Genomic DNA, 126228 nt, shown 5'->3' on the forward strand with positions numbered 1-126228 from the left:
TGATGCAGTTTCAGTTCTCCAGTGATTTGGTATCTGCCCAATGGGCAGACTGGTTCAGACATTAAGAGGTACCAGTAAGTAGATTGCAGGGCAGTTCAGACATGCTGGGCTGCTGAATTTTATTCCTACCCTATCTGTAAGATCTAGGCCTGGGTCTGTGTGACTGCCAGCATTAAAGATGGTAAATATGGAGTCATGGGGGCTGACATTCATTTAAGTTGTAGGGGATATAGAAAAAAGATAACACAGATGATATGCTTACATTCTAACTTGACTATCCCCTCGTGGAACACTTGGAGAATAACCCAAGACCTGCTAGAATACATGGGGTTGATAAATATGCTGGGGATGGGGGTGAGAGGACCAATATGGTTAGCAGTGGCTAAGGAAAGTTTCATGGAGGAGGTGAGATTTGACTGAGAGCATGACACCAGGATTTAAAACATGGGAGTTCCAGATCTTCTGCCAAATAACTGTGGCACTTTGCGCAAATTTGATCTCATTAGACCTCAGTTTCCTCACCAATAAGATGAGAGATTTGAATAAGAGGATCTTCAAAGTTCCTTCTACTGGAACATTCTAGGATTCTATGTGTAAAGCCACCAGACCAACCAAATTACAAGAGATTAGGACTCTGGAAGCTTCCAAAGTTTTCTCACTTCATCCCCTCCCTCCTTCAGGAATTATTTAAGATATAGTTAAGACTACTGAGTAAAAAAAAAAAAATAGGAAAGGGTCAATTCTCTATGAGTATAGTGGATGTGTTGGGGAGCTATCTGAAGCATGTGGAAATGAAGAGATTTGCCCAGGGTCACAGAGCAAGAGTCAGAACCCTACCCACTATATCAAGCTGGCCTTTGGGGATAGAATTTGGAGTTAAAATATCTATCTCCTCAGCATGGTATAAGATATATTAGGTCACTGGGCCTGTTCAAAGTTTAACTCTGCTGCTTACTATGTGAACCTGGGTGAGTCATTTCCACCTTGCCTCAGTTTCTGTAAAATGAAGGCACTGGATTTTGATGATCTCTGAACCCCTCCCCCTCCTTTTCAGCTCCCAATTCTACTGTCTTATTTGTTACCACATCTCCAGAGTCTGGTATGGAGCCTTGTACATAGTAGATGGTGCTTTTTGGGAAGTCGTGGGCAGAGAGGAGATAGTTGAATTGAGGGAAGGGATATGAATATGTAGAGGGGAAAGAGGGCCAAAGATGACCCACATTAAAGGGTCAGGAGGAGAACAGAACCATGGAAGGTGAGAGAGAAGGAATGATCAAAATGGTAGGAGGAGAATGAATGAATTACATATATTACATGCTTGCTATGTGCGATAACTGGGAATACAAATACACAGATAGAACCTGACATCAAAGAAGCTTACATTTTAATAGGAAGAGACAACATATAAGAAAATAATGGTCAGAGAAGATTACAGGGATGGTCAGTAGATCTATAATGAAATCAATGATACAGCCTTTCTAGAAACAGTGGTAGTATTGATTTGAATATTGTTTCCAGAGCACGAGGTAAAAAGTATGACAGGGAGTGTGTGTATGTGGAGGCAGAGAGGGAGTCTGTGGCAAGAAGATGGCCTGGTAGGGTGCCTGAGATTAGCTCGATTCAGTGAGTCCTCTCTAGTCAGCGTGGCCTCAAGGGTGTAAATGGGGAGGGGGGCTGGACCTCTGGTTGGGAGGTTCAGGGCTGAAGGCTGGATATTATAGTGTCAGAGAAGCCAAGGGAAAGAAGGATAAACATTCATTAAAGTGTCAACTGTTCTTTTGCAGAGAGGTATGGAGGTGCTTAATAAATGTTTAATAAACTGGATTTAAATGAAAGATGAATGGATTTTAACTCAGAAGATTGGAGCTCAAGTCTTACTACTTTTGTGACCTTGGATAAGTCAATTAATCTTTTGGGGCTTTGGTTCCCTCATCTGAAAAATATGGCTTTGGAATGTAGGATTAGAGATCTCTGCCAGCTCTAAACCCTATGATCCCAGGTGGGAGGGAATATGGACCAAGAATGGGCCTTGCATTCAGACATTCAGATTCACCCTTTAAAGTCTAGTTCAAGTCACCTGAATACAACAAATTCAACAAACATGTATTCATTCCAGCACTCCATGCTGAGGGAAAAACAAAGTTCAGAGATTTACCTGAATAACTGGAACCCACAATGAGCTCCATTTTTTTCTAAATTCATAGAAGCATTGAAAGCCTTATAGAAGCCTTAGAGCTGGCAGGGCCTCCATGGCCAGTAGGTCCAATGGCTTGCCTAAATGAGAATTGTGTCTTCATCACGCTTGCCTAGTGGTTACACAATTGTTATTTGAAGTCCTTCAATGAGGGAAACCTTTCCAAGAAAGCCTGTATCATTGTTGGATAGCTCTAATGGTTAGGAAATTCTTCCTTGAGTAGAGACAAAATTTGCCTCTTTGCAACTTCTACTTAATTCATCTAGTTTTGCTATGTAAAGCCAACCAACTTCTGTTGCCTCTACGATCAAATAGAAACTCTACGGTTTAGCATTTAAAGGTCTTCATCTCTTCCTTGTATATATTTACACTTATTCACTGGTCCCAACCTATCTACTCCCACGCTCTGTGATCCAAGCATTTCTCACATTTGGCCCTCTATCTCCCATCTCTTTGTTCTGACTATCTTACATACCTGGATAGGACTCCCTTTTTTGCTTCTGCCTCATAGTGTCCCTCACTTCCTTAAGTACCAATATCTGCAATGAAACCTTTCCCCATCCCTTTAATTGAGAGTGCTCTTCCTCCTAAATTACTTCATATTTAACTATTTTGTATATATTTATATTGATTCACTTGACAGCTTGGAGCTTGGGAGTGTTCTACTTGGGCATACCCACAAATTTACACCCCCGACCCTACCCTTAGTTTCTGAGGGTTGCCACCCTGAAGAGGGCTCAGATCCTCCAGAGACTATAGGAAGAACACCACTTACTTGGTATTTCTGCTTCAGAGCAGGATGTGCAAATCACCAAGGTGAACGTGGGGCTCATCAATGAGTAGGTATCAGTACCCCAAGGTGGTTAAGTAGGTCATTTCTAGTATTTCCCCCATCAAAAAAGAAGGTGTGTCTGACATGACCTGTTCTTGATGAATCCATGTTAGCACTTTATAATCACTGCTTCCTTTTCTAAATGTTCACTAACCATCCCTTTAGTAATTCCAGACTTTTGCCAGGAATCAAAGTCAAGCTCATTGACTTAAACTTGTAGCCTCCTTTTCCCCCTCCACTCTTTTTTTGTTTTGTTTGCTTTCGAAAAATCAGAGTATTTGTCCTTCAATCCTTCAGGCCTTCTCAAAGATCATTAACAATGGCTCACCAAGCTCACTTCGGTAGCTCATCTGCATCAAAGCCATCTGGGTGCTCTATCTTATTACTTATCTTGGGTATCAACTCCCTGCCATTTTGTCCTCTTTTCCAGTCCAGAGATCACTCTCCTTGGCAGAGGAAATAGAATTGAAGTAACAAGTGAGCGGCAAAGCTTTCTCCCCATCACCCATTATCTCTGTGCCATCCACCCTGAGCTTAGAGACTCCACCTCTTCTTTGGTCCTCCTCTTTTACTCAATGTAGCTTCAAAACCAAATACATCTAAATAGACCAACCAAGGTGGGGTAGGGAGGGGAATCCTTTTTTGTTATTCTGAGCTTCTCTTGCAGTCTCAGCTCATCCTGACACTTCTGTCATAGGACTATGCCCCCATGCAACACTACATTCCCATTTCCCTATCTTTGTACTTACTTGCTCTTCCTCCAGTCTGGAATATGCTCCCGTTTCACCTCTGCCTCTTAGAATCCCTCCAAAACTCTGTTTAAGTAACATCTTTGACAAACAACCTTCTCAGAATCCATCCATAGCCCTTCCTAGTGCTCTTCACACAAAGAAGCTTAGCTTATAGTTAACATATATATGTATATGTATATGTATGTGTGTGTATATTCATGGACATGTTGTCTTCCCCCAAAAGACTTTAAATGCCTCGAGGTCAGTACCACTGCCTCATTAGTGCCTAGCACAATGCCTGGCCAGTCAAGTCCTTAATAAATATTTGGTGATTGATTGATTAGAATATGGTTCCTTTTTATCTTGCCTTTTCAGGATCTTCTCCTTCACACTGGTTGGCTGGTTGTTGTCCTTTGTTCTTGAAGAGGATCACAATGACACCACTGTGCTAGAGTTGAGTTTCAAAATGTCTGACTGTGGCTGATTAGACCAACACAAGCTTGGAATGCTCTACCACGGGTCAGGTACAAATAGTCCATGTGAACATTTGGGGTGGATACTCCAAATTTGTCTATCATGCATTTCCTTTGAGCTGATTCAATTCTGCTTTGCTCATAGAGCACAGCACCTTCTCTGACGTGGGCACGCCATGCTGAGCGGTCCTGTGCCCATGTCTCCCATGTCACACAATGAATTCCAAAGTTCTTAAGAGAGACATTGAGACTGTATTTATATTGCTTCTTCTGACCACCATGTGAGTGCTTACCCTGTGTAAGCTCACCACAAAACAGTCTTTTTGGCAAGTGTACTGATCCATCCATTCTGTGGAGCAATTTGGAACTACGCCCAAAGGGTTATAAAACCGTGCATACCCCCTGATCCAACAATACCACTACTAGGTCTGTATCCCAAAGAGAGTTTAAAAAAAGGAAAAGGACTTTTTGTATAAAAATGTTTATAGCAGCTCTTTTTGTGGTGGTAAAGAATTGGAAATTAAGGGGATGCCCATCAATTGGGGAATCATTAAAGAAGTTGTGTTATGTGATTGTGGTGGAATACTATTGTGCTATAAGAAATGATGAGCAGGATGCTCTCTGAAAAACCTGGAAAAACTTACATGAACTGACACAGAGTAAAGTCAGCAGAACCAGGAGAACACTGCATAATACAGTAGTAGTTCTTGTTTGACCTTCATTCTCTAAGAAGACCATGACATCAGGAAGGTGATGACATGACATACAAGTGAATTGGATTTAAGTGAGGGAGGGCTATGAAAAGTCACCAGCCTCCCTTTCTCCTAAGGAGTTATCTGGGTCTAGTGGCAAAATACAGATCAGGATGACTGGAGATGGCCCTGCATATACAGTAACAGAAATATTGCATGATAAACTGTGAATAATTTAGCTCTGCTCAGCAATACAGTGATCTAAGACAATTCTAAAGGACTCATAATGAAAAAGGCCTTCCATATCCAGAGAAAGAACTGATGGAGTAGGGATGTAGATCAAAGCATGCTATTTTTCATTTCTTTCTGTGTGTCTTTTTCCTTTTCATCTGTCTTCTTTCACAACATGACTAATATGGAAATGTTTTGCATGATTATACATGTATAACCCATATCGAATTGCTTAATGCCTCAGGGAAGGAGGAAGTGAGGGAGGGAAAAGAAAATCTGGAACTCAAAAATTCTAAAAAAATGAATGTTAAAAATTGTCTTTATGTGTAATTGGGAAAAAACAAAATATCATTTAAAACATTTTGTCCCCCCGTTAGGGGTCATCTGAAGTTCCAAATCCTTTGAATTCCTCAGTGGTTGATACTCACTCCATAAAATTTCCTAAGCACTTTACTTTTTCCTCTCCTTTTGCCCCACCACTTACTGACATTTTATGTGTCATTGTGGAAATTGTACCAACTTGTTGCCAGTACTTGGGGATGGGAGATGGCATGTTAAGTTTGGGTAATGACCTCTTGGGAATATTTTAGTTGTTTTTCCCTGAGGGCAGAGACTTCCTTAGTCCCTAGCACACTGCTTTGAACAGAGAGGTTGTTGAAATTTGTTGAACTCATAGAAGCTTGAGGAGTCAAGTAAAAATTTTGATTTGTTTTGTTTTGCTCTTAAGAAAGAAAGTGACTTGAACATTTTTATAGTCAGTAGTGAAATAGCTGGAGTTTTGAGGATGAAAGGGAGAGGGACTAATCTAGGGAAAATTCCCAGAAGGGGATGGGATGAGATAAGGGCTAAAATAGAGCCATCCTCCTTGTTAAGAAGGAAGAAGAAGGATTTCTGGGAGAGTGGAGCGAAAGAGGAGAGAATTAGGGAAGATGTAGAGGAGATTTGATCTGTGTACTGGGGGAAAGAAGGAAGTTCATAAAGGGATGGCCTTGAGTTTCTTGATGAAGTAGGGGGCAAGGTCATCAGCTGTGAGAGAGGGAGCTGAGAATGGCTTGGGGAGTTGGAGAGAACAGAAAGTTTAAAACAGAAACTTGAAGAAACATGATAGAGACAATTAGGAAAGAGAAAAAGAATTGGTTGGCAGTAGCAAAGAATCAGTTGAGATTAGATAATATAAATTGTTCTGTGACTCTGCTTAGCTATTTGGCTGTAGGAGCAGAAAAGGTAGATACTTGATGTGAATCCAGGATGGAGGGTTAGTAGAGATTGAAGGTAAGTGATTGAATGGTGAAAGAAAATACATAACTGAACAGATCAAGACAATGAAGGGAGTAATGGGAGGCCACAACTGGAAGAGAATGGGAAGTTATCACTGGAGATGATGGTAAATGAAGATGAAGAATGAGTTTGGGAAGAATGAGGCAGAAGGAGAGGTAGAAGGATAGGGGGATAAGTTTAGATCTCAGGATCAGGGAGGTGAGTCGTTTTTTGAGGAATGGTGAGGTCTGAGATGTGACCATTCCTGTGGGTGGTTGAGGACCAGTGTAGAGCTGAGTCATGAGTGTTGAGAGGGTGAATGAACTGGGGCAGGACTGTTTCAAGGGGCATCATCAGGGTGCCTAAATATGACAGGTGAAGATGATTGTGATCCAGTTGCTAACATCCCTAAAAAGGGAGGAGGAGAGGGACCTGAAGGTCAGTAGGTGAAAGCTGGAAACATACTATAAGCTGACATAAGTTGATGATGACAGAAGGTCTGGGAGTGGAAGTAGGGAGAAAGGAATATACTGACTATTCTCTTAGCCTGGTCTTTGGGGGTATGTGTTTTTGATTAGCAGGAGGATTCTATTGGCCAGAACTGCTTGTACAATAATAAATGTGTTTCTGATGAACTAATTGTAGAATGTCTTCTTTTGCAGTTGTAATGGAGGTCTTTCCATCTAAATGTGGAGCTGTGTTGGCCATTCTCATCGCATTTGCATTAAAATATTGAAATACATGCACAAACACACTCTTTTTTTTTTTTTTAATTTCATCCCAACAGGTGCTACTGAGAACTTGGACATAAGTAGAAAGAGGGACCTGCCTTGTCCTACTCCGTTTTACCACAATGTCAAGAAGGAAGCGGGTAGATTCTGGTCTTTTGTTATTTTGTTAAACGAAGATGTTAGCAAGTGTCTCTGACTCTGCAAATAGGTTTGAAGCAGGGCTATCCCACAAGTTGGGGCAAGATTGTGCCAGATCATGCCAACCTGTACCTATTCTAGAATAGTTCAAAGTTCTAAATTTCGCTGGGTGACCTAGTGGACAGAGTGCTAGGCTTAGAGTCAGGAAGACCTGAGCTCAGATCCTGCCTACAATATCTCCTTAGGATTATGACCTTGGCCAAGACTCTTAATCTCTCAGCCTTACCTTCCTCATCTATAAAATGAAGACCCAATGGCCTCTAAAGGCACTGCTCACTCTAAATATGTAGATGATCCCAAGAAAACTAAACTGTGCTTCTGAAGGGCAGACTGAAACCTGTAATTGGCAGAATGCATATAGATTAAAGTATGTTGCCAGAAATGACAGTATTGGTGGGAAGCGAAGAACAAACACAATGGTGAACAGGAATAAGAAAGTCTAGCCCAAAGGGCAAGAGGTAGAGTAGTAGAGTGGAAGGAACACTGGATCTGGAAGGGGAGATCTTTGATTTGAATCCCAGCTGTGCTACTTTCTATCTGTTGTGATGCTGGGCCAATTCATTCTCTTTTCTGGTTCTCATAAATTTCTTTCTTCTGTAAAATGAACAGGCAGAAATTAAACGACCTCTAAACCTACTTCCAGCTCTAAATCTGTGGTCTAGGGCATTGAGGGAGAAGGTAAGAAATGTATTACAAGATTAAAGAAATAGGGAAAGAGCTCTGGGCTATTGAGTTGGAAATGGAACCCTCACCAACCTTAGAGTCCTTTCACTCTCTCACATCATATTCATCCCCAACTTTAGATCCTCTTTCCTCTTTTCCACTTATCCAAATTCTACTCATCCTTCAGAGACTAGCTTAAATCCCTTCTAAAAAAAGTCTTCCAAATCACTCCAGCTCACCTCCTCTGAATTTTCATAATGTTTAGAGTTTGTAACACACTTAGCAAGTCAATTCAATTCAACTAAGACTTATTAAGTGGTTACTATATGCAAGGCACTGTGCTAGGTGGTAGAGGAACAAAGATTTTTTAAGTTCCCATTCTTAAGGATCATTTGATTATATAAAATCACAGGAAGTTAAACTAAGAGGATCTATTCAACTCCTTCCTTTTACAGAGGAGGAAACAGATTCAGAGAGATTGTTCATTATGTTGTTTCAGGTATTAATATTATCTATATATTATGGTGGGTAAGAGTATGCAAAATGCTTGTTGAATTAACTTGAATTGATTGACTGAATACCCAAAGATGTTTGGGGTGGGGAAAGCTTTCTTGTTTTAGATCATTGGAAGATACAAATCCTCCACTAAAGTCTTTCTCCTATGCTTCATTGTGTGGTGTAGATGACCCTATGCTCTTGAAGCCTATGTCAGTAGTGCACAAGCTCTGACAGATTCTCCCAAGCTGGAGGTTGTGACCTTCATGGTCAGAGAGAGACTCCATAAAGATGTCATCACTGGAACATCCTTGAAGCATTGAAGGCTTTACTTTCAGGTCACCTGAAGGCGAGTGCCAACTCGCTACCTGTTGAATATGTTGTATGGGTCAGTCCCCTCCTCACCTCTCTCTGGTAGAACTCCTAGCTTATTTCAAAGCCTCCCTTGGAGGTTTTTCCTGATCTGTTCAGTCATTAGCACTCTCTTCCTTTTGAACTCACTTTGCACTGCCTCATGCATACGTAGTAGTTGCTAACTCATGCATACGCAGTAGTTGCTAACTCATGCACACAACATTGACCCTCAGCAAAACATCTTAAGCTCCTTGAGGACTGAGATTCATTCATTATCTTTGTGTACCCAATCCCTGGGACAGTACCTTGCACACAGCAGACACTTAATAAATGTTTCTTGAATTGAATTGGTTGAATCATTGCAAACCTTAGTTTTCTAGAAATAATTTAATAAATACTTCATTTTACAATGGTAGATCCATAGTAAGCAAGAGCCACCCACAGTGGTAGGATCAGTATACTTTAATAAGGTGTCAGTGGCAAAATACAATTCCTTATAAAGTTAAAGTTCTCATACACTTATAATGTCATCAGTAAGAAGTCAACAATATAATAGTTTATGAAGTCTCTATGCCAACAGGTCAGGTTAATATGAAGCTTAGAATAGTTCTCAAGAGTGTTTTTAGTAAAATTGCAAGGGTAAAAAAAAATGCCCTTTAATGAGGAAGCAACAGAGACAGAAATAAAACATGAGTTCATGTGTCAATAACCCTTCAAGTACTCACATAGTATGCAGGTTTGTCAAGGCTGCTTTGTCCAAAGTAATACTCATCCAACATGAATACTAGTGAAATTCATTCACGTTGCACTCAAGTTTCCTCTTTACAGTTAACTTCCTTTGTATTTTTGTTTTGGACAAGTCTTCCCAGGTTCACCAAATCATGGTCTGGTGTGATTTTTTCATACTTGTGTTTGCTTTTAATAGTTTTTTCAATGCACCCATCATGATAGAAAAGGTTCTAAATGTTCAGTGTATTCAAACCAAAAAAAGTAAGCTTACCTATATACAGTGAATTCGAGTATTTCTAGAACACTCACTCAGTTACAGTGCTTCCCTTTCTGAGCAAGTCAGTGCAAGTTAGAGTAGAGAACACAGAGGAGGTTGGAAGCTGCCAGGTAGGCTGGTTACCAGTGAGTGGGCAGTTCCAGGGAGGAAACCAGCAGGAATTTCAGCCTTTTTGCCTCTCCCTAGCTGGGTCCAGGGTGGCCCTTTGCCCTCCCTTCCAGTTTAGCCTGACCGCAGACTGCCTAGGCTCTCTGGGGACACAGCGGGCCCCAGCTCCTCCGAGGGTCCTCACCTAGATCCTCAACTGAGCTGTGCCCATGCAGAGGTGTCACCCCAAGAAGCTGGCCTGCTCTATGTAACAAACCTCGTTTCTGAATCTTGCTTCCTTTCCTTAATCCACATGAAAGCCATTTTTAATAGCAGTCCTGAAAGCACCCTAATACCTCAGATGGAATGCCCTTAGAGTCACCTCACTTCAGCAACTTGAAGGGCTATAAACAACGACAAAACCCAAGAAATTAAGAAAAGTTGTATCTCCCCCCCCCCTCAGCTTTCTCCAGCCTCCTCCCCACCCCCCACCCCATGACGTCAGGCCCAGCATAATAACAGTTATAATTATAATAATGTATACATAATACATACTTAAAATATAAAGGAGATATGTCTTTTAATGCATCAAGTGTAATGATTCTGCTGACTTTTGACTGACTTGTAGTCAGGCCTAGAGCAGATAGGAGACACAAAGAGCTAACAGTGGAGGAGAGACACTTAGCAAGCAATGTTAGTGCCAGCCTACAGGAAAGATATGTACAATCCTGTAATATCAGCAACACCAGGAGAGATAACATTAACGGGTTTTTTTTTTTTTTTTAAAAAAAAGCTCTTAAAGTGATCTCTGAGCAGGACTCCATTTCAGTTTTGAAGTTTTTCGATATAACAAAGTACCAATATATATGATAAACACTTAACCCAGATATCAATTTTCTTAAAAAAAAAATACAAACCTCAGGTATGCTTTTGTATTATAATAATAATAATAACAAATAATAAAATAAAAACACCAAGCCACCAAATGGAAAAGAGCCCCCCGAAACAAAACGCCACACAATTTGAGGAAAACCTACACTGGGCCACTTTCACAGATAACCACAAACACTGCAGCTCACTCTTCACATTTCTGTTTCCAACAGACGGTATCATAATGAGAATAGTCAGCTTAAAAAAAAAGACATTACATTTACAATATGTCATTAATGCTAGGAAGGAGAGAACAGATAATGGGACTGAGGGAACCATGAACCACAGTTTGGGAGCAGACTTGTTTTTGATTCACTTATCTTTGGCGACAACAACACAAGATAAATCTTTGCAAGAAAATGGAGCCAAAGTGTTTTCTCTCTAGAGGCACAAATATACACCGCAGCTCGTTAGTATAGAAATTGCAGAAAAATCCATGGTGACTATAAATTAGAAGTAATAGGGAACAGGGAAATAAGATCATATAAACTTTTTAAACATTTTCACTGAAGGAGAGAAAAATACAGTAGCTGAAACAAACATATTTCTCTTTTAAACATGGATTATAAAGTGAATAAATTCAGAAAGGCCACTGTTTGGTGACGTAGACAAATTCGACATGTTAAGGACATCTTGTAGAAAGTGTTTTGGTGTTAGAAATATCATCTAGTTGCAAAAATAGACTTAGAAACTGACGTTGTTGAAAGAGTGTTGGCAGAGGCAGGGGTTGCTACCGCTTGGCCCTGGTTCAAGTGGCCTGGTCCAGGGCTCTGAGCAAATCACTCCCTTGCAGGAGCGTGGAGCTGCCGGGGACAGGGACGTTAACCTCACAGTCATATCTGGTCAATTCAGGCAGCAAATAAGGTTCAAACGAGGGACCAAGAAGCCGACTTGTCATGCCTGGGGAAGAAAAAGTATGAAATCAAACACCTTTGGAAAAAAGAACTCTAGTGACCATTTTTTTGAGTGGATAAAAAAACTGATTCAACAAGCATTGGGTACCAACTCTCAAGAGCTGTAATTAGGGTGGAGCAACCTGGGTTTGCCCTAGGGAGGGGGATGGTGTGTTTCCTCCCTAGGATACCCAGCCATCATGGTGCCCAGCTCTTAAAGGAATTGGCGGATACTGCAGGACTTAACTCTGTCCTCTTATTCCTCCCTGGGTCCTTTTTTTTGTCCTGGGCCTCACATCCCTCCCAAAGTCCCATGGAGGCGCAGACTAGACTCTCTAGGGTGGAATCTTCCTCCTTTCTTGATGTCAGTGTCTTTTTGCAACCCAGTTGAAAGAGCTCAAACTCTCTGCGTAGCTTTGTCCTAGGGGTTGTGTGAGATGGGAGAGGAGAAAACCCAGTCTCTTCTATCACAAGGAGCACAGAGTCTAAGTAAAGATAAAACTAGCACAGAAAAGAGAAAGCAGTATAAAGTACAATATATGTTAAGGCTAAAATAATTGTGCAGTTCAGACCAGAGATGTCAAATGGATTGGAAACATTCCCTATGACTGCTGTAAACTGATTAAAATATAAATTAAAGTATAGTAATATAGTTAAAATATAATTGGGAAATATTTAACATAATAAAAGTACCACAGAACACAGATAACGTTAATATGAGTTTTTCTAAGTCAGTATATGGGCCACAGGGATCTTTTTGTGTGGCTTAGGGACCTCTGTTTCCATTTGAGGTTGATACTAAATGTGAGGAGTTCTGAAAACAGAAAGCTCCGGTCTGTTGGCCTGTGTACTCTAGGGAGGCTTCTCAGAGAAGAGGGGACTCCACCCATACATCCTGAAGGATGGCAGGTTGGGAAGGGGGAGAGAGAACTGAACCCCAGAACCCCTAGCTTTGCACCTTCTCCTTGTTCACTGTCAGGGAAGGGAGCTGACCAGCTGCTGATCCTTCCTTGTGCCCCCTACACTGTAAGCCTTGCTCTAGAGCTGCCTCTTCTATTTTTCAGGAGCCTGATAACCCAGTCCTCTGCCTTGGAACCATCTTCACTGTTGAGAGAATCTGGTTGGCTGTTCCACTTTGGAGTGGGTAAAAAATGCAGTCCAACAAGTTTTGAGTGCCTGCTCTCAGGGCAAAGAAAGACAAATGTGGCTTGGGGACAGGTAGGTGGGATATTTGAACTAATTAGGCCTCTCTCACATGTTCCAGGTTGTTGTTATGTCTATGACACAAGCTCATTATGCATCTTTCTTTCTCTCATCTTGCCTGAAGATAGAGAGCCTGGAGTCAGGAAGACCTGAGTTCAAATCTAGCCTTATTAACTATGGGACTAGACATTTATTACTTATGGGATCCTGGGCAAATCAGTTGACCACTGTTTGCCTCAGTTTCTGCAACTGTAAAATGAAGATAATAACAGCACCTACCTCACAGGGTAGCTGTGAAGATCATACAAGATAATATTTGTAAATCAGCACAGTGCCTGGTACACAGTAGGCACTATTTAAATGCTCATTCTCTTTCTCCTTTCCCCTGCCCTTCCCCTGTTTACAAAATCAATTTGGGACAGAAATGGGCCTTGGTGGCCAATTCATAGCACACACTCTGCCCCCCCCCCCCAACAAATCTCTTAAAATATATTTAAAACATGATCAACCAGCCTCTGCTTACAGACCACCAATGATGGGGAAGCCACTATCTCTCCAGGCAGCCCTATTCCACCAACACCAGCCTCCTTGCACACGGCATCCTATCTTCCAACTCTTCCTCTTCCCTGGATGTCTCCCATGCCTGCAATGCTCTCTGCCTTCATATCCATCTCCTAGCTTGCTTCAAATCTGAGCAAGGAGCCTCTCCCAATATCCTTTCATCATAGTGCCTTCCTTGAGATTAGTTCCACAGTTTCTTGTATGTTGTCTCCTCCATTAGACCATGGACTCCTTGAGGGAAAGGACTGTTTTTGCTTTTCTGTGTGTCTCCACTACTTTGCATAATGCCCGGCATACAGTAAGTGTTTAATAAATGCTTGTTGATATGACTTAACTTTTGGATACCTATAATTGTTACTAACAAGTTTAAATTTGTCTCCCTCCAACTTCCACCCCTGGTTTACAATCCTGCCCTCTAGGGTCAAGCAGAACCAATCTAATAATCCTTCTCCCATGTGCTAGCCTTCCAAATACTTGAAGACAGCTAGTATGTCCCCGATGAAGTCTTCATCTCTGGTTCTTTCAATTTGTCTTTACATGGAATGAACTCAAGGTCACCTTTCTCTGAATGCTCTCCCACCTATCAATACCCTACTGAAAATGTGATTCCCAGAACTTCTCTTGGGTAGAAGAAAATTTTCTCCAGAGTACTATGTAGATTTTGCTCCCAGAGACCTCTAAGGGGGCAAAGATTTTGTATCATTCCTTGATGTACTCTCAAGGAGGAAGAGGTTTTGGCAGATGGGCCAGGGAATGTTGAGCAGGTGGCAACAATACAGGAACAGTCCCAGTATCAACTTAGAGCCCAGGACAGGTTCCATGCAGGAGACTTATGTCTGTTAGCCACTTTACTACAGATGATCCTGATGCAGGATAAAGAATTGTTGACCGTGCTGGAAGTGTCTATAGAGAGGCCCTAATATTCCTGGAGATGCTCATCACCATCTACCTACCTCAGGAAAAGAAATCTGCAATTGCATTGGAGGTAGCATTATCTCTGATGGGATTCTGCTGTTCTCAGTGCTCCTGTGATTCACCCTCAGCAGTTTACATGAGGAGACACTGAACTTTCAAACATCACTCATCACATGGACCAGACTGAGACTGAGATCTGGTCCTTCTGAAGGGGAGACGTAGGGGAGGAAGGGCCTGGTTTTCATGCCTTTTATCCTTCTTCACATTTTTCCCCTTTTTCCCTTAGTACTGCCCATACTAGGAATACTGGCCAGTAAAAGATGTAAGACTTGAACCTTCTGAAAGGGGAAAGAAAGGCCGAGAGTTTCTGGGTTTTGCTCTTCAAGTTTTTTTTTGTTGTTGTTCTGTTTTTGCTCATTTCCCTTGTCTCTCCCTTAGTATGACCAATAGTGATAATAGTCCTATAAGCCTTTAAATGGTGGGAAGTTCTCCAGCAGATCCCTAGGACCTTGCCACCAAGGGGTGGTAATGGGATAGGACCGATGTTTTCCTCCCTCTGATGACTGGAGCTTCCCTGACTCAGTTTCCTCCCATACATAATACCCACAGGACATCCTTCAGCCACAGTTTCCCTAGTAGCTTCTCTGATATAGTTTTCTGGTCAAAAGGCAAAAAATGCATCAGTCCCATATCATCTGGGCTTCTCAGACTTGGTGGCTGCCTGAGATCATGTGAGTTACAATACTATGATGATTTCCAGACCAGATACATTTTAAGATGGAGATTATGGGGGATCAAAAAGGACCAAGTCTAGAGAATCTACATCCATGCTATATTAGGGTAAAGAAAACCTCCCCCTTTGTTCAGTCACTTGTGAATACCTTGTTTTATCCCAATATCAGACCTGGAATAAGAGGGTGCTGACATTAGAACCACACTGATTTTCAAGGAAGCTTCTTCATTTGCTGGATGGCTTCTGTTAGAAAATTCCTCCCAATACCAAGCACGAGTCATCCTCCCTGTAACTTCTCACTCACTGACCTCAGCCCTCCAGAACAACACAGGATTCTACTCTTACTCTGACATGACAACCTTCAAGTTCTTAAAAATAGCTGTCTCATCTCCCCTTGGTTTTCTCTTCTTCAGACTCAACAAAGGAATCACAGGGTTTCAGAACTTGAAGGAATATCAACAAACATTTATTAAGTACTCTGTATATGCCAGACATGGCAATTAACACTAGTGATACAAAGAAAAGCAAAGACAGCACCCTTGTTCTCAAGGAGCTCATGTTTTAATGGGGAGACAAAGTGCAAACAGCGACGTCTATAGTGCATATGGATGTCTGCATAAAATAGACAAGGACAATCTCAGAGAGAAGACAGCAGAAGTGGGGAAGGCCACCAGAAGGTGGGATTTGAGCTGAGTCCCGAGTATGGCCATGAGGAGGGAGGATACTCTAGGCAGAAGTTATGTTATAAAAGAATTTTAGTATAGTATAGTATAGAGTCAAGAGCTGGAAGGACAAGTTTGAGGAAAAGCAAGATGGTCCTGAGCTTAGAAATCATCTTATTCAACTCCCTCATTTTATTGATTCACTCAAGGCTCCTAATCCAGGGATCCTTCTATGTTTTTAATTGATCCTATGACATGGCTTCCAAACCTTGACCATCCTAGCTTGTCCTTGTGTGTATGTTTTCTCTCTAGTTTGTCAATGTCCTTAAAATATAGTGCTTAGTTGAAAAGAACATTCCAGAGATGTGCTTTAACAAGAAGGGCTCTTACTTTCTGTGGTCTGAATACTGAACTTCTCTTCATGTAACCTCAGATTCCATTAACTTTTCAAGCAGTTACATCATACAGACCCCCATCCACCGGAAGTTGCAGAAGGCTACTATTATAAGGTATGAAACCATCTCCATGGCAGGGACTCAGAATATTTGTTAATTTTTCCATTCATTCCAGGAATGTTTCATAAATACTGCCTGTATGCCCAATACTGTGCTAGACACTGAAAGGAAGATTTATTTATTTATTTTTGCAGTACATGCCATTAAAGAAAATAGCAACAAAGTGAATGGTGTTTTTCTAAGTCATCATTTTCATACGGTTTTTGTTTTGTGTTTGGCCATAAATCAAATAATAATAGCTGACGTTTAGAAAGAGCTGCAAAGATTGCATTGTACTTTGTAAAGTCTATTAGCTCATTTGACTCTCCAAACAGCATGGTGAGCTAGACAACACATATTTTTCATCTCCAGATTACAAAAGAGGAAACTCTAAAGAGAATTGAGTGACTTGCTTATGATCATACCACAAATAGGTCTCAAAGGTGGGATTTGAATCTACATCTCTTGTGATGCAAAGCCTAGTGCCCTTTCCAAATATTTCTCAACAAATATTTATTGAACAATGATGATTTTATGAGGCACTGTGTTCTTTTCCTAGCCCTCTGGCCTCTTTGCATTGATTGAACCCTATAGATGGGCCTGGGATGATTGGATGACACTTACCTGATAACTTGTGAACCAATGGTGCGTTGTAATCCTGATAGTGGGGAGCATAAAACTGGGGAGGGTAGATCACTTTTGGATTTTCCCCAGGGCCCACAGAAGTCGGTGGTTGGGGGGGTGGCAGATGGCTTAGGGGCTGGCTCAGACCCAGAGCTGGATTATGGACAAACTCATCTGAAATAAAAAATGCTTGAGAATGAGTATGCTGTGGCTGGAATGGGTATAGACATCATTCAAGTCAAGGGTGGAGTGGGGTGGAGGGGAGCAGGACTGTTATCCAATTATAATGACCTTTCCCTCTCAGACCAAAGCATATTAGACTATGGTCTAATGAGAGGAGGTGATGTACAGAAGAGCGTCCTTTTAAAAGTCTGACCTCCCTGGGTAGTCTCTGCACCTTAGAGACTTCTAAAAGAATCCATTAAACCTGAAAGTACAAAGGGCACCACCATCTCTTCTAACTGCTTTTTAGCAAGTGGCTCATCTGTCAGGCTGATCTTTCTAAATGTGATTGGGAAGGAGGAGCTTCGAATCCCTGTGCAGGGATGGAACCATAGGATTTATCGCTCGAAGGGGACACAGAGATAAAATAACAACTATGATAATAGTTGGCATTTACACAGTACTTAAAGGTTTGCAAAGGACTTTACAGATAATATCTCACTCTATCCTCACTACAGCCCCAGGAGTTGTGCATTATTATCTCCATTTTAGAGATGACAGAACTCAGTTTAAGAGAGGTCAAATGATTTGCCCAGGTTCATACATCCAGTAGTAGGTATACCAGTGGTAGGATTTGAACTCAGGTCTTCCTGACTCCAGGTCCAGAACTATGTCAGTGTATTATAGATTAAATGAAAGATAGCACCATTTGCCCAAGATCATTTGGAAAAGGCAGGATTTGAACCTGACATTGTATCCACGGCTTTTAAAGTATACCAGATAAAAGCCAGGAATGGTCATTTATGACCTTTGAGAAGAGACTTTTGAGGTTGAGTTAGGATCCCAAACTTCCTAAGTAGACAACAGTGGTGGGGGATGGAGGTGGCAGGATAGCAGAAGTAAGTCGTGTAGCCCTTGACTGGGTTGGGTTAAGAAGGCTGTTTAGCAGTCAGTATGGAGGACACCAGAATGTTTCACTGGGTCTGCCTTGCTTTTCTAAAGACATAAATACATAACTAGAAAAAATGCTTTACATTTTGTTAGTCTTCTTAATATTCCATAAGCCTTTTACATTGTGATCTCTTTTGAACCCCAGAGTGCCCTGGTGAGTGAGGCAGAGCGGGTAAAAAATCCTCACATTTGACTGACGAGGTGCCCACGTATATACAGCCACAGAGCTCAATCTCCTGGTTCCATCTAGTTCTCTTTCTACCAGAACACTTTAGGTAACTTAAGATGGGGCCACTTACCATTGAGGACACTAAGACTCAAGGATTTCTCCGGCATTAAGGAACAGGTTCCACCTTTGAGACTCTTCATCCTTTTCCACATGAGGGGAGGAGCACTGTTGCCAGGCAAATCTCCCTTAGGATTAGAGAGCAGAAAACCCATGATTTAGCCAAAGGAAGAGAAGTCTGCCAAGGACAAGGGGGTGGTGCAGCTCCATCATCTCGTTCTAGCTATCATTGGGATCCATGCTAAGGGCACATCAACCCTGAGGCAAACAAAGTCATGGGATTGGCTGGGCACCATGCCCTCTGCTTCCCATGCAGAAAAAGCACTGTACCAGCATGGAAGACTCTTAGCTTAAGGGCAGTGGGGTCTATCTGCACACACCATCTTTCCTTTCTTCCCCTTTATGCCCAGTGAGTAATTGTGAGACAGCCCTAGTTCAATCTGGGAGAAGTCAAGCATTACCTCCTTCTTTCCTTCTCTCCTCCACCCCATAGTGCTAATGTGATCACTGATGGGGATCTCAGCAGAGACTGACACCAGCTAAAAAGCATCATAACTTCTCCTAGCAGAGTAGTTATTAATCAAGCATTCACCAAACACCGCATCCCATGCTGGGCAAGGGAGGAGAAAACACAAAGCCAGGAAGGAGATGCTTCTGTTACTTTTATAAGTTTTATTGATTCCTTTTTTTTGGTTTTACTTCACAGTCATTTGTGGATATATACCATAGAGTTCCATCTACCCCCTGGTCCCATTGCAATGCCTTCCCTTATGAGAGAGAAAAAAATAGTCAAGCTAAACCAGTGGACATAACGATCACGTTTAACATCACATGCAACATTCCATAACCAAAGTCTCCCACTTCTCCAACAAAATGAAGGAGGTATGTTTCCTCATGTCTTCTTGGAGTCACTTTAACACAAGCAAGGCCCAGATGTAGACAAAGTCACAGATACAGATACAGAGATACAGTTATAGCCACAGATACAGACACAGACACACACAGTTACAGATGCAGATACAGATATAGACACAGATACAGACACAGATATCTACAGATATGCACACAAACATAGAGATACATACATATGCATACATATATATATATATAGACACATATACAGCACACATATTCATAGACACCTTCTCCCATGACAACCTTATGGCAAACTCACCCCGCTCATGTCCTGAAAGTTTTGTTCTTCATACTCCAGCTGCCTCTTCATCTTCAGCTTGTTGGAGAGAGCAATCACAGCTGGGTTCATTTTATCTGGGCCTCGTGGCCCCAATCCCTTCACCAAACTGTCAGGGACAAAAAGGGACAGAGCAGCCCTTTAGCTAAGCAAGTGAGCAAAACCATTAGCCTGGAAGTCAGAAGCACTGACTCTGGTGGGGAATTCACTGAACTTCTCTTGGCTTCGGTCAACATATCCGTCAAATAGGGGAGATTGAACCAGGGGATCCCCAAGGTCCCTCTAGTTCTAAAATTTATGATTCCCTAACACTAAAAGAGCAGGGATACTAAGTTCTGAAGTGAAATAAGTGGAACTTTTACTACTTAAATATATATAAATATGCACATAAATGAATATAAATCATAAATTCATACAAATAAATAAATATTTCTCTCTCTTATCTGGGCCTCTTTCTGGTAAGATGTTAAAAATAAAAAAACAATAAAAAAAACCACCATGAGTGATTCTGCTTCATCCTCCATTTGTTCCCTCTACATATCTAAGGCTCCTCTAACTGCATGATACAGTCAGCCTAAACAAAGGTGGTGAGATCTGAGAGTCGGTGGGAAGTCCGTCCCCTCAAGCTGCCTGGCAATGATGTTCTCCTCCTTACTTTCCTTCTGCCTGAAATTCCACCATTAAGAATTAGGTTCAAATGCCCTTCTAAAATGAAAATACTTTTGAAAATAACGATGAAGATGAAGTATATATATATATGTGTGTGTGTACATATATACATATATGTATGTGCACGTATATACATGCATACATATATACATACACATACATATATACATCTTTAAGGTTTGCAAGTGCCACATAACTGTACTGATACAAATGTTATCTCATTTGAAAAGGTGACATCCAAGTCTTGGTAGTCATCAGTGACTCACCCTGTGGTAACAATTCGTTTGATCAACTAGAGATTTCAGCAGTGCAGTAAGAATGATCCCATTGAGGCAATGAGTTATAATGGATAGGTAGATGACTTTTGGAACCTGGACTCTGTGGAGGTGTCACTGTGAGGAGCCTTGAGCTACTTGAGGATGGCATGGAAATTCTAAGTACTAGAGTGAGATTCCAAAAGGTGGGAGAAGGACACAGAAAGTAGAGATCTAGGTCACCAAAGACAAGCTTTGCCAGCTTTGCTATACATGTGGCAACAAAGAGACCTTTGAAAATTGTGAATTACTCCACCAATGTAAATTGTTATTGGTGTTTAAGCTGGCCTCAAGCAAACTGTTTATCTTTGGGGGACCCAGTTACTCCTTTCCATGAGTCTTACCCCTCTTCTTCCTGGCATTCCTTCTATATTTCTCATTTTAGGTATGTAGGGTTCTCATGTTCTCACCTTTCCCCCTCCTCCCCTACTCTCAGAAAAGATGATTTACTGATGCTTTGGTGTGAATAAAAGTTACTGTGCTTCCTCTCTCCCTGTGAGATGTGCATTTTAAGTGTGATTTCAGGTTGTAGACTAAAGGTTTAAGGGCACTTCAGGCATAGAAGTGCAGAGAAACAGTCACAAAACAGATGAGAGAGAGACTTTTGAGGGACCAAGTTTCTTTCACAATGATCCTGAAATCTTTCCTAAAGGGTGGCCACTTATTGTGTCTATACATCAAGCCGCCCCTGATTAGAACTTTTAATTTTCTTTGCAATAACAATTTTCTTTGAATAGCAGTAACAAGCTGAATATGTTACCTTTTCTTATACATTGAGATATTGGGTGGTGGCAGAGGGGGCCCCGAGGGAGATCTCCTTAAAGATTTGGCATATTGATCCGCTAGTGTCCACTTTATGGGTCCATACTCTAACGGCGGGTCAGGGGGCCACTGAGTATTAGACCTCCCTCCCATGGAGGAGAGTGGGGTATTGGCAGGCCCATAGCACGGGGGTAGGGTCATCTTGCTCCCGCCATCAAAGAATATGAATGACATTGGCTGGGGGTCCAGGTCTGACTTCTTGCTTTCCATCTGATGTTGGTACTTGTCCAGCATGAAGGAGCTATGGGAGGATGTTGGGGCCAGGGGCTGGAAGATGCTGGTCATGGTACTGAAATTGGCCTGAGGGCTGGGCTGAACATTCTCCAGTGGGGGACGTTCCTCTTGGCAGATGGGACTCAGTTGGAAATCTTCCCCATCCATGGGGATGTAGGGAGCCAGGGTCTCTAAGTCCAGCTCATTGAAGTCCGTCTGTATAGAAATAAGGAGAAGGTATAGCAAGAATCTGAAGAAACTGTGGTTGACTCTTACAACTACTATCCTAGACTAGGCTCTTTTCCTCATCTGTAATCTGCCTTTCTGGCTCTGCCCCTCTGCAATCCATCTTGCATCCCACCCCTGAGGTAATCGTCCTGAAATGCAATTCGATGACAAATATTTTAGGTATCACCCCACCCCCCAACCCCAAGCTTTTCAACTTTTTCTTATGTGTTGTCTTCTCTCGTTAGAATGTAAGGTCCTTGAGGGCAGGGACTATTTTTCTTTATAGAAAGTGCTTAATAAATACTTGTTAACTGACTGACAGGCACCTACTCAATGCACATCAGTGTGTGAGGGATAAAATAAAGATAAAAAAAGAACCTAACACCAGTCCTCAAGAAACTTACAATATAATATAACAGCAATGGAAGCCTATTTAGAAAATGATTCATTTCTTAAGAGGGGTAGAACAGAATGGTTAGAGAAGTTCAAGGAAAGAGGAATCTAGGTGGCTCAATGAAGTCAGGAATGCCTCAGCTTAAATCCTACCTCACAGACTTAACTAGTTGTGTGACCCTGAGTTAGTCACTTAACCTCTACTGGTCTCAGTTTCTTCACCTACAGCACCTACCTCACATAGCTGTTCTGAGAATCAAATAAGATAATATTTATAAAAATACTAATTGATGTGGCTGGCACATAGGAAGTGCTATATAAATAAATGCTTAGTCCCTTCTCTTTCCTTCCCTAAAGGAAATCCTAAATCTATGATCCTATAAATTTGATAAGTTCTTGCTGGAGGAAGGAATTGGGGAAGGCTTCATGAAGGAAGTGTTACCTAAACGGGACCTTGCAGGAAGATAAGGATTTCAAAAGGGGGAGATGCCAAGGGTAGGGATGAGGATGGGAATCTTTTCTAAGCATGGAGGACAGCTTGGGCAACTGCATGGAGACAGGATTGAGCAGAACTAGATCAGGCAGCAAAGAATGGAATGTACAATACAGGAAGGACAGGAAGATGAAATAAGGTGAAAAGGAAGGCTAAAGCCAAGTTATCAATGTTTTGGATATCAGGATAAGGAGTTTGTATTTTATTCCATAGGGAGCCCACAGAATTTTAAGCAGGAAACTCAGGCATTGACATGTCAGACCATGCACTAAGATTACTCTAGCTGTGGATTAGAGAAAAGAGAGACTGGAGACCAGAAGACTATTACAATAGTTCCCAGGCAAGAGGTGATCAGGGATCTGACAAGGGTGGGCAGTCACAAGAGGGCAAAAAGATGGTGCAGATCACTTTCATCAAGTCATTCCCAGATTCACAAAGACCCTGATGAAGGTGAAAGTGGGAATTTCTCTCTCTGGTCACTCACCTGGGTGTTACATTGATTCTTGGATTCAGTATCCATAGCAAAAAGCTTCTCTATCATTTCCATCTTCAGATTTTCATCCAGAGAGCTATAATAATCTCCTGGGCTGCTTGGCTATGGCAGAAGGATAGATGAAAAGAAAAGAGAAAGGGGGACTGGTTACTAGACAGTTGGTCAGCTCTTTCCTTGTCAGCTAACGGGTCTTAGATCACGATTCTTGGGAAACCTCAATGCCAGGCTCATTAGTTGTTTATACACATCATCTCCTGTGGCATGTCTAGTCTGGCCTATATCATTGAGGGCTTCATAAATTTATGTGGTTTTCTCATTGTTTCATGTGCATGGGTTCTCTCTCTCCCATGAAATTGTAATGGGGCAGGTGGAGAGGGGAAGGGTCCTGTCAGTTACCTTCTCTTATCTCTAACATAGAGTAGGTACACAATGGTTTTTCAATCCATACTTACAGACTTGAGGCAGGGATTTGAGTAAGGGTTGCCAATTCGTTCAGATGTCTACATTTTTCCTATCTGTGTCATCATAAAGCAAAGAGAGCACAAGCACTCCTAGAAGCTGCAACTCCCCACCATGTTTAGTAAGTAGGGCTTGTGGCTCTTACTAAAAATGTTTTATGATGAAGTGTGAGCAATCTGGGGGCATCTTGAAAGTTCTTACTAAACATGAGGTTAAGGATTATGATTTTGATAAAATCATTAGCCCTCTTAAAAATACTCCCTCTTTCTAAGAGGACCTCCCTGGGTCCCAACTAACTAGAAATAATCTTTCCTCCTTCAGACCTCTTAAGTAGTTTATTTGTACTCATCATTCACTTAACATGTTCTAATTTGTATTAAAGTTATTTTTTAAAATTAAACACTAAGCCCCCTGAAGGCAGGGGTGGTCTTAACCTTATCTCTGTCCTGAAGCCTAGCACTCTCCCCTGTAAAAAGTAGTGAAGCAGCTCATGTGTATAGAACTAAATCATTCAACAAGTGACTTGAGGCTGTCACATGAAAGAAGAAGATAACGGAATAAAGAGGGGCCTAAATCTCTCTTTCTACTTTGTGCTTGGTTGACCTGATGTCTACTTAATAATTTCTGGCTTGATTTGCCTCCTACCGTGGAACAGCTACTGTTGCTGCTGGCACTGGGAGTGGTGCTGCCAGGAGGGGCCATCTGGGGTACAGTGAATGAGCCCTCACTCTGGGAACTGCGGCTTTTCATGTCTCCAGGCCACGGTTGGCTTGGGGTCAGAAGGGCTTTGTTATAAGTAGATGATTCTTCAAAGCTCTGGTTTCCTGTAGAGATAAGAGAGTCAGGGTAGGTTTGCTCTAACTTATCTCATCTTGGTCATGAATATACACAGGAAAGGGGTGGAGGGAATCTCAAACTACAGAGGAAAGGAGGCAAAAAACTTTGTGGATAGATCTTGGGTTGGTCATGGGGTTCATTTTGACAATTTAAATTTGCAAATTTAAATTGTATGTGTGTGAGAGAGAGACAGACAGACACAGAAGGACAGAGACAAAGAGAAGGGATTAGTTTTCAGAAAGATTCTTCATTACTACAGGATTCCTTTAAATGGAAATCTCTCTTCTACACATAATGATATAGGTCAGGATACCATAGAGTTAGTATCTCTCAAACAACAATTAGAAATGAAGGTGAAGAGATGTAAGGGTATTGGGCAAACCATTTAGCTTCCTCCTCTCTTTAACATGGTGGCTAGGGCACTGAATTCAAATCCCACCTCAGACTTGCTAACAGTGTGATCCTGGGCAAGTCACTTAAATTCTCTGTGCCTCAGTTTCCACATCTGTAAAAAGAGGGAGTTGGACTCAATGCCCTTTAAGGTTTCTTCTAGCTCTAAATTTGTGGTGCCATTATAAAATGAGAGGATCAGACTAGATCATCTCTAAAGTCTCTTTTAATCCTAAAATTCAAAGAGTATAAGCTTAGTGTAGGATGAACTTTTTACACAGAGATCCCAGGGCTAAGTGTACACCCCTCAGAGATAAAGATAGAAAGAAAACTCCCGTGCACCCAACCCATATGTGCCAAAATATTGAGAGAAGCACTCTTTGTAATAGCAAAGAACAGGAAACAAGGGAGATGCCCATTCATTAGGGAATAGGTGGTGAGTGTAGTAGAATATGATGGTACCATAAGAAATGATGAACATGGGAAGATTTACATGAACTGATACCAAATCAATAAAGCACAACCAGGAAAACAACATACACAAAAAGCATGACAATGTAAACTGAAAAAAATAATATGAGAAACCGAAACTGAGCACTGTAATTATAATGACTAAGGCTGGCCCCCCAAAAGAGCTATGATAATGTCCTTCCTTCTCTTTTTTCAGAGCTGTACAACTGTGGAAGCAGAAGACAAGGCACTATCAAGCTTGACTGATGCACTGGTTAATTTTATGAAGCTGCTTCCTTATTTCCTCTCTTAAAAAAAAATAAGGGATATTACTTTGGTTGGGGGAGAGTGGAAGACTATATTAGGAAATTAAGGTGATGTGAAAACAAAAGATGTCAATAAAAATTCCAATTAAAAAAAAAAGAAAGAAGCATGTTCAAGGTGGCCAAGGCAGAATGAAAGCTACCCTTGCTCAGGCTCTTCTAGGTTTCTTGTGCAGGTGGGAGGTACTGACCAAAGTCCAGAGAAATGATGGCGTCTCCTGGTGTAGGCGCCAGTTGCGCCAGCTCTTCGGGCTCTTCCTTGAGCTTGGTAAATAGGAAGTTACTCTTCTCCGACACAGGGACTTTGGTGTCAAAGAGACTGTTCATGGCCATCAGGTGGGGCTTGAACAGGGACTCAGTCTGGTCCATGGAGAACACCACATCATTCTTCTCGATTTCACTAATAAAATGAAAAAGAGACTTCAAGTCCCTTTTTACAGAGGCAGCATGGCGTAAGGGATAGCAGAAGGACTTGGGTTCAGATCTTGCTTGGGCCATTTACTGTGTGGCCATCTGCAAGTCTCTCTGAGACTTAGGTGATGCCCTGACTTATTGACTAAGTTATAATGGGTTGGGATCTGAGGTGGTTGCAGGAATTCCCTTAGCCACAACCTCTTACAAGAATTGCTCATGTGTATGGCTACCCCAGAGCTCCCAACTCCTCTGCCTCAGGATATTCTCTTATTTTTTTTGCCTCAGGATATTCTCAACAGGCAGAAACAGAAAGAACATAACCTGTTTATCTGGGTTCTTCAAAGAATGGGATAATTCAACTCTACTACTAGCCATGGAGGTGATTACAATGGTGACATCCTCCAAACACAAACTCACTGTGAAAGCTGGGGTTTTTTTCACTGTCCATACACAGGTTTGAGCCTCTAGTTCTCTGACATCAGGTTTTCAGAAGTAGCTTTTGGAGACAGAATGTCTTCCTGGTACTGTCTCCTCATTACTAAAGATACTAGCTAAAGAATTTCCACCTTCCCTTTTCCAGAAAGTTGTTCTCATTCCTCTCTCTCAGCTTCATCTCCACCCTGTGTCACAGACAATGCACATTGTAACAAAAATAAGGTGGGGATGGGAAAAGAGGGTGTAGAAATTAAGTCTGGAATTGTTAATTTGTCATGAATGCCTTCAGATCCTGACTATGAGAGAGGTCTGCCCCTGGTGTGGGACTTCATGTGTTTTAAGTATTCTAAACTTCTCAAGACTTAAGAATGCTATGGGTCCATCTTCAGGTTCCCAGGCTCCCTCAGAAGAGTTTTAGAACTCACCTCAAGACATAGTTAACACAGATGATGCACTGGGGTTGCAGGTTTCTAGTGTTGTAAATGACAGTCCCTTGGGTTTCCAGCCACACATACCCACCATGCTTGGCGAGCATCCGGTATTGGCCACTGATCACCTGACCTTTGGTACACACTGAAGACAAAATGAGAATCAGAGGTCAGTGGACTAGGCAAAGTTTGCAACAGAGGCAGAAGAACTCATGGTTTGATAGGAAGAGCACAGAATATTAGAGTTGGAAGGGACCTTGGTCCAATGCCATCATTTTACAGATTGTTGAATCAACAATGAATATTTATTAAGTGCTTTCAATCAGCCAGACACTGTGCTAAGTGCTGGTGATATAAAAAAAAAAGACACAAAGGATTCCTGTTCTCAATGAACTTAATGAAGCAGACAACAGTCCAATAGTTAGGTACATACAAGATGCACACAGAGTAGTCAGGAGGTAACTCAGAGGGGAAAGATCTAGCACCCAAAGGCATGCTCCAGAAGATGGTATCTGAGTTGAGTATTACGGGGAGCGAGAGATTCTAAGAGGAAGATGAGAAGCAGGAGGTGGTAGCTTTTCAATCACAGAAGGGAGGATGTATGAAATGACAGAAATGACCATCAGGTAATGCATAGATGCATGGTGGAGGGAGAATGACATGTCAGAGGAGATACTTAGTTTTCAGACTTGGGTCACTGGGAGGAGAATGACGTGTCCTTGACAGCATTGGGGAAATTCAGAAGATGGGAGGGTTTGAGGGGGAGGGGAAGATGATGTTATGTTGAATCTGAGATGCCTATAGAACAGCCACATCACAAAGTCCAGGAGGTATTTGGTGACATAGGACTGGGGCTCAGGAGAGAGACTAGGGGCACATACAGGGATCTCATTTCTCTGTCACCAACAATGGGTCCTCAAGTGAACCATTAACCTCTTTAAATTTCAGATTCCTCATCTACAAAATAGAGTGGAGGGACTAGACTTTCTCTTAATTCCCTTCCACTTACAAATCAATCATCCTGTGTTTCTAGGACATTTTGTTTTGAATTTGAGTACCTAACACTGACTTACTATATAGCCCAATAGTATTCACTTGGCTTCTCTGAGAAATTGACTTGCTCATAGGTGAGAAAAAAAAATGGTGGCATCACCTCTACCTTCCTCCCAACAATAAATGAGATCAGAATCCCTAGAAAAGCAGTCTTTATTTAAAATGGTTTTCTTAGAAACAGTGTACCAGGCTATAAACTCTTCACAATTTATGGCTCTTCTTAACAAAACCTTAATAATAAAAAAATATCAATTTCTGATTCACAGAACATGGGCTGAAAGGGAACTGGGTAGGAATGGGGTGGGGTGGGGAGAGTATCTGAACTGTAAGAGAATACTGGATCCAAAGACAGTTTCCTTTGGCCTTGGGGCACATCCTACGAACTTGTTTCCCCCCAGAAGCAGTAACAAATTAATCTCCCAGAGATAATTTCCCTTAATAAAGCCTGTTCCTTTCCAAGTACAAACAGTCTTGTCACGAGTTTCTTTTAAAATGTACATTACTGTTCTCCCAATTCTCTCACCAGTGCTTTTGCATTGGACTTCATTATAGAAATACCTAGATCTGTTGACCTCTCTGCCTTTGCAGGTGCTGTATCATATTGGGGATTATACAAGGGTCCTAGGGACAAGGTGCAGAAATACTGAGCAATATTTTAGTTCCACAGCCCTCCCTAGGTGCCAGATCAGGTGGATGAACTTATGCTTTTAACCTAGGTCTGAGTGCTTTGTGGGCAGTGTGGTTGAGTGGAAAGAGCTCTATGGCTTGCCATGAGGAGACCTGGGTTAGAATCCTGGCTTTGCCCCTTATTAGCTGTGTGACTGAGCAAGTCTCCAGGGTTTACCTCTCCAAGATTTCAAATCTGTAAAAAAAGAGGATAAGGATACTTGCCACAGAAGATAATTATAAAGAAAAAGCTTGGTCAACCTTAAAGTGTTTATGTATGTATGTATATGCACACATATGTGTACATATACAGACATGTACAAATAATAATTGTATAACTATGCTGCTGGGGCAGTGACTTGGGAAGACAGTAGGCACATAAATTAGGAGGTGGCCCAGGTAAGATGGTCCTACAAAAGGATTGATGTTCACCTCCTGTACATACATGTAAACAGCTCACACATCCTAATACACTGCCAAAGCAGAGGAGGAAGACCACCCCATCCCCCTACAATATCCCTCTCCTCAGGTTACTCTTTGGTGAATTTTTTTCCACTTCTTTGCTATTTCTGATACTCAATCTAACCTGAATTTCATCAATATTAATATGCCCAGTGAGCTGTCAGTAGAGCCTGAATACATACATCACCAAAAGATAAATTTGTCATTGCTTTTCCAAAAAAAAAAAAAAAAAATCCTAGCCCCCTGGCCAAATCTGAGGATCCATCTGCTTGCTCATAGTTCAGGCACAACCACTAGCCCCTTTCTACTCTCACTCTGGGAACCAGGATTTGACCGAATTTAGGCTGCAGACAGTGATTCCAGCAAACTTCCACCAGGCCATTGTTAACTCAGGCAGACCTTCCTTTGTGTGGAAGAGGTACAGGATTAGTACTGTTAATGTTGACTAAACAGCACATTTTGGGAAGGTTTTAATTGTATTTCTAGTGATCAGACAGTCCTGCTCTGTCACTGCAATATAATTACATCAGTTTTCTAATCACTCGCTCATGATTGCAAGCATGACGAGGGGGCCTGCTACATGACAGAGACAGGCTTTTTACTGCCTTTAATCTCGATTCTGGTTTGTTTCCAAGAGCACGTAATGTCCTCACACAACAAAGAGCAACCGAGCTTTCTCTTGAGAATTAACATGGGATAAATTACAAATCCATTTGGAAATGACAACTTTCATTTATCTGGCTGTTTTAAATACTGAGCTTCTCCAGTCGTTAGAAAGGCATTCTCCTCCTTCCTCTGTCTCTCACACACAGTAATATGCAAACTAGAACAAATCTCCAGATTGGATTTTTTATTGTGTCACTGCACAAAGGGAAAATGGGACAAAATCTGCCACTATTTACTAACAAAGGGTCAAAAGATACATATGTGAGAGCAAGGAGAGAAAACAGAAGCTTCAATTTAAGTTGATAAATTGACCCAACTTCCAACTCATACCCCAAGTCCCCATCTTTTGGGTTAGTAATTTGGAACATTTCTTCATATGCCTTTTGATAACTAGGATTTTTTTCCTTTGAGCACTGCCCTTTAATAGCCTTATTAACTAGACAATGGCTGGCAGTCTTAAATATTTGAAAGTTCCTTATATATATTTTCTATCAGATCTTTATAAGAAAAAACTTGCTGCAAAGATTTTTTTCCCAATTAAATCTTTCCTTTCTAATTTGAGCCACATTGACTTTGCTTATATATTAACGTTTCCATTTTCTACAATAAAAATCATATATTTAAGCTTTTCCTGAAGAGTCCATACCATACAACGAACATGTGATTATAGAAAAATCATGTTTTTGTTCTATTATTAACTCAGGATAATTCAATAGATCTGTGATTTCATTGCTATAAGTACTTTCTCCATTGCTACAGATCCTTAACCCTCATACTTTCTCATCCTATGTGATTATTGTCCACATATCTCTATAAATCCTTCAAAAAAGCCTTAAGCCATGCCCTGATGGACTTCTTCCAGTTAAAAAAAAATTTTTTCCCCTTGATACCAGAGTAGCACTTAGCTGTCCATCAGTTATCTCTCATACTCAATATACAACCAGGACACTTCTTCTCCAGCTGTCATTGTTTTTGTCCACATGGATCCACTTCATTATTACACTTAATAGCTAACATTAATATAATGCTTTTATTTTCAAAGGATGCCCTAGAGGAATTATCTTCCTTGTTTCTTCCAACAGACCTGTGAGGTAGATAACATAAGCATCTTGGCGCCATCTTGCAAATAAGGAAACTGAGGGTCAGAGGGGAAGTGACTAACTTATGATCACACAGCTAGTAAGTAGCAGAACCAGGATTTAAACCTAGACCTTTTGACTTCAAATCCACTCTTCTTTTTCCACTATGTCCTGGCTTGCACCTTCATTTTTTTTTCAAATATGTTAGTTCTACCTTTCTAAGAAGACTATGAGCTATTTGAGGTGGAGACTGTGCTGCTGCTGCTTCTCTCCACAGAAGCCAGACCAGGGATGGTCATATACTAGGCCCCTAAGAAAGTATCTCTCTTCAACCAACGCTCTCTGTGGGTCCAAATTATAAATAACCAATAATTGCAGCTTCTCCTATCCAAGGGCTTCTCTCTGTAAGCTAAAGGAACAGTATCCTTGCTACCTGCTGTCCCATTCCTATGTCACAAGGTCCAACACTCAGGCCTTTGCAAACCTGTCACCCAGAGGAGGGCCAACAGGGGAGGGTCCCCCACTTGGGAAATTGACAAATGCACATCTTATTATTCAGCGTCCAACCCAACCCATATCCAGGAAGACTGGAGAAGAAACTGAATCACTTACAATTCTGGTGACTCTTGGTCATGCTCTCTGAATCCAGGGCATGGTAGAACTCATAGGCAGAGCGTCCAAGCAGCTCTTCAGGATGGTAGCCAATCAATTCGGTAATTCTTCATTGAAAATTAAATGCATATGGAAAAACACAAACAAAAAGACCAACAGATTTAGCAAAGATGAATGGACATTCAGGCAGTCATTGTTCACTTTGGGTGGCCCACATCACTGTAAATCAAACACATATACTCTCTTTCCCATCCAGGCCCTACCTCAACCCCACACAAGTGGGTCATCATACTAACATTCTATTAAAAATAAGATCCAAATCAGCGAACCTACTCTGCTCCAACACCACCCCATGGAGGGAGGAAACATATCTATTCGGGGAACTTGCATGCAAACACTCGCAGGTACAAACACTCAGGGTGGGATGCTAACTAGTAAGAGAGAAAAGACTGGCTTTATATGTAGGTGGAATGAGGGTCGACAGTCCTCACTGACTAACACTTGAAATTCTACTTTAGTGATTCATCTCTTTAGCTTGAGGCTTTAATCCCTGTTACCAAACAGAGCCCCCAGGAAGGAGTCCTTCCCTCAAACTATTATCAGTCACCTGAACCTCATCAAAATGGCATTGGAAAGGGAGAAAGAAGAAAAAAATAAGAAAACACTGAATATCTGAAGGGTGAAGAGGCAGGAAAAGGGCAGATCATGGCAGTCTAAAAGTCTCAATTTAGCCTTAAAGTGGTTCTTTAATTACAGAGTATCCTAGATCCTTTTTTGGGGGGGAGGGGGGAAGTGGGAGGTGTACTGAAACAGTGTTTCATCAATGCTGAGAAGCAGTGAGAAGACTCCCTTTTCTAATGCAGATGAGCACAAGCTATTGCCTCAGCACAGAGAGGGTTAGTCACTTGGCCAGGATTCCACAGCCAGGAGGGGTCAGAGGTTGAATACGACTTAGATAAAATTTAGATAAAATGCACCTTCTCTACATTATACATCCCCAATGAAAAGAGCAAAGAGGAAAGAATGACTTTTGACTTTCTTCCTTCCAAAGTCTTTTGCTTTTCTCTAATTCATTTATTAGATCCAGGAGGGGTATACTATCCAGGCAAGTGGGGAAAAATAAATTTGGGAAGGGTCCTTTCTGTTATCCACTGGTACCTCCCTGTAATGAACACAATTCCAACCCCCTTGTAAAATTCATACCATCATTTGCTGACAGAGGCGGCTAATGGGCACGTGCAGGAAGATGCTAATTTGAATTCTGCCTCAGATACTTATTAGCTATGTGACCCTGGTGAAGTCACTTAATCTCTTTGTTTTCTCATCTGTAAAATGCGGATAATATTAGGGTTGTTGTAAAGAGCCAATGAGCTAACATATTCGGTAAAGTGTTTTGCAAACCTTAAAGAGTTACATAAATGTACTACTACTACTACTACTACTACTACCACCACCACCACCATGACACATCTACTACTACTACTACTACTACTACTACTACTACTACTACTACTACTACTACTACCACCACCACCACTAATGATCATCACAATGAGACTCTGATTTTCTACTGGAAAAACAGATCTGGGCAAAAAAAGAGTAAAGTTTCTGCTTGTGTGGTACTCGGGACCCTAGCCAAGTTATACCACAGCAAAGCTAAATCAGAAAAGACTTTAGCATCAGCTGATTTGGCTGAGGCAAAGAGGTTTCTCAAGTGAAATTCCGGTCCAGCCAACTTTAGTACAGGGGACTCGCTTTCCCTGAGCTGCCAGCTACAGACTGAGAAGGATTTGTTTCCTTCCCCTAGCCTTGAACAGAGAGGGGCCTGCATACATGCTCTCTGGCCTCCCACACCAGTGTCATCAACTTAGTGTACCTCATAGCTAGGGGGAGTGGAAGGAGCATCTGGGGACAGGACCGTGCTGGTCATTCTGTTGCCAGGAGCCGAATTTCTTTACAATATGTCCAACTTCTTTACAAGTTGTTTTTTTTTTTATTTTTTTAAAATTCCTTCCTGGGATGTTGGGGAGGGGGTGATGATTGGGAGGAGGGTTCTTTTTTGAAGAGGGGGAAGAAAGTATACAAGCAAGGTAATTTGCCAAACTCATTTATTTGTTAGGGAGAATAAAAATTCATCTCACTAACATACAGCATTCTCTAGAGAGCTTAAAAATGGGCATTTGGAGAACTGAGGAGTTAATTACCCCTCCCTCCCACCCACCCCCAGAAGAGCTGAAACATTCTCTTTCAAGGTTAGTATAGTCCAGAGAAAACTCTCAAAGTAAATATTTGTAATAACCAAGCTGATAATATAATTTCCATTATCTAATTAATGAAAGACGTACAATGACATGTTTTGAAAATAGAAAAACAAGCTTATTCTTTAGAATTGCCAGATAGTTAACTAGTAGCTATCATAATTTATCTTGTCAACTAAAATAAACATTTAATGTTTCTTCTTACATTTTTTGAAACAGACTACCATTAAAAAAAAAAAAACACAACTGGAAAATACACCAAGCGTATACACAATCAGCCACCATTTGAGTTGTCAAGTTCACAAAGTCAGGAAACCCCAACTTCAAGCTCATGGTTCTTGGCCTCTGTCTGTTAGCACGTAGCTACCCTTCATGTCCATGACTCGGCGCCAGTTTACAGGGACAGGGGATCATAGGAGTCCAGAAAATGCATTCCAAGCATTTCAGGATGCTTCTAAGAAGTGGGCTATGCCAGACCCTGGGAAAGGAGTCTGACTCTATAAAGGATCAAAAAGCAGTTGAGATCCCCCAAATCAGTTAAAAAACAACCAACCATCTAATTTCATTTCTATCCCTCTTTCTTTTTAAAGAATACAAATGTAAAAGTTTCAGTCAACTCACCTAGATTGAAAATTAAGTGGGGAACATTAAGATTTATTCAACAGGTATATAATAAAATTTTAAAATCTATTTCATTAAATGGTATGAACAGAAGGGAAGGGTTGGAAAGGAAGACTAAACAGAGAAATGAAAGAAATTGGAAGTAAACAGAAAGGGGGGGAAGAAGAAAGAGACTGACACAGTGGAATTCAAGAGAGAAACAACGGGAGAAAGAGAATGAAATGACACTTAGAAATAGGGAAGACAGAAAGAAGTTATGACTTTCTATTTCTAGGTAAAGATGACTTTAAAACATCGTCATTGCTTTTGAAGTCATTGTTCACAACTTCTGGAATTACGCTTTACCCTTAAAAAAATAAAACAAAGTATACTTTAAAGAGGTTTTTCTGAATGAGAGGGCTATGGCAGAACACTACGGAGGAAGTGATTCTCAGGGTTACGTTGACAATTATTAGAATACTCCCAAAGCCAAATGAAATAGAACCTAAGGCCTCAGTTCTAAGGGTCTGTCCTAATACAGAAGCCCAGGTATCTTTGGGCGCATGGGATGGGATAATGGCACAGAATTTGGATTCTATTGCTTTGGAATTCAAATACTTTCCATGATGAATTTTTTGGGGTTATTGTTGTTCAGTCATTTCTGACTTTTGGGGACCCCATGGACCATAGCACCCCAGGTCTTTCTATCCTCAACTATCTCTCGAAGTTTGTCCAAGCTTCATTGCTTCCATGACACTATCCATCCCATCCTCTGCTGTCCCCCTTTCCTTTTGCTTTCCATCTTTCCCAACATCAAGGTCATTTCCAATAAGTCCCATCTTGTCATTATGTGGCCAAAGTATTTAAGCTTCACCTTCAGTATTTGACCTTCTAGTGAATAATCTGAATTAATTTCTTTAAGCATTGACTAATTTGATCTCCTTGCAGTCCAAGGCACTCTCAAAAGTCTTCTCCAGCACAATTCAAAAGCATTGATTCTGTGGTACTCAGCTTTCCTTGTAGTCGAACTCTCACAGCTATAGCTTTTAACTTTGTTCTATTAATAAAGAGTGTGCTAAGTACATAAGCTATTTGCATTTAAGTTAGGGACTAGTTCTCAAACACTCATTGAAGCAGCCTCCAATCCTGGGGCTTTGACAGTACTAGGCAGAACTTTATTGAACTAGTTCCAGTCATTGTGAAGGGTCATAGTAAAAATATATTTCCTCAACAATCTTGGTACTTTTCACAATTTTTTAATGATTATTTCAGTTACTCCAAATCAACTAAGTTTTATTTTTATAGAGTCACAAAGACCTGGTTTCAAATTCTTCTGACACTTAATTTGTCATATGCATTGTATGTTGTATGACCAAGGGTCAATAACTTAATGGCTCTGAGACTCTGGAATATAAGGGCTTTAGATTAGTTGCAGACTGTAAGGTATTGAGCTGAGATTGCCACTCACTGGTCTCAAGAACCATACAAATATGTAAAAGCCACATAGACATAGACTCTGAGCCTACAGACACAGACTCATCATCTAAGCTGGTACACGGTGGAAAGAATGCTGACTTTGGAGTCCAAATGTCCTGGGTTCAAATGTGACCTCTGCCACTTATTAGCTATATGATGTTAGGCAAGCCTTTTAATCTTCTTAGGCCTCTGTTTTCCCATCTGTAAAATGAGGGGGTTGGATTTTCATGGCTTCTAAGGTCCCTCCTAGTTCTAGACTTATGGATCTAGTATACCTGCAGCTAGTGCTAGCATGAATTGAATCCCTAAATTCTTTTATCTTTTGGTAGACTCTTTTTATGCTTCTATTTTCACTTGGTGGATCATTTCCCATATAATTTATGATTTGGGGGCGACATTAAACTACCCAAAATGAGAGGAGGATTTTCTGAACGACAGCAGTCTCCAAGCCTTAAATCTTCAGCGTGAAGAAAACCAGTCATCAGAGTTTGCTCCTCAAGCCCCTTCCCTCTTGACTACAAAAGCATATTTCTCTGCATAGAACCTCTTTCTCCACTAGATGACTCTTGTTCATGAATTTAAGCTGAAAACTGAAGTTATACTACTTGGATGGAAAATCCACACATACCATCTTCCCCTTGGGTAGTATGTTCTATTTTACACTATTCACAGTGGTTTTGTTTTACTTACTTATTTCCCCAACTTGACTGTAAGTTCTTTGAAGGCAAGGAGTATGACTTATATTTCTTACTTCATAGGATTATATATCCATAGCTGGAAGGGACCATCAAGTCTAACGCCCTCATTTTTTACAGATGAGGAGAAAGAGGTCCAGAGGGATTCAATGACTTTCCTAGGGTCACATGACTAGTAAGTATCTGAGACAGGATATGAACCTAGGTCTTTCTGACTCCACATTCAATGCCCTTGCTACTATATCACAGTACTTGCAATGTTAGGCATATTTTAGATTGTTAATAAATAGTTGTTGAGTGATGAACTGAATAGCAACTTGGGAAAACATCTAAGAGCAGAGTATAGTCATCCAGGTAGAAGGGGTCGGCCAATGTCATCTTCCATTTTCTTCTCATTGCAACATTGATTGATGATGAGTACTTTTCACCCCCAGCTACCTCTTTGGCTTCTTTCCTGCCCACTATATGTCAGACATACATACATATAATAGATACATGAAAGATACAGGATTGATTTCTGTAACATATCAATAAAAGAAGGTTTACTGTGAGAAAGAATCATCTGCATCCCTTGCCCTTGGATTTCCTGTATTTAAAATGTTTTTCCTTCAGAGCTAAAATTTATACAGTACTTGAAATCTTACAAAGCACTTTACAAATATTTGTCTTATTTTATCCTTTATATGGAGGTAGTTGCTGTCTTTCTTGCTCTGTCTTTTCCCTCTTTCTCCAACCTGCTGTATTTACAACCTCTTTGGACCTAAGAAAATGACCCCAGGCTGCCACCGTGATCATTTTATAGGCTCTAAACTGCCTCACATTTTCCTCCTAATTTCCCTTATGGGAAAATGTTCCCTTTTGTAGGAGCTCATATTCTCTTGTGTGTGTCGCGTTTCATTCTATCTGGTATAATTCCAGATTAATACTGAAAATAGAAGGGGAGAGACAAGCCCCTTCCTTATTAGCTAATACAGGTGAGTGACAGTTTTTGGAGTGTCCAGCTCTGGATGGCTATCAAGGAAGTGGGTGTTCAGTGCATGGGCAGGAAAAGCAAAACAAGAAATAGAGATGATGTAGAAAAAAAAGAAAAATTCTAAACCTAGTTCAAGAAACTAAAAACAATGCCTAGGGATTAGGAATTTAAAATAGCTCTGGGCTGTGGTTAAATTGGCTAAACTGCCCATGTGCCCTTATTAACTAATCTGTTAATCACTTCAACACAACTTCTCCCCTACTGCACAATTAATGTCATTAAATGCCTCTCTCCACTCACCACTTCAGCATTACTGAATTTAGAGTTTAGCTCCTATAATTGGGTCTCTTGAAAGACTAAAGCTTGCTGGAAAAAACACAAAACCCACAGTAGACTTTTAAAAGTAGTTCCACTCATTGTGAATTATAAAACCTTAAGCCTTTGTATGATGACAATAATAGTTATTAAATGCTGATGATTAATTATTATTAATGTTGTACAGATCCCTTTACAAGGCACTGGAGGAAAGTTTAAATAAGTCAAGATGAGTTAAGATAAGGTTAGGTCTTTGCTCTCATGAAATTTGCCCTCTACTACCGTGGCTAAGCCCCAAGTAGCCATGATTCGTGATATGTGCACTGGAGAGTTACAAAGGTGCTATGTGAGGTCTAGATATCTGCTCTCTGCTCTTTACTACACCAGCCACTCAGTGAACATGGCTTGCCTCCAACACCATTGAGATATTGATCGAATTTGTTTCTGGTGTTCAAATTCTGCCCTCTTTTTGCACCCATTTCCTCTCTCCTGAGTCTCTACAGCCCTACAAAACCTACCATTCTCTCCTGACCAATATCATCTCTATGTGCTAGCTCCCAAGAGTAATTATTCTTTAATAGGGATCAAAGTCTCAGACTAAAGGAATAAAAATATCATGGTAGAATTCATGGGCAGAGAGGGGGAGGGCAAGGAGGAAGGAAAGTTAAGTTCATAGCAGTAACATTAGCTTGGGTCCCAGGGCCATCCCAATATCCCTCAAGTTACACTATGTAGGTTGTCACCAATTCTGTATACATGGAAGTATACTATAGCACTTGGTACTATATATTATAAATGTATATGTATGCACATATGCTTGTATATATATACATACATATATACATGTATATATGTATAGGTGTATATACACACATATATAGACACATACACGTGTGTGTGTATGTGTATCTCACTATAGCACTTGGATGGGCCAACCTTGATCCTTGGGTCAAATCTGGCCTGCTGTCCTTTTTTGAGTGGCCCTTGAGCTAAGAATGGTGCTTTAGCCCTACTGCAACTCAGAACTCCTGAGCTCAAGTGATCCACCAATCTCAGCCTTCCCAGGAGCAGGGACTTTCAGTGTGTAACACCATGCCTCTCTTGAGGATGGAACTACCTTTTGAAGAGCCAACACTACAAACATATATACACTCACAGATCTAGGAGTTATCTGTCAGAAAGTAGAAATCAGGGGTAATAATATTCAGCTTCCCCTGCCAGATTCAGAGGGCTTCATTCATTCTATAGATGGCTTGTCTTTGTAGGTTAGGTCTAAGGTGGTTGGAGCTGAGGGAAGCATTCTTGGTAGGTTTCCACCAAGAGATTCAAAGGTATTGATGCTTTTGCAGAAAAGGGGTGGGAAAATGACTAACTGGAAGAGAGGGTCATCTGACCAGTACCTGAGCCAGGCTGGAAATCGGAAAGAGAGAAATTAATCTGGACCAAGAAAATGAAGTTTTCCTCATTAGGAAATGAGAAGTCTAAACTTCTCATAAACTAGTTCTCACAGCCTGTGTCTCCTGGCTGAGTAGGGAGGGGCGGAGAAAGCTTTTCTGGAGAAAAGCTATTTCCTAAGTGGTTTCCTTTCTGGTTGGGGAAGAGATTATTTTGGTTTGCACTCCCTTCATTCAGCCCTCAGCTAGTGAGTGCAAGCTTTGGGTTTCTTGAGGAATCATAGATTTTGCCCTAGATGGAGCCTGAGAAGCCATCTGGTCCAACCCCCTCCTTTTAAAGAAGATGAAAATAGAGGCCCAGAGAGGGCCATTCACTCTACTTGAAATGAAAGAGAAAAAAACATTTGATAAGGACAACCACTGCCTCCTTCCATTGATGTCCCATGCTCTGATGCCTTGTGGTGGTGAAATGATCCTGGCTTCTCAAAGGCTATCCTCTAATGTAGATTATCCAAGCTAGATAGGTTTTAGAGTAAGGACCCAAGTAACAGACTGAGTATCTGCCATTCAAGGATCAGACTAAGTCCTAAGAGAGATTTATTAAGAGAAGGTTGGCCACCATTTTTTTTTTCATTCTTAGCAACTCCTGAAGCCTACCTCCTATGGTTCAGGGGGCAGAAGGGTCATTCTACTGACTAATGGAACAACTCTTATGATTTCCTGAGGAGAAGTCCTAAGGTGGAGAGACAGGAAACTAACAGGTATATTCCCTTGTAGGAACTATATGACTAAAGATTCCTGTAATAGCCAGAGGCTCTTGAGGAACTGATGCCTCTAGACACTGTGAGAAGCTGGGAAGTTCTAGAATGCTAGCTCTGGAGGAAATCTTACAGATGATCATGTGAGTGATCTTATAATTCTCCTACTCAATAAACTCTAGTAGTCCCCATTTGCCTCTAGGATAAAATAGAAATTCTTTTGTTTGGCTTTCAGAGCTCTTAACAATCTAGTCCTCACCCATCTTTCCAGCTTCCCATACTTTGCAGTTCAGCCAAACTAGCCTTGCTCTTCCTCACACATGACCCTCCATCTACTACCTCAATGCCTCTGTACTGGCATTCCTCATGCCTGGAATACCCTCCCTCATCCCTTTTACCTCATTGAATCCTTTGCTTCCTTCAAGTCAAGCACCATCTTCTACAGAAAGCCTTTCCTGAAGTCCCTAGTTTCTATGCCCTCTCTCCCAAAATTCTTTCCTGTTTATTTTGTATTGATCCTGTATATACATATTTATGTTCATATCCTCTCATAAAATTTAAGCTCTAGAAAAGGGACCATTTCATTTTTCTCTCTGTATTCCCAACACCTATACAATATTTGGCACATAATGGATGCATAATAGACTATATGCCAATTGATGTGTTGGTGAACTATTTGGCTGATGATTGTCATGTCTTGTCCTTTCATTTTACGTGTAAGGAAACTGAGACTCCAAAGGTCTCAGTGATCTATCTCACAGATACTTAGTGGTAGAGTCTGGACCAGAATCCAGCTTTCCTCTGCTCTTTCCATCATCCCATGCTGAGCAGAAACAGAGGATGTTTTTTGAGATGGGGTAGGGGTGGGTCATTTTCCACAGGAAAATCCAACAAGCTACATCTATAACTGAATGTAATTTAGATGGGCCAGAAGTGGCTTGGCATGTAAGTTGGACTTGTCTTCATGGTCCTCCTATCCCTCTAGATATGCTCATTTAATCCTTCAACTTTCCACACTGCCCTCCCCTTAATTCCCCAAGTTGGTCAACTGAGCACAAAGAATGATGAAGGGAGGGAGGGAAGTGACCCACAGGGGGCTTCTCTCAGGAGTCTTTGCTGAGACATTAAATGCTTTTCTCCCCAAATCTAAACTCTTTCAAATGTTCATTGGCTTGGGCACGAGAGATGAGGGGATCCTCGCTTTCAGTCTTAGTCCTAACAAAGGTTAAATTCAAGAGAAGACACAGGGTCAGAAAAAAGTCCCAAATGGAGCCCTTCTTAGGAGGGATTAGTGCAGGTTGAAGTCCCTGGACTAAAAAGCTTTTGGGCAAAAGGCCCAGAGGGTTTGAGGAGGAGAACAAAGCCCAAGAGGAAAACCACCTGGGAAGGAAGAGAACATGAGAAAGATAGGGAGTTCTAGCTCACAGTTTCCAGGCTGGAACCCAAAACCACCAGCTGGTGTTTCACTTGGAGTGGAGGGTGGGGTCTGGTTGGGGAGAGTGAGTTGAGTGTACTGAACAGTATCCAAGGGTTCCTGGGTTCATTTAAGAATATAAACATGAAAACAGGTTGGATTTGGTTCTAAATGGGAGAAAAGCTGAGGCAGGTACTAGTAATGCATAGATGGAGATCTTTTCCCAAAAAACAAACAAACAAGGAATCTTTACGGGGAGTATTACACAGAAATGCAGGCATATGTGCCCAGACACATCAAGATATAGGCACCTTGTGGTGGGGAGCATTTATATGATGCTCTAAGACTTGCAAGACACTTCCTATATGTGACCTCATTTGATCCTCACAGCAATCCTGAGAGGTAGGTGCTGTTATTATCCTCATTTTACATTTGGGGAAACTGAGGCTGAGAGGAGTTAAGTGACTTATTCAGGATCACACAGCTAGTAATTGTCTGAGAGAGGATTTGAACTCAGATCTCCTGCCTTAGGCATATATAATAAGCATAATCTACCTGTGATGGGCAACCTAACATACACATATATGCAAATTCCAATTTGTGCACACATATGTTCTCAAAAATAAACTTATGTCTCTGTACACACATGCTTAAAATATATATGGATGTATGTGTATATATTTATATATACATATGTGTACAGACTCAGACCCATGTATACACCGCTCAGAGACACACAAGCCCAGGGGCCCTCACCTGTCATCACAATAGGTAAACTTCATGTCCATGCTGTGACGGCTCAGGAAGGTCTTGCTGTCGAGGGGGATATCCATGGTGGATGGATGCTGGATGGGCTCACACATGATGATGAGGCAGGTGAGTAAAGGCTCCTTATACCCACAGAGGCTGTGGGGGGCACAGCTATTGTAGACCTTCACCTGACCTGTGCAGTGTAAGACCTGGACATGGAGAAGAGATCCACAATGTTACCATTGCTGTAGAGGAGAAGTGGGCAAAGGAGTTCCCTAAAGCTGCCATGTTTTGAGCCCCATTCATACATGGTCCTCTCTTACCTTCCATGTGGCAGATTTTAGGTTGACAGTCCTGCCTCGGTTGGTGACAGTGCATTTCATTCTCATGAAGAAATCCCGCTCTGTGGACATATCTTTGCTTTTCTTTCCAAAACCAGACCCTTTGAGGAAGGGAGAAAACAGACTAAATTGTAGTGAGGATATTAAAAATCATGCCATAGGAAGGTTGGCTAAAGGAACTGGACAAGTTTTAGCCTGAACAAGAGGAGACAAGGGGAGGATAAAACCAGCATCTTAAAGTATCTGAAGGGTTTTCAAAGCATAGGATTAGATTCATTTTTTCATGACCACAGAGCCTAGAAACAATGAGTGAAAATTAGGCCTCAGTTTCCTCACCTGTAAAATGGGGATGATCACACCTACACTGAGTCTCCCAGAGATGTTGTGAGGAAAGTACTCTGTGATTCTTAAGGCATCCTACAAAGGTTAGTTATTACTACGACTGTCCTAAGAAGGCTCAGGAAATGTGGCAGCAGCTTCTGTAGCTCTAGACCTAAGACCCAGACCTCCTTTCTCAATAGCATACTGAAATGAACTTTACCTCTAACCAGGCCTTAGGATGAGAAAAATGTATATACTAGAACTGGTCTGGAGGAAGGGAGTATCTGGGGAGAGGCCAGGGGAGTGGGAGAAGGGAGGGAAGAAGGAGAGGAAGGAAGGAGAAAAAGTTTTCTAATCTTGCTGGAGCAGGAATGTGTCCTGCCCATTTCATTCTTAATGAGGCTGTCTAGAGAAGTTTCTCCTTTCAGAGTGGGTGAGGCTATAGACTGACCTTGAAGGGCAGCTGTGCAGGGGTTCAATCCCAGCTTCCCATTGGCTACCTCATCCAGCAAGAATATAGACCCCTAATAGGGAAGTCTGGAAGCCAGCAGAAGCTGTACAGACAGACAGAGGCCAGGAAGCCCTTTGCCCTATAGGCCATCTTTCCCTCCTTCCCTCTCCCCCTCCCTACCTTGTTCCCACAAAGCACCAGAGCAATAAAACCTTCCAAGGGTTTCAGGTACATGTTGTCCACTGGCTAATCTGCCACAGGTTAACATATTATATTGGTCCCAGAAGAGGCCATGCTGCTGGGTGGATCAAACCCAAGTACAGACAATAATCAGTATTCTTTGTAAAGTGGATAGATGGCTTAGTTTGGGGGGTGGGGTGGGTATTTTTTTTAAAAGAGATCTCATCTTAGGCATATAGCCCAGGTAATAATAATCACACCTTACGTTTCTGTGGGGCTACATGCTCTTAATTCTATTTTACAAATGTGGAAAATGAGGCACAAAGAGTCTGATGACTTGCCCATGGTCTTCCAGCTGAGAAGTATGAGAGATGGGGCTCCAACCCAGCTCTGTGCAGACTCCAGGTCCAGAAGGTTTTTCACTATAGTGCAAGGTCTTGCTATAGCCTATATGTGAAACTAAACAACCTCAGCCTTTTAACAAGGAGTCCTGTAGGCAATATCTTAACACCCAGCATGGAACCATATACTTGGTAAGGGTTCAATAAATGCCTTTTAGATGGGGGATGAAAAAGGGGAGGGGGAAATTATCAGAATGAATGCCAGGCCCCATAGCAGGCTATGACAGAGCAAATACTTTTGGGAAGGGACACCTCTTAGTGACCATCAATTTACACATAAGGGAATCTCTCATATTTTTACATTTAGGGTTTGGTCTCCCCTATAATAGGAATGCCATAACAGGAAAGGAAATCTTTTTTTCTTTATCCCGCTCATGGTACAGCGTGATCTCATGCTTCTCTTGACTGCATTCAAGCCTGTCCCTCCCTGGCCAGAACTCTGCATTCTGGTCTTTTTCTTGCCTCCTCTCTTATTCAAAACTCACTCTTTCAATATTCCATCCCCTAAATGGTCTAACTCTTTCTTTGATCACAAAGAGCTGATCTATGCCAAGGAATTAATAGGTACTAAATGAGTTAATATGTCACTCTGTCCTGGGTAACATGTGGATAAGTAAAGGAGTCTTGCAGGGAAAGTACTTTAATCCAAGGGAAACTCCACTGTAGAGACAGAATTTCTTGAGTTAAAGCAGGTTCACAGTGAGATATATTGGAGTGGGAGACCTTGCAGCACCTTACGAATGTTACAGGGTCTCTGATCCATTCAGGCTATGCATACTGCCCAGTTCTACTGTAGGAAAATTACTAGATTTTAATAGCTAAGAGTCTCCTTCTTTGTGTTCACAGACAGTGGACACCTGGCACCTGGAACCACAAACTTCCCCAGGATTTATTAAAGGCAAAGCAACATGAATTGGAAAGTCACTTTACCATTCTTTAGAGTCAGGTTGTCTCGGATCTCTTCATGGTCACAAGGGTGAGTAAAGTCAAAGATACTGTGTCCGGTTAGTTCCACCTGTTCCAAAAAATAAGATGAGTTGGGACATTTGAGTATCATTGTTCCTGCTACAGGGATGTAGGAACTCAAGGAAAAGGTCAATTTGCTGAAGTGGGGTTGAGGAAGGAACTGATTCTAGATAGGGGTGTACTGGTAAACATTTAACAAACAGATCTCCCAAAATGCATGACATACTTTTAAGTTTAGTTGGCATAATTTTAGACAAACTGACAAATCAAAAAAACCAAATTCTGATTTGCAGTTTGCAGATTTCTGAGGTGTTAAGTGTTAACACTGAAAATTTAACAATCAGTGGGAGGGGCTCCAGCACAACCCTGACTCTAGGTGCCCCAATACCCCTACCCCCTCCAATCTAGAACGTCTTACACCACTGGATACTATGGGCTGACATCAAGACAGGGAAAATACTGCAATTTTTAGAGAAGAAACCAGAGCGAGGACAGGCTCTAGTATATACATTTCCTCAAACAAGATCTTTCCTTCAGGGTTGGAGGTGATCATTGTCATCCAGCTGCTGGGCAGTCCCAGGCTAGCCTTAGTCTGGGTGGTTTCCAGAAATATGAGATTACAGCCTGTGGGGGTGTTTCTGGGAAATAAATAATCTTTGCTACAAGACTGAAAAGCATAGAGAATAGAGAAGGAAGAGGAGCCAACCTGTGTGAGTCCCATGAACTTGTTGATATTTTCTGACAGAAAGATCATGTCTCCATCTTGAGTCACCACAGCGATGAACCCTTCCAAGGCTTTCAGGTACAAATTGTCCATTTGCTGGTCTGCCTCAACTTCATTTTCATTCTCAGTACACACTGGAGGGAGAGAGCAGGGTAATAATGACTTACATGAAAATGGATTCAATTGATAAAATCTTGTGTTTGTACAAACGCATAGAGGTTGTCTCTGGACAGATATACCAATGTGCACATGCCCCTGAACACGGGAGAAGCAGAGTAATGGGATGGATAAAAGACTGGTTTTGGAGCTAGGAAGACTTGGGTTCTAGGTCCTCCTCCTTAACGTACTTTCTATAAGACCATAAATAAGTGGGCTGTATCTCAGGACAGGGCTAGGACTTTCCTACTAAGTTAAAGATAGGTTCTGCTGATATAGAGCAGGGAGTCCTGCACCAAGAGCTCTCCACACTACTAAAATCTCAGATCCTTCATGAATTGGGTGCATGTGGCTGACTCTGCAGGCACACAGATTTTACATACATCATGTCTCAAAAGTCCTGGTGAAGTATTAAGCTGCTTAAAACTGTACTAAGACTCCTGGGACATGACTAAATGTTTGACTCTTTGTGGCCTCATGGTCCATACTGTGCATGGGGTTTTTTTGGATTTAAGTAGAGGTTAGATGACTTGCCCAGGATCACAGAGCTAGTAAATGTCCAGGACTGGATTTGAGCTCAGGTCTTCCTGACTCCAGGCTCCATACTCTATCCACTGAGCCATCTAGCTGCCTCTGTTCCCCAAAGGTTCATCAATCACTGAATGGGGACCCCAAGTCCTATGTCAGTCCTTGAGAAACTCACAGTCTGGTTGGAGAAACAATGAAAAACCATTTCAAGCCAGGATAGATTCCAGAGTTAGATTGTATGGCCCAGACTAAATGCTTTATGGGGATAGGGAACCTGTGATCTTGAGGCCACGTGTGCCCTTCTAGGTCCTTGGGTGCAGCCTTTTGACCAAGTCCAAGTCTTACAGAACAAATCCTTTTATTGAGGGCATTCGTTCTGTGAAATTTGGATTCAAAGGTTTGCACTTGAGGACCTAGAGGGCAGGTTCTCCACTCCTCTATCTAGGAATTCACAGTATCATACATTTAGAGCTTGAAGAGACCTTAGACTGGATCTAGTACAGCCTCTTCACTTTACAGATGAGGAAACTGAGGTCCAGAATTGTCTGAGGTTACATAAGTGTTAATCAGCAGAAGGGAGAGAGCAGGAGTAGTTAGGAAAAGCTTCACTAGAGGATACAGGACCAGAGACAGGTCCTGGCAGAGGGGAAAGGTCTAGACTGATGCTTAAAGGCAATTGGACAATCTTGAAGGTAAATTTCGGTGGTGGTGTGCCTGATGGATTGGAGTGGGAAAGGGCAGTCTAGAAGTTAGAAAGGGAAACCTGTGAAAACGGTGACATACCAATTACTTTGGGCAGCCACTGGCCCATCAAGTGCCCTGTTGATATTTGCAAAATTTAAAGACTGTGCACTTGTCTCAGACAAAAAAATGCTTGGTCATCTAGACTGTTGGCCATAACCCAAACCAAGCAGGGAAGGCAGAGTCCTGGCTAATCCAGTCTAATCTGTGTTTCAAACCACAAACTCTAATTTGCTTTCCCTCACCCCTCTCCACATGCATCCAGTGTTGGCCACAAAAAGGCCTAGAGAAATTCAGGTATGCCTCATCTTAAGCAAACTCAATCTGGATTTACAAGGCAGTTAAATGAGGGGGTAATTGGTTACCCTATGAAAGTCTTTTTCTCTTCTAAGTAGAGACAACCCCTCCCCTCTGGAGTATGTTGTAGAATTTGATTTATAGGCAGCTTTTTCAGGAATACATTTCTTGCATAAGTTCATCCCACCACAGGTTAGCCCAAGATCAAGTTTATTCATTTTATCATTTTGGCTTCCTCCTCACGCACCAAATTTGGACTCAGGAACCTATTTCTACCCCTTTGAAAGAAAATGGACTCCAATACAGAGGTTCCCTATAAAGGAATATCTAAAGTGATGATGGTACAGCAGATAGAGCATTAGACCTAGAATCAGGAAATCTCATCTCCATGAGTTCAAATCCAGCCTCAAATAATAACTGTGAGACCCTAAGCAAGTCACTTAATCCTGTTTACCTCAATTCCTCATCTATAAAATAGGTCAGAGAAAGAAATGGCAAATGACTCCAATCTCTTTGCCAAGAAAACCCCAAAATGGTGCCACGCAGAATTGGACACAACCGAGACAATAATAACAAGGTGCTGCTGGGTCTGTTTCTTGCACATTGAGGTGGGACTGCTGGGTCAGGGAATCCCCACGATTCCAAGTGCTGTCTTTGACAGACAAAACCCAGACTAAGCAGGTCCTCCGTCTTCTCAGATGTTTAATTATATACAATAGTGCCCGGTTGCTTTTCCTCTGCCTCACCCTGACTAACAGGAGGGAGTGAATGGAGGGAATTTCTTTTCTGCTCTCCACCCTTTCCTGGCTGCTGGGAAGAGAGGAGGTAGTGGGTCTCTGGGGAAAGAAGGCTCATTCCTGTGTCTGAACGGGATCCTGGTGAGAATGGGAGGTGTCTCCTTCGTCCTAGAGCCTTATCCCAGAGCAGGACCCTGCCCTCTGCTAGATAATTGGCCTACTGAACTGATAAATTAGTCTGCTGATACACTAATGGGTACAGCTAATAGGTTAATGCAAACTATGGGGTGCAAAGAGCACTGGAAGGAGAGTTAGAAGGCCTGAGTTCAAGTACTGGCTGGGGTACTTAGTAGCTCCATTGCAGTGGACAAGTCATTCACTCTTAATAAGGCTCAGTTTCCTCGTTTGCAAAACAAAGTGAAAAATACTTCTACCTTCCTTGCAGGCTTCTTGTGGAAAAAGAATTTCATAAATGGTAATGTGCAGCATAATGTTAGATGTTATTACTACCCTTCTCAGGAAACATAGCTGTAGTTTTATAGGAGTTTTTCTAAAGACATAGCACCTTGAATCAAAGCCATGACCCTCAAACAGAGGCCATTCCAGGCCATGGAGCTCCCTATGAGGGAGATATTTCAAGGGAGAAGTCTTTTAGCAACCATCCTTTCCCTGACATCCGCACCACCATACGCGCGCACACACACACCACACCACATGGGTATGAGTTTGTGTGATGGGGGGGATGTCACTGAAAATCACTATGGCCTTTGCCCTGGGACCTAGAAGCAATGAGCCTGTATCAAGTCTTCTTATGTTTATGTCTTGGGGTCCAGGAACATCCACTTCCCTCTCTTGCAGGTGATGCCCATAGGAGCTCTGAGGAGTTCTGGCCTTTTTCCAGAACATTCTCAGGTCACTTTCCATGAGCTAAGAGAACAGACTAGCAGCTGTAGAGTCAAAAGATCTCAGTTCAAATTCCCCTTCTACTATTTGCATGACTCTGGGCAAGGAATTTTAATTCCCTGGGCCTGTTTCCTCATCTATAAAGAGAGAGATAAGCTAGATCAAGGGTTGGGAAGGAAGGGTCTATGAACTTTTTTTTCTAATATGTGGTAACTTTATTTTGACATAATTGGTTTCCTTTGTAATACTATATATTCTATTTTATGTATTTAAAAACATTACTCTGAGGAATCCATAGACTTCACTAGATTGTTGCCAAAAGGTGCCATCACACACACACACACACACACACACACACACACACACACAGCTTAGGAACCAAGGGCTACATAATCTGTCAGATCTTCTAGCTTTAAATCTTATCACCTTATGAATTGAAGGTCCATCCCCCAGCTCCCTCATCATTGTACAAGGCCCACCAACTAAATGGCTAGGGGCTACAAGGAAAAGTGAGGCTCCCCTTTCAGTCGGTAGCACATGATTGAATGCCTCATCATACACAGTCACATACTGTTCATTGTTTTCTGTGTCCGTGTTTTGTTTTTCCCCAAAAAATTATCAATTCTTAGAGGGCACAGATGTCTTCTGTACTGCCATGATACCTAATAATATAGAGTTGGCTGAGCACACAGTAGGTATTTACTTTTTTGTTCAATCAATAAATAATCTCCATGTTCCTATTAGTAGATTGCTGGGGGAGTTAATAAATCCATAAATCAGCAAACATTAATTAAGCACCTATGGCAGTCCCAGTATTATGCCAGCCTTTGTGAAGAGTATAGAAAAAGATACAAAACAGACTCTTTTCAAGGGGTTCACACACAGTCTAACAAAAGAGACAGGAAACACAGCGACAAAAGGTGAAATTTCCAACGAGAGGTTTGAGGAATGAGACTTAGATGGAATCAGGACCCCTGGATCCCATCTCCAGAGCCAAGACTATAAACACCTATCTGACCTTGCATAGCTGACTTACTCTCTCTGATTTTAAGCTCTTCCTCTGGAAAATGGGGGCAATAATCCCACCATCCAGGGTTGTTATATGGATCAAAGGATGTGTTCAGTAATTTATAATCATGAAGAACTATGTTGTCAGCTCTAATTACTGCTTGGCACAGTGGTTGAGCACATAACAGAAGCTCAGTAAATATTTGGTGACCAGTTAGTTGATCTTTGGTTCCAACTCATTTTCCCCCCTGCCATCACTTTGGGTTTAAGCCCAAAGGAAGCTGGCTAATCACTGGCACAGGAGCTGAACTGTCTGGGGGAAGGCTCCCCACAAAGTCTAAAACAATATTCTTTAATGCTAAAAATAACCCAAGGAAGCAGGCTTTGATGACTCCCCACTGCCAGGATGTACACTGGCCCTGAGTCTGGGGGCATCTTTTCCAGAGTGCTGGCTTCTTTCTTCAGGCAGTGCAGCCCCATGAAGAGGGGGCTCTGGTGTAGACGTAGGAACCAGAGGGTGCCAGGGCTTGGTCAGCCACAGCCAGGGGAAGCAAAAGCAATGGACCCCTGGTTTAGATTTTCTAAGGCTGTGGCATCAGAGCAAGCTTCTCAGGAGGTTAGATCTTTACAGTAACTGAAAAATTTCCCTCATAGGAATTATCAAAACCAATTTTTGTCCAGTCTTGGAAAATTCTACTTCTGCTCTCCAAAATCTTATAGCTAAAACAAAAATAGCTTTTGTGATTTGAAGACACCTTAAAGACACAGTCAACTCTTCTTTATCTACTTGGGGATGGGGTTAAGGTGGGGGTGGGGGGATGATGGAGGGGAGAGTATCCACCAGGTAGCTTATCTTTCAAATGTTTTACAATTGCCTTGAACCTAACATTTATACTACCTTCTGTCTTGGCCACTAACCAGTGTTTATTCACATGAAGTAAACTGTGTAATACTAAGCTTGAACCAAAGAAAATTTAAGAACCTCAACTCTGGATGGGTAAAATATTCTACTATGCATTTCACAGCCAAATACAATTTAAAAAAAAATTATTTGCTACTTTGTATTATTCATGTCTCTATACCCAGCACTTAATAGCTGTGAGACCCAGGGCAAATTACATTTACATCAATGAGTTGCCTCAGTTTCCAACTTTGCAAAAACAAGAATACTAATATTTGCAATATTTCTTCTTTTAAGGTTCTTGAAGAGTTCTACATAAATGTGAAGTATTATTACTGCTAATAATAGAGGCATACATAGTTGATAGAGGGTTGGCTTCCAAGGCTGCAGGACCTGGGCTGAAATCTCATCTCTGACACATAATGGCTGGGAGATTCTAGGCAAGGTCCTTAACCTCTTAGTGCTTGAGGCAACTCTGAGATATAAGCTGTAGAGAAGGTGGGGGTTTGCATCCTATAAGGGGTTTCCTCATGTAAGACTTTCTTCTATCACTAAAATCACAGGTCCAATACCAATCCTTATCCATATGTTAGGAATAGCTATCTTGATTAGCATGGAAATTTTATATAGCTATAATTTTATATAGATGATTTTATGCAAATTTTATACTTTATTAATTAATGCTATAAGAGGCAGCATAATAAAACAGAAACAGAAATTGATTTATAATCAGAAGACATGACTTGGTACCTATGTGACCCCACTAGGGCAGGTGGACAATTCTCTAGGCCTCATTTTCCTCAAGGGTAAAATGATAGTTTTAGTCTAGGTCAGTGGCCCTTAACCTAAGTTCCATGAACCTGAGCAAATCTCAGCCTTCTTTTCCTCCTCTATTAAATGAAAGGGAGTAACCAAATGGTATCCAATATCCTTTCCAGCTCTTAATTTTGTCAAACTATGCTACTTCAGGTCACTTTTAATTTTAAAATTCTAATTCTGTGACTTCATATAAAGTATGAATACTTTTGGGAGAACAACCACACAGAATGACTTAGCAGCCACTCATATGTGAGTATGACTTCAGTCCTTCTTGGGACAGGTAGCGACAGAGCTTAGTGGTTTTGACTAGAGGTTAGTAGTGTGGAAAGGGAGGAGGAGTATTTTACACAACACTTCTCTTGTATCCCTCCTAGCAGTTAGAAAGGGGAAGGAGAATGGTGGTACCAGAGACCTAAGGCAAAGGGAGGAACACCAAAAGAGGATAAACTTTGCCTCCACAATTTTGCCATGAGCTGAAGCCTTTAGTTAAACCTACTGGGGGCAGGAGTGGAGGAAGGGAGGAACATGGGGCATAACAAAATTCTGATAGCATTTGTCCCCCAATTTTTACCATCTTTACTCTAGTGAACTAGAAAACCTAAAATAAGGATTTTTCATTAAGTCTGATGGCACCCCTATGTAACTTTCCGGAGATCAACAGTCCATCCGAGCATCCTTTTCAGGGAATAAAATACACACCACCTTCAAATACCTCTCTGGTTTTAAATGGGGGGGGGGGAGGCAGTTTAAGCCCTTGTTTAAGGGGTTGAGAAGCCACTAACTTATTTTCTAATAAAACCAAAGCTTGCATATTTGATTCAATTCCAGTGCAAACAACGACACCCAGCAGGCAGTGCTGTTCCACTGAGATGACTGTTTCCCAGGCTGCTGTTTGCTGAACACCTCCCACAAAAGAACTTGAGAGCCATCCAGCGACCCACCACTCCACTGGCCTTCCCTCCAGTTAACAGGGCTCTGTTCCCTGCTCCACATGGAAGAGAATATTATAAAGCTATTGTTTGAATCAACTTCCTGTGATACTAATCTCAGTCAGAGGGAAGGTCCCGACCCACAGCCTGGATTTCTAAATGTTACAGGTTTCCTCTCCAACATTCCCACCCAGAACGGCCTACTGAGAAAATCAAAGGGAAATGTGTCTGTGAGTGAGGACGAAGTCTTTCTCAAGCAAGCCTTGGTATTTTGTACACTTTTCACCTCTGAGCTGTACAACCAGGTATTTCCTATTATGAAATGGGCCTGAATGGGGGAACTGCTCTGGGTGCAAGGAAAGAACTCTCAAACAATGGATCCCCAGTTTGTTTCCCTTTGCAAAAGCCCAGGAGTGCTTGCTTCAGTTTGAGAGACTTTGCTGAAACAAGAGCCCTGAAAAAAAAAAAAACCCATGAGGCTGTGGGTTCTATTTTTTTATTTGTTTGTTTTTTAATTCAATTTCCTTTTCACAATGTTCTTCCAACAGAATCTGTGCCTAAAATAGGATTACAAGCTGTTTTTAAAAGAACATGAGTAAATCAATTTTTTTTTTAAAAAAAGAACATATATACTCCAAAAGCAAATGACTCTAAAGAAGAAAAGAAAATTACCTTTTCGCTAACACATTCTTCCTGAAACAATTTCTATGAGATGCCTTATGCAGGGAAGCAAAGGCATGAGTCCTAAGAGGTGCAGCAAGAAAAAAATCACTCAGGCTGTCAGAAAAAAGAACACTGGACTTGGGGTCATAAGACCTCAATTCAAGCCTTGGCCCCTGTCACTTTTTGGCATCATCTCTGTGACCCTCAATTTTATCATCTGTAAAATAGGAATGATGAATGCTTCCTTATAAAGTGAAAATGAACCACGCAGAATGACTTAGCAGCTACTAATATCTGAGCATGAGTGTCTTCAGTCACTTCTTGGAACAGGTAGCTGACAGAGCTTAGCAACTTATCTATTTATTATCTGGGTCCAAAGAAATCACAGATCCTTGAAGCAAAAGCTTTGGACCCAGATAATAGATAAGTGAATGAACAAATCAAACAAATGAGCAGGCCTCGCTCTTCTCTTTCCTTTTATTTTTTTTTTAATATTTATTTTTTTAATGTTCCACAATCACTACCAAAAAGCTTAGACTTTTACTCCCCAACCCACCCCCTACCCCCTCCCTTCCCAAGACCCCATACAATTCTATACAGGATCTACATATTCCCTTTCCTTTTCTTGGTAGCTGCTCTGCCTTAATAAGGGCATCTCCTCAAGGCTACCAAGAGTAGAAACTTTTTATACTTTTTCTTTGTTTCAGCCTCCTAGCAAATCTGCAGAACAGCAGGGCAGAGTGATTACTGTGGATGTTCCAAGGACAGTCCTCTAGTCCCGTGGTCCAAGCTCAGTCCTTTGGTATTCAACATTTGCTACATCTTATGAACAGGCATAAAAGCTCTAGAGTGATGTCATCCTGGGGAGTCCCCTCTAGTATAATGTCCTCCCTGGGATACAAGGTCTATCTACATGGTATCACATTAGAAGATAAGTTGTAGCATCATAATGTACTACAACATAGGACAAGAGAGACATTAAGGCACAGTCAAAAGAGACTAGGTCTCAGGGCCAGGGAGAACTGGGTTCCAGTTCTGACTGACACCTGCAGGCTATGACAATACTAATATGATCCTGGGCAAGTCACTTTGCCACTTAGCTTAGCACATAGTAGGTGTTTAATAAATGCCAATTATTTACTATTGGCATGGAAAGCAGTGTATGATTTTAAGTTGCAGAGAAGGTGTAGACTTGTATTGTAGAGGGATTTCCTACACCAATGAAAATACAGGTCAGTCTCTATACATATGCTATCGTACTTTGGATCACCATAATTTCTTTGTTCATTCATGGCAGCCTGGGAGGTAAGCAGGGGTGGAGAAAAGGATTGGGAATCCTCTCTCCACAAATCCAAAACAATATCTTCAAAAATCAGGCATGATGATGCACAAAAAGCTTCCAAATTTCTGGAATCTATTTCTTTCAATGGCATTTTGCCAGTTAATAGTGAGACCAAGAGAGTTGTCTATGTGAATTGATAGAAATTAAATTAGTGCATGGAGAGAAAAATTGTTTGGAAACCAAATATTTTAAGGCCCTTGTGGTAGAGCAGAAGGTGCAGCAGACTGGTGTCTGAGTTTCTCCTGATGGCATTTGGTTTCTATTGATTCACATAAATGTCCTTAGCATTAGATGCCAAAGAGACATTAGGAGAAACAGCAAAAAAAAAAAAAAAAAGCCTGCTTCTTAAGCAGTCATTAACATTAAGCCAAATCTTAAAATTATAGCTTATAGGCAAAATTCATAAAGCATTTGAAATCAACATTTTAATCAATTTAAATTTTTAATTTTAATTTAATTTTAATATAACTTTAATTTTACTTAACTGAATCAAACTTAATAAATTTGAAAATTATCTACAATATGATCATGCTTAATTCTGAAGCATTTTGGTTCATATTTTAGAGTTGGAAGGGTCCTTAATTCTCATCAAGCCACAACCTTCTCATCTTACAGATGAGGAAACCAAGGCCCAGAGAGGTTAAAGAATGAGCCTAGAATATGTGAGTGGCAGAGTTGGAATTTGAATTCAGGACTTTTGACTTCAAATCTAGAGCTCCTTGCAATGCCCCACTTTGCAGAGGTCAGAGGCTACCTGGCAGATAGCCCTGACTGTACTAAGGATTTATCTGCCCTCCTTTGGAACAGTGGCAGGAGAGATATGATAAGGATTTATGCTTATGAGCTGTAACATTTCCCTGATGTTCCCAGCATTAGTTTCTCAGCATGAACAGCCCTCTCATAACATTTGTCCATATCCAGCTTGAACTTTTGCATCAAACCATTGTTTCTAGCTTTCCTATATCCCAGGGTGGTGAATAATCATTTCTTTTGCATTGTTACTTTGAAGGTATTTATAGAATGTGGTCTTGCCCTTGGCCCCTCCTGCAGGGTTTTCTCTTGCTCTATTGTATACACTTTTAGCTTGCTCAGGACTCCTGCACAGTTCCTACTCCCCAGTCCCCAGATCAATCAGGTTGCCCCCTTCTCAGAATTTTTCTTTCAGGTTTTTTTTTTTCACTCTCTACATCCTTCCTGTACTTGAGAGACAGGAATAGTACATGCCATTTCAGCTTCTCTCTTTTTAAAATTAGAGTCTCCTCTATTCAGGAATTCTCTCCTAGAATACCACAGTTCACAATGGGATTGGATGGACAACTGGATTCGGAAGGAGTCTGCTTCCTCTCGAATGGTGGGAAAATGAAAGAACTGACAAAATTACTCCTCTCCACGCCAGGCCCCTGTCCCCCAAAGCTCTTTACTGTTCAACCTTCAAACCAAAATTTCAGGGAAGACAGGGTATTTTCAGATGTAATTCTGATCAGAGGAGAGTAGAGAAAAAGAGACAAGAGGAGAGGGGAGGAGAGGAGAAGGAAGGGGAGGGGAGAGAAGGGGAGGGAAGGGGAAGGGAAGGCAGGAAGGGAGAGGAGAGAGAATACAACCCAGCTTGTGTGAGAGGAGGCACCAGAAAATAATCTCTGGTGATTTCTAAATTTAGCCTCTTCCAATTGGGGACCATAGGTCACTTTGTTTTCATATTCCTTCTTCTGTCTTTTATATTTGTGTCTTATCTCTCTGCCAGACTACAAGCTTCCTGAGGACAAGCTTCCTTCCTCGTGGTCCAGAGGATCTCAGTATCTCAGATTAGAGAAACCTCTAGGTCTTCTATGTACTGTCTTCTGCGGCCGGAATCAGAATGGCTCTTGGGCCTTGTGGGAAAGGCATAAGAAAGGGTACACCCTTTCCTACTTTATAGTACTAGAAAGTTGCTTCTTGGGGAGATAAAACTCTTAAATGTCTCTCTCTCTTTCTCTCTATACTCCCACCCCTACCATCAAACCCTAATTAGATTTTCCCTTACCATTATTAATTAAATCTTAAATTCTAATTCATGATGGGTCATATGACAGAGCTTAACTCATTAACTCCAACATTAAGGTCATTTCTTAATTGACTCCTGCATTAAGGTCATTCTTTAAATTCCATAAACTGACTGGCATATGACATGTGTAATTTTTTTATAGATAAGAAGAATTTATATTTACTTAATTATAAGCATTTGTCTATATTATATATATTATCTCATTTGATCCTCACAACAACTCTGGAAGGTAGAAGTTATTATTATCATCATCTCCATTTTACAGATGAGGACACTGGAGGCAAGCAGAGGCTAAGAGACTTGCCCAGGGTCACGTAACTAGCAAGTGTCTGCGGCTAGATTTGAACTCAGGTCTTTCAGGCTTCAGGCCCAGTGCCCTATCCATTGAGCCATCAAGCTGCTCACTTAGTCAAGTTGTTTGAAATTCATGCTGTATAAAAAGCCCGTGTTCACCACTGCTTCTCTTAGCCTATACAGGTTCGCCCCTAGCTGTTTCTGGTTGGCATGATCTGCATTATTTACTCCATATCCCAGAATGTGGGATCTTGGGAGCCCTGCTCTTGATACCACATACCTTGTGTTAGCCTAATAACCAGCTTTCTAATATGAGTGTGGTGGTAGCTCCTGTCTTTAGCTCAAACACTGCAAGTAGACTGCAGACTGAATACAACCTTATTTTCTAAAATTTGTATCTAGCACAGTGCTCTGCACATAGTAGGTGCTTAATCAATGTTTATTGGATGAGTCTTCTACTCTATAGTTATATTGCTGCACTTTAAGGGAAAATGGCAAAGGAAAATAACCTAGTCTGAGACCAGTTATCAAAGTGATGAAATTTTCAGAAAATAAACTCAAATTACCCTCTCTAGGCTTTGAAAAATTATGTAGATGGTAGAAGGGAAGAAATAAAAAGGTAAATTTAAATAAAGGAGGAGAGGTCAGAGGGGGAGGGAAGAAGAAGGAGAAAGGGAGGGAGGGATACAGAGAGAGAGAGAGAAAATAATAAAACATTTTTATAATGATTTACACAAAGTGCTTTTCCCAAGACAAACGTCTGAAGAGATAGGATAGCTGTAATTACCCAGTTTTACATATGAAGAAACTGAAGCACAGATTAATTGAGGAAACCACCCTCAGTCATAAGGCTAGAAATCAGCATCAGATTCCAAGTCTAATCACCCAACATTAAACCCAGTTCTTTCCGCTACATGGTGCTGGCTCTCTAGCAATTCCTAACACGAAAGAATGAGTCACTAATGATGGAATTTCAGGCCAGAAAGATAGGTATTCTCTGTCTGGCAGACTTTTCAGGAATTCTTTAAAATCAGCCACAGAGGGGACCTCTTGTGGGTGAGGCTGGTCTTTCTGAGGAAGGAGGTGAATCTTTTAGTGCTCCTGGTTGGAGGTGGGTGCTCTGTTGCTCCTTGGCCAGCCCTTTCTCTTACCTGAGGACAGGAGTTTGTGTGTCCGGAGGAAGCTGATGGCCAGGCGCATGATGGAGGCCTTATCCAGCTGTGAGCTGACGTTGTGAGGCAGGGGGAGCTCATGGGCAAGCTCATAAAAAACTTCGGTTTCCTTGCTCCTTCTGCACCGGGCAGCATCTCTCGACTTTTCCTTTCTCCTCTCTGAACTACTCCTGCACAAAAGAAGGAGAAAGAAGACTTGAAGTATTTCTGAAATACTTCTCCTTGTGTCAAGCCCCTGCTAGCAAACAGCCTAGAAGCTGACTTGGAAGGGCCCACAGAGGTCACCTAGTCCAACCGATCAATAATCAATCAATAAACATTTAGGAAGCACCTACTATGTGCCAGGCACTGTGCTAAGTACTGAGAATACAAAAAAGAAGCAAAACACAATCCCTGTCCTCAAGGAGCTCACAATCTGATGGGGGAAAACAGATATATACAAAGTGAGCTATATACAGGAGAAATAGGAAATAATTAAGAGAGAAAAAGGTGCTGGAATTAAGAGGGGGTTGGGAAGGCTTCCTGTAGAAGGTGGGACTTTAGTTGAGATTTAGGAAGACAGGGAGGTCAGGAATCAGAGTGAAGGAGAGAGAGTATTCCAGGCACGGGGGACAGCCAGATAGAATGCCCAGAGTAGAGATGGAGTGTTTTGTTCACGGGACAGCCAGGAGGCCACTAGAACGCAGAACTGGGGAGTAAGGTGTAAGAAGACTGGTAAGGTAGGAGGGGGTGAGGTTAGGAAGGGTTTTGAACAAGAAATTTCTTGGATTATATCCCTGTAACCTGGTGATGATGATAACAACAGTAGCCCTAGTATTTTACATGTTATCTCATTTGATTCTCCAAATTAGTATTTATAATAATAACACCATTGATAACATGATAATGTGAAAAAAGCACTATTATCACCCCCATTTTATAGATGAGGACACTAAGGCTGAGAAAGATTAAGTAACTTATTCAGGGTCATACAGATAAAAAGTATACAGTGAAGGGAAACCCATTAAAGCTCCCCAGGAAGTCCATTCTATTTTTGGAAAACAATGGGAAGGTTTTTTGTATTTTTTTGCCTGTTTGCAACTTAAACCCAATGCTCCTAGTACTGCCTTCTGGGTCCACGCAGAACAAATCCAATCCTTATTCCCTGTGAGAGTAGTTCAAATACTTGATAAGTAATGATGTCCTTTGTACATCTTCTTTTCTACAGGATAAAGGTCCTCAGTCCTTTAACTGATCCTCTCATGGCATAGTCCCCAGAACGCCCTGCTTCAGAACACCATGCTTCTATTAAAGGCAGCTTAGGACATTTGCCCATCATCTGTAAGATTAGGTCCAGATTCCTCAGCCTGACATTCTAGCTCCTCCACAATCTGTCCTCAACTTCTCTTTCCAATTCTATCTCCCATTCTGACCCTACATGAACTTTCACTTCAGGTAGGAAGGTCCATTCACTGTCTACTGGACAAACCTCATGTCTTCCCACCTCTGGACTTCTGTTCATTCCATTCCTCTGGCCTTCAATAATTCCCTTGCCTCCTTCCAGTTATACTTCCTCCTGTCCTTCAAGGCTCAGTTCAAATCCCACCTCCTCTGGGAAGCCTTCCCTGACCACCCCCAATCCATAGTGATATCCCTCTCCTTTGAAATCCAACTACACTCTATTGCTTAACCACTCATTCATCTTGCACTGATTTTCTCTATTGGTCTGATTTTAACAATCACTGATCTTGCCTCTTTCAGCCAAAGGTAAGTTAAAGATCAATGACCTATCCTCTCTTTCTTCTTGTATGCTTCATGATGGCTAATTCTATACAGGGCATAAAGTAGATAGGAAATAAGTTGATTAATTAAGAACTGGTAGCAGAGCAGATGAAAAACTGATGTGGGGGCAAAGTTGGGTGGGTGGGAACATCCTTTGGACACCAGCAAGACAGAGGTAAGATAGAAAAAAATTTTCTTTTCTAGAAGAAAATAACAGCTCAGAGAAAACAGACTTCCAGGGCTAGAATTCAGAACATATTTCAAATCATCATTATGAAATACTGATAAAAACTGAAAGACCTATCACAGCCAAAAGACAAACAGCTAGCCAAGCATCTTAGGAAATGCTATATACTTGGTTTTAAATAAGGCTCTAACCCAGCACTGGTGCTTGAGTCCAAATGCCATCATGCCAAGCTTATCAAGATGTCTCTCCCTCCCTCCCACAATCAGCTAATCAGTGGTCATTAAGTGCCTGCTTTGTGCCAGGCACTTAGGTGCTAGGAACACAGAAACAAATATACAAATCAGTTCCTGTTCTCAAGGAGCTGACTTACATTCTATCAGGGGAGCTAAAATTTCAAATAAGAAAATATGTTGGAAAAGATAGCATATATTCATAAGCATATAAGAAATCAATATGAGGCATATTTTTGAGAACTCCTTGGTCTTTGGAGGAAGCAGGAAATTCCAGGGACCACATCTTTCAATTCTAGGAACCATGTCTTTCAGGAAGTTCTTCTGGGGATCCCAGACTTTATCCATCATTAGCGCTAGAGTGTTCAGAGGGGATACGTTTAGAAATATTGTCAGAGAAGCTCTTAGATTCCAAAATCTAACCTCTTGTAGTCTGACATAGTCACACTGGCCTTCCTAGGCTCACTGGGGTCAGCACCTTATGAGTCTTTATGTTGTGGAAGTCATGACAACTACATGATCCAATCCAAGTCATCATCTAATGCTTTCACTTGTAGTCATGTGGTGGTAACCTTGGGTTTTTGAAGTCTATGCGAGTGGACCCTAAGGGTTGAGTGCTGATAAACTTGAACAGCCAGGGAGTATCTTTCTCATCTGAGGACCAGAACAGCTAAGTTCAGAGGGGCTCACCTCCAAGAAGGTTCACAGATTCATAGAACTGTAGATTTAGAGCAGGAAGGAACTTAGAAGTCACCTAAGGCAACCTCTTCATTTACAGATGAGGAAGTTAAGCTTAGATAATACAATAACAACAATAAATAATAATAATAGCAGTATTTACTTTAAGGTTTGCAAAGCACTTTGCAAATACCACCCTCATTTGATGTTTACAGCAATTCTTTGAGGTTTTACATCTGAGAAAACTGAGAAAACATGAAAACCTTAAGTGACTTGTCCAGGGTCACACCACAAATAAGTGTCTGAAGTTGGATATGAATTCAAGTCTTCCTGAGTCCAGGTCCAGAACTCTATTCACTTTGACACCTAGCTGCCCAGAGAAATTAAGTGACTTGCTCCAGGTTACATAGATAATAAGTGGCAGAATGGGGATTTGAACTCAGAATGGGACCACTAGGCAATTAATATTTTTGGCCAAAGCACAAACCTAGAATGGCATGGAGAGTGGCAATTTTGATATTTCAAAAGATCTATGACTTCATCTAAACAAACAAATTGAAGATTTTTTTTTTCAGTCCCCTTGATGTCAAAAATCTCTTTGGAATGCTCTCCAGTCTCCTAAGCAGGAGAAGGAAGAGGCTTGTTTTGTTCCTTAATAGCATGACAGACATCCTCAGTCCTGATGTCTTTGCCAGTTCTGCTGTTTGGGAAGGCTGGCTCTCCTAATTTTCCCTAAGGGGTGGTTAGTCACCCAAACTAAGCATACAGCCATCCCAGAGAAACAATTTTCTAGCATCTAGCCAGTCCAAACCTTGGCGGATAAGGCCAGGTCTCAGCATAATTATGAAATGGAGGTGGTTTGTTGGTGTACTCTCAGCCTCCCCTTTCTGCTCCTTCCTGCCTTCTGTCTCCCATACTACACCTCCTCCCCCTTCCATTTTACATACTCTACTTTTGCCCTTTCTCCCTCTCAAAACCCACTCTCAGGAAAACTCTGAGATCATCACCATGATTTCTTGGCATTTCTATTATCTTCTGTTAAAGGAATTTCAAGTTTTGGAGGCTGTGTACACAGTGGGGAAAAGCGCAGAAGTTTCAACGAATTCGTGTTCAAATCTTTAATCTTTGACTTCCAAGCTCTGTGTGGCATTAGGGAAGTCCCTTAAACTCGTTGGCCCTCAGTTATCTCATCTATAAAATGAGAGGGTTGGACTAGATAAACACAATGTGAATCAGCCACATCTAGCCATGCCTAACTCCTCCTCCAACACAGATGCTCAGCCCCACCTTTCATCTTCCCCAGAACCAGGCCACTATGCCATCTCGAAATCACAGATCTGCATACTACCTTTCCCCTCCTCCACCCCACTTTCCAATGCTTGGCACATAATAATAAATTTCCTTCCTTCCTTCCTTCTTTCCTTCTTTCTTTCCTTCCTTCCTTCCTTCCTCCCTTCTTTTTTCTTTTTCTTCCTTCCTTTCTCTTTTTTTTTCTTCCATCTATGAGTGAGATATTTGATAGGAGGGAAGGGTCTCCCTAAGTTCCCCCTCCCCAAAAAGTCATACCAGCTAAGTGGCTATCTATTCCGCCTATAGGTAAAGCTAGAGCTGTTGATTTTTAAAAATTGATCTGTGATTTCACTGTTACAGGGCATTACAAATGAGGAAACTCCTCCCCCAAATACATCAGCACATGCCCTGTACCTGCCAGATAGAGTTGTCTGGAGCTTCTAGAATTGAGGGGATTCCCTCAGAGTCATGCAGCCAGACTGTGTCAGAGACAGGGCTGGAACTCAAGTGTTCCTTAATTAACTGCCTTGTAGTCCTTTCTAAGAAATCAACTGAGACTCCTTTTGGGTCAAGGGAGGAAGAAAGGAAGTGAGCACACCTACTATGTGCTAAGCACTATGCTTAGTGATTTACACATATTACTTCACTTGATCCTCACAACCACCCTGGGAAGTAGGCGCTGTTATGACTCCATATTACTGGTGAGGAAACTGAGGCAAAGTGACTTGCCCAGGGTCATGGAGCTAGAGTCTGAGGATTAGAACTCTGGTCTTCCTGACTCCAGGCCCATCGTTCTATCCACTGCACCACCTAGCTGCCTTTAGGGCCTTATGTGAACTTTTTTTTAAATCACTGAGCTCCATTCTCAGTACCAAAAGTAGGATCCCAACCTTAAATATTATGGTGACAAAAACTATCTAAATAGGGTCATGAGTTTATAAAGCACTTACTCTATGTCAGGTGCTGGAGATACAAAGAAAGACAAAGACAGGGTCCCTTCCCTCAAGGAGCTCACAGTCTAATGATGGAGGCAACATGTAAGCCATTATACACATACAAGATTTATACAGTAGAAACTGGATGTAATCTCAGGGGAAGGAGATTGGGAAAGGCCTATTGCAGAAGACAGAGATACCTATGAAATCACAGGCCCTCTCCAAAAACAGTAATAATAATAAAGAAGGGTCTTAAGTCTCACAATGCCCACAGTGTCTAATGGCTTCTTCTTGCTGCCCATGGTCATAGTAAGAAGATATTTATGAAGTCTCCTTCCCTTGAAAAAAGAAGTCCCCCCAAAGTCCAAAGAGCAGTCCAGGATGAATGTGCTTAATGAGACAAGCATCCACAAAAAAACAACGTTAGAGGGAGTGACCAAATCAATGATTTACATTTGTCACAGTTCTTTACCACCCATTATCTGATTTTATCTCCTCACTGCTCCAAAACGTTGGCAAAATAGGTAATTCCATCACCTTTTATAACTGAGGAAACTGAGAACCAGATACATTAATGGATGTGCACAGAGTCACATATCAAAATGGCAGACCCTGGCTTCATTATAGACTGGAGATGATAAGAGAAAAAAGTAGAAAGTCAAAATTTAACTAGGTCCCTTACTTTAAAACCATGAACTCTTTCTTATTCCATTGTATAATGCTGGGCTTTTGGAGTTGAAAATCAGGAGAAACCTGGATTTGAATTCCATCTCTACCATTTACTTGCTGTGGGACCTTGGGCAAGTCATTTGAACTCCTCAGACTTCCATTTCCTCATCTGCAAAATGGGACTAAAATATCTATTAAGTAAGATCTTACACATATAATGTCCTGCAAAGCTTAGCATACTTTAAGAATATTATTCTTTTCATCATGAATAAATTATTTGGAAAGTCTCTTGCTAATGTGAAGTTTTGGGGATAATTATGGTAATTAATTAGCACCGTTAAAGATTAAGAACTATTAGCACTAAGTGTGAAGGTAACACCTTTTTTTAAACCCAGTTAATGGACAGCCTCAGTCTATTCTTCACAAGTTTCTTCACAGGATTTAAAATTACAAAGATTGCTCAAAAGAGTGCTGTGGTTCAGCTGTTTTCCAGTTGTGTCTGTTTCTCCATGACCCCATTTGGGTCTTTCCTGTCAGACGGATAGAGTAGTTTGCCATTTCCTTCTCCAGGAAGGCAAACAGGGTTAAGTGACTTGCCCAGGGTCACACAGTTAGTAAGTGTCTGAGGCCAGACTTGACCTTGGAAAGATGGGTCTTCTTAACTCCAGGCCTTGGACTCTATCCACTGTGCCATCTACAAATAAAGAGATAGGAGTTCTAATACTAGCTAACCAATAACCAGATATGTGATCTCTGTCATCACTAAACCTCTTGGTGCCTCAGTTTACTCATTTGTAAAGATATAAAAAAGAATACATGTTTTCCATCTAAGGATTTACAGTCAGAAGAGACTTAAAAACCTTTTCTCATCTAACCACCTTATTTTTACAGATCAGAACTGTTGGCAGAAAACTGTTAAATAACTTGCCCAAAGTTATGCAACTCAGCAAATATCTTAGAGTAACATTGACTTACAAGAGTTGTGTGGTCTTAGATAAGGTTTTTAATACCACTGAGCTTCTGTTTCTTCAGTGAGCTTGGAGTCAGGAAGACCTGAGTTCAAATTCTGACTCAGATACTGACTCAGACTGTAGGCAACTCAATTAACCTCTGTCTGCCTCAGTTTCCTCAACTGCATAATGGGGATGATAATAGTATCAACCTCATAGATTCTTGCATCAAATGAGATTATATTTGTAAAGCACTTAAATGTTTCTTTCCTTTTTTCCCTCTTTCTTTCCTTTCTTTCATCCCTCCTCCTTTCCCTCTTTCCCAACTCTTTTCCTTGCCTCCCTCCTCCTTTCTTTCCTTCCCCTCCTATTTTTTCTTTCCTCCCTTTTTGTCCCTTCCTTCCTCCTTCCCTCTTTCCTTTCCTTCGTTCCTTCCTTTCCTCCTCCCTTCCTCCCTCCTTTTCTCCGTAAAATGAGAATGCTATGACTTAAAAGAGCTATCACCCACTGTGTTGTTTTGAGGAAAACACTTAAAACTTTTCCCCCTATAAATATGTTTAATAGTTGGCTGATCACAAATATCTCTGGAATTGTTAAGCATGCAAATGTTCTTTTGATCAAAATCCTTCACCAGACTTTTAAATTTCACTTTTTCCCCCTTCTGATATTTACTAGCATTCCTTGTACCCATTTTTCACACTGCTCACTTCTCCCCTCTTCAATTTCTTAATGCCCACAAGAATCCCAGAAGTTTATTTCTTATCCACTCTGTTCTCCCCACAAATGGCAGACAGTCTCAGTTCAATTCCTCTGTGACTTGCTCTTAATTCCTTTTGTTTATTAAAAGCAGATAGGAAAGAACAGCAGAATTTATATAGTGTGATGACCCGGAGTCATGGCCACACAATTTAACATTCTGCTAGTCCCCATTCTGTACTGTTTTCTAATTGTTTTGTTTAGATTGAAATTAGATGGAAAGAGCTTTGAAGGCAGGGATACATCTTCTTCTCTTGCCTTTCCTATGGCACCTAGCACAGACCTTGCCCTTCCTATGGCACCCAACATGTATACATTCAGAAACAGATTGTTCCACAGATTTCATGGCATTGCTGCTTAACTGTCTTATTAATGAAATAAATAACAGCTGGCATTCATATAATGATTTATGGTTTTCAAAGAATTCTATTACCACATTTGTTTTACAAGAGGAAACTGAGGTCCAGAGAATTGAAATGATTCCCCCAAGGTCACACAGATATAGTAGGCGAACCAGAATTCAAACCAAAGATCTGTAGTCTTCTAAGAATTTCTCTTTCCTAGACAACATTCTGTAATATTTGTAGCTGTTCAGTTGTTTTCAGTCCCACCTCATTCTTCATGACCCCATTTGGGGTGTACTTGGCAAAGATACTAGTTTGCCCATTTCTTTCTCCAGCTCATTTTACAGAAAAGGAAACTAAGGCAAACAGGGTTAAGTGACTTGTCCACGGTCACAAAACTAGGAAGGCTACATTTGAACTCAGGAAGATGAGTCTTCTGGACTGCAGGCCCTGCACTCTACTTAGCTGCCCCCTTTTATATACACATATACTCATGGCTCTCCTCAAGATAGAAATTCCAATTCTGGAATTTTCTACTAAACAAGGGAAGACAGCATCAAGTCATATTGAAAGGAAATGCTAAGAGGAAAGGATAAGTGATGAAAAATAACCTAAATTTTTCTAATGTTTTTGGAAAGGGGGAAGGGGCACTTTGCAGAAACAACAACTCAACTGGGAAAAAATATTTGCTTCTAATGCTTATCTTGAAAGCCTCTCTTTAATTTCAGGTCATTTCCCAAGGCCTGGCTGTCTCTGGGGAGATCTCTGTTTGGTTAGCAACCAAATCACTTCCTCCTCTTGGCCAAGAATATTCTGGCTTCTGGCTTCTGGCTTCTAGGTAAATGCTGAAGCAAAGATCTAAAAAGCATCTCTCTGGATTGGAAAAGGAGAAGATTTCAGCTCTGCCTAATAACTGGAGGGCCTGGCCAGGGAACCAATGCATATGGATTTCAGGAGGTTGTAGGGGCATGTGGCTACTTAGATCAGTCAGTTTGGAGGTGGTAGAATCTCATGAGAGCAAGACTACCACATTGCCTATGACTTCTCCAATTCATCTCTAAAGGCTGGGGGAATGGCTATTGAACTGGACCTTGAGTCAGGAAGATCTATGCCTAAATTTTGCCTCTGACCCTTAGTAGCTATGATTGGAATCTTCAATAACTATCTAAGACTATAAGTAATATAGGTCTTAAACTCAATGAATTTTCTTCTTTGAGAAGTAAGTGGTGCAAGTATCATTAAGCTCATTTAGCAAGGAAAGGAACTGATCTCAGAAAGGTTAAGTAATTTCACAGGCCTCAGAGCTAGTCAAGATGAGTAAGTGCTGAATTTGAACCCAAGTCTCCTATTTCCAAGTCTACCATATCATGATTAAGGCACAGGAAAGTCTCTGTCAACTCAGACGGAACCAGCCTCTAACCTGTGGGTGGCCGGAGCAGAAAAGAACAGACCAGAGACAGGAGAATCAGGAATCAAAGAGAAGTTTAATTTCAAATCGAGGGAAATGGTTTGTAAGCAAGGAGGCAGATTTGTCACATGTACCAGAGCCCCACCCCTAGTGCTGGTGACCAGAGGCAGAGCAGGGAGATCTCAATACTTATACCAAGGGCTACACAGTGAGCTGTAGCCTAATAATGAGAGTGACAACAGTGAAAGGGGGACTTCATGACCAGAATATGGACACTTGTCCGGTGCTTGTTTGAACTCAGAGTTGGTCAAAGCAATATAATAATTATATGAAACAATTCTTAGATTTTACTGTAGCTGAGATCATCCAGAGGGTGAACCGAAAGGATTGTTGCTATGCCAAGCTCAGGGCACAGCTTTCTTAGTGGGACTTAACTCTGGAAAACAGGGTATCTCCTAATATCTTGACATTCTGCAATCTTAAAATGATTAAACCACCATCACGATGCCTCTCAAAAAAATGAAATGTGTATCTATAAGGGAATGGGGTGGAATGAATGGGCCCAGGTATGAGGAGGTCAAGAAAATATGCCAATGGTGCTATATGTTTAATGCACTTATCATGGGGTAAAAAAATCACTAACATCCAGTGTAGTCTTTGGAATCCACATGGGACATAACTTATAAAACAGGGAAGAGACTGGGTCTCATTGTTCAGAACAAATATGCTTAACTTTCAAATCTGTATTATAATTATTTGTGTGCATGTGTCAATTTCCCCATAATCCCCACTAGTTTGCAAGTTTCGTGAAGGTAGAGATTGTGTCATTTTTCATCTCAGTAGTCATCTTCTCCCTCCCCCTTCCCCCACGCAGAACCTTGCACACAAGAGGTATTTCATAAATGTTGTCTGAATCAAAGGAAAAATGCCTGGGTATCCTCTAGCTTTAGGGTGGAACTCACCATTGGCTGAGCCTAGGGCACTGGAGAAGAACTAAGTGTACTTCTAGATTAGAAAATAGCAGAAAGTTCTGGTCAAAAGAAACCAAGTCAGTAAAGGAAAACCAAGCAGCTAGAGGCAGCTAGGTGGTCCAGTAGATAGAGTACTGGTCCTGGAATCGGGAAGACTCATCCTCATGAGTTCAAATCCAGCCTCAGATTCTTAATAGCTCTGGACAAGTCATTTAACTTCTGCCTGTCTCAGTTTCCTCAAATGTAAAATGGGGATAAGTATGCTACCTCTCATGGCTGTCTGAAGGATTAAATGAGATAATGTTGTTAAAGGACTTAGCATATAATCTGGTACATAGGTAGGTACTTTAAAAATGCCTATTATTTACTATTATTATCACTATCAGGCTATTCCGAATCCCTTTCTATGCTACCCCCTTGCTAGCATCCCCTACCCAGGACATTTTCACTGCATGAATCCTGGAAAGTGGATTGTATCTCAAACAACCTTCCAACCTTCCCTCTTCCAAGACTGGACTACAGGACAGCTACTCCTTCCCTGAAATTACCCCTGACAGACTTCGTGATACCAGAGAGCCCAGAATAATGTCTGGACACCATCCAACTTGGCTCTCTAGTGGTGATTTCTGCTTCAGGGAGATTAAGAGATCCTTATCTGGCGGTATTCTGTGCTCATGACAGTCCAGAGTGAGAAGGGCTGGGGATTCAACTACAGAACAAGTCATGTAGGTAAGGCCCTAGATAACTCAGCCCCTTATGTAATCTCCTAGCGCACACGGCCCAACCGCCCAACCGCCCAATCGCCACCCTCTTGGACGGAGCTGGAGACACAAAACAGACACCTATGACCTTCTAGCTCACTTTGACATGAATCCACATAGTGTGAACTAGCTGGGGTCTCGTGGGCCTTGGGAAAGTTTCCAACCAAGTGCTTAAGTCTAAATCCCTGACCAAGGGAACATGCCCTTTTTCATTCTAAACAACTGCTACAGGTCTAATTTCTCTGGACTACTGGGAGAAAGGAATGCGTAGCCTTCTGCTCAGTCCCCAGATGAAAATGAGTGAGGGCATCCCTGCCCCGAGGCCCCTCTCCACCCACACTTTGAGCTCTCTATAGATGTGCATCTAAAGGATTTCCATAGTAATGGCTTCAGCAGCAAGACCACGCCATGGTGTACAGATGTGGGGAAATGTTCCATCGAGTTTAAGGTCAGTTCTCCACTATGCCCAGCCTTCTCAACTGCCCTGCAGCTCTGGCTTATCTCATATCAGTGGCATCAAGTTATATTAACTTCTTGCCCCGGATGTCTTTGTTGAAAGAGAATCAATGAAAGCCAGGCTCACAGATGGGTGTGGACCTCCAGAACCTGGGAAACTAAAGCCCTTTTGAAGGCCCTAAAGTTTCTTTTAAATCCTTTTTTAATAAAGGAAAATGCTTTTCTTAGTTATTCCCAACTTTTCACTACTTTTCCTCCCTTATAACAACACTCTTCCCTCCAAGCAACATAGAGCAAGTCGGCCAGCCAGACATGACTACGTAAAAATCTCTGATTCCAAACTTGACCCTCAAGTCGTTGTCATTCAGGGATGCTTCCCAGGGAAAGGAGGAAACATACATGAAATAGATGGCCTTGTCCTTGGCCTCAAGGGAATTAAAATCTGCTTGGATTACCATATTCTGTACACAGTCATGGATATTTCTCCATCAACACTTAATATAGTCCTACCAACACATTTTTGTTCACTCTGTCCTCCCAGTCTTGAATTCTTCCCTCTCATAGCATTTTTTCCCCATTCACATCAATTCTACCCATCCTTTAAGGTTCAGCCCAAGTCCCATTTTCTCCATGAAATCTCCTCTGGTTATTCTAAGCCACAATGATCTCTTCCTACTCTTAATCATATGAGACCTTGTGAAATCTTGTCTTATATTATCAGTTAACTTTTCATTACATTAGGATCCTTTATGATATACAGGCTCATAAGTCTAGAGATAAAAGAAATTTTAGGGGTTCAGAAGTGTCAAACTTCCAGTCCCCAGAGCCCCAAACTCCCACAATAACCCTAACCAAATTAAAACATCATTGATTTCCATTTGAATTTGTCACCACTAACCTAGTCCAAACACAGCATTTTACAGATGAGGAATCTAAGCTTCAAGGATATTTGGTGGCTTGCCCAGTAAGTATTAGTGGCAGGATTTGAACCAAGCTCCTCTAAGTTCAGTCTTTGATTTTTTCCACTGCTCCTCTGTTTATGTTTGTTACTAGACTACAAGGTCCTTTAAGGGCAGAGATCACGGTGTCTCTTCTCATATCTCCCACGGTAGACAGTATAATGCTGAGCATACCCTCAGGGACTTTATAAATTCATGTTCAAATGTTCAAATGAAATAAAAATAGGAAGTCAATTTCAATCCTCTGCAATTTGAGCCTCATGGAGGTAATATTCATTTCCAGTATCAACAGTACCCCTAAGAAAAATTCTCCCCTCTCCTTCAGAGCTAATGCTGAAAGTAATAGTTTTCTAAGGGTTTTCCTCATTTCTTCCTACCACACTCAGTTTGATAAAACAGCGGGTAAGTTCAGAAAAAATGCAGAGGGAGTTTTCTTTAAACTCTTTCCTAACCCCGGGAACCAGCTCAAATGCCCCAGCTGACTACTTCCCATCAGCTCCTGGTGACCAACCACTATCAAAGCCAAGAGTCATTTTCTTCCTCCTCTCTCCCCCATGACTTGATAAGCCAGTAATCATGACTCCCCTTCTCTGCTCTGCCCTTAGTGGCCCCCACCCCAAGTCAAAAAAAAAATGGCAGAGACAGGGCAGTTATACCCTTTGCCAACTGCAAAATAAAAACATCTTCAGACATATTTCTGTAGGGTCTTGATTTCCCTTCTCTGGGCCTCATTCTTCCATTATTCATGTGATGTTATTTTGCCTTCCCAACCATACAAGAAACTCTTTGAAAGCAGGGAACCTGTCACAGTGCCTCAAGGAGAAGAAGACTGGATACACTGCAGATACTCAAAGATTTGGTGACACATTCATTTATTCACATTCTATAAGTCTCACAAATCTCTCCTTCACTGTCAGTCAGGCAAGAAACATTTATTAAGCACTTGCAAAGAAGCAGACACTGGGGATTAGAGAGAGGCAAGATCATAGTCTATGCCCTCATGGATCCCACATTCCAGTGGAGGAGACAATAGGCAAACAGCCAAGTACATACAAGACACATGCATGGTAAATGGAAGAAAATCTTAAAGGGAAGGCCTCCTTCAGAAGCTGGGATTTCAACTGAGTCTTGGAGAATGTCAGGGAAGGCGGGAGCAGGGATGAGGAGAGAAAGCATCATCTGATGCTACATGGTTGCCCAAAAGGTATTAAAATGACTTTAGGCAAAGAGAATTTTAGGCCTCTTTTCAGTTTCTTCATTCAATGAGTTCTGTTTGTTTTTTAAAACAAAGTTCTTATTCTTGAGTTTCCATCCAAGACTTTGTTGCTATCAGGTCACTTGGGATTAAACCAGACACTGAGTCATTGAACCTTCTAAGTGTGCACTCCATGAATAGGAGAGGTCTCCAGGACCTGAGGTAAGACTATCTAGCACAATTCAGCAAACTTTCCTCGTTCTAACTTCAGGCACAGTAGCAGCAGCAGGTCAATATATGACATGAAATGGCACAAGGCCTAGTCCTGGCTCTGACACGGTGACCTCGAACAACAAGGGCTCAGTTTGCTCACCTGTAAAATAAGGGGTTTGGGCTAAGTGATCTCTAAGGCTCTAGAGAGACTATGAGCGAGACCTTTCCAGACTTCATATTCTTTCTTAAGGCTTCTTTTGTAAAAGATGCTTACAATTTCCTCCATCTTTACTCCTCTCATCCCCTGATTATCATCAATAACTTAGTTCTATTGTCTTAAAAACACACTTACGTGTACCATCTTTATAACTCACTTATAAACTCCCGCAGGACAAGGCCAGTGTAATATAATCCACTTCTTTGTATCTCTCACGGGCTCCATCAGAGACAATTCTAGCATACAGGAAATACTTAGCAAACCTTTGCTGACTGACTGGTTTCAGATAAATCTAGTTGGCCCTTTTCCTCTCTCTTATTAACCCCATCTATTTCCCTATCAGAAACACAAGTCCTCCCTCAACACCACTCTCCAAACTGGATGTATGCCTCAGCCCTCCAGGAGTCCTGTTTCTCTCTTCTAAGCCAGACCAACCTAGTTTTTCAATTAAATTCTCTATATTTCTTTTCTCCATTCTACAAACTTGGAGTTAAAATTGGAAGGAAGCAGAGGCTATTTGCCTTTTGAAAGTCTGTCTCTAAATGTGCAGAACAAGGGAATATCTATGGGACAGAGGCTGGGGAAGTATGCCAACTCCACATGATGCTAACTCATTCTGAATGGGGCTGTTTTAAAAAATTCATTAGGATGCCATCCTGGGAGTGCAAACCCCTAATGTCATGTTGAAGATACCCTCTCAAACCCTGCCACAGGAAAGAGTGAATGAAGAACAGAGAGCATGGAGGCAGCTTGTGGGGGAGGGGAAGGATGCACTCTTTCATGAATGAAGAAAATGGCAGTCATTTCAATTTGTACCAAAGTAAAGGACAATGGAAGAAATAAGAAGTGCTGTCTGGAGAAAAAGTCATACCCTGCTTTATTGAACATTTGATCTAAATTTAACCATTGGAGATGAAGGATGAGGCTGCTTAGAATGAGTCTTTCTCAAGAGGCAGCCAACCCAGGTCAGGCCTCCCATACCCCACCTCAAATTGTAATAATATTAGAAAAAATATGGAGGGTGCCCAAAATAATCACTGTGTCTTGAGAAAACAGAGCTCTGCTTCCCCAGGGGCCAGAGCTGGGCATATTCAAGAAGGGGAGGGCAGAATCTCCCACTGGCAGAGCAGAACTGTCAAAAGGGTACTTTTTTCAAAAATATCACCTCAGTGCCTGGGCACTCTCTTTCTCCCCTACCCACATACTTTCTTTTAAGGAAAAACACGTTTGTTTAGCTTATTAATTACAACTAAAGTTTTCTGGTTTGTGGACAGAGCAAACCATGAGATATGCCTAAGGAATGAATCTGTTTTTTGTTGGGTATTTTTTTCCCGTGAACTTCCAGTAGCAGCACTTGAGGCTCACTCGTTAAAGGATTTTGAAAACCCAAGAGAAAACCAACACAGGACGCCTTTGACCCTTTTAATTCTCTCTCATTCGCTAAAAAAAGGGGAAATGACTTCAGTGAAGTCTGAGAATCTCTGAGAGTCTCCCTTCCCTCCTCACCCACTCCCACATCCTCCACTGCCTTAATGGGAACTCTTTGTATTGATTCTACATCATTACAACCCAGAAAGAAGTTTTTTTTTTCTGACAGAAGTTCTGTGTCTAGCTTTGTGGCCTACATTACTTACAAATTTACACACGTAGGTAGTAAGCTATGCTGAAATCAGCCTTACTGTAGCAGTCAAAAAAAAATAGGAGAAGTGACCAAGAGTTCTCTGCCAATTGCTTAGTATATCCCCAAAAAAGAAAACATTCACTAGTTTCCCAAATTGCTCAATTTCCATCCTTTCACCCCAATCCCACAGGAGGACCTTCATTCCACAAAAATGTACTAGGCTGAGGCCTACAATAGGGGAAGCATTTGGCTTGGCTCTATGGGAGATTCATAGAAATGGGACAAGGGTCAAAGCCTGTGAATCATTGTGTGTGTGTGTGTGTGTGTGTGTGTGTGTGTGTGTGTGTGAGAGAGAGAGAGAGAGAGAGACACCCTTTGGCGACAGTCTGGTGAGGCCTATGGGTCCCCTCTAGGACTCATACTTTTATCCATCCATCCATCTATCTATCTATCTATCTATCTATCTATCTATCTATCTATCTATCTATCTATCTATGATTTTCTCTTAATCCATCAATAACCATTTATTATTTACTATATGGTAGGCATTGTGCTCCATGGTGGAGATGCAAAGAACATAATGAAACTGTCTCTGCTGTAATGGGTCATATATTCTGTCATAGAAAGAACAAGCAGGTATATGGCAAGTGGAAGGATTATGGGATAGAAGGAGCCAGAGAAGTAACAAGAAGGTGATGAGACTTGAAAAGAGGCATTAGAAGCAGGAATGAGCATGGAGCACACAGAATGGAAATTGGACTAGCAGAGAGTTTGTGTAGGGAGAGAGTCAGAATCCTATCTAGAAATGTTTGCAACTTGGATCAGACGTTCCAATTACAAATGATACCTGGAACCACGGGCACAGAAGGTACCCTCAATTTTGTCTTCCACCCAGTGGGTGAGCACCTTGGGCACCAAAGGGCAGAGATCTTGAAATACCATCCTGTGGCTCAACCCTCTGTCGCTGCTCACACGAACCAGGAAGCAACCATGCTTCTTGTTAACTAGAATTAGTTCTAACTCCTTGGTTCTAATTCATACCTGGTGTAGCTGATAGAGAGTTGGCCTCCAAATCAAGATCTAGTTTCAAGTCCCACCTTTGACACATACTGAGTGACTCAGAGAAAGTCAATTTAACTCTGTGCCAACTTCCTAGTCTAAGACCTATTATTTTCAGGGAACACCATTGGTGAGGTTGGAGGGGGGTTCCTACCCTGATAAAACCATACATCTATTTAAAAAGAAAATAATCTAGACAACATGTGCTGTAGTCTGTTGCTTCTTCCTCACTGGCATCTAGAAACCCAATGAGTGGGGTCTGGAGGTGGAGCTGTAGCCCTTCTATCCAGGAGAGACACTTTGAGGAAAGAGCTGACTTAAAGCCAACTTTGACTCTTGCCTCCCTCAAAAACAGGAACAAACAAACAAATCTCAAAGACCTAAAAAGTTTGAGCTGGATTGCACGGAGGGGGTGACCCCAGAGAGACGGCTTGCCCAAGATCAGGTGGACAAGGCTCATTCAACTCTTAAGGAAATTGAGGCTGAGCTAAAGAATAGTTAAGTGGAGACTTATGCTCTTAGACTCCCACACTGGTTGTAGCTGGAATTATAGGATCCTGAGTTTAGAGATATAAGGGATTTCAGAGGCTACTGTATTTCACCATATAATTATTGCAGATTTTATGTCAAATTATTTTTTTGCAAAAAAATGGGGGGTGGCTATTATGTGAAGCTTTAAAAAACTGTTCTAGTATTATTTAAAAGTCATTTATTGCTTAATTGTCTTTGATGCGAGAGTAGGATACACAGAATATGTTAAAATTGAATACTGACTGCACATGAGCTGAGAATTCTAGGCTCCTCCAGCTTGCAAAGCCCGAAACAGGTGAATACATTGTTGCTCTAAGCACTTTAAGCAGAGTGACAACAGAATCATATCATGTGACAAAAGGTAATACACCAAATTTTAGACAAAACACCCCTCCCCACTCCCTGCCCCCCAGCATGCTATGATTATGCAGTGGCTACGACTATGCAGTGAAATACGGTAACTAGTACAACTCTCCCATTATACATATGGGGAAACCAAAGCCTAGAGAGGTTAAGGACTTACTTAAGAGCACAAGTATTCAGTGACAGAGCTAGAATTTGAACTCAGGTCCTTTGATTCCACATTCAGTGCTCTTTGCACTGTGGTACCTCTCAAAGAGACCCTAAGACCCTCCTTGTCCAATCCCCTCATTTTTCAGAAGGGAAAATAGAGGCCCTAAGTTTGGATCAGAGCAGAGAATAAACCCCAGTTCTCTCCTGACTCCCGGGTCAGTGGGTTTGGTTTGGTTTTGGAAGATGCTGTAATGTGTTCTTCTGACTCTCACTGGGAGGCCTTCAGGCCTTCCAAAACATCAGCTCCTGGTCTCATGACTCTGGACAGGTAGGGGAGCAAGGGAGAGGCACCACTGGTCTTTCCAGGCACATTGTAGCCTCAAGCTCACCCTGTGCCACCTTGTTCCATTCAGGAGTAAGGTTTAAGAAGCAGAGAAGGCAAAATCGAAGGGGAAAATCAAGGTTCCTATGCTTGTGTGACTGGCTCCCTCCCTGACCTGGCTCCATCCAAAGTGCCCTGTCCTTTTTCCCAAGGGCAGACTATGCAGAGGGATAGATGAAAACTCCAAAGCTTGGAGAAGCATTTTCTGCTCTTGGCTCACAGGATGTCCAATACTTTCAACCTGGTCCTCTTGCCCAATCACCTTAAAATTTTCCCACCATGGGCCAACCCTCCCCATTGCCTTTCCCTGGCTATAGCTTTGGAAGCAGTGAAACAAAAACTGAAACACTTAAAGAAGAACCAAAGAAAAGAAAAACTGAAGAAAGATCTCTAGGAATTGCAGGAAAAAGAGGTAAAAGATCAGGTAATTAAATTTTTTATTGATTAACCATTCAGATTCTAGCATGTCCCTCAGCATCTGTGAACGTGGGCCTGTTGGAACATTCCTAGCACAGATATTCCCAAGTCGGAACCCTATCCCTCTCTCCTACATCACTTACTGGCCAATGCGGAGAAGGAATATAAAAGCACCAAACAAAGGTAGGGGAAGTGAAAGAGTCTCTTTTGTTACAAGCACTAAATACGGGAATAATCTTTGGGGCGCACACCATAAGTCTGAGATATCACTCCTGGTTCCATATTCTCACTGGTATTCTCAAATGGTACCCAAAGGATGGAAAACAAATTTGACCAACTATGCTCTGACTCAGAAGGAGCGATATTTTCTTCAAACTCCTTGCCTACTACCCACCAGCCCTCAGACTCTTTTTACCATCATAAAAACTTAAAAATAACTCCACTAATTGATAGCTCATTACATCTTGAGAAGAAGTGTAAATCACCAAACTTCTCCTAAAATACTGCTTCCCATCCTGTCATTTATTCCTCTGCGAAAAAAAAAAAAAACCAAATAAAATAACAAGAACAAATCCTACAGGGATTGTCAAGATTTAGGACAAAGATCATATTGGCATTCCAGGTTGTCCATATCCTGGGCCATCTCCGATCATCCTGATAAATATCTGGTTACTGGATTCAGATGGCTCTGGAGGAGAAGTGAGGCTGGTGACCTGCACAGCCCTCCCTCACTCAAAACAAAGTCAAGTGCAAGTCAAGTCATCATTTCTCTGATGGCATGGTCTTCTTCGGCAACAAAGGTCGAACACAACAACAACAATGTAGTTCCAACCTTTGCCTTTACACCCTCTTACTCTCCAATACAACCCGTGTTAGAGTCTTATTTGTCTACTACTCGCTGTTTCCTGAAGAAAAAGTTACCCATTTCCATACGTGTGCCTCAGCTCAGGCCATATGGCCTCACAGACCCTCTTCCTTTCCATCCAAATATAATCCATTCTTCAAGGTCCTACACTAGTCCTGATTCTTTTAAAAAGTTTCCCTGGGTCCTTCCCTCTCATGTTCCAACTCCCATTCACTTCTTCAATATGAGCCCACAAGCCTATACATCTCCCTCTCCTCCCTTCCTTTCCTTCTCCACACTCTAGTTCTCTCTTTCTTTCTTCTGAATGGGCATAGTCCTTAATGAAGTCAGTGTGTTATAATGGATTATATATACTGGGTCTGAAGTCAAGAGACTTGGGTTCAAATTCTGCCTCTAACTCTAATCATAAGGCCATGGCCAAGTAACCTAATTTTTTAAAATTCCAGTTTCCTCATCTACAAAATGGGGATAACATTATCTGCAATACTTTCCTCAAAGAGTTGTGAGGATCAAATACATTTATACACACACATATATATTTGCAATATCTATCTGTCTCTCTATAGGTATATAGATTTACAGAAATATAGATTTGCAAAGTGTATACATATAGATATAAATATAGATATGTGTGTATGTGTGTATATAAACTTTGCAAATCTTTAGGCACTAGATAAAAACGTCAGTTACTCTTTGTGACTATACTACCCATACACTGTCTTGCTTAGTACACTGGTTATATCTTCACATATACAAAGATCTTTGTCCACACCTGGAAGATTATAAACTCTTCCAGGGCGAGGCTTGGACCTTGGTCCCAGTTGGTATCTTCATCTATAGCTCCTAGCACAGTGACATGCAACAAATATTTTCTGATAAACTCCTCTAAGTCTTGTTAATAGAAGAGGAGGGAAATTAATGGATGAGTGGTTATGCTTCATTATTTCCAGATCATTGCGAATGAACTTGGGAGTCAGAAGACCTGGGTTTGAGTCATTCTGGCTACTAACTAATTTTGAGACCTTAAGTAAGTACCTTCCTTTCTCTGGAAGGAAGGAAACAAGCATTTACTAAGTGCCTATTATGTACCAGTGCTAAGTGCTTTATAAATATGACATCATTGGTTCCTGGGAGGAAGGTGTTATTATGATGCCCATTTTATAGTAAAAGAAACTGAGGCAGACAGAAGTTAAGTGACTTGCGCAGAGCCACATAGCTAGTAAGTGTCTAAGGTTGGATTTGAACTCAGATCCTCCTGACTCCAGGCCCAGAGCTCTCTCCATTGTCTCTGGTCTTCATAACTTCCAAATCAGTACTCTATCCACTGAGTCACCTTGTTGTTAGATTGTGGAGGGTCTTAGCTGCCTCTGGGCCTCAATTTCCTTACATCTGTGAAATGGGAGCATTGTGTTAAATTGTATCTAAGGCCATAAGGTGACAATAGGATCAAAGATTAAGACCAGGAAGAGATGTTACCTATCAATTAGTTCAGCCCTTTCATTTTAAAGACCAAGAGAGAAGCCCCTTACCCAGGAAGGACCCCTTCCAACTCTGACATTTCATGACTTTCTTAATGCTTTATGTTACAGTTCTCTGATATTTTCCATTGAGGAAAAAAACCCACAAGATGAAAATCATCACCAGACTAATCTTCCCCAAACACCATTTCCTCTCATATTTTAAGTATCTAGTGGCTTGCCATTACCTACAGGATAAAGAACAAATTCCCTGCTCTAACACTGAGCATCCTCCACCATTCAGGAGCTGGATGGTATAGTGGATAGAGTGCCGATTTGGAGTCAGGAAGACCTGAGTTACAGTCCTTCCTTGGACACTTCCTATCTGTGAAATCCTGATCAAGTCACTGAACCTCTCTCTGCCTCAGTTCCCACATTTGTAAAATGGGGGTACCTATACCTCTCTGGATTATTGTGAGGATCAAATGAAAATATAGGTAAAGTATTTTGCAAACCTAAAAGTACTACTTAAATGCTAATTATTATTGTGATGGTTAGTATAGCAGATATGCTTTGAAGATACTAACATGGAGGGGGATATTGGGATAAGTATGTCACAGTCCATTCCCTCAAATAGCTAAAAATTTAGTAGGGGAGATGATCCCAACATAATGCCAGAGGTAGAAAGAAATCTTGGAACTAGGGAGAGTCCTAAACCAGGAGAGTTGGCTTGAGAGTATAACATTCCCCATGCATGTCCCTTCACCATTACAGTTCTTGGTTTCCTCCGAAGAAAATCATTGAAGATCCTTCTAGCTCCCCAGTTCTATGGTTCTAAGCACCATATTCTGCCAAGACAGACCCAAACAGCTCTAGAATAAGAGTCCTTTGACATATCTGGCATTCTGAAATTGCCTTTCACTCAGGAAACTGAATTTACAGCTGTTCCTGCTGTGGATGTCACAGACTCAGTCCAGTGGAACCAACACTCAGGAGGAAATCAGACCTTTCACTGGATTTATCTAACAAGTCTTAACAAGAATACCCTTGTCCTTGGGAAACCATCAATGAGCTTCTGCTGAGGATATCTTCTTTGTGACACAGCAGAACCACCCATTGTTCAGCCAAGAGTTATCACACATCTGAGGGACACCCCTTAAGGTTTGATTTCTGGTAGGAAGTGCTGTGGAGGATACTGGGATCCTGAGAGTTCTGGCCAAGAGTTCCCTTCCCCCTGCCTCTCAGGGATGTAACACTGGGACTTAGTAAGAGTCCAACCCCCCAAAAAAGGAGTCTGACACCGGACTATCTCCTCAAATTAGGAAATAGGTCTTGAGACCTCAAAATAGACCATCTTCTCTTGGGCCAAGCTTTGGTTTCAAAAAATCTCTCTCCCCTGCCTCTCAGACAGGAAGGGGTTAACATGTTCCAGAAACTCCCCTTATCTGGCCAGGCTGATGGGGACAAACCTCTGCGCCAATGGTTCTATCAATTTTTCTGCAAATTACTTTTATCAGAGATAATTTTGCTTTTTATTTCATTACCCAGACAGCAGACAAAGGAGAAAATAGGCTGATTGTTTTTTCTCTTCCAAACAACACTTGTACTGTCCATTAACACTGACAGATGACAGGGGGCTGAGGCTCTTCAGCCACATTTTTGAGAGGTTTTTGTCACAAGTACTCCAGGCTTAACCCCTGTGCCTCCTCAGGTGTGGGCCGGACAGGAGGCTGCTTTCTAGCATGTCTCTCAAGCTAATGCAAGGCTCATGTTTGTCACCATCAATTTCATTAATGTGGGAGAAGAGACACTTGGCTGTCTGGTTGTCATCCCACATGTTCCATCCCACTCCCAAAAAGAAAACAGTTGTATAACATTTAAGTGAGAAAGGGCAAGGTGGGGGAGGGAGAAAAAGAGAGAAAGAAGGAAAGAGAAAATGCTAGTATTATTAACTCTTCTTTGTGGAAAGCAATAATTAACAAGTGAGTCATCTGCAGAATAAGGCTCTTGGCGGGGTAGGGGGAGAGAAAAAAATCCCTTAAAGTAAAGCCTCAGTGAAGGTTTGCAGTTGATTAAACTGTACTAGAAGATCTCGTCCTAATTATTTTCATAACTTTGTTGAGAAGCTCCAGCTTTCCCTGACCCTGTAGTTCTGAGTGGTAAACTATGGTTAATCTCTCCATTCCAAAAAAGACATGGTGTTCTATATTTCCCAGTTCATTATTTTTCCTTGAGAAGGGCAGTCCTATAAAAATGCTAGACTTGGCCTCGTCACTGTAATTATCTCAGATTATTCTAAAGGTTTGGCCACATGAATTTAGCTTTTCCCTATCAACTCCACAGTCCTGGGTATATACTGTGAGGGTGCCCCATCAGAGACTGAATCCTGGACTGGGTGAACATTGGCTGACCCACCAGGGCATTTCTTCTATTTTTATATTCCTTCTGCTTTGACAATGGGATGATTGTGTGGATACTACAGGAGGTGATTATCCCCATGGGCAGGAAGCCCACTTTACCACAAAGACCTGGTCTCAGCTCGGCAAAGTCTTCTGAGGTCACCCTTGCCTTTTTCTATTCCAGAGAGAATCTCATGGAAACCTTAATGTCAGAGGGATACCTGCTCTATATGAGAGCTCATTTCAAGTATTCCCAACCTCCCACCACCATTTTAAGATGAGCTACCCCAGGAATGGGGAACCTGTGGCCTCAATTCTGAAGTCTGGATTCCATCAAAGGACTGCACTTGAGGACCTAGAGGGTCACATGTGGCCTCCAGGTCACATGTTCCTCACCTACACCTAAATGCAAATATCACCTGCCATGCTACATTCTGCATATAGTCTTTTTCAGTTTTAATGAGCACCAGTTCTATGTCCAGTCTTATGCTGTGGAGGGAGACAGAGACTTTGCCCTTGGGGAATTTACAGCCTAGTAATAGGTACCCATACTGTTGGCTTCCATCAAGGGAAGAAATACTCCTTTCTCCTGATGGTCCTCAGATCTTCCATGGAGTTAGGAATGAGTGGTGAGAATGGAACAGACGTGTATCCAAAGGAAGGTTAATCAGAAGAAGGAAGATGATTTTAAAAGCTGGGACTGATTAATAGAGGGGCATCCTTCTGAAGATGGAAAACCGGAGGAACTTCGAGAAACAAAAAGGAGCAATTAAAATGCAACCAATCTACTTCTTACGACAAACACATGTGCTGCCCTAATTATTCTGTGACAACAGAAAGCAGCCCCTGGTTAAAAATAAGGTGGTTTTTCAGTCATTCAGTGAATGATTCATTACAATAATTGTAGGTGGACACTAGGGGGATTGGGTGGTAGTGAATGAATAAACTGAGGTTTGCAATATTTTGTATAAGGTGGGCAGGACCAACACATAGAAATCACAGACGATTTTAAAGGAAGAATTATTATTCTTAGAAGGATCTTCAGTGTGGACTAAAAAAGACCACTGGAAAGAAGAATATACTGTGTATAGCCTGTATCAGATTGCATGCTGTCTTGGGGGAGAGGGGAAATTTTGGAACTCAAGAGCTTATAAAAAGTGAATGTTGAGAACTAAAAATTAACTAATTTTAAAATGTGTACTGGGAAGTATGATCCATAAATTCTTGCTCTGATGTAGGCGCCAACCAATCGCACCCCTCTGACTTTCTTCTGTCAAAATGGGATAAGGCTTACAGCCCTCTTTATGATTCACAGATGATCTTGGGGTGGAAGCTATGACCTGTAGATCGAAAGGAATTCCACCATCCTTCCTTTGTTCCTCTTAGCACCTTAAACTACTCCCTGATCATCTAAAACCAATTTCTAGCTACTGCTTGTTTAAAGGAAAATATCTCAAAACAGCATGTCTTTGAAGGGAATCCTTTTGGGGATAGCCTTTGTTAAAATAAAAGAAACGTACCTTGATCTACAACGCCTATCAACTTATCTATTTTCCCCTGATAAAATATAAGCTCCTTGGGAAAAGAGGCTACTTCATTTTAGTCTTTGAATCCAGGCACATCATAGGTACTTAATCAGTGCTTATCTACTATTAAATTCCTAAGACTTCTTCCCTCGATAGTCATCGGCTGAGTTAAAAAATGAGATATTTTTCAGAGTCTAATTAGGAATAATATTTATTCCATAGGTTCAAGGGTAACAAAAATTGGTTCAATTCCACTCTACCTTCACCCATCAGTTGACCCACCAGCGCACTGATGAGAGGATGCCTTCTCTTGTTATGAGACTCACATCCATGTCCTCTTGTAGGTCCTCCATGCTAACACACCCATTGTGCAGAAGCCTTCCCCTCAGTGGCTGTTGTTGTTATTTATTTTGACCTTTTACCAGAGCAACACAAAGGCTATATATCAGCTTCCTCTTCCTCTTGTTACCTGACCAGCCCCATCTTTTTGCTATTACATTTATTATTGCATTACAGTAATTACAATATTATTATTTTATATATATATATATAGTATGTATATTGCATATATATGATAGTAATTACAATATCATTATATTACATGACAGCTATTACATTTCCTGAATGATATCCTTTATACAACTTTTGCTCATCACTGGAAATATTAGGTAGCATGTTTATACCCAGCATTGGGTGTCTTTATCCTTATTCATTTGAAAGAAAATAATTTTTTCTTTGAAAGTAAGGGGAGGGAACCTATTTGCTAGAGTTGTGGGATGTAAATGGAAAACACCTGAGAATTTCAGAGATTGGGTCAATGATTAAAGTCAACAAGACCTCTAGGCCCAGACAGTCAGTTAAAGTGAGGGGGGAAGTGGGGGCACTCTTTTTGCTTTCATTAAAACTAATGAATTTAATCTGGCTCTTCATCTACATGACTCAAGGCTCTTCTTATCTCCTTGTAGGTCACTTCTCCCATCCCCACCCCACAAAAACAAACAAACAAAAAAAAAACCAAATCTAAAATTTTGTCTTTTTCATCCTCAGTTCCATTCTGGTCGATGACCAATTTGAAGTATACGGTAGAGATGGCAGAAACTTAGGGATGCCTTTCCAAAATTCTCCTGATCTGATTCTTTTCTGTCTGTAGAGGCCCAGCACGTTTCATACTTTATGCACAGTCCCTGACTACTCAGTTCAGGGTGGCCTTCCCTTCCTCAGGATGGATGATATTTTTGGTCTGTTTTGGTGTGGGAGTAGGCAGGTTACATGAGGATGGTGAATGAATGGAGTTACTGGAGTGGTGACCCTAGGTTGGCCTGTTTCTCCCAAGATCCACCTACTTGTCCCCAAACCCCTCAAAGGCATAGGCTGAATGATCTGCTGGGTGGCTCTCTCTACTCTTCTCCAACTGTCTCCTCCATCCAAGTGAATTGGCTTCAAGTGTCATGATTCCTAGTTTCTCGAAGATTCTCAGTTGATGTCCTTAGCCTTTGCTTTTCTGGACTGAAGAATCCTAATTTTAAGATTCTATCCTCATGTGTATACTGACTACATCTTAACGTGGACTAGAGGGCTTGATTCAGAGGATCAAGCGCTAGATAGTTGTGTGAATTTGGACAGGTCATTTAATCCCTTTAAGTCTCAGTTTCTTCATGTATAAAAAAAGAAAGATAATACTTCTACCACCAAATCTCACAAGATTATTGGGGAGAAAGCACTTTATACTAAAGTACCAATTAAACACATAAATGGAAGCTGCTAACTGGACTACATGGCTAAGCAAAATGACATGGTAGTAGACCCACTGAAATAGAATTGTCTTCCTAAGCTTAGCTTTGTCTCTAGGGCTAGAGGGTAGTTTTTTGCAAACAGAAGGAATACCTTTCATAGGAGCATGGATCTGTCTCATGGATTTAAAACTATCTTTAAAACCATGTAGGCCAACCCTCTCATCTAAACAACCAAGAATTTAAAGCCCAGAGAAGCTCGATGACTTACCCAACCAAGGTCATGCATTAATAATTTGTAATGCATTTATCACAGTGCCTGGTACCTAGTAGGCTATTTATAACTATTCATTATTATTAAGTGACAAAAGTAGGATTTGAACTTAGCTCCTTTGGCTCTAAATCTAGTGCTCATAAGGGGTATATCATATACTTAAAGTGCTAACTCATATTTATAAATATGAGCTATAATATATATTTAGTGCAGTGGTATCAAACTCAAATAGAAATGGGCTATTTGAAATGGTGTATAGGCACCAAACCATACACAAGGATCCCTGAAAAAGCCACATGTTGACTTAGAAAACCACATATTAACATTATCTATGTTCTATGTGTTTTTATTTATTTTGTAAACTATTTCCTAATTATGATTTAATCTGGTTCAGGCAGTACTTGACTGTTCTGGCCCACAGGCAGCAGGTTTGACACTTCTGAGGTCTTATCTTCCCCTGTCTTGGAGGGGTGAGATCTGGATTGGAGGAGGGGTTAATTTTCAATAGGTAAAGGAAGGAAAAACAACTTGGATCTAATAAAAATGCCAAAGAAAGTAGCTAAACTCTTAGGATGCTCCCTTCAGAGTCCCAGGTCTTTCTTTCCATAAAGCTAGGCAGGATATTTTTAAGTTTATTCAGTCTAATATCTTAGACTCTATACAGTATTTATATGCCCCTTAGAGCCTTGCACTCTGTTATTGCTGTTCAGTCATTTTTTCCAGTGGTGTCCAACTCTCTGTGACCCCATTTAAAGTTTTCGTGGCATAGATACAGGACTGGTTTGCCATTTCCTTCTCCAGCTTATTTTACAGATGAGGAAACTGAAGCAAACAGGGTTAAGTGACTTGCCTACATTCACACAACCTGTAAATGATTGAGGTCAAATTTGAACTCAGATCTTCCTAACTCCAGGCCTGGCTTTCTATCTACTTTGGCTTCTAACTGCCCATCCAACTCTCTCACAAGGCACAGTCACTTCCCAAAGTAGGTCACCTTGCCCCTCATCTCTTGTCCTATTCAGCAACCTGTAATTTTTCAAAGTGGGAGTAAACCCCAGCTCAGCCTCTGTCTCTTTGTGACAGTGAACAAAGTCAGTTTCTAATCATCGTGGACTTCCTAAGTAAAATAATGACCTTGACGAACCCTAGGTTTTCATAATTGAAGTACTAATACGGACAAACAGCCTCAGTATACACCCATCAGGAGACAGTAACTGAGGTGAGAAGCCTCAGGCGGTATTATGCAAATAGAAGAGGAGGCCGACGAACATAGCAGGTAACAAAGGAAAAAAAAAAAACAAAAACAATGAGCCACATTCTCCCCGGAGATTCGGCTGCTTAGAATTAAAAAGCTTGATTCCTTCAGCGGAAGAAATGGTGAAGGCAGTTTCTCAATTTGCCTACCAGAGCCTGATCTAATCTCTAGAATAATTTTGGCACTACACTAGACATTTCCAAGATGACCTCTAGGACCTGATCAAATTTCTTCTGTGTTACCGTAGTTCCAAGAACTTTTTTTCTTTTTTGCAGTAGTCTGAAATCTGTGATTAAGTGACTGAACCAAAAATCTATGACTGATATTGATTGAGACTGCCTCTCATTTCCTTTAAAGTTTCAGGGCATCTTATCACTTTCTCTAAATTACATGGGATTGATTTACTGTACCCCATCCTTATACTTGGTAGTATACTAACCTAGAAGAGGGAAGGCTGCTCCCTCTGGGTGGCTAAACTTCCTCTTCAGGGATAGCTGAGTCACTGGGAGGAGCTACAGCATTCTGAATGCTGAGACTTATCTTTGTCTCTTGCTGTTTCAAATTGAAATTCATCCTTTTCCTGAGCAACAAAGAGCCCCCTCCCAATTATTTCATTTCACTCTGGAGACAGCTCTCTTAAAGACAGATCATGCATGATAAGGACAATTTCTTTGGCAGAAAGCCATCACTACAATGTAATCATTCACTCCATTCACTCCTTAACTAGACTGCACAGTAGTTTCCCTTTCAAGAGGGATGAAGAATTTGTCTCAATAACCGATGGATCACTCAGTTGATATTGATTGATCAATATCAGTCTTAGATGGGGCTCTTTTTACTTTCTCTTCCCTACTGAGTATTTACAAACAAAACCAACCCCTAATAAAAAAATAACAATTCTGAAAATTAGTGTAGGAAGATTTCTGTTTTCATTACCAAACTATTTTATCCCCCCAAATGAAAAATGGCAGCCATAGATCCATGGTAAATATCCAGGTTGTTAAGCATAAAACCTCTATTCTTGATGACTTGGCAAGCAAGAGCCAAGACGGCAAGCACTGAAGTTATTTCAAACACTCCCTTATCAGCATTGTCACGTGCACTCCAGGAATCACTTGAACAGATTAATAAAAAAGGAGCTGGATTGCCACCAGGCAACTGAAGGGAGTGGTCCACAGCAGAAAGAAGGTTCATCCTCAAATCAGAGAACCTGGGTTTGAACCTCACTTTTCCACTGACTATCTGTATGATCTTGGGCAATTTCACCATTCACTTTGGAGGCTTGTCTCCTCATTTTTAAAATGAGAGGGATGGAATAAATGATGTCTAAGGTACTTGTCATTTTAAATATATTATCTTAGGGATTTTTTTGATCTGGTCCACCTGCCGTCTCAGCTCAAAAAAGTCAGGCACTTTCTGCTCCAAATAATCATTACCTGACTAGAGTAGCATTTGTGTGTTATCTCTTTGGAGATGTCTCAGTGGGGGTACACTTTTGGGTCCTTTTCCCAAGGAAGCAATCAGATTATAAAGCCATAGAATGTTAGAATGGAAAAGGAACTTAGAGATCATCTCGTTCAAGCCTTTCATTTTACAAATGAGGGAGCTGAGGCTTAAAAACAAGTGAACTAACCAATCAGTGGCAGGGTTGAGATCTGAATCCATGTCTTTTGGTTCCCAAATCAGAGTTCCTTCTACTATGCCATACTGCCATGGTTGATGGTCTTAACCCTAACTTCTTGTCCCTTGTTCCCCTAAAAAACAACCCCAAAAATACATCTGTAAAAAAAAAGGAACATTATGAAAATATTCCCAAAAAACCCTCAATCAAATGTTATTCAACATACACTCATTTAGTCATTCGACAAACATTTATTAGGCATCTATTGTATGCAGAGCACTGTGTCATGGAAGATAAAAAGAATTTACACAAAACCATCCCTGCTTTTATGGGGTTTACTTTGTAGAAAAGGGTAAGACACAAACATAAATAATTATAATTAAATACAACATCATATGATAAGTGCATAAGTATATTGGAAAACAAAATGACTCCATGAGATCCAAGTCTTGAGGTCATTTTAAACTGAAGGGAAATCAAGGAAGAATTCCTAGAGGATGTTGCACTTGAGTTGGGCTTTAAAGCATCAGTAGGAATTCAATAGGAAAAAGGGGGCAGGGTCGGACTCAGAGGATATACCAGGCAATAAATAGGTATACCTACCTCAGTAGGGAACTGCGTAGGTAAGGACATAGAGGCAGGAAACCACAAGATATGTATAGGGACTGGAGAGCAGTACGGTAAATAACTCCTCTTAGGATTAAACAGAGTCAGACCCATCAAATAGGAAATAGTGAATAGTCCAAATTCTAAATTGTTATTCCTGGGAAACCTATTCTAGATTCTTTTGTAGACAGCATGGGAGAGAAAGACTAGCAGCAGCTAACTGTGTTCAGTGAGTGGCCTGGCCTGGCTTGACCTCCTAGGGATTTCCTGTTTCCACGTGGAAAGCTAGTCTGTCCTGGGGTTAAATGCCAGACTTTTTTTAATTACTTAAAACTGCCATGGTAACATACCTGAAATAAACTGTATACTTGTCAACTGAAATTCTCCTTTTTGCTGTAAAGCAAAAGCCTGATATTGAACTGGAATGAGAAGCGAGTCATGCTGGGTCCAGCCTACCACTGGCTCCACCGGCTCCACACTAATCCCCTTTACAGTCCTGAACACCAGCGTTTACTGGTTTTGGAATGCTACCACCCCCCCCCCCCCCCCCCCAACCCCTCTTGACATTTAACAAGCCAAAAGGCTCCAAACAGAGGCCTCTACCTCTCCTGTAAGGACTTTTATATGAAGAGATTAGTTTTCCACTTACGTAACCCCTTTAATAAATGGCTTAAAAACTTATATTGTAGAAAATCTTGGCGCCTTGGAGTTGCCAAGAAGTGGCCATTTTTCATGCAAACCATCCCCTGCCCTTACCCATTGCTTGGAATTGTAGCCAGGATAAGCCAAAGTGGACCTTGCTATGTTTTTCTCCTTTGGCCTCCCAGATGGATAACAGGATGGACTGTCCCTCCACCCCATTTCCTTCTCCCTCCACCTCTCTCTTACTATGGCTAGAGGGAATTTTAAAATGCAAATCAATAGTGGTCCTGGGTCCCAAGAATCCAGATGCTGAATCTCAGCTGGTATTCACTAGCTGAGAAGGGCCAGAGTTCTGTTAGCAAGGTCACCCGAGGTAGTGAAGGGTCAATCACAACAAGGTCTTTTTCCCCACCTATAAGGGGAAGAATGCCCTGGGAAGGACTCATTAGAGGTTTTCAAGGTTATATCCTTGAATGCCTATTCCAACTGGAGCTTGGGCTTATCTAGAGATAACCCCTGGGCAGCCTTATCTCAGGGGATCTTCTTTCCCTCCCTCCACCTACACCTTCCTGGTTAAGTACTCCTACTTTCTCATCCTTCATTATCGCTTCTCACCAAGAAGCAATTAAGCAAAGATTTAAGTCACTACTTCATACAAGTACCTAAATCTTTACCTATATGTATGTTTTTATGCGCGTGCACACACACACACACACACACATCCACCCACACAGATGTATCAAGGTTTTAAAACAAATTCTGCATGTTCAGTTTTGTTTCCTTAACATCTATTCTATGCATAGTCCTGGGCTAAGTATTGTGGGAAATTGCCCCACTTCATATCCCTAGCACTTAACAGCATCTAACATACAGTAAGTGCTTAATAAATGCTTGCTGACTGACATAAAAGAAGGAAAATACCTGCTTTCTGCTCTAAGGAGCTAATGGTCTCATTGGGCAGACAATTCAATTCAATTCCCCATTTATTGAATGTATGAGGATGGGCATCATGGGACACTGACAAAGATGTTGGATTGGTCATCAGAGAACCTGATTTCAAATTCCAGTGTTGCTACTTACTTACAAAGAGTGAGTATTCTTTGGCAAGTCATAATCTCTGGGTCTCAGTTTCCTCTTCTGAACAGTGAGCTAGACTAAAGACCTCCCTTCTAGTTCTAAACTTATAATTCCATCTCAGTCAGTCAACAAGCATTCATTAAGAACTAACCATGTGCTAGGCATTGTGCTAAGTATGGGGGATACAAAGAAAGGAAAAAATATGGCCCCTTCCCTTAGGGAGCTCACGTCTCATCTGTAAAATGAAGGTCTTGGATCAGATAGTCTCTGAGGCCCCTTCATTATGAGTGCCACAATCTGCCATAATGCCATGGTGATAAATGTGTGTTGACTGACATTATAATAATTATTCAATTTCAACACTTGCAAAGATCAATGTAGGTACTTCCTGCCCTGAAGTAGACTGCAACCCTTCCTTTGATTCTTCAAGATTCTCAGTGGACTGGGTATCATTGTAGGTAGCAAGGTATTTAAGCAAGGGCTCAAGAAAACAAACTCCTGTCAGACAGAGAAAGTCAGATGCCATCTTGCCTTATCTCAGCTTCAAATTTAAGGGCTCTTGCTAAGGATGATGGTTAATTTGATTGCGAAGACAGGACAAAAGACTCATACCTTAATACATTACTATTTGTACATTGTTATAAGGTTTATAACCAAGTGTTTTTCTTTTATTGTGGTTATTTAGTCATTTCAGTCATGTCCAGCTCTCTGTGACCCCATTTGGGGTTTTCCTGGCAAAGACACTGGAGTGGTTTACCATTTCCTTCTCCAGCTCATTTTACAGATGAAGAAACTGAGTCTTCCTGACTTCAGGAGAGGCCCTCTATCCACCGTACCACCTAGCTGCCCTCAAATTGTGGCAAACTGGGTTAAGCTATGTGCCCAGGATCACATAGCTAATAAATATATGAAGCCAGATTTGAACTCTGGTCTTCTTGATTCCAGGCCCAGCGCTTTCTCTATCCACTGTGCCACCTCACAACTTTGTAAAAATACATCGTATAAGGATTATTAACCCCCTTTTATAGATGAGGAAGTTGTTTAAGAAGGTTAAGTTCTTCTACAATTATTCAGAGACACCTGACCCCCAAACCAGTGCTCTTTCTAATAAGACCATTACTTTTACCACTCCATGATGTGCCAAAGTTCATGCAATTTTTCTCCACTGGCTTAAACAAGGATAGATTACCAGGTGGACAATGCGTAGCAGGTTTATTTTGGACCCCAACCAAGGAGAAGTAGTGACCACACTATCAAAGGCCTTCCTTAGAAAGCTGCCCCACAGAAGATCACAGAGAACAGAGCTAAAATAGCATTCCAGCATAATAATATGTAGTAACAGAAATAACCACATAGCATTTCTCCCACTTCCCAAAAGTCAATATTCTCAAACAGGATAAGGGAAAGGGCCAGGGATTGTCCATCATTCCCAGATTCCAGATGGAGGCAGAGTGGCATAGTTAATGAAGAGCTGGTCTTGAAATCATCAAGACCTGAGTTTCCTTCTTCCCAATTTTCAAATATTGGCAACATAAAAAAAAATATTGGCAACATAACCCTGAACAAATTACAATCTCTCAGTGCCCCAGGGTAACTCTTTATCTAAGACCTAAACAGCAGAACAGATCCTGATATGCATTGGTAGATAGAGTTTCCCCCTTGGGAAGAAGCTCCATTGATGGAATCCTTGGTCCAAAGTTCTAGACTTCTTTAGGAAACATACCTGGCCCCTAAATTCCAGATGTATAAACTAAGGCTTTCTCTGGTAGTCTCTGACACCTCCCACGCATATAATGAAATGTCAAAGGCATCTGATTTAGTGACATATGGAGGACCAATATTTGAAGATGTATTTCTGTTGAAAACAAATGGGGAAAGAGTTAAATGCCCCACAGCATATCTTCTTTAAGGATTCTGCGATATCCTATATATATCAAAGGTACATTTTTTTTTTTCAGTGTTGTCTTTCCTTTTAGCTCCCTGAGGGTAGAGACTGCTTTTTTGTGATTTTTGCCTTTCTTTGTATCCCTGCATTTTAGATCAATACCTGACAAGAAACGAGCCCTCTTATGGCAATTCAAAGATAAATCATTTAGAGCAAGAGTTCTTAACTTTTCTGGAAGGGTCACAGAACTCTTTGTCAGACTGATGAAGTCTATGGACCTCTTCTCAGAATCATGTTTTACAAATGTAAAATCAAATACATTGGATTACAGAAGAAACCAATTGTATTGAAATATAGTTATTACAGTTTTTAGAAATGTAATGGATACAGGATTAAGAACCTTTCCCCTGTTTTGAGAATTAATATCCCTAAATGATGCTCCAAGTAAATTTCTGGAACATGTAGCAAACACTGCTTCCCCAGCCCCCTAGTCCCCAGCTTTCTCTGAAGGATCAAGCCAGGTGGCTACAAAACTTATACACTACTATACTGCTGTTTGATGTCATTCAAGTTTATCATATTATCATGGCTCTCCAAACAAAAAGAGATATTTAGCTATTGTTTTCCAATGAGCCAGAGGCTTCAAAAATTCCCATCCTCCTTTTGGTTAGTGAAGGTTGACTTCATCCTCCCCATTAGCCAACAAACTACTATTAAAAAAGACATTTATCAGATTAACACTGAGCACTGCAAAAATCATCTGCAGGCAGCATGAATTTTTCCACGTAGGGGTTGTCATAGCAACAACAGCTCTCCGTTCATTGTACCAAAGTATCAATTTCAACAAAGTCTTGTTTCATAAAACTGAGGTCCAGTTTGGTATTCCTCCCCTTCCTTCCCCATTAGGGTGGCCCCACCCCAGCCTCGGACCATGACTGCTTACGCTCAGGAAGAGTTACAGTTTGAGGTAAAGACCATGAACAAATTGAGGGCTACTTAGGAAACCATCTGCATTTCTACCCCCAGTGTAGACACAGAAAAAGAAAATCAACAGTGATAATTTCATCCATTTTGAACATAGCTCCTTCCTAACACACACACACACACACACACACACACACACACACACACACACACACACACACACACACGCGCGCGCGCATCAAAAGGTGATTAAGCCCAGAAATTTGAATAGCAGTTTGGCCAGAAATTCTAGAAAAAGGATTACTGGGTGAATCCATACGAACAGGGAGTATAATTAGAAAAACTGTTATATAAGATAATTTATATAGATAGCAGACAACCTGGAAGATATTCCTTCACAGACACTAAATTTTGTTACAAAATATTGTTTTCAGAACCTGGAAAAGAGCTTTTAAACCAATGTGCTAAAGCTGATTAGCTTTATCAAGGGTTTAAATTCAGAAGATATCTGATAATCTCAAAGCAGGGAGCATAGAGAGCCCTAGGAAAACAATTTTCTTCTGAAGCTTAGACAATTATGCCCATTTTCAAATTAAGCCTCCAGATGAAATCAAAGAAACCTAGTAATCCAATTTTAAAACAAATCCTTAAGAGCCTAGAAAGAGAATATAGAACAGGAACAGTGGAAGAGAGAGTTTTATTTGAGACCATAATCTAATCCTCCCTACCACCATCAACCAAACTCTCCAAAATGGCCAGGAAGTTGCTAATAATTAGCCTTAGGAAAGTATGACTATAAAATGCAGCAGCATGTTTTACTGACAGCATGCTCCTCAGCCGCAGAGCCAATTTTTATCATATTCCATTTTTAAGCAATTTGTACGCTACTCTTTTTCCCTTTTATTTCACTAACACATAAACATAACCTGTAAAAATCAGAGGAGGAAAAAAAGGTGACAATTTGGGTGTGGGGGCATTATAACTGGCTATAAAATTTTTAAAAGGCATTGACAAAATAAAATAATAAAGCCAGCTTAGTAGAAAACCATGGCATAGGAACACTGAGGGAAAACTAGTTCTGCCAGCAATTATTTCATCATTTATTCAGAGCCGTGTTCCCACAGCAAGCACATATGCATGGTGGATGTAGACCAGCTCACAAAATACTGGGTCATGAAGGTAAAGTGGAAAAGGCACTAAATTTGGAGCTGGAGGACTAGGGTTTGAAAACCTCTCTCTGCTACTGATTACCAATCTGACCTTGGCCAAGTAATTTTCTCTCTTTCATCCAGGATATGTCTTATCTGTGCATAGTTGTTGACATGTTGTCTCCCACGTTAGATATTGAGCTCCTTGAGGAAAGCAAAGGCTGGTTTTTGTCTTCCTTTTTATGCCCATCACTTAGCACAGTGCCTGGCATGTATGTAATAGGCACTTAATAAATGCATATTAACTTACTGACCTCAAAAAAAGGGCAGAGATCTCACTGTGACCTCTTTCCCAGCTTTGTTCACATGTTCACAATGTTAGAACTTGAGGGCACACCACACATCCCAAACATGGAGAACCCAATTAAATGCAATTGGGAAATTATTTTAAAAATAAATACATAAAAATACAATATAATATAGATAATGTTAATATGCTGTTTTCTGAGTCAATATATATCCCTTATATAAGGTTGAGTGACCTCCATTTCTCTTTGAATTTGTCACCACTGATATAGTTCATTTTACAGAGGAAGAAAGTGAAGACCAGAACAGTTAGGCCCTACAACTAGTTAGTGGAAGCGCTAGAACTAGAATCCAAGTATTCTAAGGTTTCTCCTGACTCTTCGTCTGTGGCCCAGTCTAATTCTTCTGATAAAATGTTTTCCCTGTGACCTTCATCCTTCTACATAATCTCAGAAAGGATAACCAGCAAAAAGTAACTATAAACCCTTTTCTATGTTGCTATTTTCCTTTCAGGTTTATAAACTCAGCTTTACCAAATTTGAGACACCCAAAGAGGGTTCTGATGAGAGGTTCTCTTTCAGGCTTTAGGTCCATGTTTTAGCCTGTTTCTTAGGGCTTAGGGGAAACCCAACATATGAGTCCTTTTATAAGGAGAGGCTGATCGTACAGAAATTGTCTGTTTTGTCTCCCTATTGCCTTCCCCAGCCAGGAACCTTATAAAGCAAATAGTCCAACCCCTTTATTTCTGGTTGAGGAGACAGGGTCTAGAAGAGGATCTTTTAGAAACGTTTGAGAAACTTTTCCGGGATCAGGTCTGTCTATACTCCAGGAGTACTTTGGCTTATTCACATACATACATACATACATGCACACACACACACACACACACACACACACAATCCCACACCCAGATCCACATCCTGCTTTCCCTTGCACAGTGTAACTGAACAGCCCCAACATCCAGGGCAGTCATTCAAAAAGCAAGGAAATATTATGCAAGACCACAGGAAGTTACAGGAGACAGGATTCTGGGCAGGCCTGGCAAAGAGTCTGTGTGAACTCTAGTTAACAAGCGGACTTTGCTCAGTAGGGCCAAAGCCAGCAGAAACCTTCCCAGCCCAGCAAAGGATAACCGTCCACATCATGTCTCTGGTCAATGGGCTACAATCCAGAACTTTATGTACCTGATGAAAAATAGATAACCCCAAGTCCAAGCATATGTGTGTATATGTGTGTGTTAACTCAAGTTCAAAATTCTTCCCAGCCCCTGACCTATCCCCCGACTCCACCCCTTCTATGACATTATTTCAGTTACTAATTTTCAGGAACAGACCCTAATCTTCACACTAAGAGGCATGTGTGGCAAAGAGAATCGAGTTAGAGACTTGATTTTGACATCTCCAATGGAGTTAGAGATTTGACTTTGACTCACACACTTACCACAGGAAGTCACTTCACCTTGCCTCAGCTTACCCACCAGTATAATGAGGATGCTAATGTGTACAGCGACCTCACCCCCAATTCTAGGCCCCTTTCTCAACCTCTCTGGTTAATGAAGTGGGAAAAGAAAGCTGAAACAGGATTTTCAGGTTCATCATCTCATAAATTTTCAAGATGGGGGAAAAACAGGCAAGTTGGTGGTTTGAGTTTTTATTATTACTTTTACCAACAATAATATCTTAACATTTATTTGAATTTTGTAAACATTTTTGAATTTCTGAAATTTGTTTGAATTTTTTTTGCTAACAACAATAATGATATCTTAACAACCTGGCAAAATGGTATATATATATATATATATGGTATATAACATCATCTCAGTTTGACAGATGGAAAAAAATTATTTACAAAGAAAAAACTAACTTGTCCAAAGTTAAAGAGTGACCAAACTACCACTAGAATGAAGGTTTTAGGATTCCTAGTACAAGGTACTTTACATGATAGGACAACCTTTCTCTTTACCAGCAAAGGCAGTCTAGGACAGATCTCTTTTGGCTGATAGAATTATACTATTTTGGCCTGAGCACAGCTGTATCTTAGTGCCCTTCTCAAGGACAACCCTGAGGCTACATATGGAGGTAAGGTCAAAGCCAAGCTTTCTCATGATGGATGATGAAGATGGTGGTGGCAATGTCCACCAAAGAAACATGCTGACCTTAAAGCCTTTCACCTTCCTTCAAACCCTGGTCCCTTTTGGGAGGTAGAAGGTTCCAAAAAAAAAAAAATCACTGACTCTTGGCATTTTTTGAGGACATAGTTTCAGACCATCATTTTTACCTTCCTTTCTTCCTTTCTCCCTCTGGACCTGGTCACAGAACCAGGCTATGGTAGCCACTTAAAACATCAAATTGACAGTGGTACTACAATTTAGAATTATAGAATTTCTAGGTACTTGAAGAAAGAAAGGACCTAGAAAGATCATTTAATCCAATCTTTATTTTTCAGATGGAAAAACTGAGGTAAAGGAGATAGGTGATGTGATTTGCCTAAGGCTACCCAAGCTGCACAAAGCAGCATAGTTTAGTAGAACTGGAAGTCAGGAGAAAACTGGATTCAGATCCTACCTGCAACACTTCCTAGTAATGTGACCATGGCAATCTCACTCACTTTCAGTTTCCTCACCTGTAAAATGGGCATAACAAGGACACATCTCTTTGGGCTGTTGTGAGGATCAAATGCATATATTTGAAATATATGTATATTTGTATGATATACATGTACATCTGATATGTGTGTATATATGTGTATGTGAGTATGTATATATGTATAGATATATAGACAGATGTGTATGTGTGTTTGTATATAGATGGATATAGATAGATAGATCTTTATAAATCTTTAAGTGTTCTATAAAGGTTAGCTATTATTATTGCTGTTCCCCAATGTCCTGAAATTAGAGATATCTGGTAGCCAAAAAGAAAATCCATATCTCCAGTAGAAACAGACACATGGTATAGCGACTGAGGACTAGAGAGATACATAACCCTAGGGGTACCCTGCCTTTCTGCTCTTGTCTAGGACATTGGCAGCAAAATGTTGGAAGCAGACAGATCCATGTTGATGCGCAGGCAGAGCATTTTCTCTTTGTTCAGAGCTGTGTTCCCATAGTGAGCACACATGTACCACGTTAAACAGAGAGGTTGAGAAGGAGGCCAAGAATTGGGCCTCTCAGCAGCTCTGTGCAACAGGTGCACATGTTAGCATCCTCATTTTACTGGTGGGGAAGCTGAGGGCAGGTTTAAGAATAGCAGTGAGCACCATTTGCTCCATCACCGCCAAGCAAAACAATTGTTCATTGTGATACGTACCCACAGAATTCTCCTGGGCCTCTACTTTGTATTTCCAGACTCCACCAACACACAATAGCCCTACCCTTATGATGTAAACACATAACTAAATAAGACAAACAATAACACGAACATGAGGGAGAAAGTAAGCATTGTAGAGCCAGTGTGGGGCAGTGGGAGGCAGGCAACGTGGATTCTTATTATACCTGTGTCACTGGATGACCTGGGCAAGTCTCTCATCTTCTCTGAGGCTGTTTCTTCATCTTTCAAAAGGGAATAACCTACCTCATGACATTGTCATGAAGACCATATGAAATAACAAATGCTAAATGCTTTTAGGAATGGAAAAACCCCATGGCTTCATAGAACCACAATCCCACTGATCAAGCAGGTAAGTATTTATTAAGCACCTGTTGTGTACAAGCTCCAGGATGGGTGTTTCCAATGTGCAGATCAAAACTTATCCACATTTTCTAATCCTGTGTGATTCCTGTTTGTGTTTGCCCACAAATTCTCCAAAGGGAGTGCACCCAAAGTGCCAGGGACCTCCTTTAAGGTCTTCCAACATTATGCAAGTGCTAGGGCACTACTGATACACCTGTAAGGAATTATATCATAAGGAATTCTAATGTCTCATCATGGTGTGGGAGTGACTCAAAACTCTGGCAGGTCTAACCCAACTGGAAAGGGTTGGAGCATGAGCCCAGAGATGAATTCCATTCCTATTATCTGAGGCCAACCTAACCTAGAATGGAGAGGCTTATTACCAAAAGGTTGGACTACTAGGTGATAACTACCTTGGCTGCAGAACTCTAGTGAACCAGCTACTTACTAAAGAGCAGAGAGGTTGTCAGTCAGCCAGTCAGTAAACACTGCCAAAGGCAATGGGGAAATGCAAGGGATGTGTAAGGAAGGTGAAACACATTTCAAATGAGGACCTATTTTCAAGGAGTGAGGAAAAGGATATCACTGAGGAAATGTATGATCAGAAAAGGAGGTGGGCTAGGTATGGTAGGAGAGACAGAGGACCTTCAACTTGCATGAAAGATATAGTGGAAGATTTCTTCCTAGCATTCTGGGTAAATCCTCTAGAGCCATGGTGTCAAACTCAAATACTTTAGAACCTATGGGCCACATATCGATTTGGAAAACCACACGTTCACTTTATCTGTATTTTACTGTGTTTTTATTCATTTTGTTAATACTTCCCAATTATATTTTAATACTGATTTGAGCAGTGACTACTTGGAGCCATGGGTCACGTTTGACATGTCTGCTTTGGAAGATGGCTGGGAGAACAGGGCCACAAGTAGCAGAAGATGGGTCATAATCTTCCCTGAGGGAAGAACTACCACATCAATGAGATCATGGATCCACGGAAGTTTTAAAAACAAATTTATTTACTTATTTTATACCCATGTATAATCTGTCTCTCCTGCTGCCTCCCTCCAAATGAGCAAAAAGAAAAAAGTTAAAAAAAAAAAAGAAAAACCCTCATCATAAACATGAATAGTCAGCAAAACAAATATTTCCACATCTGCCATGATATCTCTCTCCTCTCTCTCTTCTTTCTCTCTCTCCTTTCTCTCTCTCTCTCCTTTCTTTCAGTCTCTCTCCCTCTCTCTCTCTCTTCTCTCTCTCTCTCTCTCCCTCTCCTTTCTTTCACTCTCTCTCTCTCTCTCTCTTCTTTCTCTCTCTCTCCTTTCTTTCTCTCTCCCTCTCCCTCTCCCTCTCCTTCCCTCCCCCTTCTCTTCATTTTAAGCTCACTATCTCCCTAGCATATTCTATCTTTAGTCGTCTAGGCTCCTGCTTTACCTTGCATTGTCAGAGTTTTTAAAAGTCTTCTAACACAGTTTTCCTCTATAATGTGGTTGTCCCTGTATAGATTGTTCTCCTGGTTCTACTGGCTCCACTCTGCCTCACTTCATAGAAATCTTCCCAGTTTCCTTGGAAAGTGTCCATTTCATTCTTTCTTATGATAAGATTACTATATCTGCACTTACCAGAATTGATCTATGTGCCAACAGGAGCACATTCTCTTAGTTTCCAATGTTTTGGTCACTATCAGTACTTTTTTACACCCAGCTCCGGATAGCTAGCATTGGACCCTTTATTCTTTGAGAGGCAACGAGATAAGAGTCCTGGTCTTGGGTGCAGAAGGCCTTGGTCTCTGTCTCTGCTGCCTAAGCAGTTCTACAATCCTGGACAAGTCCCTTAACCTCATCTGTAAAATGGGAATAATATACTATTTACTCCACAGTGTGTGTTTTTCTGGGGGAGCAGGTCTTTGTAAACATTAAGATAATACATAAATATGAATTATCATTCTTCCTTCAAAATCTATTTTCCTCTATTGCCCTGACTTCTAAGTTGTTCTTTCCTGTGTAAAGAAGGCCTCTAATTCAGAAATCATAATATACCCTCGGCCCAGTGAAAGACCAAGCTCATGTTACCAACTCCACCCATGTCCTTAGACTCTCTTTGATGACTCAGGTGCCCCCAGGAGAGTGAATAGCTTATTTTTTTTTAAATCATGGCAGGATTACAATATGTACACACAATAAAAACAGCAGACACAACATTCTATCAAGGGAAGAAGCTGGCCATTCCCTGGAGGACAAGAGTCCATAGAACAACAAATGGCTGCACCAGTTCCTGAATTATAAGAGAGACAATCTCTCGGAAGACTATACGGTGACTTGGGATTTAGCAGTCAGGAGCTAACTGGATTTGAATCCAACTCAAAGACATTCTGAAAAGATGAGAAGCTTTGCAAGAAGATTTTTTATGTTTTCCAGTTTTTGAAGGTTGAATTCACTGATAATTCTCTGCAGAGGAGACAGTAATGGAAGAGAGGAGGTTCAGGGGGGATGTTGTTAGCAAAATCATAGGGGACAGAGATGAATATGGGACAAGTCCAGAGCTGAATGTGGACAAGTAAGCACATGCTAAGCCCTCAATAAACAAGTTGATCAATGCTTGTCAGAGCTCTGCTAATACCAAGATGCATGAGCTAAGTCATTTCACATCCCAGAGTCTCAGTTTTCCCATCTATAAAATGTGGACAAGAATACTTACACCACATATCTCATAGAGTGACAGTAAAGACAGAATATTGCAAACGTAAAGCTTATAAATGCCAGCTTCTGTTCTAATGTGTTTGATAAATGCTGGTTGAATTGTCTAGAAGCAATGGTGCAGACTCAAGAGAGCTAGGGTCTTGATTGATTGCTTGGACATCATTCAAAGAAACATTTTCTAGGCACCTTGTATATATAAAGCATTATGCTAGGCCCTGGGGATATACAAAGATGAGAAATGACTTAGTCCCTCTTTTCAAGGAGTTGATAATCTTATAATCTCACTAGGGGCACTTGACAAATAATAAAGAAGTATACCAAAGGACAGAACTGAATGAGGCAAAGGAGAATAATCCAATTCTACTCCAGGAAATTTTGAGTAGGGAGAGAACACTTTCACATGGAATACTTCAAGGGAAGATGGTGGGCATCAAGAAAGGCTTCATTAAAGAGTTGGCAGCGGGAGAGAAGGAAAAGGAATGGAATATGTTGAATAAAAGTCAGTTCTAAGGTCTAGAAATTGATTAGATGAATTTAATTCAAGTAGAAGTGATAACTTAGAAGTAAAGCTTCTAAGAACCTTTCCAGGATTATTCTCTCCAGAAGTGCCATTGTATAGTCACAGATTTATTATATAAGAGATGAGGTATATGAAATGAGCCTGGCTCTGCTCCTTTTCAACACTCATCGAGACTTTTCTTCAGTGACTATCGGGTTTTAAAGCCAATACCATGCCTACACATGCATCTCAAGTCATGATTTCAGTGACTTGCAGAAGTCTCTTGGGTATAAAATATAACCTGCTAAAGCAGGAAAGTCATAGACTTCTCCTGCCTGAGCTTTTCCATCAGAGTCTGAAAATTCTAGTCTTTCATTTTCTGGCAACTCTAGCCAAGTACTTCAGGGCACGGTCCAGAGCTGAGGTTACTGTACTGGCTCTGCAGCTCCTCTGAAAGGATAAGCCCATTGGGACAGCCAAGCAATCTCCACACGCCTAGTACAGGTGCTAGGTAAACAAAGTCAGAGGTTTGTTCCTGGCACTCCACAAAGTGCTGATGGATGGATGGATTCTTTTGTTGTCTTTGAGGCATACAACAACATGCCTAAGAACTTTCTGGCAAACCATGTGTTATCTTGACCAGATTTGGGCTTTATCTCCACCGTAAAAATGGTTTGGCATTTCTGTTAGGTCAGAGATTCCTGGTAGTTTTGTCAGAGTTCTCTTCCATTTCTGTTTGCCTCTGGATGATAAGTTCTAGTGAGCATGTGTTTCTGAAGCCCCTACAGAGCAGGCAGAAGGATCTAGGGAGCCTTGACATGTAGCACAGGTGGAACAAATCAAGTCACAGATGACCCTGGTTCAAAGTCCAGCTCAGCCAATGTGTGACCGTTACCAGGCCAGCTCTCCTCTCTGGGTCCCAGGTACCTCATCTGTCTTTTTTCTTTTTTTTTTTTAAAGCTAAAGTCTTCACCCAGGTCTCAGTCTCCCACTGCATCCCGGGGCCATCTCCCAGGTGCTCCTGATCTGTATCTTGCCATTGGATCCAGATGGCTCCAGAAGAGAAAGTGAGGCCGGTGACTTTACACAACCCTGCCTCACTTAAATCCACTCACTTGCAAATCAGGATATCACCTTCCTGATGTTATGGTCCTTTTCCAGAACAAAGAACAAACAACAAACAACAGCAACCCCTTCTGTATAATGAGTGGGTTCAACTACATGATCTCTGAATCCTATAATTGAAGGGGATGGAGGGGTTATCCTAGAAGAAGAGACATGAAGAAACTAAGTTGTTGAAGGCAAGACACTGAGAGGGGAGAAGATGGAATTCAACAAACATGATTACTGATAGGTCACTCAAATCTACATACTCCAGTAGCCTGCCATTATCATGATCATGGGCAGCTAAGTGGCACAATAGATACAGCACCAGGACCAGAGTCAGGAAAATCTGAATTCACATTTGACCTCAGACATTTACAAGCTGTGTGACCCTAGGCATATCACTTAACCCTGTTTGCCTCAGTTTCCTCATCTGTCAAATGGGCTAGAGAAAGGAAATGGCAAATCACTCCAATATGTTTGCCAAGAAAACCCTAAACAGGGTCATGAAGAGTCAGATACAAGTGAAAAAGACTGAACAATAAATCATGATCATATTTCATTTAGCCTTGGGCTAGATAGTATCTTCTCTAATAAGACTGAGTAGAGGGCAGAGGATTTGGAGTTGGACAACCTGGGTTTGACCCCCAGCTCTGCCACTCTCTATAAACAAAGGGAAGAGTGTCATTCCTTGTACAGAGTAGGTGTTGAACAAACGTTTGTTGTTGGGAATGAGTGAGTTATCTTCCACAGTATCTAGCACAAGGCCAAGCAGAGATAGCCAGATAGGTAGATATTAGGCTCTCAATAATAACTCGTTGAACTGGTCCAAGCAAAGATATAGTTAAGAAGAGCTATTTGGGGCAAAGAATCCAGCCGATGGGCTCCAGTCCTCCTGCACTAGGCCGCTGGCTCTTAGGACTATCACACAACCTATCACTATTACAGCTCCTGTTATTACAAACTCTCCTGCATGTGCTAAGCTCCATTCGAGATGATCAGGGGTAGTGAGAAAAGAAACAGAAAACATGATCCCTGCCTTCAAGGAGTTTAAAGAGACATAAAGAGAATACCTCTCCTGCTGCTTAAAAGTTTACATTGTTTTGTGGAAGTCGCCTCATCTGATCCCCAGTCTGATGGTGGTAGAAAAATTATAGTCCCTATTACATTAAGGATATATTGGTGCATATAAATATACACTTATATACTCTGGAGAGCAAAGTGAAAATGATTTTAGTGTATGCTAAAAGGGATATGGAACTCAAGAGCTATGAGGTAGGCTGGGCAGGCCATTCTTTCTCTCTGGGTCTTGGCTTCCTTATGTAATTGGACTAGATGGCCATTGAGGGTTCTTCCACTCTTGAGGTGCTATGATTCTGTGAAAGGTTTCTTGGAGAAAGTACTTTGTTTGTTTGTTTATTTTTGTGGCTTTTTTTTGAGGTATGGGGGAGGGGGCATTGAGATCTGATCTTAACCAGAAGCATGGAAGAGGGTTCTCCTAATCTGAAGGCCAAACTGCCCCGAAGCTCCACGTTTGCTTCTGGGTTAGTTTGTTGACCAGTTGTTACTTGTCTATGGGTAAGTAACTAGGGTATTTTCTGTAAGTGAATCATTGTCAGGATACTGCCTAGCCTTGCTGTAGAGACTTGTGGGGACGCCAGTCATGGGGGGGGGGGGGGGGCGGTGTAGGGTTCGAGGAGGAAGGAGAAAGTAATTTTTTGGCTTCCCTCTTTTTTACTGAGAAGGTAAAGGGATTTCTTCCCACACCAGCACAAACGTTGGGCTTTATAAAGCCAGAAGACACTATCACTGAATTCAACAGGTCTTTTTTGAGTTACATTCATGTGCCCAGAACTGTGCTAAGTGTTGTAAATGATGAAAAAAAAAGGAAAACTTTCTGGGCTCAAAGAGTTTACAAGACCAAGGCCTAGAGAGAACCACAGAGGAGAATGGATTATGAGGCACTGAGGGAAAGATAATTAAAGGTGTAGAATGTATGGCAGACAGTAAATACTGTGGGATAGTCAGGATGGGGTGGGGGATGGGGGTGGCTGGCCTTTGTGAGTTGGTAGGGAGTCTTGAAGGAATAATTTTGAAGGGAACAAAGATATTTAAAAGAATCTAGGCCAAACTCCTCATTTTACAGATGAGGAAACTGAGACCCAGAGAAATTAAGTGACTTTTCTAAGATCATGCACAGCTGGGACAGGATTTGCACCCAGGTCTTCTGATGACAAATCTATTTGACTTCTATATTATTTCATGTTTCCTCTCAGCTAACCTATAAATACTTTCTTGTGACAAGGAAGATTTCCAATAAAACACAGGAAAGAACAGTCTTACCCCTAGTAATATGGCCATTCATGATTCCATGTATCAGAGAAACACAGAGAAAGAGAGAGACAAAGGGACAGGGAAACAAAGAGAAAAAGAGACAGAGACAGACATGGAAAGAGAGAGAGACAGATAGATGGGGAGAGTGGGAGAGACAGGGGGAAAGGGGGAGAGTGAAAAAGAAAGAGAGAGGGAAAGAGACTCTAGCCTAACAGTCTTATGGAGACATTTATAGAAACTCCATTGTGACCAGTGAAATGTGACCTTCATACTTTCCTTATCTTAATATCTAAGTAAACATTTGTTGTGCAAGCACAAAAATAAATGTTCTAAAGGTGAAATGTGGAATGTCTAGTAACAGTAAAACTGCCCCCAGATTCTGGCTTAGAAAACCCTCTTGACTATCTGGTCAGTTTCTTCTTGGACATTAGGCATGTGACTGCAGCTCTATGAAGTACAGCCAGAATGGAGTTATGTATTCATTACCATTCTAAGAAGGGCAGAAAGTTCTCAGAAGCAGAAGACCAAAGCAAGATGAGGCATTCTGGTATTTGGTTGAGCACTAATCAACTATGTAAATTGGGTAAGTCATGAGGAGAGGAGGGTTCTTTTTCGGTTTTAACATTCTGTGATTCTATGGCAAGTTACAGAAAATTATTGCCACCCCATCTTCAATAAAGGACTGTGGATAAAAAACAAAGACCACAGGCAAGTGATCATAAGAATTTTCACCAATCATCTATAAACATCATCAATGCTATCCCAAAGAAAAGGGGGATGACTTTGACTGACTCTCCCCAACACCTCTCCTCCCCTCCACCAAAATGATTTGGTGTAAAATGATGGTGTCTCAGTCTCATATTCATGTGAGCATATATTTTTTCAACTGGTCTTTGCTACTTTCCAGTGGTAATTTTTATTCATTAACTAGATCTTAAAGCATCTATTTCTTTTTTTCTTTTTTGAGGGGGGGAAGGTAAGGCAATTAGGTTAAGTAACTTGCCCACGGTCACACAGCTAGTAAGTGGCAAGTGTCAGAGGTCACATTTGAACTCAGGTCCTCCAGGGCTGGTGCTCTATGCACTGTGCCACCTACCTGCCCCTAAAGCACCTATTTCTAATCACAGAATCACAGAATATTAGACCTGAAAGAACTCCAAGAGGTTATTTAGATTAACGCCCCCCCCACCCCCACTCATTTGACAAGAAACGAAGGTTAATACATATAAAGCAATTTGCCCAAGGAAATTAATGGCAAGATTGCTACCTGAACCCAGGTGTTCTGACTCCCAAGCCAGCATTCTTTCCATGACCTCATGATATTTTTGGTCAGTCCCTCCCTTCCCCCCAGCTTTAAAAGAAGGCTTACAGCCATGACTCCTCCTTAAAATAGTTGTAGAATAAGACATTGAATTCTCTAAGTATTGTTTTCCATCCTAAATTCAATGCAATGGAAAAAAAACGTGATCTCCATCGCAGAAGATAGAAGCCAATTCTGACTCTGATGCCTACACTACTGGTGTGACCCTGGGAAAGTCATTTAACATGTCTAAACACCTCCAATTTCCTGATCAGTAAAATCCAGATAATTGTACTTGCACTCTCTATATCACAGGATTGTTGTGAGGACTTTATGGGATAATGTATGGAAAATGCTTCATATACCTTAGAACCACAGGACTTGTGAGGCTCCATTAAGAAAGAATGCTAGAAAATTAATGTCAGTGCTTCAGGAAGATTGATTTTTTAAGGCTCAGAGATCCCGTGGTCACTGCTGTCATACAGAATAACATGACTAGCTGACATCTGTACGGTACTTGAAGGTTCAAACCAGTCTTTCTGAAGCATTGACATTCATTTTCTAGCACTGTCTTAATGTTCCAAAGTGCTTTGGCAGCAGGAAGTTGTAAAAGTAGGAAGGAACCCTGTAAATATTTGCTGTAATTACTCATTAGTAAGCAGGATTGTTAGCAAAGAAGTTTTGAGTCACCACCTTTGTGTCCTTAGTTCACTAACTTGTAGTAGCCTGTGGCATAAATTGGTGAACAGGGGTCTGGCAGGGCCACAGAGACATTAGGTTCAAGTCTCCAGTTCATTTTTTCTTGTGAGATTTTCCCCTCTTCCAGACTCAGTGTTTCCCTCCTTATGACCGGGATGATAAGAGAGGTTCCCCTCCTACCTCTCCCGCGGAGACATGCCAGGATGAATGAGGTCATCTATTCAGAGTCCTTTGACTCCCTTGGATGAAAAGTGCTGTGTCAGGAATAATAATAACAAAAAATAACTGCTAAGTTTGCAGTGTTTCACCTACATTGTCTCAATTAAACATATTTTGGGGGGGGGTATAAATATTATTGCCATTTTACAGGTGAAGAAACAGGCTGGTCTCACAGCTGGGCAAATGTCAGGGATGGGAGTTGAATCTAAGCCCTTCCCTACTCCAAACTCAGAAGCCTTCCTACAATACCAAACTGCAACCCCATATAAAACATTAATATCCAGATGTTTTATTCTGTTTTTTATGTTCAAGAATCATGTAAATAAAATGTTTTTACTTGTTCCTCTGTTAGGTGGTGCTGTGGATAGAGAGAGCATTAGACCTGGAGTCAAGAAGACCTAAGTTTAGATGCCGTCTCAGACAGTAACTAGCTATGAGGCTCTAGGCAAGTCACTTAGCTTCTGTCTGCCTCAGTTTTCTCATCTGTAAAATGGGAATCATAACATCATCCACCCACCTTCCAGTGAAAATCAAATGAGATAATATTTATAAAAATGCTTCACAAACCTTAAAGTGTTATGTAAATGCTACTTATTCTTATTATTCTTCATTGATGATGCTCTAAAACCTATTTTCTGGAAAAAAAAAAAACCAATGTATGTGCTAATGTTAAATTTGATCTATAATTCAAAACAAAAGTAGAGAAAGAAAGGAAAGAAAGTCAACTATCTCTGGCCAGAAAACAACAGTCTCAAAGGAATATCATTACCATCTTAAGAAGCTTAAATCATTAGAGGAATTATACATTTTTTTCAACTTTTTCTAGATTGTGTCCTTTCAGGGAAAATCCTAAATTCTCCTTTTTCTCTTAATCAAAGAAAACTGCTTACTTTTCATATTCCCAGACAGAAGGCAGGTCAAGATCAGGCCACCTCCAACAAAATATCAGACCACAAAAAATTTACTAAAGCAACTTTTCTCCTCGTCAGAGAAAACAGTTGGTGAGCTCCTGCAGAAGAGACTGTTGGCAATTTGCTGCTTCATTTGATGCGCTCACGAGTGGAGCGTAATGAACACATCGCCCCCATTCAAGTGTCTATAGCAAACAGCTGAATCAAATCAAATCACAGATTTTTAGGATTCCCAGTGCCTACAAATGTGTTTTGTGGTGTAGCACTTTTGTAGTCAGTTTGAACACTGACTCTTCTGCTCACGAGCAACAGTGACCTTGGGGAATTTCCTCAGCCTCTCTAGGTCTCAGTTTCCTTATCTGTAAAAACTGGAAGATGGGGTGGGGGTGGGGTGAACACCAAGATCCCCTCTAGTTCTAAATCCTATGTTCTTGTTGGTTTGTTTTTGGCTTTGGGACAGGAAAGAGATGGGAAAGGAACTCGTTAAAGGGCTATTTCTGTTATGGGTAAGAATAAATTTCTAGAGTTGGAAAGCTGAGAATCAGAGAGGGTGGCAATGGACCCACACCAAATACAAAGAATGAGGAGATCTTTTTCTTGATTAACAACTAGCCTGAAGGAGGAAAAATTCCTTCCTACATCAGGAGGTCAAAGTACCTCAACTCTTTCTTATGCAAAATGATTAGATATACTTTCCAAATTTAAAAAAAAAAACAAAAAACAAGTACTTTTCATGAATGCATGAAGTCCTCGGTGATGAGGCCATGTAATAAATGCTTTGCTGATGTTCAGGTGGCCCCCAGAAATAGCCTAAGGCAGGCTCACAAACCAGTTTTTCTTGAGAAAAGTTGGGCAAAATCAGGCCAATGAGGAGTAGATAAAATGCTGGGCCCATTCCTGGTCTGGATCCTCTCTCTATTGATTTCAGGGCAGAGCTCTTCAACATTTTATATTCAGATCAGCTCTGTACCTTTTCAGATCAAGAAGCCTGAAGACAGGAGTTCAACTCCTGACTCTGCCATTTATGCCCTGTTTGATCTTGGACAAGTCACTTAAATTCTCTTAAGTCTCAATTTCCTCAACTCTGAAATGAGGATCTTGAGCTAGGCAACCTGGAAGGCACTTTCCAGTTCTAAATATATAATCCTAAGGAACCTACGAGTTAGACACTAAATTATACCCAGCTTCAACTGGAAAATTGCAGATGCTTGCCAGCGGCATTTTTTTGACATCATCCATCAGCAGTAGACACACAAGAGTTTAGGAGAAAGCACCCAAGTGGCTTTTCATTATGATTATCATCATGATTATTAACAACAATAATGTGTCAATGTAATCATACATTTCATTTTTTATGAAAACTTAAGGCACCCTTTGGGAGAACCTTCACAAGGCTGAGGAAGACCAAATAGCGTAGTGTGTGTGTGTGTGTGTGTGTGTGTGTGTGTGTGTGTGTGTGTGTGTGTGTGTGTGTGTGTGTGTGTGTGTGTGTGTGTGTGTGTGTGTTTGTAGCTCTTCAGCAAGAAGATCCTATAAAAATGCAAGGTATTATTATGAAGATGATGGTTCCTATTCTTTATTCGGCCATCCATTTTTTTTTCCTGTTCAGTGCTTTCAGTTTCAAAAGATCAAAAGATCCAAAGCAAGCATTCTATGTCTTGATTTAGAGGTTGGTTTTTTTTTTTCTGAAGCCACAGAGGAAGCCCTTCTAACAGGTTACTCGGCACAATGGAGGTTGACATCTGAGCAGCATTGAGGCCTTGCCACCAATTCTGGGTAAAACTTGGGGGTAGGAGGAGGAGAGCTTTGAACCTCCAGGGCAATTGGAGAGCTTCCATATACCAAAGCTTGGGAAAGTCTCTGAAGGAGATGAAACTGCAGAGCTTCCCGGTGTATGTGTATTGTAGTGAGTCAGTAAGGTGAAGGAATACACTTTAGAGATTTAGAGATCAGACAGCTAACCAGGGCTTGAGGAGGCTCAGGAAAAAAAAAATTATTTAATGGTGAGAAAAAATAATGAGAAAGAAAAAAATTCCCTGTTGATGATTGAAAGAAACAGGTCCCTGCTAAAATTCCTTAGATGTTCAAACCCAACTTTCCATCTCTGCCTTTATTCTTTGAAGCAAATCTGGGAGGGCTTAGAAAAGTCAGTTGGGTTCAATCACATCCGACTTTTCACGACTACATTTGGGGTTTTCTTAACAAAGATAACTAAGTGATTTGCCATTTCCACCTCCAGCACATTTTACAGATGAGGAAACTGAGGCAAACAGGGTTAAATCACTTGACCAAGGTCACCCAGCTAGTAAGTATCTGAGACCAAATTTGAACTCAGGTTTTCCTGACTCCAGGCCCGGAACTCTCTCCACTGCACCACCTTGCAGCCCCAGAAGAATCAGTAGGTATAAGCTATGGATTGGTAAGCACAGGTCCATTGCAGCTAAAAAAGAGTCATGTATCCTCTACACCAGACATATAGATCCCTCCACATCCCCCAACGCCAGGAACCACAAGGGTGGCCACCAAATATAAAAATAGAACAAGACTTTAAAAGAAAGTTTATGAATTAAAAGAAAACCACAAAAATTTCCATCATTACAGATGTCCAAGGGAAACAGCCCTGATCATTTTTTCATTGGGAACAAAAACTGACATCTTGACCCAGACTCTTCGCCAACATAGCCCAAGCATTCTCTGATCTCTGAATGTCTGTCACTCAAGTTAAATGAGCTAATAATATGAAAATATTAAATCTGTTATGGTCTTCTTTGCCATCATTATAAGGAACAAAAACAATCCTACAAATCTTCAAGACTCCATTTGGGGTTTTCTTAGCAAAAATAGTGGAGTGGTTCGCTATTTCCTTCTCCAGCTCATTTTACAGATGAGAAAACTGAGGGAAACAGGGTTAAATGATTTGCCAAGGGTCACACAGGTAATAAGTGTCTGAGGCCAGATTTGAACTTAGGAAGATGAGTCCTCTTAACTTTAGGCTGGGCACTCTATCCACTGTGCCACCCAGATGTCCCTAGCCAGGGGTCCCACAAACCCCATAAGAATCCTTAAGAATCCCTTAACACTACCTCTCATCAATTCAGATGATTTAATACTTCTAGCAATAGGAAGCTGACTATATCACAATGCTAGGACCAGACATCTCACATTTATACTTTTAAATTTAAAATAAGGACCATATATATGTGTAGTAATAATTTTGAAAGTTAAAACTACAGTGACAAATTTACAGTTTCCAAAGTCTACATATCCTATGACAAATACCTGTAAGTTTCAAAAAAACCAAACAGTAACAGGCATCTTCCCCTAAAGGCAGGTCCATGCTTTCTCTTTTCTAAAGATAAGAAGTCTCTTTCTCTCCCAGAACAATTTAGAGGTTTTTAACAGCCCTTGAAATTCCCCAACACTCAAATCTCTCCCTTCCTCCCCCAGACCCCCTACTGGCTTTCAATGGCTTCAGAAGGTCACTTGGCATTTCTGACACTTCCAGATGCACCAAGATAATTGCCAGGGAAGCCATCTTACCTTCACACTAGGTATTTTGGGGTTTTGGCTAGCCCAGCCCCTGCAGAGCCTCAGTTTCCATTCACAGATAATGAATTTCAGGCCAAAGTCTTAATGATTTTTATGTGTGAGCTAAAACCTAGTATACTCCAAAAATAACATTTTAAACTGAATAGAAATGAAAGCATTGTAGGATAAATGTAACTGGATGCAGGTGTCAGCCTCATCAACCTGTCCCTTGGATGGGAGGCAATATAGTGTAGTAGATTGCATAAGGTTCTCATCTGGACTCTGTTATTTAATTAGTTTTGTGACTTTGGCCTAGTCACTTAAATTCTCAATTTTCTTTGCTAAATGAGGCCATTGGGGGATTCTTTACTTTTTTGTGGCATGGACTCTTCTGACAGCTTGGTGAATCTCTGGACCCCTTTCTCAGAATGTTTTTAAATAAATAAAATACAAAGAATTACAAAGGAAACCAATTATATTGAAATATTGTTATCAAAATATTAAAAGCTCAGGTTCAAAACTCTAGTTTAAGGACATCTTTTTGCTTATAGTATGCAAAATAGTCTTGCATTTTTTCAATTCAACAATTACTAAGGGACTACTACTTTTTACATGACTGCTCTTTTCTTTCTTTATGACGCTGGGATTTAGTGAGAGAGGGTCTGTGTTCAAATCCCACGTTTAGCATTTACCAGATCTGTGATTTTAGGACAAATCTCAACCTGTCCAGGCCTTGGATCTCCAAGAGCTCTTCTGAACTCTATAAATTCATGATCTGGAATAAATCTAGGTTCTTTCTGCATACTACAGAATTTTCTTTGAAGTGGTAGACTGGTCTCTAGATCACTAAAGTCCCTTTCAAGCCTAAAGACTAGGGAGACAGCATATGGAAGAATTCTGAGTCCTGGCAAGATGTAACCAAGATTCAACTGTAAACAAGACGCTTTTTTAATATCTACTTGAGCACTCATCCGTCCTATGAATCTAAAAAATACTTGAGTCCCCTTTATTTATATCCAGATTTTCCTCTATGGATCAGACTGAGAGATTATATAATACTATCTTCTATTTAGATTTACATTTGTTTTACATTTTATTTGGTCCTTACCACAATCCAAGTGTCATCATCCCCTTGGTATAGATGAGAAAACTGAGGCTCAGAGGGGTGTACGTTGGCCAAGGTCACATAGCTAATGAGGAGGTGAGTTACCAGTCACTTTATAGCTCTTCATCTAAGCAGAAATGGAGTTAGTGACTGCACAAACTATCTCTGGGCAACAGTAATCACCTCTAGGGGCCTAGGATGCTCTCTAGTTCAATGCCTTTATTTTATAGAGGTGGAAACCAAAGACCAGACTGAGCCCTTAGGAGATTTGTCCTAAGTTTACACAGAAGGGAATGATGCACCTAGGTTATCACCCTCTAAATCCACATACTGGGTATCAATGAAGAAAACAGAATAAACATATTGCAGTCATTTTTAACTTTTATCACTACATTAGGGACCCCATGACACCAACTGTGCAGATTAATTGTAGTTTGGAATACATTCATTAACCAGGACCAGTCATTCCATTAATGTTTGGAGGCCATCAAGTTTTGGCAATTTTCTGTTTTAATGATAACTTCTAATGGTTAATATTATTTTGAAGAAGCACCACAAATGGTTTTGTTGGTAGTGGTGTTTTTGTTTTGTTTTGGTTTTTTTACCATAATTGCTGATGTTTGGGGAGAAGTTTCTTCATCCTGAATTTAACCCTGCATTTGGTTAGCTGGAGTTTCTAACCGATCCCTCTGTGTCTAGAACCAATGCAAAGCCCACTGGCAAAGCAGTTCCTTAAAATAAATATTAGGCTAGTGAATCTTGCTGCAAGGTTAGAGATAAGACAATTGATCTTGGCACAGAACAAGTTGTCAACATATTCCTTCAGTTTTTAATTACAACTTAGTCCCTCCAATAAATAGCCTGCGGGTGGTCAGCAACGACTAGAACCAAATATTAAATATGGTATTAGAAAATTAATCCTGAAGAATACATCAGGTTCAGCAGTAGATAAGGAGCTCTCTCTCTTCCGCACGCTCTCTCTCTCTCTCTCTCTCTCTGTCACACACACACACACACACACACACACACACACACACACACACACACACACACACACATACACACACACTCGCTCTTTTTTCTTGCCAATCTATGGAAGCACAGAAATTTAATTAAGTTGTGAGAGTAAGAAGCTCAGTTTTCCAATCTAGCTCAGAGAATTCCTGCTGGCATCTCACATAGCGGGCCGACCCCTAATGATTCCTAAAGAGGCAGCTCAGGAATACAGTTTGCGGCCCGATTACATAATTTGAGGGCCGGCTCCCAACTCTGTACCTCTTTATTAGCTTGCCAGCATCCTGTAGAAGAGCGCAGCCCATATGGTATGTTGAAATCTTTAGCTCGCATAATTAATATGCATAATGGCAGGACTTAGCACCTCACCCAGCGCTGGATACCGTAGGAGGAGATGACATCTCTCACACATTTGTCAAGATTACGATCAAACCACACCCCCTCTGATTTCGACATTCCCTGATAGGCATCTAGGCTGTAAAACGAACAATAAGTTCTCACTGGCTGGTTCCCCAGCCAGTCCTGGGCACTGGGCACAGAATTTGAGCACAAGTTCTGTTGTTTGTTTAATCATTATTGTTACTGGCGTTGATACTATGATCGATGCTCTGCTCAGACCAAACGTGCTGGGCTTCTCGGAAGTTTCCTTACCCAAGCTGCCCTCAGCACACTGAGGATTAAACACTCTTAAGCTGCTCCAAAGGTGATGTGCGCTTCCTCGACTGCAAGTTTCAGGGCGACCCAAAGGCGAGAACAGGGTTCGCAACACTGCCTCCATCCACAAACCACCAGCTCTGCTAATCCCACTAAACCAGACTAATCCCACCCTTGGGTCTCGTAAATTTCGGCCATTAAAAGAAAGGGACAAAATCAAACACAAATCCCAGAAGAATTTCTGAGGGCAGAGAAGGGGGAGTACAACCAAAGATGAGGCACGCCAGTCGATTACCCGATTATCCAAGAATACAGATAGGAAATATCACTTCAACCTGGGAAACTGGGAGCATGCAACTTGGGTGACTAGGCGAAAAGGGCCAAGTTTAGCAGGGGTAGCTTTTCCGTTTACACAAACCCATTTCCTAGCGCCCCCCACCCCCAACTGGCAGGGATTCGCAGCCGAAGCTAATCACCACAAGCAAGTCATTAACCACATTCTTTTTTCCTCCGAGAGTCCCCCAACCATCCCCGCGGTCAACAGCTTTCAGGCCATCGCCGAACTGCGGCAAAGTCCTGCTGGGTCGCTCCCCTAGGCAGCGTCGATGGAGATCCCAGGCCATGCCTCCCCACACACAACCTCATCCCAACGCAGGGAACTCTCGTGGCCACATTAACCTCGAGGCCACATTAACCTCACATCCACCTGGCCTGAGCCTGGTCCAGGAAAAGAACACCCCCCCCCCCACACACACACACACACACACACACACACACACACACACACACACACACACACACACACACACACACACACACACTTCCCATGCCCACCTGCCAAGCACTCACTCCTCTCTCACAGAGCCGAAGAGAAAGGGAAGTGCCAGAGTAGTAAGTGGTTATCCGTGGCTTGGGCTCTGAGTTGTGCGTCCCTATGTGGATATGCTTGCCTGTCTGGGAAAGAAGGGGGAGAACTCCCCGATCCCTGCCCCTTTCGCTGTGGATAATCCTGGGAATTGGAGAATAAGTAAAACGTGCCCCCCCAACCCCACTTGCTTGGGCCAGCACGAGTCTGTCTCTTGTCAGTGCATCAGGGATAGAGCACCCAGAGGGAAAAGCAGGAAAGAGACAGTTCTCCTGCGCTGCCTTTCACCTACTGAAAAGAGACTAGAGTGCGGCAGGCCGAACTTGGCTGTCCTTCTCTGCCCACTTCGGAGGCACCTCAGGACTGTATCTAGTTCCTCCATTCCTTCTCTAGGTTACCAGGACCTCAGAGGATGAAAACATTTGGGAATTACAGGGTGTCCCCCCTTCTATTTTAGTCGCCCAGTCTCTTAACGACCCTAGCTCCGTCGCCCTACGCATAGCCCTTTTCTGCCCCGCGCCTCAAGCGCCCAGGGCGCTCTCGAGCCAGCTTAGGACACCGCGCAGGGCTAGTGAACACAGAGAAGGGGAAAAGGCTGCTGCTGCTGCCTGTGCTCAGGATAAAGGGAGAGGGAAGGAAAGGACTGGGAACTCTGTATCTAGCCCCCAACCACAATGGCCAGAAAGACTTTGGGAAACCACTCAGGCGAAGTCCCGCGTTTCCTCAAACTCAGTACAGTCATGGAAACTCAAGTTGGTCTGCTCCTGGGTCACACCTGGTCTTCCCTGGAGGTCCCACCAACCTGTCTCCGTCACAACTTCTCTAACTTCTTTCCAAACTTCTTTACCCCAGCCAGAGGCAGCCTTTAGGTCTGTAACCCCAGAATCTCTCGCACCCCTTCCATCTCGCCACAGAGAAGTTCCTTCCCCCCCCCCCCCCAACCCCTCGGGGCCAGATCTTCTCGGCGCCTAGCTTACCTTTTCTTCTCCTTGTCAGCTGTCATTTTCACAACTGCTTACTGGATCGCTTGCAAAAGGTCCTAAGCGCTCCGCAAAATCAGGTGGAAGTTTGCAGGTGGTTGTGTAGATGCGCGGAAAGCAGAGGGTGGAGAGAGGTGATGGGGGAGGAACCGGGAGGAGGAGTGGTTGTAAGGAGGGAATGGTGGAGGGATGGGAATGGGGGAGAGAGAGGTTGTCAAATGCGTACGGAGAGAACCAAGAAAAAAAGTTTAAAAATTATTTTCTAAAAAAAAATAAAATCAAAATCAATGGGGGAGGGGGCACCAATCCGGATCACAGTGTGTGTGAAACAAGTCCTCGGAGCCGCGCTGTCGCGGCCTTGGCGATTGTGGCCTCTGAGCTGACCATACAGTCTCAGGACACTGCCGAGGATTGTACAGCCCGCCCAGGAGAGCAGGGGCGCGGGAGCGCGGCGAGCGCCTGGGCTCTGGGGCTGGCCGCGTCCCGAATGTCAGGAACAGCGGGCGACCGCCCCACTTTAAAACTTCGGCCGGCCTCGCGCGCCGGGAGGGATCAGGGTGGAGTGGGTGGGAGTCCAGCGGCGGGGGGTGACTTGGAGGAGTGGGCGTGGGGGCGGGGGAGCTGTCAGCTAGGCTCCTTTAGCCGGGCTCAGGACCTGAGCTGGGGCAGCCCACTGAGCCTCGGCCAATGGGGGAGGCGCAGCTCCAGCCCCTGCCTCTGACCTCGTCCCCGCCCCTTCGCTTCCATCCCTCCCCTCTCGGGTCCGGCCAGCCGGCCTGGCCCGCCTCCTCCCACTGCATTTCCAGGAGTTGTTTATGAGGTCGGAGGGGTGGAAGGCGGCTGGAGTGCCGCGGTCCCTGCGAGGAAGGGAGGAAAGAGGGAGGCAGGGGAGGAAAGGGTCTGGGACCCTGGCGGGGATAGTCGTGAGACAGGACAGGCGGATCCTACCCCTGGGGCTGATGGCGCGATCCCAGCGGCCTGGGTTTGCGCGCCCTCCCTCCTCCCCCAGTTTGTCCTTGGGGGCTGGGAGGGAAGAGTCACGTGCTGAGAGAGGTCCCTCTCTTAGCTCCTCCTCGTTGTGCCCCTCCCCAACTTTGCTCCCCACCCGAAGCCAGAAACTCTGCGAGCTCCCAAAAAGTCCTTTTCGTATTCGCTCCTCCCCTCCTGATTCTTTGGCTAGCTAGGACTACCGAGAGACCGCAGTCCCGGGACCTTGGTTTGATTGCAGTTTCCAATCTGGGAATAAGCGAAACGCTCCCAGGGCGGGCACGGGAGGCAGGAGCTGCTGGGTGAAAGTGATACTGGAGAGGCGGCTGGGGGCGCCTACTGGCAGAGCTGTTTGGCACAAATGAATGCAATCAAAGCTTGGACCTTCTCCGTGCCCCCCATCTCTCGGCACTCAAATTCATTGCCGGTTCTCTGGGGGAGACTTAGGAAAAGGCCACCTTACCCCACCCGAGACCTGGACTGGTATTTTTCTTGGCTCTTCCAGCCATATAACAACAACAGAAAGCAAACTTGAAAAGTGTCTTGTTTGGAATGTGGGGGTGCGGATTGAGATTTTAAATGGTCCTTTGCCCCATTGTAGGGATGTGTTTTTTTTTAAAAAAGGGTTTAATTCCTCAAGCTTTTCTGTGGGTGAAGACAAGCCCAAGGATCAAGGACAATTTTCTGGCCCTTGCAAGCTTGGGATCAGGCACACCTTCAGTTTTCCAGGTGATTTCCAGGTGCAGTACCTTGGGCTGCAGTGCTGGGCGCCTAGGCCAAAAGCCCAGGAATTCACGCCTTCAGAACTCACTTTCACTTCTCCTCTCCCCAATCTCGACGACTCTGAACACCTGTTGTCTGAGGAAACCCACTCTGTTCTTGCCGTCAAGTGAAGGGAACATAGGGTTTACCAGCTTCTTAAGGAAGAAAAGTATGTTAAAGTCTGAGGGTTTGAAACACTGGGAAGAGCCCAGGGGTCTGTACCCACAGTACAGGTGTGAAATGGCCAGAGGACTAAGGGCTGGAGAACTGGTCTGATCAGAGTTCTTCCTGGAAGATTATTTCCCCGCCTTAGAGCAGTGGAAAGAGTAGGAGCCCTGGAGTCATTTGTATATTGTAGCTCTAACACTACGTGTGTCCTTGAGCAAATCACTTAAAGGAAACAGTTTCTTCATCTGTAAAATGGTAATAACGTGTACCACCTATCTCTGAGGAATTGAAGGGAAACCGCTTTGAAAGCCTTTATGAAGGCTATATGAATGTGAGGGATTATTTTTAGCGGTTGGAGGGGGAGGTTGTCTAGACTTAGGATTTTTATCAGTCCCTGGTGTGGAAAATCCTTCCACTGATGTATGCTCCGTAGTCTTACAGTCTTAAAGTTGCCCCAGGGAACTAAAGGGTAAGTGACTTGCCCACGGTCACACATTAGTATGTGTTAGAGACAAAATTTGATCACTTCCTTGTCTCCAGACAATCTCCTATCCACTAGGATGTGTTTCCATGAGTTAATATTCATGCCAAAATGTATTTGCATCCAGCCCCCTTACACAGGGTCAGCTAGATGGTCCAGTGGATAGAACGCCAAGCCCAAAGTGGAAAAGACTCATCTTCCTGAGTTCAAATGTGACCTCAGACACTCAGTAGTTGTGTGACTCTGCAAGTCCCTTAACCCTGTTTGTCTCAGTTTCCTCAACTGTAAAAATGAGCTGGAGAAGAAAATGGCAAACACTCCAGTATCTTTGCCCAGAAAACCTTAAATGGGGTCATCCAGAGTTGAATGCAACAAACTGGTTACACATGTGTAAGTTATGACTATAAGGTATTGGTATATATATGTATATATGTGTATATGTTTCAAGTACAAAATGAAACATGTTGTACTGGGAAAGAATAACTTAGATTTTTTTGGGGGGGGGGGTAATGGTGGTAGGAAGGAGTTGGATAAGGGAAAAGCCCTGGGGAAAATTTGGGCAAATTGTATCTTCTTATTTTCCCTGAGGCAAGTTGGTGTTCAGCACTGTATGTTCTGATTTGTAAAAATTACCATGTCCCAGATCTCAAATATTGGCCCGGGAAATTATTTCTCAGCTCGGTTACTTTTTTATCATAATAGTAACTGTTTTCTCATTTTTATCATATGCAAGTCTAGCTAGGCCTGCTTCAGTGGACTGGTTTCTGTTGGTTGATTCACTTACTGACATTTAAAACTGCTGATACTTTTCTCCTGAGATCAGAAAGGAGATGGTGGAGTGGGAGGGAGTGGGAAAAAAATTGGTTTGCCCTCTGGAGTCATTCATTTGGATGAAAAGAAGGAACATCTTTTTGGAACCAATGACGGTATTGGTGCCCTGGAATACCATTGATAGAAGAAAATGGCTTACAAAGCTACAATCTTTACTTTCTAAGGGTAATGCTGTTGCCCTCTAAACAAAATCAAAACCAGTGAAACTCAGAATTTGGAACTAAAATTGGTTTGATGGGTTTATCAATGTAGCCCTCTAGGTTTATAAGGATTTCTTTTCTCCATTTTGCTGACTGATCATCTATTTTAATGTGAGTTCTTTCTTCCTAGGAAGACCTAAAAGGTTTTCCATCTTATTCTTCAAAAGGTTTGTATGTTTACTGCAGCTCAATTTGCTGAAAGACCTATATAACACACCTTGTGGTCAAATCAAGAGTAATTTTGGGGGGGGGGGGTATTGTCCTGAGGAGGGGGGTGGATTCAGTAGCTTTTCAAAACTCCTTTTAGTCCTTACTGGAGTGGTCCATCCACAAAGCATAGAGTTGAGTAAATGAGGTCCAGTTCTATGCTTAACATGTCTCTCACATTACTGAATTCAGAATTTTTGAGAAAACTGAAACAATTTTGGAAGTTTCAATGCAAGCAAGGGAAGAAGAGGTGGAGGGGGAGGGATAAGGGGAGGAGGGTCAGGCCTGGGAGTCAGGTAATTGAAATGTGACTGAGAGAATCCTAGAATGTGACAGCTGAAAGGGACCTCCAAGTTAATCTCACAGCTGAGGATACTCGAACTCAGAGAGGCAACCTGAAGCCTGGTCTTCACACTGTTTTCACGCTGCCCCTCTGACAGAACACTTTGACATTTAGGCCACAGAGGGCAGTAGAAGGCACTACTGAACCAAGCTCCCTAATGTGTCCTGATTAATGAACCAGGGGACAAGTTGCTCCGCCCTCATCCAAAGTGCCCCTCCCCATTTCCCCCTGTCAGTCAGATGCCTGTGGGCTTTGGCAATGGGCAGCAGCCTATACTTACAAAACCCTTGCCTCAGCAAGAAATAAGACAACATACTGAACCCCCTTTCTTCTCTGAGAGGCTATATGAAGAGTATAGGTTTGGGAAGAGAGGGACTGGGGAGGTTGGATATGGAAATCCAGTGGAAAGGAAGCAGGGCTAGGGGAGAACTTGAGAGGCCTTTCAGAGAGTAGTTCCAAACCTTAATTGGGGTATCAGTGATAGAGAAGGGTGATTCTAGAGTAGCCCTGGAAAGGGCCCTCTTGTCCCAAAACAAGGGCATATAGAATGGTGTTAAAGATAAACTTCAGCTACCACACAACTTAGCTGAAAACCCAATTGGTTATACTTTTCCTAGAAGATTCCTTGATAACCCTTTTCTGTGTTGATCACAGAATAGACCTTCAGCCACTTGAGAAAGGAGTTGCTTTTGGACTGCAGAGCAGACAGATAACCATGAACAAGAGTAGTGGTGTAGAGAAGAGCCTAAAAGGGAACTGGAAAGAGAAAGGTGGGACAGAATGAACCAAACAGCCAACTAGCCATGACAGTGTGGCAAAGTGTTTTCATTGTTACTAGAGGGGTGGAGTAGGTAAGGAGTTTGGAGACATACTTTGAAGGATAAGAAACAGAATAAGGCATGATGGATGGCATGATGGATGGAAGGGATGGCCAATGGTGTCCATTTCTCCAAATGGCCTTAAACGTGAGATTTCTCATTAGTGTGCAGCACATTTCAAACTAGATGTTCTGAAACAATCTTAAACTCAACAAGTTCAAACCATAACTCGTCCTTTCCTCAACAGAGATGATACTGGACTTGGAATCAGGAAGAACTGGTTCAAATCCCACCTCAGATATTTACTAGCTATGTGGTCCTGGGCAAGTCACTTAACCTTTGCCTCAGTTTCCTCATCTATAAAAGTGAATGGATTAGACTTGATGGCCTTCCACTTGATGGCTCCTTCCAACTCTAAATCTTTGATCCTATGATCCTATTTTAAAGATACCACTATGCTTTTAGTCTCCCAGACTTGTATTCCTGGCATTATCCTTGAAGCATCCAGGTAATGGAGTGGATAGAGTACTGAGCCTAGAGTCAAGAAGACCTGAATTCAAATCCATCTTCAGACACTAGTTGGGATATCCCAAGCAAATCACTTAATTTCTGTTTCAGTTTGCTCATCTGTAAAATGGGAATAAAACCTACCTTCCAAGGTTTTGTGAGGAAAGATGAGATATTTGTAAAGCATGCTGTATACCTTAAAACACTATCTCAATGCTAATTAGTAGTAGTAGTAGAAGCAATAATCCTCACCCTTCCTTACCCCACATATCAAATTATTTCCTAAATGTTGCCATTTCTACCTTCACAGCATTTCTCATGTTTCACTCCTCTCTATTCATACAGTTACCATTTCAGTTCAGACCCTTATCACCTCCCACCTAGGCTATTTCATAAGCCTCCTGAGTGGTCTCCCTATGTCAAATCTCTTACAACTCCAGTCCATCTTCTGAAGAGCTACTAATATGATTTTCTTTAAACATAGATCTGGTCATCCTCCTCCCCTTCCTTAACAAACTCCAATACTCCCTATTGCCTCTAAAATAAATTGTAAGTGGCTCTGTTTGACTTTTGTGATTCCCCAGCTGCTAGTGCCCTCCCTTCCAATCTCCCTTATTTTCACTCTGTAGGTAACTTACATTTGCATAGCTTATGTTCCTCATTCCAATAAAATGTAAGCTCTTTGACTTAATAAACTGGCTATTGACTGGATAATCAAAAACTTCCAAGTGATGGAGAGCTCACTGCCTCATAAACAAGCCTAGTCTCTTGTTGGATAGCTTTAATTGATGAAAAGTGCTTAATTATAATTAGCTGAAATGGGCTCCCTTTTAACTTCTGCCCATTAGTTTTAGTTCTTCCTTCTTCTTAGTAAGTCAGCTCCCTCTTTGATATGAAAGCCCTTCAAGTATTTAAAAGCAGTTATTCTGTATCCCTTTGGTCTTCTCCATCCTTGGTTTTCAAATGTAAATGTCAGCTGCCCTAATAAAAGTGGAGGAATTCCTGGTAACTTTGGCAAAGCTGCTCTCCTCCTGGAGCTGTGCCTCTTTTCTCTTCATGCCCAAAAGGGCATCAAAGGAGCCCTCTGCTAAAGGGTCAGTAGGAGACCTTTGAACCTAGTGGAAAGGAGGACCTGTTCAGTGGACCTGGATACCCCAGGGATCAGGCTTTGAAGCGAAATTAATATCAAAATGCTGTGAAAGCATTTCTTTAACTATTCTGGCTGCAGTAGAGTCCTTATTTTAAAAAATTAATGTGCTTTCTAATTATAAAATATTACCCCTGCAATCCTCCTCTGGCCTTTATGAGGACAGGCTTGAGATTTCACTAGGAGTTTAATAAAGTGCCTAAGTTGAAAGTTCTTTTTAAAAATTATTATTTTTCTTTTCTTTTCTTCCTGAATTACATGTCAAGGCAATTTTTAACATTACTTTTTACAAGATTTCGAGTTCCAAATTTTTCTCCCTCATTCCCTCCCCTCTCCTCTTCCAAAAATGGTAGGCAATTTGATATAAGGTACACGTGTGCTATCATGTAAAACATATTTCCATATTAGTCACAGTTGTGAGAGAAGAAATAGATAAAAGGGGGGAAAAAACCATGAAAAAGAATAAAGTAAGTGAAAAAATATGTTTTGATATGCATTCAGAATCCATCAGTTCTTTATCTGGATGTGGGTAGCATTTTCCTTCATGAGTCCTTTGTATTTGTCTTGGATCGTTGTGTTTCCTAGAAGAGCTGAGTCATTCATAGTTGATCATCACACAATGTTGCTGATACTGTGTACAATGATTTACTGATTTTGCTTATTTCACTTAGCATCAATTCTTACAAGTCCAGGTTTTTCCAAGAAAGTAAAATATTTAAATAACCCCATCTCAGAAAAAGAAAGTGAACAAGTCATCAATGAACTCCCTAGGAAAACTCTCCAGGGCCAGATGGATTTATAAGTGAATTCTAGCAAACATTCAAAGAAGAATTAATTCTAATACTATATAGACTATTTGGGAAAATTGGTGAAGAAGGAGTCCTACCAAATTCTTTTTATGGTACAAATATGGTGCTGATACCTAAACCAGTAAAAGCCGAAATAGAGAAAGAAAATTGTAGACAAATTTCCCTAATGAATATAAATGCAAAAAATTTAAATAAGATACTAGCAAAAAGATTACAGTAACTCATCATGAGAATAATATACTTTGATCAGGTAGGATTTATACCAGGAATGCAGGGTTGGTTCAATATTGGGAAAACTATCAGTATAATTGATCATATCAACAACAAAAATAGCAGAAACCGTATGAGTATCTCAATAGATGCAGAAAAAGCTTTTGACAAAATACAATACCCATCCCTACTGAAAACACTGGAGAGCATAGGAATAAATGAAGGCTTCCTTAAAACAATAAGTAACATCTATCTAAAACCATCAGCAAGCGTTATATGTAATTGGGATAAGATGCATTTCCAATAAGATTGGGGATGAAACAAGGATGTCCATTATCACCACTGTCATTCAATGTGGTACTAGAAATATTAGTTTTAGCAATAAGAGAAGAAAAAGAAATGGAAAAAATTAGAATAGGCAAAGAAGAAACTAAGTTATCACTCTTTGCAGATGATATGATGATATACTTAGAGAATTCTAGAGAATTCTAGACAATCAAGTAAAAAACTATTTAAAATAATAAACAATTTTAGCAAAGTTTCAGGATACAAAATAAATCCACATAAATCATCTGCATTTCTATATATTACTAACAAAGCCCGACAGCAAGAGATAGAGAAATTCCATTTAAAGTTAATGTAGACACTATAAAAAATATTTGGGAGTCTACCTGCCAAAACAAACCCAGGGACTATATGAACACAATTACAAAACACTTTTTGCACAATTAAAGTCAGATCTAAATAATTGGAAAAACATCAGTTGCTCATGGGTAAGCTGAGCCAATATAATAAAAATGACGATTCTGCATAAATTTATTTACTTATTCAATGCCATGCCAACTAGACTACCAAAAAACTTATTTTATAGACCTAGAAAAAATAATATCAAAATTTATCTGGAAGCACAAAAGGTCCAGAATATCAAGGAAATTAATGAAAAGAAATGCTAGGGAAGGTGGCCTAGTCATACCGATCTTAAATGGTATTATAAAACAGCAATCATTAAAAACCACTTGGTATGACTAAGAAATAGAGGGATAGATCAGTGGAATAGACTGGGTACACATGACACAGTAGTCAATGACTATAGCAGTCTACTGTTTGATAAACTCAGGGACCCCAGCTTCTGGAATAAGAACTCACTTTGACAAAAACTGCTGGGAATCTCAGAATGAAGCAGACCATTTTCTTTTGTATTGTGTTTTGTTTTGTTTTATGATTTCTCCCATTCATTTTAATTTTTCTATGCAACATGACAAAGATGAAAATGTATTTAATAGAAATGTATGTGTAGAACCTATATAAAATTGTATGCTGTCTCAGGGAGGGCAGGGGAGAAGGAGGGGGAGGGAGGGGAAAAAATCTAAGATGTATAGAACTGATTGTAGAACACTGAAAACAAATAAAATCATAATAAAAAAACTGCTGGGAAAATTGGAAAATAGTGTGACAGAAACTGAGTGTAGACCAATGCATCACACAACGTATACCAGAATAAAGTCCAAATGAGTACATGATCTAGGTATAAAAGCTGATAATATAAACAAGTTAGGGGAACAAGGAATAATTTATTTGTCAGATTTATGGAGAATGGAGGAATTTATGACTAAACTAGAGATAGAGAACATTATGAAATGCAAAATGAATAATTTTGATTACATTAAATTGAAAAGTTTTTGCACAAAGTCAATGCAATCAAGATTAGGAGGGAAGCAGAAAACTGGGAATTTTTACAACTAATGTCTATGATAAAGCCCTCATTTCTAAAATACATAAAGAATTGAATCAAATTTACAAGAATACAAGTCATTCCCCAATTGATAAATGGTCAAAGGATTTGTACAGGCAATTTTCAGAGGAAGAAATTAAAGCTATCTATAGTCATATGAAAAAATGCTCTAAATCACTATTGATTAGAGACATGCAAACCAAAACAACTCTGAGGTACCACATCACACCTATAAGATTGGCTAACATGACAAAACAGGAAAATGATAAATGTTGAAGATGTGAGAGTTGGAACACTAATTCATTGTTGGTGGAGCAGTGAGCTCATCCAACCATTCTGGAGAACAATTTGGAACTATGCCCAAAGGGCTACAAGAATGTGCATACCCTTTGACCCAGAAATACCATTTCTAGGTCTGTAGCCCAAAGAGATCATAAATAGGGGAAAAGGACCCATATGTACAAAAATATTTATAGCAGCTCTTTTTGTGTGGCCAAGAACTGGAAATTGAAGGCATGCTCATCAATTGGGGAATGGCTGAGCAAGTTGTGATATATGAATGTAATGGAATACTATTGTGCTATAAGAAATGATGAACAGGAAGACTTCACCTTGATAGACTTATATGAACTGATGCTCAGTGAAATGTGCAGAACCAGGAGAACATTATGCAAGTAACAGCCACAGTGTACAAAGACTGTTTTTTCAGCAATGCAAGGACATAAAACATTTCCAAAGGACTCATGATGCAAAATGCCATCCACATCCAGAAAAAGTACTATGGAATCAGAATGCAGAATGAAGCCGATTATTTCCTCTTTTGTTATGTTTGGTTTTGTTCAGTTTTCCTCTTGCTTTCTTCCATTTATTTTAATTCTTCTATGCAACATGACTAATATGAAAATATGTTTAATAAGAATGTATGTGTAGAGCTCACATGAGATTGCATGCCGTCTTGGGGAGTGGGGAGGGAGGGAGGAAGAAAAAATTAAGAACTTATAGAAGTGACTGCTGAAAATTTAAAAGAAAATTGTAAAGAAATTTGGAGGAGAAAAAAAAATAGTGTCTGGACAATATAGAACAGTACATCCAGAAAGTTCTGTTCCTAGTATCCAGGTAGTCCCAAGAGAAGCATAGCAAGAAGCGGACCCACACCCTGGCAACACATCACATAGTATCCAGGCAGCACGGTACACAGAAGTCAGGTAATACTAACAGAGGCACAGCTGTAT

At 41.4% G+C, this 126228-nt stretch overlaps 1 protein-coding gene across 2 annotated transcripts; it reads right to left on the bottom strand.

The window, feature by feature from the left end:
* Positions 1 to 9298: 9298 nt before the first annotated feature.
* Positions 9299 to 116408, bottom strand: EPAS1 (endothelial PAS domain protein 1). Of its 2 annotated transcripts, none has more exons than XM_072635704.1 (16): positions 115792 to 116408; positions 57977 to 58167; positions 45449 to 45600; positions 44707 to 44791; positions 42406 to 42524; positions 42089 to 42291; positions 31450 to 31556; positions 26909 to 27056; positions 25826 to 26034; positions 24280 to 24458; positions 23167 to 23277; positions 21294 to 21784; positions 19533 to 19659; positions 18372 to 18486; positions 16960 to 17133; positions 9299 to 11774 (listed from the first exon to the last, which is right to left on the bottom strand). In XM_072635704.1, the coding sequence occupies exons 1-16, from the start codon at positions 115815 to 115817 to the stop codon at positions 11623 to 11625; spliced, it is 2589 nt and encodes an 862-aa protein (XP_072491805.1). In that variant the 5' UTR covers positions 115818 to 116408; the 3' UTR covers positions 9299 to 11622. The 2 variants fall into 2 exon arrangements, with proteins under 2 accessions (XP_072491805.1, XP_072491806.1); XM_072635705.1 differs by lacking the exon at positions 115792 to 116408 and adding an exon at positions 106699 to 106730.
* Positions 116409 to 126228: the final 9820 nt, after the last annotated feature.

This window comes from Notamacropus eugenii, chromosome 1 (genome assembly GCF_028372415.1).
Source record: "Notamacropus eugenii isolate mMacEug1 chromosome 1, mMacEug1.pri_v2, whole genome shotgun sequence".
Taxonomy (NCBI): Eukaryota; Metazoa; Chordata; class Mammalia; order Diprotodontia; family Macropodidae; genus Notamacropus; species Notamacropus eugenii.

Coding starts and splice junctions, on each gene's coding strand:
- EPAS1 (XM_072635704.1), bottom strand. CDS start 115,817: ATGACAGCTGACAAGGAGAAGAAAAG. Junction 24,459..25,825: donor CATCATTTCTCTGGACTTTG/GTCAGTACCTCC, acceptor TTATCTCTACAG/GAAACCAGAGCTTTGAAGAA. Junction 17,134..18,371: donor GAGTCTTAGTGTCCTCAATG/GTAAGTGGCCCC, acceptor TTTTTATTTCAG/ATGAGTTTGTCCATAATCCA.